This window comes from Abramis brama (genome assembly GCF_963993115.1).
Source record: "Abramis brama genome assembly, chromosome: 18".
Taxonomy (NCBI): Eukaryota; Metazoa; Chordata; class Actinopteri; order Cypriniformes; family Leuciscidae; genus Abramis; species Abramis brama.
This window is the reverse complement of record NC_139980.1, coordinates 18,083,603-18,227,781: the sequence shown is the minus strand read 5'-3', so window position 1 is coordinate 18,227,781 and position 144,179 is coordinate 18,083,603. Positions and strand designations below refer to the sequence as shown.

The window sequence follows — 144,179 nt, the reverse complement described above, 5'->3', positions numbered from 1 at the left end:
TAACCTCTCCCATCTAAGTATGACCTGAACCATTTTAGGACTTTCCCAGAAAGCCCCACCCAGTTTTCCAGCCTGTCAAGAAGTATGTTATGATCGACAGTGTCAAATGCAGCACTGAGGTCGAGTAATACCAGCACTGATAATTTGCCTGAATCAGTATTTAAGCGAATATCGTTTATTATCTTTATGAGCGCTGTCTCTGTGCTGTGGTGCGGTCGGAAACCAGATTGAAAATTGTCAAAGTATCCATTCGAGCATAAGAATTTGTTCAGCTGATTGAAGACAACTTTTTCAATGATCTTGCCTATGAAAGGAAGATTTGAGATCGGCCTATAGTTGCTTAATATGGTCTTATCCATATTGTTCTTTTTCAGGAGGGGCTTGACAACTGCAGTTTTCAGGGAGTTTGGAAAACTCCCAGAGAGAAGTGAGGCATTTACCACTTCTAGAAGATCTGCTTCTAAACTATTTAACACACTTTTGAAAAATGATGTGGGAAGTGTGTCAAGAGCACAGGTTGATGTTTTAAGGTGCTGTACGGTTTCTTCCAAAATTTTGCCATCAATTTCTTTGAAGTCAGACATAGTAACTACTTTCTCAGGTGGTTTGATGGTCTGTCTAACCCCAGGGCAACTCAAGGATGTGCTGATCACCTTTCTGATATTATTGATTTTCTCAGAGAAGAAAGAAGCAAACTCACTGCACTTGTTGTCCGAGAGCATTTCACTGGGAATCTGGCTTGGGGGGTTTGTCAGTCTCTCTACAGTAGCAAAAAGAGTGCGTGTGTTGTTTAAATTACTGTTTATAATATTTGAGAAGAAAGTCTGTCTAGCTTTGCCTAGTTCCATATTAAAAGCATGGATGCTGTCTTTGTAGATGTTATAATGGACTACAAGTTTTGTCTTCCGCCACATGCGCTCTACTTTTCTGCATTGTCTTTTCATATTTTATATTTTGCACTGCTGTTGAGTTTCTCCAAGGTGCTTTTTGTCTGCCACTCTTCTTCCTGACTTTAACAGGAGCAATATCATCAATTACACTTTTAACTTTTGAGTTAAAGGAATCAAGGAGAAAATCAACAGAGTCTGCAGATATGCTTGGTGTTAAGGATATAGCCTTCATAAATAGTACACTAGTGTTCTCATTTAAGCATCTCTTCTTGACAGACACAGATCTAGCTTCAGTGGCAGGAGAGATCAATATATCAAAGAAAATACAGAAATGATCAGACAGTGCTACATCCTTAATAACAATCGATGAAATGTTTAGACCCTTACTGATAAGTAAATCTAGAGTGTGTCCACGATTGTGTGTGGGTCCATGAACATGCTGAGTCAGATCAAAAGTTTTTAAAACAGTATTGATTTCTTTTGCCATATTGGTTTCTGCATTATCTATGTGGATGTTTAAATCTCCAGCAATGGCAAAACAGTCAAACTCTGATGTAATTGTTGATAACATTTCTGTAAAGTCCTCAGCAAAGGCTGGAGAGTATTTTGGAGGCCTGTAAATAATGATAAGTAAAATGCGTGGAGCACCTTTTAACACAATACCCAGATATTCTAAAGACAAGTAATTCCCAAACGATTTTTGCTTACATTGATAGATATCTTTAAAAAGAGCAGCTAGACCCCCACCTCTCTTAACAGCTCTGCAGACACTCATAAAAGTAAAGTTCGGGGGGGCTGCTTCATTGAGGACTGTTGCACTGCAGCTGTCTTCTAGCCAGGTCTCATTTAGAAGCATAAAATCCAGATTGTTTGTGGTTATTAAGTCGTTGACTAGAAGTGATTTATTTTTAAGTGAGCGAATGTTAAGGATTGCTAACTTAACAGACTTACTTTTCCCCACAGCAATATTAGTTTGACGTGTAAGAGGCACCAGATTAGTTAGGTTTGCTGCACGGCTATTGAAGGCCTTAGATTTTCTATCTTGTAATAGAACAGCAATAGAGGAAGATACAGGCACACTGGGTTCCCGTTTGTTCTGTAAACATTTGAGAAAGTTACTGTTATCAAAACGGGGACCCGACACATATCACTGAGAGCTGGTATCAGTTGTTTTCGGTTCACCTCGAGCAGATGGAGGAGGGTGTGGGCCCTGGCGTTGTGGCAGAGGCCGAAGAGCTCTCACAGGAGGAGGGGGAGGGCGAGCTGGGCCCGCAGGCTTTGGTGGTAATGGTGCCTGTCTTTTTTTGGTTGGTATTTGGGGGCTTGCAGCAAAAGAGTGGGATAGTCTGGTTCCAGCATACACCAGTTCTTCCATTTTCTGTGAGAAGCACAGGAGTGGAGTTGCTGGGGAGAGGGAGAAAGTGTCTGGTGAGAGGGGCTGTTGCTCTGGTGTTATCGGAGGTTGTAATATGCTGTCCTGGATTCCCTGGCTGTTTTCCAGGAAGTCGTCCTTGGGTGGTGAATCTTGGAGCAGTTCTGATATGTCTGTCTGTGGTGAGCTGTGTGGACAGGGCTCAGCTGATATTGTGTCCGTGAGCAGAGGTTGTTGTGGCGGAGTGGTGTTATCATGTCCATTTTGCTGCTGAAGTGAAGTCCCGTCGTCATTCATACTGTGTCCAGATGTGTGTGTGCCGTTCAGATTGAGTGGATTGGCACACACTGCAGAAGGATGATTGAGGGAGAAGTAGATATTGTCCTTTAACACTCTTGAACCAAGTTTGTTTGGGTGATGGCCATCCCGATGAAAAAGTTGTCTCTGACTCCAGAAAAGATTGAAATTGTCAATGAAGTTTACTCCTTTTATATTGCAGGTTTTTTGCAGCCACGTATTAAGCCCAAGCAACCGTGAAAACCGGTTTGTTCCTCTTGCTGGGAGTGGTCCACTGATGAATGTTTGCACTTTCAGTCTTTTAAGTGTTTCAAAAAGTTCATTGAAATCCTTCTTAAGGAGTTCTGACTGCTCTTTATGAATATCATTCTTCCCCACATGAATGATGAGTCGATTTGCAGTCTTATGTTTCATCAGAATGTTCTGAAGTTCCCTGTTTATATCAGAAGTTGTTGCTTGTGGAAGGCAGCACGTAGTTGTATCCCTGCCGCTAATGTTTCTGATTATGGAGTCCCCCACTATCAGAGTCCTGGGCTCGGCAGCGCTCTGAGCTGAGTGCCGCTGTCTGCTCGACCTTGAGCGCCAGTTAGCATCAGTGTTAGCCACTGTCCCATTCAGTCTGTGTTCGATCACATTCATCACATTTGGGGATTCCTCATTTACATTCATTAGCACTTCAAATCTGTTCTCAAGATGTATAGGCGGTGGTTGGAGACCAGTGTTTGCAATCCTTGTCAGAGCTGTATCTGGGGTAGAGGATGCTACTGCGGCAATATGTGAGGCTCGTGACAATCTGATGTCTCGAGTGTCTTTGGGTCTCCCTCCCTGTTTGTGCCATCGATTAGTAAGTCGATCGGCTTGTTTCTCTACCTGTCGAGGAGCACTAGTTTCATGGGACTCACCGGTATGCTGAGGGTGTCCATGATGAAGCTCTGTTGTGTGCTCCGTCTGGTTTGGTGGTCCCGTAAGTAACTTTGTTTCAAGAACTGCAATCCTTTGTAAAAGTCTGTGGCAGTTGGTGCAGCAAGTGGATTCCAGAAGAGGCATTTTCTCTTATCCTTGAGGCAGTTGTGTTTTCCTTTCCCGGAATGTAAGCTGGTCGGGTAAAAGAATTCTCAGTTTTTGTAGTAATCCAAACTTTGTCGTCTGAGCACTGTGCTGATTTGCTAAAGTTAAAATTAGGTGATAAAAGGAAATAAAATAAAGGAAATAAAATATAAGAAAATAGGAGATAAAATGTAAAAGCGATAGAGCAAAGCGCGGAGCAGTAAGCGAGAGCGTCCGAACAGTAGCTGAGATAAGAAATAAGTATCTTATGCTCAAATGTAAATAACTGTTTTCAACATTGATAATAACAATGAATGCTTTTTGACCATTATTCATATATCATATTAGAATGATTTCTGAAGGATCATGTTGACACTGAAGACTGGAGTAATGATGCTGAAAATTCAGCTTTGATCACAGAAATAAATTATAATTATATATTCGTATTGAACCGTTATTGGCTTTCGGTTCGGTCCTGCCAACCAAAATTTAGATATACTCACTGTTTATCATAGTAGAAAGAGATTCTGAGAATTGTGATAAATGTGGCTTGTCAGAAACAGTTGAACACGTGTTGATTCATTGCACAGAATACAACAGAGAAAGAATCAATTTTACAGAATCATTAAGCTACGTAGGTATTAATACATTGTCAGTAATATATACCTATATTTAAATACAAATTTTATCATTTTTATTTTGGTAAGCATGACAGAACATAACATACAAGTTATAAAACCATTGATGTGTGAGCAGTAGTGCAACAGTGGCAACAAGTCAGCTGCTGCCTAAAGCTGTTAAATCCACGAATAAGAAGAATAACAACAAATATAATTATGTGAGCAAACTGCAGGTTTTGGGCGCTGGATCTAAATACAGTAGCCTACCTGCCGCAGTATTTCAAACACTAAAAACAGCAGGACATTCTAATAAGCTTAATGTGAAAAATTAATAACGTGCAACCTTGCAACTAAGACAGTATTAACATAAATATTAGAGCTGCTCAATTATGTGTATTGAGAATCACGATTTTTGTTTGTTTAATTAAAATAGAGATCACAATCTCTCTCGATTCTTAGTATAACAAATATACAAAATAACATGTTCTGATAAATGTTAATTGCAGTCTATTTTTTTTTTTAATTAATCATATAGATTTTTTTTATATATAAATCGGTTTGAATGAATGATTCAATGACTCGCATGTAAAGACTTCACTTGTTTCAATCAGCGTTTTTGAACGAATATCTTGAATGAATGATTCAATGACAAAAACATTTTTTAACAGTCACTTGTCGCCACCTACGGGTGTAATGGTGTAATTGTTACATTCTTTTTTTTAAGAAAGTGAAAGTGCCTTGATTTGTACCAAGGGATTTCTACTGTCACTGTCTTAATGCGTTTTAGGCATTTTCTTTATAATAGTTTTCTATGGAAAAAGCTTCATATTCTGGGTGCATCGGTTTGCCTGTATAATGCATCATCTATATGATGTATAATGAATTTGGTCTTTTAATATCACTGTTTTAGTATATTAGTACTTAGTACAAAACTGGTGAAAATAACTGGCCTTTCAAGGTGGGGAAATTCTATTAGGGTGTGATCATCTCACGTGAAAATTTAATCATGAATTATGCTTGCATCCATTCTAACCACTAATTCTATTTTTATTTTATTTTTATATAGTCTTGGCAGAAGTGTGTGACTGTGAGCAAATATTCTGCAAGAACACTGGATTTGTGTTGATACAAATGTTGGAAATATGACTTGCTCAGAGGAAGCAGAGGCACAATTTGCAGAGACAGAGCTGCTATTAAGCATGTTTCCAAATGAAGAAGAGTTACAAGTGGATGAGCTCTCCCATGCAGAGCTCAGGGCTTATGTGGAGAGCTCAGCTCATACTCCCCCCAGTTCCAGACCACAATTCAACATCAAGCTGAAGGTGGAGAACCTTGCAGTAAGTTGGGGAAATACATTCAAATGCACTCTTTATCATTTAATTTTAATTTGATCAGTTAATTCCATGTCTATCTTTTTTTCTGATAGGTGAGCATTACATTGTTGTGCACCTACCCAGCTGACTACCCGAAAGTGTTGCCAGATATTACTGTCAGTCAGGCATTTAAATATTTTGAGTTTCCAATTAATATTTTTCATAAGCTATTTTTATTGATTGTTTACTCAGTGACGTACTTGAATACACACTGACAGTTCCTATTGGACTTTCTATGATAATTTGATAATAGTCCTGAAGGATTCTAGTGGGATCATCAAACCCAGACAGCAGTGTCGGTTCACATCTGGTACGTCTGGAATCCATGTGTACCAGATGTGGGCCGGATCTGGGCCTAAAATCAAAAGTTGTATTTGTTTACATTAGTTAATGCACTGTGAAGTTACATTAACAAACAATGAACAGTTGTATCTTTATTAACTAAGGTTAATAGAATCGAGTTTTCAAATTTGCAAAAACGAAGGTTTAAAATGTGCTTGAATTTTGAACATCATCCTTGTAAATGCTTGATCCTTTCTTTCTTAGAACGTCCAGTGTGATTTAAGAAAGAAGAAAATATTAATGAATAATATGACCTTTAAATGACCTGGATTCGCTGTGCATTGTGAGTCTCATTACTTTGATGTCGTGCAAGCACATGTCGAAGTACTCATGATAAGAGTAAGAACATTTATGAGTAAAAACCATAGACTGTAAAAAAAATATGGACGTAGTGTCCGTGACGTCACCCGTAGGTTTCTGAAGACCGTTTTTGAAGCCTAAAGTGGGCGTAGCCGACCGTCGCCATCTTGGCAGCGCGTCACTCCCAAATTTATTTATTTTTACAGTCAGACAATTAGCTGAGGTAACGTGACAGCTAACAGACAGCAGACAAACGGCTAATGATGACTAATGACCACAGCAGCGGGAATCCACCTGTCACTCAAAAGTGGACACCCTTAATTATGCAGAAATTTAAGGCTTAATATAATTTAAACGGATGAGTTATAAAAATATTCACCCCCCTCACAGTTGTCATGAAGGGCAAAATTAGCTGTATAGACCAAAGCCACTTTTTGCTCCAGGCTGTAAACATGTTTGTTTTTTTCTGCTGTAAAGTTGGGCATTTCAACATGGGGGAGATGCAGATTTGACTCACTTTTGCAGTCAGCCTCAAGCGGCCAGTTGATGAATTGCCGTTTAATTCACTTCCGTGTTTGTTTCAAGAGAGAGACAGGGAGGTTGCGGCTTGGTAAAAACACGAAAGCTAAAAACAATGCAAAAATAAGTCATTGATGTTTGCACTAATCATTTCCTCCCAACCATGTAGCTTGAAACAGATTTTTATTCAAACTTAAAATGCGACTACATACAGTAGTAATCATTTCAATTTTTATTTTCATAATGTAAAGATAAGCGTGTAGAATACTGAACTCTGAGGCAATGCGTTTAGCTATTAGACACCAAACACTGTTGTCGTGCAAATGAACGGCCAGAGCGCATTAAAAGTTTTCTGTTTTCAGTTAAAGGGATATTTCACCGCTGGAAAGATGAATGTGTATTTAAATGGTCATTTATGTAGTAGAAATGTGAAATTATTTTAGAAGTTGGTGCCTTCTAGACTGGGAAAAGCCAAAAAATGTATTTTTGGCTCATGTGGATGAAAGACAACAACTCCCAGAATGCAATTGCTTCGCTGCCCTACGAGGCCACTCCCAAGCCACGCCTACCAGTTACAGAGGGCCGTATTGGAAGAAATGATACAACTAGGCTACTAGTTGACTCGAAACTGAAAAGACACCGTTTTATTGTGAGATCCCCCTATGGGCGGGTTGAAAACATGCGGAACGAGCTCCTCCTACTGGCTGTAGTCTCTCGCCTCTGGCCAAAAAAGCCTCCGATGACGCAAAATGGCGATTATCTGAGGTTTTTTTCCAGACACACAATACAGAAATCTCTCGTCTCAGGGGGACATGAGGGAGGGAAGCACGGTCATTCGAAAATACTACCGGGTTTCTACTGATACAAAGCTTAAAGGGATACTTCAGGATTTAGCATTAAGCTTTGTATTAGTAGTATTTTTGAATTACCGTGCTTTCCACCCTCATATCCCCCTGAGACGAGAGATTTATGTATTTTTTGTCTGGAAAAAATCCTCAGATGACGCAAAAATCGTCATTTTGCGTCATCGGAGGATTTTTTGGCCAGAGGCTAAAGACTACAGCCAGTAGTAGGGGCTATCTATGGAGCGAATTATGTGCCAAAATAAAACAAACAAATCCAGCATTTTGCAAACAAACTCGATCTACTTCGCAAAGGAAAACTCGACTCGCAAACAAACTCGATCTGCTTTCAGAAACAGAAAGCAATGTGCAAGTACAAAGTTCAGTTTGAGTGAAAATGCAGTGGAGTAATAAGTATGTATTGTGTTTTACAAATATTGTAAGGACCACCCATTGGCCCAACGACGGAATCCAACGGCCTGGCGAAGGTATAATGCGTGTATGTCTTTTCAGCGCTCCAGTGAAGTTCACTTAATTTATTGGAATTTAGTTTTAGTATTACTTTAGCTCTATGCGTAATCTGACTCCAATTTCAAATGATAATCAAATTTAGATCATGTTTCTGATTAGAAAATAATCATAAATATTGATTATGAATTAATTTAGATCTTTGATTATTCTGGGCATCTCATAAAATGTATTTTGAAATGCATCTCATTTCAAATATTCGTTCATTACGGACCTTGTGTCGCTTTGAGACGTCACGTCGCGAATGTGCGCTCACGATCACAAACTAGCCAGTCCTGAAATAGTCAGAGGGTGCAGTGCAAGTATTTTACCCTATGCAGCCGCTCACTGCAGACCCATAGGTGTAATTTTTTATAATATTTGCAGCGTACAACATGCTAAGTCATAAGAATAGTCAGAAATCAGAAGGTCTTCCTAAGATGTGCCCCATGCTCCATTCATAGTGCCTCAAGTTTGATCTATCCTGGACAAAGATTTGCGGAAACATCAGACTACACTTTTAATCTACTAAAATGAATGATTTCTGAAACTTCAGAATAAATCAAAATGTAACATTTATTTGTCAGGTAAAAATATATCATGCCAATTACAGAAGTAAATGATTAAAAGCCAATTCAGAAAAATACATGACATCATTTACTCAAAGATGACTCTAAAAGTAAGTAATGTTTTCCTGACAAAGACACACAGTGGTGTGTGAGTGCTTTCCCAAAGACTGCACTGTTACACATCCTTAAATACCCAGAGGAGAACAAAAAGGGTTATACAAATATTGTTTAGAGTTGTTTGAGCCAATCCATTTACCCCAGGGGGGTAGCACCTGGTTTCTTGAGATATCTTAAAGAGATATCTACCAGAGAGGAGGAACCGGATTCTCCTAGTTTAGATTCTCCTAAATCTTTCTCATTAAACCAATGACTGCAACGAAATTAAGACCATTTTACCAATCGCACTGAGACACTTAAAATGATACCAAACATGGAAAGGAAAAACAACATATTCACAAGATACACCATGTGTGTTATATAGACATTCTTAATGAACTTTCAGTGCCTTGAGGAGGGAGAGGGGGGATGAGTTGAAGTCAAACAAGGGGACAAGGAGATAAGTTTGGGCAGGACAAGGTTCTGTGCTCGGTCTTTGCTATCTGCTGTCCAGGGTGCATTTTATGGCTTTATTGCAAGGTGAGTTTTATTTTAACAGGAAAATCAGTCCTTACAATATAAATAAATGAGCCAAGATAATATTTCACAAATAAATACAAACCATCCTACAAATTGCATGTAACCTTTGAACAAATACCAAATCTAGTGCATACAAATGCATATCTGTCTGTTATGATTGTGATACACTTGGCTTTTTATGAGATCTCTCGGCTCGATTTTCTCACAAGTGTCCAGGCAGATTTTCTCACAAATGCAGTTGAGCAACTTCCTCTTCTAAAACAGTAGATGGCGCTAAACCATAGACAGTAAAAGAAATGGACACAGCGACCCCATTGGAACTCAATTGAGACAAGTGAAGCCCATTTTTAGCGATTTCTTAGCACTTCCTTTCCTGACGCGCAGACTCAAACCGACCAAAGCGTTACACGGACCACGTGAGCAACCCGTCTGTCTTCTAGTAGCTGTGCCAAGAGAAATCTGAATCATTCCCTTCCGAATCTTGCAGAGACGGAGAGTGTGAGTAGGAATTGTCCATGAGCTTGGAGCAGTAGCAACTTTTGCTAGGTATTCTGATTAATTATATTGTCATTTTGCCTCCACGTCCCCCCGATTGCCCGCGAGCTTCTCCTCCCGTCCATACGGTAATCTCTCTACTGTGCGACAGAGAGTCGCTTGGTTATGACGCAATCGTTAGCCTACTTTTACAAAAACTGCTTCTACGGGGCCATAACATAAGCTAAAAGGTAATGGAGCATTTTATACATTGTCGTGTTTCTTTAGAAATAAATAATGGACAAATGGAGTCTTCAAACGCCTCAGATGTAAAGTTATTCGCTGTCAAAGTGACGCCAAAATGAATGGGAGTCAATGGGATGCTAACTGCAGGTGAAGTTCTGCTACAAGATGGTGGCACGCGGCCGGCTTCAACTTCCGGTCGACTTCCTTCCCGCCTGCGCTAAACTAGAGGCTAATTTAGCGCTAGTCTCCCGGAGAAGCACTGATTTGAAACTTGCCTTTGCCTACAGCTGAGGAAAATGACCAGTGAACGGGTGTGTTTCTGTCTTCATTTATCTATAATTAACCTTTGCAAAATGTTTATTACATATCTAGACAGATTAGCACTTAGCAATTCACTCTCTCTAGGATAGGGGAATCTATAAACTGAAAGCTCTGCCATGTTACTTTTTTAAATTTTTGTAAAAATGTTACATTTACTGAACAAGTCTATTTCTTTCGTTCTCCATAAATTAATGAGAACATTTCATTTAGGCTAATTGAAAGAAGGGTCCCATTTATTTACTTATTTAAAAAAAGAACAATATAGCCTACAATTGTTTCTTAACTTGCCTGTGACGTATGCAGTGCCCAAATTATTAGGCTTGTTCGACTTCATGCAGCTCTGCGCAGACCGATCGGCGGCTGACTTGAAGCAGTGCATGCCGGTTAGAAATTTTGTCCGACTTGATACAGCGCCGACGCCACGTGACTGTGACGTATGCCATCAAAGTACCGCGAGAGCGGGGAGAACTCAGCCAGCGCAGCTTCTCGTGAGGTGTGTTCGACATCGGCTGCGGCTGGATGCAACTGATCGGCGAGAGTAGCCGCGTGCAGGCGGGGAGGAGCTGCAAACGGAGACGTGAAGTCGGACACTTTCTGGTTCCCGTAGTGACCGCTCACGTGGTGTTTGCATACTTTACCACAGCTGAAGTGAAATAAATGCAATATTTGCCAAATAATGTGTCAGAGACATTTTCATTAAATACTTTATGTACTGCTTCATACAGCGTCTGTTTGAACAAGAATAAAGTTCAACATAAGCTACTATCAATGAAGTGGAGTCTACGTTTTTTAATCAGTTTTATTTTGATAAACATGACACAATTTAACATCGCAACTACATAAAAAGAGTGTTTACTGTTATAAAAAAAACTGATTTGTGAGCTTTAGAGGAACTAAAGGTGTTTGAATAAACACGCAACACACGTGATCGTTGTCATGCGGTGAATCCGGCCAATGGTGGAACAGCTGTGTCGTCACCCGCCCTCGTGCAGCCCAGTGCAGCCGCTCTTGAGAAGCTGCGCTGGCTGAGTTCTCCGGCTACTCTCGAATCGCTCTCGCGGTACTTTGATGACACATGTCACAGTCACGTGGCGTCGGCGCTGGATCAAGTCGGACAAAATTTCTAACCGGCATGCACTGCTTCAAGTCAGCCGCCGATCGGTCTGCGCAGAGCTGCATGAAGTCGAACAAGCCTAAGAGCAGCTGCACTGGGCTGCACGAGGGCTGATGACGACACAGCTGTTCCACGATTGGCCGGATTCACCGCATGACAACGATCACGTGTGTTTCGTGTTTATTCGAACACCTTTAGTTCCTCTAAAGCTCACAAATCAGTTTTTTATTACAGTAAACACTCTTTTCATGTTGTTGCTTTGTTATATTGTTTCATGTTTATCAAATTAAAACTGATTAAAAAACGTAGACTCCACTTCATTGATAGCTAGTTTATATGGGAGGGAGGGGGGGTGGTAAACAGTAGACCCTGTTAAAATGTTATTATCCTTAAAATGTTATTTACCCTATCATTACGTCATTATTGCGCAAAAGAAAAAAACAGTATTTTGATTTTGCACTGGACCAAGACGCACATCAGCACTATAGCTCAAACTGCGTAACTACCTGTGCGTGCAAACCTCGCTTCGAATCCCGCTCTGTTTAACTACCTGTGCGTGCAAACCTCGCTTCGAATCCCGCTCTGTTTAACTACCTGTGCGTGCAAACCTCGCTTCGAATCCCGCTCTGTTTAACTACCTGTGCGTGCAAACCTCGCATCGAATCCCGCTCTGTTTAACTACCTGTGCGTGCAAACCTCGCTTCGAATCCCGCTCTGTTTAACTACCTGTGCGTGCAAACCTCGCTTCGAATCCCGCTCGGAGCCGGTTGAGTAGGACTGGTTATATTATGTATACCCACTATACTATACACATTTTTTAACATTTTTTAAATCACGATTAATACAAGACAGCGTTATAAACAAACTAAGCTGCAGTCAAAATAAATAAAATTACACCAACCTGCTAGAAGAGCTGGAGTCTGCGGTGCTTACTGTAGGAGTCTGACGGAGTCTTTCCATTCATGCCGAAATTTTCTAGTCAAGTCCCTTTCAAATGCCAGTTGCACTAAATGTGCCTTTCGCTGATGTAGCATGCTCCTTCGATTGTCCGTGAACACATTTTTTAGAGTAGAAAACGAGTTTTCGCACATAGCTGTAGAAGCTCCAAATGTCAGTGCACATTTCATTGCAGCGAGTACACTAGGCATAGCTTCAAGGGTGGCATGATGTCGCTGGAGTATTTGTTTAACTGTCATCTTCTCGCCACTTGAAATCGATCCAGACAGTTCTTTACGCAGGAATTGGGGTATATTACAGTATACTCACTACAAAAAACTAGACTACACCACTGAGTGTCACACAATCATAACAGACAGATATGCATTTGTATGCACTAGAGTTGGTATTTGTTCAAAGGTTACATGCAAATTGTAGGATGGTTTGTATTTATTTGTGAAGTATTATCTTGGCTCATTTATTTAAATATTTGTAAAACACAATACATATTTGTTACTCCACTGCATTTTCACTCAAACTGCCCTTTGTACTTGCACATTGCTTTCTGTTTGTTTGCGAATCGAGTTTTCCCATTGGCGTCGGAAGAAAAAAAAAAGTGGGTGGGTCCTCCCCCAGAAAAATGTTACTGGAGTAAATACCATTTCATGTATTCTGGTGCCTTTTAATTAAAACAAGTAAACTAAACTCCACGTCACGTCGGGCGGTTCTTTGCCTCCACGTCGTGCATTAAATGCACAGCTATCCGTGGATTATCCCGCTAATACCATGGTCATTTGCCAGCAATGACAACTTAAAGCTGTTATTGATGTTTGTGACGCAGTATTTGACTGAAGGGTACAACGGGCGGTTACTTTCGTCAGTTGCGGCTCGTTGAGAAATATAATGTGATTCAGCGGAAATGGAGTTTAGGGAATTCCTCTAGTGGAATGGATTTGACTGACGGCGAATTAACAGACAAATGCGAAATAGAGAAATTTGAAATAGAGACGGTAAAAGTAAGTGGGTCCAATATCATTGGTCTTAAAAAGTGGGTGGGTCTCTTGTCCCACCCATATACAATGGTTCCGACGCCCATGAGTTTTCCTTTGCAAAGCAGATCGAGTTTGTTTGCGAGTTGAGTTTTCCTTTGCAAAGCAGATAGTGGTGGAAATTTTGATTCTTTCCAGAGACTCGTTCATTTTCAGTTCGTTCACCAAAATGATTCGTTCAGATTCGTTCACCGATTCGTTCAGTGATAATTTCTTCATATTACATATACTGCAGCAGGTGGCGAAAAAGAGTGTATTTTATGCTATGTTTAATGAACGTATTTACTTGTTAAAAAAAAAAAGTGATTTGGCTTTGTTAAAATGTTATTTACTAAATTAATAACATAAGTATAAATAAGTGGTTCAGATGACCAAACCAAGGTTTTCTTGCATAGCCTAATTAACATTTTAATTGTTTAGTCAGACATACACATTCATAAATCTGGGATTATATTAAACGTTGATGTTCTGTATGTTGAATATGAATATAAACAATTATATGTGCACACCTATAACTGCGCTTTGAATGAGATTGTATCACATGCTAAATGACCGATCTACCCAGTACTCTCATTCACGAACGAAAGTACCAGTTAGTTCAATTCGTTCACGAACGAGATCTCTCTCTCTCTCTTGTTCAGACTCAAAACAAGAGCGATCTCAGTCAGTGATTCGTTCAGTAGATCCAACCAAATACATGCCCCTTCACAGCCCGAACTGAAATGCTATTTGCTGACGTTATGAAACATAATACTGTCTTATTTTTTTGGTTTGTTTTAGTTTTTAGAGAAGTGCATATGACATGAATAAAACGTAATGAATTCATTTTTGATAATACAAAACGAACACAAGTAGTCAAGTAAATTGTTCAAAGTGCAAAATACCACAAAACTAAGACTAAAACACACAAACAAAATATAAGAAAAGCAGGTAACGAGAAGTGTAAATTTAGATCAAGTAAACAGTCAAGTGCACCCTCCTTAGCTCAAACCAAGTAAAAAATGACGATGTTAATTTGTCTTTGTTATATTTAACCAATATCTTGCGTTTTTAACCTGTTTTCATTACAATGGTAAAGTGTAAATTTGTTTATTTGATGCAAACATGCTAACTACACAAACCTAGCTCTATTGGTTCGCCATCATTATCGTTCAAACAACTGGTTATTTTCGTTCATGAAAGACATGTACCAGTTCGTTCATCTCGTTCACAAACGATAAGATCTCTCTCTCGTTGAGACCTATGGTTCAGACTCAAAAGCAGCTCGGTCAGTCAGGGAAGGGCGTATTCGTTCACTACATCCAACAAATCACATGCTCCGTCACATCTCATACTCGAAGGCTATTGGCTCGAGGTTCATTCTTTGACAGGTTGAAAACACCGGTTCACTGAGCTGCGCATGCACTGCTAATAGCGCCGCGCTGCTGTGGAGGGAGGGATTTCAGTGAACGAGAAATATGAGTCAATGGATTACGTGAACGAGAACGATTCGTTCACCTAAAGGATTCGTTCAAAAAGAACGATTCGTTCACGAACGTAACATCACTAAAAGCAGATCGAGTTTGTTTGCGAGTCGAGTTTTCCTTTGCGAAGTAGATCGAGTTTGTTTGCAAAATGCTGGATTTGTTTGTTTAATTTTGGCACATAATTCGCTCCATAGCTATCCCGCATGTTTTCAACCCGCCCATAGAGGGTGGGATCTCACTCACAGAATGTACACATAGTGTCAGCCATAGATATCATATAAAAGGCTAGATGTCTCGTCCGCGCTGCTGGCCAATGGAGCTCGACATCCGCACACGGCGGCCATCTTACGACAGGGTGCTCGCTCACTCATAACATGGTGCATGTACTTTTAAATAACCATAACTTGCTCAATTTTCTACCGATTTTCAAACGGTTTGGTTTGTTATAAACGTCAGAGATGTAGCTATTATACTGCATACATATGAATAATTATGTTCAAAATGTTTAAGCATTCAGAATTATAGCCACGTTAATAACGTTTGTAAGAAACCAAACCGTTTGTAAATCCGTCCAGATTTCAGCGAGATAAGAGGATTTGTGTGCGTGCTGCTCACTCACCTTAATTCACAGAGCCCTGACCTAAGATGGCCGCCAAGTGACGACACAGCTGACTCCGCCTTGAGCCATCTAGCCTTTCTATACATGTCTATGGTGTCAGCCGTCTTTCTTTGGAGGCTAAGATAGCAGTCTCTTGTTCTGTGGAGAAAGCTAGGAGAAAGCCCAGTAGTAGGGGTTACATCCTCTTTTTCCTGGACATGTCCGGCCGTCGAGATCGTCCAAAATGTCCGGGATTCGGCTTTTGCTTTCTGCAGTCGCCATTCATTGTTTACATGCACACCTTTTGTTTCAATCTAACTGAATTCATTCCGATTGGTGAATCTGAATGTAGTGTTTACATGAACGCTAAACAAGTGATCGGTTGATGTGCGTTTTAACATTGCTAAGAAAATTCCCGCTCCTCCGTGAGAGATACGAGACCGTTGCGCTCATCAGTAATCACGCCACCGCCCTCGCACAGTTCTCCCGCGCCCCTCAGCCTCGTCCTGTTCGCCACAGTAAACATAATGAACGGTGACTGTAGAACGCAAAAGCCGAATCCCGGATATTTTGGGCGATCTCGAAATCCTGGGCAGACTCGTCACGGTCACGGAGACTCACTAGTAGCCTAGCCTAACTGCGCTCTCTTACCGGTAGGCGTGGCTTGGGAGTGGCCTCCTAGGGCAGCGAAGCAAGTGCATTCTGGGAGTTGTTGTCTTTCATCCACATAAGCCAAAAATACATTTTCTGGCTTTTCTCAGTCTAGAAGGCTCCAAATTCAAAAATAATTTTACATTTCTTCTACATAAATGACCCATTTTAAATATACATTCATCTTTCCAGAGGTGAAGTATCCCTTTAATGCTAATCGGTGAAGTATCCCTTTAAGCGGCCCCTAAGTTAAAGGCACACTATGTAAGATTTGCACCTTAATATAACAGCTTTGATATCATTTCGATGGTAAACAAACTCGTAGTAGGGCGAATCATCCCGATAGCAAAGCGTGGGGGGGTTGATTGCCACCTCTCAATGCAGGTTTGAGAGGTGGCGCCCCGACAAATCTCGCGAGAATCACGACTTGCTTTACGGCACGACATCACATACATCAACAACAAATGAAGCAGCCTTTATGGAAGACGCTAGCACGCATTTCAGACTTGAATCATGGCAGAGTCGACGAAGAAAACGCGGTCGGAAGAGTGCAGAGACGACTCTACGTGAGTGGTATTTACGACAGTAACGTTAAATACAAGTACTCCATAGGGGTCGCTGTTTGAGAAAAACGGAAACTGCATAGTGTGCCTTTAATAACTAATGATCTTTGCAATGGAAGTGAATCAATCAAAAACTAACTTCAGCTAGACTAACTTTTTTCAAGAGCTGCTGTAAAGCCAAAACAATCTGTTACTTTAATTTCCTATTATCTCTGTAAAGCTGCTTTGAAACAGTCTATATTGTTAAAAGCGCTATATAAATGAAGGTGACTTGACTGACACTGTAAAATCTTTAGTACACTCATTTACTTTGCACAACTATTTGTATTCTGATATGGGTTGATGAATATATATGTGTGTGATTTTCTTTTGCTGTCATATCATTAAATTACTTTTTATTAAAGAAAAATATCCGAAAGAATAAATAATAGCAATAGCCTTTGTTTTACTGTAGCTAATGCAGTAATGCATAGTTAATTTTATTTTAGAATAAGAAAAAATATGTATTTGTTCGTGGGACAATTGGTTGGAATTATATTCTTAGCAAAATGTATGCATATGCTGCTTAAAAATAGTAACAACAGATGCTGTTTTCTGCAAGTGTTTTTTCTCCTCTGACACTCACCAAACAGATTCAGTATTCCTCAAAATTAACAAAAATGCACAATAGAATACATTTACAGAATTATATGCAAATATGCAATGATTTAATACATAAAACATACTTTATGGATTTCTCACTTAATCTACTGCAAATCTTTGCTGCTGACCTACGATGATTTAATCAGACAAATCACCACAAATGACTTTACTTTAGTGCTTGAATTTCACTCAAAAATCTGTACGGACGCTGAGTCCCTCCAGGGCCGGATTTGAGGAACCCTGATAAAATTTATCTGAATTCCCATTAGGATCCAAGTTATTATAAATATTTCAAATGGATTTCTTCTGGATTTTTACTAGGATAATAATTTTTTGCCCTTTTCAGATGTTCTGAGCTCACTAGATCCCAGCAGATGCTGCTTCACTCCAACCTCAACACCTACCTGTCTGAAAACTGCAGTGGTGATGTGTGTATTCTGTCTGCTGTGCAGTGGATCAATGAAAATGCACAAGGATATATCAGTAAAAGTGCTCCTGTCCACGATCCCAAGAAGGAAAATGTTTCAATGCAGTCAAAAGAGACCTTCACTAGACTCTGGATCTACAGCCATCATAGCTACAATAAGATGAAGAGGAAGAACATTCTGGAATGGGCAAAGGAGCTGAACCTTTCTGGGTTCAGTATGCCGGGAAAGCCTGGTATTGTGTGTGTGGAGGGTCTGCAGTCTGCTTGTGATGAGTTCTGGGCCAGGTATGAATTGAAATCTAAACCAAATCAATAGGGTCTACTCTTACTCTTTTGTGAACACGCCTTTTGAGTGTAAACTCAAAATACCAAAGATGAGTTTAATACCTAATTTAAAATAGGTTTTGTTTGTGTGCCTGTGTGTGTGACTATAGCCTACTTGTTAGGTCCAAAATAAGGATCTTATTTATTATGTTAGGGGCCTGTGTGTGTATGTGATTCATGGCTGTTTAGATGACTATAAAACATTTCTTGAACTTGAACATATATTTAAGTGCTTAAATTCGCTAGTATAAGTTCAGCCAGCAAGTTCACTGGATTTCATGAAGCCATTTTTGACCCTCACGGGACCAGAGGAAACCATATGGACCTTGGACAGCTTTATCAGTTCCTTAATGACAAAGGATGTGCTGATATCTTTCAAATGTACTTTGGGATTGAGGGGAGATAATAGTTTGTCTGTGTCTGTTTGTGTGCACATCATTTCTATTTTTGCCTTATTTTTAGGCTAAATATTGAAAACATTACAAATTTTAAAACAGGAAACCAATTTTACAGTAAAGGCAATGAAATGTGCAATCCAAACATATTAGTAGGGTTGTAGTTCTGCATCACTGTTGTGTCTAAAGGATGCACCTGTGTCATCAATCCTCAAAATTTCTTATCTTCATAAAGATGGTTTATTTCACTGTGCTGTCTTTGGATTTCTTTCTTTTAGCAACTCACTTCAAATGTAGTTTATCTTCCTTTTATGGAACACAATGTCGTTCCGACCATAGACAGTCGGTTCCGACAGTGTTTTCTGTCTTGGTGTATTAGTGCCTGCCCACTTTTTCAGTGGCGTTGGTTCTGGAAGTATTTTTCCATTAATTTTTAAAAGTATTATAAGCAATGAACCAAACCAACCAGCTATGAGGTGAATCATAACATCACAAACTTTGATTTAAAGCAAAAAAAGTATTTGAAAATTAGACAAAAATTGTTTCGTCCAATTATTGATCGTGCTGCATTGATTGACACTCCAACGGGCCAATGGCAGCAGCGCACTGAGACTGCGCCGGCGACACTGCCGCTGTCAACGACATTTTGAGAGAGAGCGAGCGAGTCGGACGAAGCAAATGCACACTGAGTTATCTCCAGATATTCCGCATCAAAAGATAGGTATTGAGAAAAAGAAACTTGAATGCAATCAAAAGATTACATTTCTGAGTGAAAGTGATAACTTTGAAGAGCTGATGCCGAAGTGAGAAGAAGACGAGGCAGAGAATCGAGAATAAAGGCCGATGTAGATACACGGAGCACCAAAGCAGCGCAAATTATCTTCTTATTGAATAAGATGTGAAATTCTTGCGTTGGCTGGGTTTTTGTGTGTGTGTGTGTGTGTGTTCGTGTTCTGAGAAATTGTGATCACCATCCTGGACACGTGAGACGCATATGAGCGTATGCAAAAGGCGAGCCACCCACGGAGACAATTTGATTGTTGAACTTTGATCTTGAATTCATCGAAACTGGTATGAGAAATCTTTTCCTTTTTGTTTTTGGACAAACAGGACTGAGACTTTGTTTTTGCATATTTTTCCTCGAGCTTTGAACGGAGAGACATTGATTCTGAACTGAACGATTCTAAAGAGTCAACAAATCTTTTGATCTGAGTCATTTGATTCTGAACTGACATTAAATGAATCAATTCAGTGAATCTTGAATATTTGAGTCATTTGGCTGAAAAGAGTGTTACATTTTGAAGGGAAAGAGTGATTTGAGTTATTGAGTTTGTAATATTTTGTTTTGAGAACATTGTTTATTGTTTCCTTCAATTTTATTGGGTTATTTTAAGAAGTTTTATTTTATTATTTCATTTTCGTACAAAGTATATGACAATTGTTCTCAATTGAGTTGATTTGTTTGAGTTGATGAGTCCAACTTACTGAAATTTCAAAAAGAGAGTTGATTATAAGCATTGTCATACATTGTATGTTGTTAAATGACAGTATTGATAATTACATACTCCAGACAAATTGCAATTAAGAAATTCTTCAATGAATGCAAGATTCCAACCAGTAAACAAAGTTCTTGGTTTTCACCTTCCTGCTGTGTTGTTTCCCTCTCTCCAGTAGCCGCTCCTTACCTTCTGATTATTTGACCCATATCGAACCATATTGAACCCTATACAAGTGTGACACATCAGACCTGACACGTGTTACATTTGGCTTGCCGAATATTAGATCCCTTTCTACTAAAGCACTTATTAATTGTTGATGATATGATCACAGATCACAACATAGATGTGCTCAGTTTGACAGCTAATGTGTACCTAAGTGCTGCCTAATTTACTGCTCCACCCATAAATGCATCTCTCTGCACCCCCTGCTACCTTACACTGGCAGGCGCCCATACCGTCCTCTCTCGAGGCACGCAGGCGTAGACACCCATTAATGAAGACATGCCAATTACTATAAGCAGGCAGTCACAGACCCTGACCCATCAACACTGTACATACCAGAATGAGTTTTATGCGTATCGAACGCCCTTATGACAATATGACACAGCAGTTTTGACTCTCCAGACCTTTATACTGTCTCTTAATCAAAAGATTCCTCAAGGAAATTAATTACAAAGAAACAAGCAACCAGTGTATTCTGAAGGCATATTGTTATACTCTATTATACAGCGAGTATTTGTTGTATATGTAAAAATGGTAACTTGAATGTTGGAGACAGGCTATTTTTGTCATTTAGAGATTTTTTTTTGTATGTGTAATAAATTCAGACTCAGATTATGTAAAAAATAAAGTATTTGAAAATACAGCAAAATAATAACTCAAATGAGTTGTGTAAAACTGGAATGATTAGCAAATGAACAAAATGGTCGAAAGATTGATAGAGAAGTTAACAAGACTTTATTCTGCCTTAATTCATTCTTCATTTTCACAATAACAATTTTACAAAAAGGCAACAGAGTTAAAATAATTTATTTTTACATTATGACTGTCTGCAATCTCCTGGAGGGTTATAAAATGGAATACCACATCTTCTAATGGTAATTTCCCATTGAGGAAAGTTGTACCATGTGCAAGTTGAAACATTTCGTTTAGGGTTGTATGTCTTCCATTTGAATTTGTTATTCATAGAATTTCATGTATATCACTTTTTTTTATACATATAGTTTCTTATAAAGGTATCTGCCACTATCAGGTAACCCAGCTTTATTTCCTCCCCAAAGCCAAATTTGGCGTTTGAAACGTCACTTACCTGTTATTACTTACCTGGTGAAACTGGTAAAAAGAGAGGCTTAATATCTCTAGAACTGAAGCATAATAGGAATGGTTAATGTTTCCAAATTATCACGTTTCCCTGATAAAACAACACATTGTGTTTATTTTCAGAAACATTTTGTTTTTAATGTGGCACACAGGTGTATATATAAATTGGCTGGAACTTCTTTCGTAACTGTGGCATGAACCTCTACACCATAGGCGCCGATTTATGTTTTCCTCCGTGGGTGCTCATGGACGCACGCCCTTAAAAAAAAAAAAAAAAAGTAGTCAAAAAAATTTTGCATTTCAGAACCTTAGGAAATGGACAGCTGCCGACACGAACACACACACCTATTTACTTGATAATAAAGCCGTAAAGTAGGCTATCTTTCAACTCCACTTCTCACAAATACAGACAGGATTGGAGATGAAAAGTTTAACTGGCACGTAACCGCGATCAGCTTCGTGGGAAATTAAGAATCAATGTCACACAAGTACACACAGTAAAAATTAGATTTGTTGACTCACCATTGCAGTTAATTCTTCAGGAAGAACGTGTCTCTGCGTACAGCAGTGCGCTTGATGAAATTATCAGCGATGATGTCCAGGTCCTGCTGTTGAGCCACTTCTTTGTGAGAGTTCATTATAACGATGTGATTTAGTCGGGCTTGCCCCATTGTTGACCGTAGATACGTTTTCAGTCGGCGCATCGCAGAAAATGACCTCTCTGAGCACCAAGATGTTACAGGGACAGTCAGAGCCAGTTTCAAAAGCTTTGTGACTTCTGGTAGTAACGTTCTTAAGTGCTCGCCTCCATCTCCTTTCATGAAGTCATAAACATCTTGAAAAGTTGCAAGATGAACACCTTTCTGTTTTGCCAAGTCCAAGTCACATGTCTCTATGCAATGTCAGCCTGCTTCCATCCATATCATCCCCATAGAACTGAATAATGTCTTTACAGTCGGCCTTCCCGGTTACAAAATCTTCAACATCTTGCATGTGTTTGAATCATAGACTGTAAAAAAATATGTGCGTAGTGTCCGTGACGTCACCCGTAGGTTTCTGAAGAGCATTTTTGAAGCCTAAAGTGGGCGGAGCCGGCCGTCGCCATCTTGGCCTTGCGTCACTCCCGGATAACAGAAAATAGACAAACAGGCGGGGCGTGAGTGGAGCTGAGGAGCCTGGCTATCTGAAATCACCTAGCTCGACGTGATCGAGTTAGCTGATGATGTAAAGCCAATTAAACGTTCCTATTTTTGCCCTTCGAAATATTATAATAGTTAAAAGACATGGCTACAAGTGAGACTGTGTATTACTTTGAGAGTGTTTGTGTATGACAGTGATTTATGTGCATACATGTCCGTCACTCTTTCGTGGTCCGTCAGCGCGGCATCGCTCAAGTTCGTAGAGAGCTTATTCAGTCCATTTTAAATTCTGATGTTGGCCGTCTCTCAAATGGGTTATGGTTTAACCGTTAAACCATAGATATATTGCCTTTGAAGTGCAAATAAATGCGCTAGAAAATCCGCGCTCATTCATGTGCATTTATTGCACGGACGGAGAAAGCGCCGACGCCTGCATGATTTCATCTGACGGTAATTTACATAAGCATATTATAATCCATCTGTTCCATGGGAGCAGAACGAACGAGCATTTATTGACGTTTTAAATTTGAAAACCCCAAAAAGCAACAAAATTGTCAGACATCCATTAGTGCATGTTCACAGAGGAAAACAACTGAAATACAGCGCTGGTTGTTCTCTCGAACGATAACGACGGAATCCAAAGACGTGGGCTTTGTAACGTTACCCAAGTATTAAATTGTATGAAATAATAATCCCGAAAAAAAGCACAAACACTGCAGAGATGGCAAGTTCAGCAGCTAACATTGCTGAGGTGAAGTGACGGCTAGTAACCAGGCGGGAAGGAAGTCGACCGGAAGTTGAAGCCGGCCGCGTGCCACCATCTTGTAGCAGAACTTCACCTGCAGTTAGCATCCCATTGACTCCCATTCATTTTGGCGTCACTTTGACAGCGAATAACTTTACATCTGAGGCGTTTGAAGACTCCATTTGTCCATTATTTATTTCTAAAGAAACACGACAATGTATAAAATGCTCCATTACCTTGTAGCTTATGTTATGGCCCCGTAGAAGCAGTTTTTGTAAAAGTAGGCTAACGATTGCGTCATAACCACGCGACTCTCTGTCGCACAGTAGAGAGATTACCGTATGGACGGGAGGAGAAGCTCGCGGGCAATCGGGGGGACGTGGAGGCAAAATGACAATATAATTAATCAGAATACCTAGCAAAAGTTGCTCCTGCTCCAAGCTCATGTACAGCTCCTACTCACACTCTCCGTCTCTGCAAGATTCGGAAGGGAATGATTCAGATTTCTCTTGGCACAGCTACTAGAAGACAGACGGGTTGCTCACGTGGTCCGTGTAACGCTTTGCTCGGTTTGAGTCTGTGCGTCAGGAAAGGAAGTGCTAAGAAATCGCTAAAAATGGGCTTCACTTGTCTCAATTGAGATCCAATGAGATGGCTCTGTCCACTTCTTATACTGTCTATGCTAGTAACAGCAGACAAACGGCTAGCACTGACAGCGGCAATCCATCTGTCACTCAAGTGGCTTGGCCACACCCTTAAATTTAAATATTAATCAACTAAACGGACGAGTTATAAAATAATTCACCCCCCTCACAGTTGTTATGAAGGGCAAAATTAGCTGTATAGACCAAATCCACATACAGACACCAGGCTTTAAACACGTTTTTTTCTGCTGTAAAATTTGGCATTTTAACATGGGGGAGATACAGATTTGACTCACTTCTGACAACAGCCTCAAGCGGCCAGTCAACGAATTGCAGTTTAACTCACTTCCGTGTTGGTTTCAAGAGAGAGACGGGGAGGTTGCCGCTTGGTTTGAATCAAGCGTGCCGCACAAGCCCTGAAAAGTGAAGCCAAAACGTCTCGATCACCCCCCCCCGGTGACTGGTCCTAGTATAGGTCATAAGCCCCGCCTCCCCGTGTTATTCAACGGGACGTGAGACCAACTAAACAATTCAATTACACTTCAAATATCTTTTTTCCAAAGGTGGTTTCTTTCATTTGCTGTCGTTTTTATCACGCATTCAAGTGTCTGTTTCAAAAATAAGTTGGTTTTTAATTAGTTACGGGATGCGGTGGTGTAATGTCATGATTGACAGCTGTGATTGACAGGTTCTCTGAGCGAAGTAGTCACTGAAGCACCAACGGACATTTTTTTCGGGATCTTCGGAGGACTGAGGAGATTGTATTTACTTTATTTTAACAAGCCTCTTGTCGTACTGCAATCAATTTTTTAAAAAGTGCACTCAGGGAGAGTGCATTCTGCGAGAGTGAGGGCGGAGCGTTGATTTCGCGGCTTTACTTCCTGCTCACTACTGCGCAGGTCTGGTCCCGAGATCGCTACTGCGCAGACTCAAGTTCCAATATGTCAGCGCCATATCGGGACACTGGCGGCTTCAGTTCTCATCAATGGAAGAGAGCGAAGGGGCGTCGTCCATCTTTTTTTACAGTCTATGGTTTGAATACTGAAGGATTAAATCTGCAGTTCAGAGATGCTGATGCTGTATCCATGACCTCAAAGTACTGCTGTCAGTACATTGCCTCTGGTGTTTGAAAACTGTGTGCCGCACCTCCACTGTCCAATCGCCGGGGGATTCTTCTTAGTCTGGGCACATTTGGGACTAGCCTGACGTCGTCATACTCAGATTCTAGTCAGAATGTGAGTCTGATACTGCTCCATTAGGCTGTGATTATGGGGCGTGTTTCAACCAACCGAACCAGGAAAGAAAATGCCTCTGCACTCAATTGGATAGACCTACAACCAATCAGAGCAACGGAGTAAGTGACGTATGTTTTTCATTCATGTTTCCGATCGACAAATGCCTTGATCGCGGTTCTTTGTTCCTCTTTTAAAATGAATGTTCTGTCGATATCTTCTATAACAGACGCGATGGCGGAATCTACACATGATGTTTCATAAACAAAGTTCGGGAGGAGCACGTTCAAATAATCAATCCAATCAACTTGTCATCAAACAATTACCATGTCTACCCTATCAGCATGAGAGGAAGCATATATTTATTCTCTCTGTCAACTCACCTAACATTCTTTGACAGTTTTCAGCATCCCTCCACTCACTCTTGGCTTGTTCTTCCACAGCCAGGAATACGGGGGGAGTACTTTGGGTTCGGGCCGAATACCGAGCCCGAGCCCTCTCCTCAGACAGCACGCCAAATATGCATTTATTCTATCTGACTTATTTGTAAGTGTGAAATCTCAATTCTACAGCGGCAGTCAGTTGTTGTAAACGAATTCAACCCAAGCGCTCTTTGGTGACGTGGATGATGACGTTACTGCTCATCTGTCCATCATCGTATAAAGCCCGCCCTGACAATTTTAGCTGTATTAGTTATTACAACAAACACATATTTTCCGCTGGGGTAAACAGCACTGAGCGGTTGAATGCGCTTACTCGATCCGCCATGTTTTTTGTTTTGAAAAGTGTCTTATTTTACCCAGAATGCATTGCAGTGTAGTCCTACTTAAGATAGTCAGAGTCTGAAGTGCTTTGTGCAACGGTCTGATTTTGATGTCTATCTGAAGTCTGACTATCTACTATATCTAAACCATAGTCAAAGTCTATCTTTGTGAAACCGGCCCAAGATGTTACAAAACACTTTGTTTTTTGTGGAGTCATAAGCTATCCAGGGGAATTTTCCTTTCCAACTAGCCTGGTATGTCCTTCCCTTATGTCGTTGTCCACACCTCAGTGTGAAGATCTGGGAAGAAAGGTAAGCACCGGCGAGAAGGCTGAGAACGTGACGGCAGAAATCTCTCATCAAGTTTGCTTTTATGTTTAGACTCCTGCCTATCAACTGGCCAATCAATGCTGAGCTTCTCAACAGCACGAGATAAAACGTTCATAAGCTCATCTTCAGCAGGTTGCTGGATGACAAGTCTCCAGTCTCATCTGTTGCAAGACTTTCAACATCCAGCTCCTCAGAACTGGATAGCTGAAGGACTTGAACATCATGTGCCTCATCCGGGTCGGAAGTAACCGCAGAGCGTGCTTCCAGAGCCTGGATAGAGGCACTGGATCTCACCGGTGAAGGTTGAGATAGGGCGGGGCCCGTCTCAAACCCCGCGGTGAGATCCATTTGCGAACCCCACGACTGACGCCGCCGCTCTGCCTCGACAGAAGCGGGACCCGAGCCACGGGGAGCGCGCAGCGAACCGCCCTCCTCAAAGAGCGATCAGCGTTCTTAATGGAAAGCGCACGCAATGCTCACAATCAGCTATAGGAATATATAGTGAAAAACTCCTGCCTAATCACACTAGAAACAGACAAACACACAATATTTCTTTGCTGATTCAAACACACACAGAGAGCTGCTGAAGTAACAGAAAGCTGTCACGCTTGTGATTCTGGGGTGCTTTATAGTTTCCTGGTCGGTGACATCACCCGCCTACTACGTTCCGTCTCGCCATTGACTGATTTCATTCATGCTTCAGACGCACTACGCTGGAGGCGTTCCCACCGCGTTTCCACGCAGCGGTAGTTCCCTGAAGGGGAACATCGAATATTCGAAGCTTCGGAGAGAGGGTGCTGAACATATTCTTCTCTCTAATAAAGGCGGTATTCTCTATGTGTCTGTCTGTCTGTTTGTATTTTGATTATTTCGAGAACCGTTCATCCAATCGACTTCACAAGGGAGCGCAGTGTTGCATTTGGTGCAATATATGGACGCGCGAGACGCGAGACGCGACACGCGACACATTCAAAATTAATACAGAACAGCACGAGCGGGAAGCGGCGCACCTCACGCGGGCAGGGCTTATATGCTCCGAGAACGGACACCGCACTAGTGATATAAAACGCACACACACAGGTCTGTTAACTTAAGCAATAGGCTACTTTTAAGGTAGTCTAATATTTTTCTGACTAACAAATTACTGGCACAGTAAAGTGTAGATTTAAATAAAGAAAAAACGAAATTTAAATAAAGAAAAAATAAATTTAAATAAAGAAAAAATAAATTTAAATAAAGAAAAACGAAATTTAAATAAAGAAAAAAGAAATTTAAATAAAGAAAAACGAAATTTAAATAAAGAAAAACGAAATTAAGTTAAATTAAAAACGAGATTAATTTAGATTTATATTAACGGGTAAAAAGGCTAATACATTTCGTTTCTATTATTCTATTTTCCACAATGTCAAAGCAACACAGCTTAAACCAAAACACAAGCTCAGACATGCACTTCTGTCCATACACACTCCGCTGTTCTGCGCTCTAGCCAGAGAATACTCCCGTTGCTGGAACACTTATGGGCCTTTCACACAGGACGCGGTATGCGCGGCGCTGCGCTATAAAACCCATTCATCTCAATGGCTCAAGCGCACGCCGCGGTCAAAGTTCAAAATAGTTCAACTTTTGCCGCTGCGCTCTGTGACGATTACCAGCGTGGCCATATATCTAAGTGGGGTATATCTAAGCCATAGTCAAAGTCTATCTTTGTGAAACCGGCCCAAGATGTTACAAAACACTTTGTTTTTTTGTGGAGTCATAAGCTATCCAGGGGAATTTTCCTTTCCAACTAGCCTGGTATGTCCTTCCCTTATGTCGTTGTCCATCTTCACTGCAACTCCTAGCTTCACTGTAGATTCCTTCTCTGCTCTTAGCTTCGCTACTGCTAGCTTCGCTGCTTCTAGCTTCGCTGTTATGTGCTTCTTACAGGGCAATTGTGGTGGATGTCGATACACTCGCATCATTATTAGGTTTTGCTTTTTTAATAAGAAATCTGCCCATTTTAGTGTCACTCTGAATCTGATTACCGAAAGCACATACACGCACGGCACTGTATAGTGGGCGTGGGGGGATGGAGCGGGGTCACTAAAGAGGTGTTTTCGTCCGAGAAACGCTGTGATTGGTGGATAGGATATGGAGCAGGCGACTGACAGCGACATGACCAATCACAGTGTGACAGACGCTTCACATAGCACCAACTGCAATGTTTAATTTTAAATGAATGTAGCCTACTGGCAGTCTGGCACACGTGGGTGCTCTGTATTTTCCGTGGGTGCTCCGGGCCTCCGGGGTTCCGTGGGTGCTATCGGAGCCTATGCTCTGCACCACTGGGAGGAAACTTTGTGGTAATGTCAGGAACCTCTGGGAAGCTTAGCAACCTGAGCTTCTTTGACACGGAGCTCTACGTTTGATTCAACCATAAATGCCTCTCCGTGGCCACCAGGGCTGCCATAGACCGGCCGATGGATTTAGCGGTCTCCTTGGTGGCCCGGAGAGTTAAATCAGCTGTCTGTCTGAGCTCATTTATAGTTTGAGCAGAAATTTCTCCCCCCTCACTCACTTCCTTAAGCAGATCGGCCTGATATGCCTGCATGATAGCCATCGTATGCAAGCACGCAGCCGCCTGGCCCGCCGCCGAGTATGCCTTTCCCACCAGCGCGGACGTATTTTTTAATGGTCTGGTGGGAAGGGCCGGTGCTTTAAGCGACGATGCCGATTCGGGAGAGAGATAGCTCGCAAGCGTCTCCTCCGCCCTCGGCATCGTCACATAACCTAATGCTTTGGCTCCCATAATATTACCGTAAGCGTTAGATTGGTTGGTATAAATTCTACTAGAAACCGGTCTAGCCCAGGTCTTCGACACCTCAGTGTGAAGATCTGGGAAGAAAGGTAACCACCGGCGAGAAGGCTGAGAACGTGACGGCAGAAATCTCTCATCAAGTTTGCTTTTATGTTTAGACTCCTGCCTATCAACTGGCCAATCAATGCTGAGCTTCTCAACAGCACGAGATAAAACGTTCATAAGCTCATCTTCAGCAGGTTGCTGGATGACAAGTCTCCAGTCTCATCTGTTGCAAGACTTTCAACATCCAGCTCCTCAGAACTGGATAGCTGAAGGACTTGAACATCATGTGCCTCATCCGGGTCGGAAGTAACCACAGAGCGTGCTTCCAGAGCCTGGATAGAGGCACTGGATCTCACCGGTGAAGGTTGAGATAGGGCGGGGCCCGTCTCAAACCCCGCGGTGAGATCCATTTGCGAACCCCACGACTGACGCCGCCGCTCTGCCTCGACAGAAGCGGGACCCGAGCCACGGGGAGCGTGCAGCGAACCGCCCTCCTCAAAGAGCGATCGCAGCGTTCTTAATGGAAAGCGCACGCAATGCTCACAATCAGCTATAGGAATATATAGTGAAAAACTCCTGCCTAATCACACTAGAAACAGACAAACACACAATATTTCTTTGCTGATTCAAACACACACAGAGAGCTGCTGAAGTAACAGAAAGCTGTCACGCTTGTGATTCTGGGGTGCTTTATAGTTTCCTGGTCGGTGACGTCACCCGCCTACTACGTTCCGTCTCGCCATTGACTGATTTCATTCATGCTTCAGACGCACTACGCTGGAGGCGTTCCCACCGCGTTTCCACGCAGCGGTAGTTCCCTGAAGGGGAACATCGAATATTCGAAGCTTCGGAGAGAGGGTGCTGAACATATTCTTCTCTCTAATAAAGGCGGTATTCTCTATGTGTCTGTCTGTCTGTTTGTATTTTGATTATTTCGAGAACCGTTCATCCAATCGACTTCACAAGGGAGTGCAGTGTTGCATTTGGTGCAATATATGGACGCGCGAGACGCAACACGCAACACGCAACACGCGACACATTCAGAATTAATACAGAACAGCGCGAGCGGGAAGCGGCGCACCTCACGCGGGCAGGGCTTATATGCTCCGAGAACGGACACCGCACTAGTGATATAAAACGCACACACACAGGTCTGTTAACTTAAGCAATAGGCTACTTTTAAGGTAGTCTAATATTTTTCTGACTAACAAATTACTGGCACAGTAAAGTGTAGATTTAAATAAAGAAAAACTAAATTTAAATTAAAAAAAACTAAATTTAAATAAAGAAAAACGAAATTAAGTTAAATTAAAAACGAGATTAATTTAGATTTATATTAACGGGTAAAAAGGCTAATACATTTCGTTTCTATTATTCTATTTTCCACAATGTCAAAGCAACACAGCTTAAACCAAAACACAAGCTCAGACATGCACTTCTGTCCATACACACTCCGCTGTTCTGCGCTCTAGCCAGAGAATACTCCAGTTGCTGGAACACTTATGGGCCTTTCACACAGGACGCGGTATGCGCGGCGCTATAAAACCCATTCATCTCAATGGCTCAAGCGCACGCCACGGTCAAAGTTCAAAATATTTCAACTTTTGCCGCTGCGCTCTGTGACGATTACCAGCGTGGCCAATAGAATCGGGGGATCCAAACAAGCACGGAAATCAAAATGGATGAACGGCTAGTACGGTGTGTGTCGGAATTTCCTGAGCTGTACGATACAAGTTTGAGGTCGTATAGGGACATTTGCTGCTGACCGAAAGGAGGAACAACAGACATAATAGAGCTCCCGCTAAAAGTTTTTAAAACTCCGCCTATGTCATAGCGTAGCGCAAATCGCGTTGTATCTGAAGGGCAACGCTGAACCCAGCGGCAAGCGCTGCGCATACTGCGTCCTGTGTGAAAGGCCCATTAGGCGTCGGTTCTATTTGTAGCATGCACGCGTTTTCCGCGTGGCTCACGCAGGCAGTGTGCAAACTCCAACCTGTTAACATGGTAGCCGAAATAAAAACGGACACGCCACGCAGCTGAGATGAGATGCTCACGCCATGCAGCCAGTGTGTCGCCGGCCTTATTCAAGCGCGAATGAGAACCGTTTCGCGGGGGATCCCAGGTGTGCAAAAAAAAAAAAAAACGAATATTCTAATATTCGGGTCCAGCCCTACTGTCTTCACTGGGAATTCTGGAGCAGCCCTGACAGGATCTCTGGGTCAAAGGCAGCTGAGAAAGAGAGCTATGTGAAACCCCCTCTCAGGGACCCGGATACAAGTGGTAGAAACTTCTAGGGCGGCAGGGCGAGGAACTTATGGGACGGGCTGAACAGAGAGCTCTGGGTGACTCCATTGTTAAAAATATGATTGGATGGAGCAGTAGTTAACTAAAACTAAATTAACTATTTACAATATACATCCCTAGGCGAGTAGTTCCGCAAGACGCTAAAACTACCACCTCAAGCCAAGGCGCCAGACGCAACCGAGACCTGCCAGCCCCGCAAGACGCTGAGGCTGGAGAGATGGAGGGGTCATCTGTGTCAGTCCGCCAGACGCAAGGCTAAACCCTCTTCATGACCTGAAACATAATTAGAAAGCATTTTTCATTAGGTATAAAAATACATCTGTGCCATGTATAAGGATTCAGTATATGACAGTTACAGCAGGTACTGAATGGTAATGTAAAGAAGCTGATGTCCATAATCAAGCCAAATTATTAACAAATAGCCTTCAAAATCATTTTAGCTTGTCTTAGACTCAGTACCTTGAACCAGTCATGGGAGAGCATCTCATCCAGATGGAGTCTCCGCTTTGGGTTCCTCTTCAGGCAACCTCGAATAAAGCGGCAGCATTCTGTGCAGAAAGATTGAGAGTTGTCTAATTATTTCCTTCAACTTTACACTTGCTCTCTAAGCTGTAAAAATGGGAAAGATTCCTGCATAATCCATAAGAACATCTTTTTTGTACTAACCATCTGAGAAGCAGGCATCAGGGTCCATCAAAGCGATATCTCTGCTGCCTGGGAAACGGCCGGTGATCATGGCAAACAGCAGCACCCCCAGCGACCACACCGTTGCCTGCTTCCCATAGTACTTGCCCTTCTCAAAGTACTCAGGAGGGCAATACCTTGCTGTGCCTGGAGATAGGAGTTTGTCACATGTGTAAGCTTGCTTTTTCTCACTTTAACTGAAATGGCATTTAATTTTAGTCAACAAAAATTATATTAATATTGACTATTCTTTGAGAGTTTTGTTAGTGTATTGTTAATATCCCACTGTGTGATGTCTGAGACATGGTGTAACTGGTCACTGGAGTTTAAATCCCAAAATGTATGTTTTAAATAATAACACATACCAGAGTAGTTTTTGTAGGATGAGATTTTCATGAGGTCCCCGCAGCCGAAATCGATCAATTTGACCTCCAGGGTCTCTGTGTTGACCAGGAGGTTCTCCATTTTGATGTCTCGGTGAAGCACACCCCTGGAACAGCACAGGGCAGCAGCGTAAATCACCTGCCGCATGAAGTGACGGGCCAATTTCTCGATGAAGCGGCCTCTGTTAAGCTGCCAAAAGCTGTGCATGTCCATGCAAGGTGTGGGCCGTTCTAAGACCATGATGTACTGGTCGAGATGGTCCTGCCAGTCCAGCACCTTTATAATGTGGCCACAGCTTGGGCCTTGATTGGCCATTACTGTCAAGGCCACCTCAAGTGGAACTGGTTTGGGATGGTCAGGCTAGAAGAATGACAGTTTTTATTATTGTTAGACATAGGATTGGTTTCTCAAATAAGGATTTAGCCAAGTCTGTCTATCTATTGAAATATTTGAACTCTGTGATTTACATTAAAATGTTATAAATTGCAAACATAGAGAGCACAGTCTACGTACAAGGCTGGTGTATAGCTGGTTCTTTGTCTTCGCTGTGAATTTCACAGCTACCTCGAGGCCGTCCTTGCAACGGGTCCCTTCAAAGACAGAGCCAAATGCTCCTTCCCCCAATTTCTTGCCAATGGCGTATTTCCAGATAATGTGATCTATTAAAACATAATTATTTGTATTTGTTCATTTATTTGATAAAGCAGTGTCCTGCAGTGAGGCCATACTCTCTGATGAAATGTTAATAGGGAAATATATTTGTAATATTTGTACTTTTAAAAATTCATTTGTCACATGACTATTTAAGTGAACTGCATAAAAAGCCAAATGGTGATTTAAAATTATGGAGGAAAAAAAAAAAACTAAAAGAAACCTTACAGCAGTATCAGCTGCATTATTTAAAACATATACTTTCCTATATACATATTCACTTTCAGAGAGTGTGTGTGTGTGTGTGTTATATTTTATATCAGACAGTAAACTTGCAGTAAACTCACCCTCGATCCTCACGATCTTGTCACAGTCCAGCTGTCTCAGCCGATGTGATCCAGTGTCACCTGGTGATGATCTGGCTGGACTGTCCTGATCTTGAGTCTTGACGTCCTCCACTTGCTGGTTTTCGGCAGTGGGGGGGACTTCAGGACTACTGGAAGGAGGTTCCTGATGATCATTATCCTCTGCAGTAAAGATGATGTCCTGTACAGAAATCTGATCTAAAGAGAGGAATATCAACCACAAGCTTGTTTTAAAATCATCCGCCACATCTTCAAACTATATTTCATCTATATTCAAACACATCGTGGAATAAATTAATTTATCTGCCTTTTTATAATGTGTGATGTGTTGTTTTATATTGTGTGTACTGTAAATGATTGGCCCCGATCACACGTGACGCGTTTTTTGCAGTGAGAGGCGCTTTTTTTTTTCAATTTGGTTTCCTATGGCAGTGAGCGTTCTGCGCGCTGTTTAAGAGCCCCAGGCGCCTCGCGTTTTACCGCGGGTTACCAGGAGCTTAACGACTTCACGAACCAACAACCACAGTTTTAACAGAAAGTAAATAAAGTTAATAAAAGGCTGATTTGACGTTTACTTGACTGACAGCACAACTGTTTCAGTGGTTGCCTAAGTTAGCAACATAAAAAAAAAAGCGCACTGCTCGTGTGATGAAAAGAGTAAAAAAAAGAGAATAAAAGAGTGTTTTAAAAGAGTATAAAAGAGAGTTTGTGTTGTTCAGAGCTCATAATTTACCATCAGTACACCTCCTGGATGGGGCTTCATCAGTGTCCTGGTCCACCTCACACTGCTCCACCTGCTCACCCTGAGCTTTGGTGGATTTGGGGCGAGACGAACCAAAGAAAAAAGAGGCAAACTTCCGAGCTGTCCTCTTTTTCTGCCCCTTATTCTTTGTTTTCTTTTTCCCTCTCTCCTTTCTCTCCGCCTCACCGATGCCCACAGGCGTCTCGTCAGGACGAGGATGGAGCTCCGCCTTGTGGTCGGTGGGTGTCAGTGTTGTTCGGGGATTTATCCCGTGCACACACTCACCTCCTCCCTCAACTCCCACTCTACGAAATTGTCGCTGTCCCATAATCAACACGATAAACCGCTATCAACAACTGCAAACACACTGCAAAAGCTGCAAAAACACTGTTGATATCTGTACTCCTTACTCGCTACAAAGTGATCAGGGAGTTGTTGTTTTTTAAATACAAATACAAAATACTGTGTGAAAACAATTATTTAAATACAAATACAGTATTTTGAAAATACACAAAATACATGTGAAATTGGCCATCCAGTGCAGGTAAAGGTCACAGTGAATGAAGAAACTACATAGGCCTACTGACTTTTCATTCCTAACCTTATTTCTGCCCTCTCTTTCTTTCTTTCTTGCAATTACAAATAAACTTATGCAAAATAGCAGCCATTTATATAGGCTACTTATTTCTGGTTACAATGTAGGCTACACTGAAAAAAATGATACTTTGGATTAACTTAAAAAAACTGATTTTTTTTTTTTTTTGATTTTCTCAAATTGTAGGCTATTTATGATTTAGTTAAAACCGTACATTTTGAGTTAATGTCAAACCAATATTTTAATTTTTTCCAACACAACGTTTTACCTTAACCCAAAGTAATAATATCGTTTGTTACAAAGAACGCGTGTAATTTTTTTTGCTTTGATACAACCTAGTGTTTTTATTTTAGAAAAACTAAACATTTACAATTACATCCAAGTGAAGTTTTTACTTTGAAATAAACTAATTAAATAGATGTAATTAGTTTCTCTCAAATTATTTTTTTGATTTGGCTGAAACTATACGTTTTTACTTGATGTTAATCAAAATTTTGCTTTGGTTTAAATTATTTTTTTCATTTTGGAAAAACTAATATTTTCAGTTTCAATAAAATAAATTGAATTTTTACTTTGGAAAAAAAACTAATAAAATTGATGTAATTTTGTTACAAGTTATTAGATTAGGTTTTTTCAAGTAGAATTTTTTACTTACAATTTTAATTACAACAAAGTCAATATATTTAGGTCAATATTATAATGCGTCAATAAAAAAGCCAAAGTTGCTCCCATATTCAAGTTTTGTTGTACTTCAGATAAAACTGAAAATACCTTGTTTCGGTCTGTAGCTCACTTTCCTTAAATAAAGACACAAAAATTAACTTCAAAAGGACTGAAATTTAATTCTGCAAGCAGTAAAACATCCACAGCTTTGACAGTAAATATGGTTTGACCTTTTTTTGTAACAGCAATTAAGTGCAATACAGTTTCACTGTACAAACTTGGCTAGATTAACAAAAAAATAAAATAAAATAAAAAGTGCTTAAGAGTCCCACATCAATATTGAGCACATTACCAATCAATGAAGCAGTGAAATATGTAAAACTTGAGAAATGTAATGCAATAGCCTTTAATAACTGTAAAACTGTTTAAACGTTTTAATATGTTAACGATGTGCCCAAATATATATACCACAAAACAACTTCACAATAAATTGAGTTTAACATCAGTTTAAAGTGTTTTTCATTGAACAGTGACTCATTAACCTGCAATGTATTTGAGTACAAGCTCTAAAACAGAACCAAATACAACGTATCCAAATGTATTTATCTTGGCAACTTTACTTTCACAGCTTAACACTGAGGCTGAGAACTTTGCGCATCATTTTCTTTGGTTCAATCTCCATAAATAACTTTTGTAGTGCATCAAAGGTGTGTTCCAGCTCACCTGGATAGCTCAAGTTCAGCACATAAATTAGGCCAAATAACATGGCACATGCATGTGCGACTGATGGCAACCTGTTCAGGACTTTCACACCTTCAATGACTATACCAATGTCATGTGGTGGTTGGAGAGAATCACCCTCTTCCCTGATGACGAACACAGCCATTGTGGAACTTGCAAGCTCTGTTTCAGCTTCATCCCTCTGGACAACCTGATAAAAGACGAGCTACAAGTTATTCTGATGAAACCAGTTTCCAATGTACCGACATAAAGGACACAGACAGTTCCCAAGATCAAATAAAAAAATGTTGATGATGAGATTAAGCTGGTTTATATACACAAGACTCAAGTTCTCGAGTAGGATGATTATAAATTGTAAGTAAAACGCCCTGCTGACGACTTGGTTTTGGTCTCTAGCGAATACAAAATGTAATGAACTGATGCAAAAAAAAAGAAGCATTTTCTCATCAAAATATGACCAAACTAGTCGCACTCTACCTGACATCATGGAGAAATAGGTCTTTATGTTTTGCTCCACACCAATAGCTCTACGTCAACTTGTCATGGCTACTCATTTACTCAGAAAGGGAGGGGCTAAAAGATCTTTAATAAAACTAGATAGGACATCCCCACAGTAATCCATTGGAGAAAATGGCAAGCTCTGGCGGCCATGTTGTGAGTGGCTGTTCTCCTGTTTGAAATCTTAGTGGGACTGTCTCTCCCAACTCATATAGACTAATAGGAAACTTCTTATTTTTTGAATTTCTTTTCTTGGAATTAATGATTATTTGACTTTATGTCTATGTGCCTGATCTAACTAACCTGGCAAGAGCCAGATTGATATTACAGTGCCAAGAACATTTGCCCTGCCTGACATCAATCTGGGACCGCGCCCGCTTGAATCGTTCGGGGAGAGGTTGCATGTTTGGAGCAGCATTTGCTGCTGATTGGATCAAGAACACTGCAAATCCATTCAATGTTTAGTTTTGAAAAAAGTTATGTGTGTTTGTGTTACGTGTTGTTCAATAGTGTCTTTTTCGCCAGAACCAATTTTGGTTCTGTCCGAACGGTGAAGGCGGGATCGGTTCAAGATGGATTCTCGTGTGTTTGTAAACTCACAAATACAGCGAGAATTCAGCTTGCTGGCAAGGTAACGGAAAACAGGAAAATAGGAAAATATCTTAAAAAAATATTTTGAAGTTTGACATAGAAAGATACTGTTTAATGCAGAGTCCAGTGCAGTGTTTTTGGAGGTTAATGTTCCTGTTCAGTGTAATTATGTAGAATTATGTTCAGTAGAATTATGTCCTGATAAAGACAGATGCCCTTCCCTGTGTGTTTAGGACTCCAGCATTACCACTGGATCTCTTCTTTGACCTTCATTCTGTCATTCTGTCACATTCACCGTCTGTCTTCCTCATCTGTGTGTGCACTACACTTCCCATCATCCTCCTTGGCACACCTGCACACCTGCACTCTATCAGCCATCATCATCATCACCTGCACTCCCTCGTTAACAAGCCATATATATTCAGCACTCTCCCTTCACTCCTTGTCTGGTCTTGTCAATACAAGACACACAGACTCCCTTCCTACAAGACTTACCTGAAAACCTACCTGAGATGATCCTCATCAGCCTGTCTACCATCCATCTTCTGAGCCTTCATCTTCATCTGCAAAAAAGAAAAAGAGAGACTTGATTATCATTCAGCTAAGCTTCCATTTGTTTATCTAATTTTGGTTTACTCACCATTCATCTCTGGATCTGATCCATTCTGCTTAATAACCACATTAAACTTACCATCTCGTCTGTTACCTGTGTGAATCGTGACACATTCATTGACATTTCTGTCCCTCTTCTTAAATTACTTAAAATAAGAATCCAGCTAATCAGCCACTCACAAAATGTCCGCCACATTTGCCACGTTAACGGTTACCATGTCCTATCTAGAGTTTTCTTAAAGATATTTGGAGGGGCTGCTGCTCAGCAAGCAGGATCCACGAAGATTACTCAAACACGCATGAATCAAGTTAAAAAAAAGTTTGCGTGATATAGCTCCTTTAAGTGACAAAATTGGACACATAACCAACATATGATAACTTTTACGAGGGAAATAAAACCATGAGAGCGCCACTCGATTGGAGTGCATTTACCATATCCAGTAAAATGGCACTTAATTTTAATTTTTAAAACCAATTTCAACCCACAATTGTAACTTTCTAATTCAGAATACAAGTTACAAGGCAAACAAAGGATCAAAGGATAGGCATACAAATGTATCTAGATCTATCTATATATACACAACATACCCGAGTACATACCAGATCAAGAACTTTAAGTATCTTCTGGGTCTTCTCTCTGATAACTCCTCCCTTCCTTCTGATGAGCTCGATCAGCTTGCTGTGGTGCTTGTCCAAAGAAGCCAGGAATCTTATTAAAAATATGAAATAAAACAAAACACAGAAGAATGATTACATGACAGCTACATGTGAGATACATTCTGAAATACAAAATTAATTTATTTATTTTTTAAATGCATGTCATCTTGAACAAAATTGTGTGCCCAGTGCCCTTTAGCTGAGTTCGGTAGTTAACCATTTTTGTCTTAAACCGCTGCTTCCAACCATAGCAGTCATTGTACGAACCAGGTTCGGAAAGGCATGGATGCTTCTTGATTAGAGCTTCTGCAACTTCACTGAAGTCAGCATCTGATGAGTAAGCTTTGAACTTGAATATTTCTTCAGCTACCTTTTCCAGAATATCGGACTTTGTTTTTGTACTGTGCTTAAACCTCGTCTTGTTTGACCTATACTCTGCATTTCCTTTTTCTAACTGCAGTTCAGTGTCATACGAAAACTTGGGGATTGGAAACTCTATAGGCCACATTTCACGTCTTGTAGACACTGAGCTTGATGGTGAGGAAAGGATCTCCGTGTCATCTGAATGGAAGCTTGAAGATTGAGCATCCTCCAAGACAGTGACATTGAATCTTTGGCTGCAATCATCAGTTATTGGGGTGACCTTGATAGTTGTCAAATCCTCTAGTTCAGCTGTAGATGTCAAATTTACAAGTGCATCTCCAAAGTCTTTGTCTTGGTAGTCTGAATTCCCCATTCAAGCCACACACTTTCCTGACTTCATCCGTGAGTTGCTCCATTGTTTTTGGTATTCCATCTGGCAGAATTAGCTTCCTGGTGTCATCGGGCTTCAGAATAATTCGCAACTTGACTGGCATCTTCACTGCTGTGTCACCCAATACAGAACAATCTAAAAACAACAAGAACAAAAGGCGAATATTATTACAAATAATGGATTACACTCATGTTAAGCTTTACAAGCCTGTGTGTCAGGTTTAAGTGCTACACTGACATAATTTTTCTTTCACATGGTAAGCTACTATTCTGGCCACATCTGCCCTGGGGTAGACTAACAGATGCAAGGCTGCCAATCTGCACCATAAACCCCTCCGACCAACATTTCACCCACACACACTATATTCACACAGGCTGTAAGTGTCTTGCTCAAGGACATCTTATACTGCTCAGCATTAAACTAATATATTTATATATTTTGAAAAGATAATCAGTAAAAATATATATTCCATTCACACACCTATATACTCTATACAACCTTATGCATGGATGTATCTCTTCAGTGAGATGAGGCGCCGTCCACCAACCATGTAGTAATTTAGAGGGTAGTGATCTGTCAGTTCATGCAGGCCAACAAGCTTTAGCACTCTAGTAGTAGACATGACCAAGTCATTTGCTCGATAATGTTCCAGGTACCAGGCATCCAAGTTTTTTCAATGAAAAGCAGGGTCTCTTGTTCAACAATCATATGAACAATTTCACAAAACTCTGGAAGTCCAGCCAGCGATCCATGGGATAACACCATTCCAATCCTGTAGTTTAAACCATTGTAGAAAACGTTTTTTGCAAGGTTCACAGTCTCCATTTGTGGGTACTTCTGTTTCACTGCCCATGTTATATCTTCGTTAATAACATCAATGGGTAGTGTTGATACCTCACTGACCTCTAAGGATGGTTTAGGAAACCTACAGATGTGCAGATTATGTGCAGACTGAAATTGGTGTCTTTGTGCTAATGAATACAAAACATTTTTGTAACAATTTGTATGACGTATTACTCTTTTGAAGAAATGTTTAGCTTCAAATCTCATAGTCCATAGTGCAACGAGCGGGCCAAACTGAATGCATTGCGTAATACAACGGCGCATGTAAAAAAATAAAAAAATAAAAAAAGTTCAACATATGATATATACCTATATTTAAATACAAATTTTATCATTTTTATTTTGGTAAGCATGACAGAACATAACATAAGTTATAAAACCATTGATGTGTGAGCAGTAGTGCAACTGAACAAAAGTGCAACTGTGGCAACAAGTCAGCTGCTGCCTAAAGCTGTTAAATCCACGAATAAGAAGAATAACAACAAATGTAGGCCCCTATGTGAGCAAACTGCAGGTTTTGGGCGCTGGATCTAAATACAGTAGCCTACCTGCCGCAGTATTTCAAACACTAAAAACAGCAGGACATTCTAATAAGCTTAATGTGAAAAATTAATAACGTGCAACCTTGCGACTAAGACAGTAATTTTAAAATATGAAATTAAATATTAGAGCTGCTCAATTATGGGTAGGCCTATTGAGAATCACAATTTTTGTTTGTTTAATTAAAATAGAGATCACAATCTCTCTCGATTCTTAATAGACAAATATACAAAATAACATGTTCTGATAAATGTTAATTGCAGTCTATTTTTTTAATTTTTAATAATCAAATAGATTTTTTTTAATATATTTTATCGGTTTGAATGAATGATTCAATGACTCGCATGTAAAGACTTCACTTGTTTCAATCAGCGTTTTTGAACAAATATCTTGAATGAATGATTCAATGACAAAATTAATAATAATGGAGCGAATTAGCCTATGTGCCAAAATTAAACAAACAAATCCAGCATTTTGCAAACAAACTCGATCTACTTCGCAAAGGAAAACTCGACTCGCAAACAAACTCGATCTGCTTTGCAAAGGAAAACTCGACGACTCGCAAACAAACAGAAAGCAATGTGCAAGTAGCCTACAAAGTTCAGTTTGAGTGAAAATGCAGTGGAGTAATAAGTATGTATTGTGTTTTACAAATATTGTAAGGACCACCCATTGGCCCAACGACGGAATCCAACGGCCTGGTGAAGGTATAATGCGTGTATGTCTTTTCAGCGCTCCAGTGAAGTTCACTTAATTTATTGGAATTTAGTTTTAGTATTACTTTAGCTCTATGCGTAATCTGACTCCAATTTCAAATGATAATCAAATTTAGATCGTGTTTCTGATTAGAAAATAATCATAAATATTGATTATGAATTAATTTAGATCTTTGATTATTCTGGACATCTCATAATTTCAAATATTCGTTCATTACGGACCTCGTGTCGCTTTGAGACGTCACGTCGCGAATGTGCGCTCACGATCACAAACTAGCCAGTCCTGAAATAGTCAGAGGGTGCAGTGCAAGTATTTTACCTATGCAGCCGCTCACTGCAGACCCATAGGTGTAATTTTTTATAATATTTGCAGCGTACAACATGCTAAGTCAGGGAATACATAGTTCCCACATGACGTCACAACATACGGGCATTTGCCGACCCGGCGCCATTTCTGAGGGCAGAACACAACATTCTTACAATGCAGAACATGAGAAGAAGAAGCTGAAACGGAAATTTTGTGATTAAAAAGTGAAAATGGTCATCTCCTGCTGGGTCAATGGATGTTCCAATCGTGCCGGAGGTTCAGTTAAATTGAGTTTTTTAGCATTTGCCGACCCGGCGCCATTTCTGTGGGCAGAACAATAGTAGAAGAAGCTGAAGCGAGTTAATTTCGTGATAAAAAGTGAAAATGGTGATCTCCTGCTGGGTCAATGGATGTTTAAATCGTGTCGGAGGTTCAGTTAAATTTGGATTTTACAGTATACCCGTCATTAGACTTCATGAATGTGAGAAGACTAACGTTAAGCTTTTGTCAGAACAACGACGGAGGTTATGGCTGGCTTGGATAAACAGGAAAGAAACTCCCTCAAAACACGCAAGAATTTGTTGTTTTTTATTGCGAGTGTACACAAATATAAGTTAACACTTTGCAGTTTGAATTATGTCCTGTATGAACAAAATGACGAGATATTAAAAACATACAAAAACAACATTGTTTCCACTGTTTGATCGCGCCCGCGACTCTCTCACTCTCACACACACACACACATTCCAGCACGGCAATCTCAGATTATGTCCCTAAAGAACCCGCGTATAAAGTAGTTCCGCATTACATTAATTAATTTGCACGCGAGTTTTATTTATTTTCATACCGTGTATATTACCGTGTATATTCATATTCATGCACATATTTCCAGGCTCGGAATTGCTCACATGTATTAAAACTCCTAGCCAATACCAGATAATGATACACATGATAATACTGTATCTGCTGCATAATCAGTGCTCAGTGCTTCCTTTGTTAGCGCATACGGATCCACACCATTTATGACTGAAATTTTCGCATTGTACCTCTCTCTGTCTTGTGTTAATAGAGTCTCTTTATAATCTCTGTCACTTTGTCTCTTCATGATTTTCGTAACATTATAAATGGAAAGAAATATTCGAAATTTGCTTGTAAAACTCATAGACAGTATGGTAAAACATTGTAAACACAGCAGCTTTTGCCCTCAAAGATGGCGTCTCCGGGGAGGTCACGTGACATTAATTGGCCTGTGGGAACTATGTATAGTCAGAAATCAGAAGGTCTTCCTAAGATGTGCCCCATGCTCCATTCATAGTGCCTCCAGTTTGATCTATCCTGGACAAAGATTTGCGGAAACACCAGACTACACTTTTAATCTACTAAAATGAATGATTTCTGAAACTTCAGAATAAATCAAGATGTAACATTTATTTGTCAGGTAAAAATATATCATGCCAATTACAGAAGTAAATGATTAAAAGCCAATTCAGAAAAATACATGACATCATTTACTCAAAGATGACTCTAAAAGTAAGTAATGTTTTCCTGACAAAGACACAGTGGTGTGTGAGTGCTTTCCCAAAGACTGCTCTGTTACCCATCCTTAAATACCCAGAGGAGAACAAAAAGGGTTATACAAATATTGTTTAGAGTTGTTTGGGCCAATCCATTTACCCCAGGGGGGTAGCACCTGGTTTCTTGAGATATCTTAAAGAGATATCTCCCAGAGAGGAGGAACCGGATTCTCCTAGTTTCTCAATCTTTCTCATTAAACCAATGACTGCAACGAAATTAAGACCATTTTACCAATCGCACTGAGACACTTAAAATGATACCAAACATTGAAAGGAAAAACAACATATTCACAAGATACACCATGTGTGTTATATAGACATTCTTAATGAACTTTCAGTGCCTTGAGGAGGGAGAGGGGGGATGAGTTGAAGTCAAACAAGGGGACAAGGAGATAAGTTTGGGCAGGACAAGGTTCTGTGCTCTGTCTTTGCTATCTGCTGTCCAGGGTGCATTTTATGGCTTTATTGCAAGGTGAGTTTTATTTTAACAGGAAAATCAGTCCGTACAATATAAATAAATGAGCCAAGATAATATTTCACAAATAAATACAATATATTTCAAAACGCACAGAAAGAGACAAGGGTTTATAGTGCTTTAATGAGGTATCTAAGAGAAACAGGATTGGTTAACAGAATATAGTTTAATATATAATTGTTTTTTTTGTTGTTTGTTTTGTTTTTTTGCTTCACTCGGTTCAAGTAGAGGTAACTGCAGCCTGGAGCAATGGGCGTGCCACGAGGTCGGAAAGGAATGGGGCGTGCCAGGAGGAACGGGGCGTGCCGTGAGGTCTTTACAATTGGACGCGAAATCTTCCTGATCCGCATAAAAGCGAGCCATATACTTAATCACTTTTGGCCAACAAACAATTATACAAGACCAAATACATTTCTTTCACTGTGAAAATAGCAATAATGATATTGAGAATACATTCTCAAATTTAGGGCGCGGGTTACATGACGTCATCACCATCGCGACTTTTTTTAAATCATTAAAAAACAAATTAAATTATTATTTTAAAGATAAAAATGTCTCCTGACATTATTAAAGTCATACTAGTTTTGTACGTTCATTTTAAAGTACATACAAACTAATAGTAATGTTATTTTTATAATAATGGTACAGCAAATGTTTTTGCTGTATAAAGGCATACATAGGCTATATACGTGTTTGATCAAACACTCACCATATAATTATAAAATGAAGTAAAAACGGTTTAATAAACTTCTTTTAAGTGACATTAATCAATTAAGCAAAACAAACACCATTTTATCCAAAAACATTTATTCAGTTGTCATTTTTACAATTAATTCTTTTGAAACGTCAATTGAATTTGCCATCAAAGGCTTGTGTTCTAAGTCAAAACTCATTCCTTCACTGATTCATACTATAGTAGCAACTGTCCGCACAAATGAACAGTCTAAAAACTCAAATGGTGTCTTAAGAATAAAAAATTAAAAATGAAATTCTATGGCGTCATTTGAACCTTTCATATAAACAAAGTTAATAAATTTCAGAAGTTTTAAAGCTGTTGAGATAATTGAAAAACTTTTGTCCAGAAATTTGCATGTCGGGTTGGCACAACTGCAAACATGGTTATTTTATTATGGTAATTGCAGTATACATGATATAATTCATCGTTCAGAGGAGCCTTAATGATGAGTGAAAAGAGTTGTAGATCTCTCTAATACTGGTAAAAACTGCTTTCAAGTATGGGTAGGTTGGTACACTTTCCATATCAGTTGAATTTAAACACTTAGAAATGTTTACAACTGAAAATTGTTTAAATTTCAAAAAGTCAAAGTTAATGACTCAAAAATATAAATAAAACAAATAAAATAAATAAAAACTAATAAAACATCAGTTTTGAAAAGATTTTGAGATTTTTTAAAAAACTATTTGAAGGTTTATTTGTCAATTACACACACACACACATATATATACACATTATATACATTATATGTAGCATTGATTTAGCACAATGGGATTTTATAAATGTCTAATAATGTCTATAAATGTCTCATAAACTGCACGTCAAGCATGTTGTCTGTCATTTCCTCTATGTTGTTCTTGTAGTGTCCGACACAGATGAGTAAATATGCTCGAGTCAGCAGGAGCAGTCTAAATAGAAGAACTTAAGATTTTATGCTATATTGTGCACTAATCATACTTGGGTGCATCTGAACTTTTTCACAAAGACCAACACTGGGAAGTTTAATGTTTATTAAAAATAAGGAGCAAGGAAAGTCTTGTAAAATCCAAGGAGCTGAAACTGAAGGTGAAGGTACAGCGTCAGTGCAGGGAGTCTTCAGGATCCACTGAATCCCTTTCTGCTTCTTGTGTTGAAAGAGATAAAGGAGACAAAAACGGGACAAATTATAGTAGCATATATTACATGTTGTGGTATTTAGTATTATTTCCCATTTAGTCTAGTGTGATTTGTTTTTGTAAATGACTTGCTGCTTTTAAGCATTGTTTTTAATCTCACTAATAAACTTCCATTTCCCTTTTCCATCAATCCAAAAATCAGCTGAGCTGAAACATAATATAGACAGGTAGCTTACAGAAACACAGTGCCTAAAAAACTCCACCCATACGTTTTTGTTACTCAAATATGCAATCTAAAATAATGATTTTTTTTGTTATTGCACATTTAATGAGAAATGAAATGGATAACTTACTCATTTTATCACTTCCCTATCACACTCCCCAATTTTATATTTGACACCTGTTTAGAAGCCTTTACCTCTTATTACACAACAAAGGATAAAAATGCATTAATAGAACGGTTTTAACCATTAATAGGCTGTTCGTGGTTTGTTATGCACTACTAACTTTATCCAGTGACCTTTCTTTTATCTGATAACGTCCCCTAAAACTACTAATTTAGAGAGCAATAGTAAACTAGCATGCTTTAATACACAAGTTAATTTGATTCAGATGTACTGATAATATACAATCTTATTCTTTAAACGTCTTACCTTTTAAAAGTGCATCACAAACGGTCTGTTCTACCGCGCTGCTGCTGCTTTCGGAAAATATTGAGAGGCTCCACAAGCCGCCATTGCTGTATCGCAACTTCTCTCTATGGCTCTGACTCTGTCCAGGAGGAAACTCCTTTGACCAATGAGAAACCTCCTGCCACGCCCCTACCTCTTGCCACGCCCATTGCTCCAAGCTGCAGCTACCCCGTCTCACTCGGTTAACGCTTCACACTCCTGTCCAGTTGGTGGCGGTAAATGCACCTTTTAGCTGGTTTGCCAACCGCCATAAAACTCCGAAAGAAGAAGAAGAAGAAGATGACGCCTTCCTGTCCTTCAGTGCTGTGTCCGATAGAAATCAGTGTGTGCTGTCAACCGCTGATCCTTCCTGAACTCTGGACACGGACTGCGATTAAAGTAAGACCGCAGTTATAGAATAAGTCATCAAAATACACAATTATTGCTAAATAACAGTCTGCACCGCAGCTTTGTACGCGAGTAGCATATCGCCCAGGAATGCATGCTGAATAAATGTTGAGAACAAGTTCAAACGATTATAGCTAACATGATTTAAGAGTTAAGAAGTAGACTTAGCCCATATGTTTTATAAATGTCGTGAGTGGTAACAAGTATGAGTTTGAGTTTCAGGCACGAGTGTTAATCATTTGGACAACAGTGCCTTACAGTGTCTTCCATGCAGATTGTTCAGGAACTTTAGCAGGGATCTTCACCCAGTGCCATTTTTCATAATTACTCATTAACTATCTATACAGTTCGTGAAGTATTTTTGTCAAGGGGCATGTGCTGACTCTGGTACTGAGACAAAACAGGTCTAGGTCTATTCTCAAACTTCAATTTACTCAAAATGTGATTTTACTTGCCTATACCTCAATTTGAATCACAACTGTTTAAAACAGTCATGATGTGCATTATAAGAGCAAATCTAGCATTAACTTTGATGAAAAAAATTAACTGAACTTAGTTCAGCTCCATCTGTTGCATTGTATTGATTAGCTAGAATCCCATTCCTCTCATAATGAGATAATCATGACATTGCAAAACTGCCATTGTCTTCTGACTTTTCCCCTGGTTGTTTGCAGGAGGTGTGTCTTTTTGAACTGCAGCAAGGTGTGCTTTCTGTTTCAGCTAGTGTCATGGCGAGCAGTCCTGCAGTGCTGATGCGGTTGGTGGCTTCAGCCTATGCCGTGGCGGAAAAGGCTGGAACTATTGTCCGTAAAGTGCTTCAAAGTGGAGAGCTCGGTATCGTTGAAAAGGTACGGCAAGTAGTGGCATGTGACCAAGAAGTGTTGATCCAAATACATTTCCTATTTTAGATGACAAGTTGATGAATTTAGTTGAAGAAGATATTTTGAAGAATGTTGGTAACCAGACAGTTGACGGTAGCCATTGACTTACATAGTAGGAAAAATATACTATGGAAGTCAATGGCTACCATCAACTGTCTTGATTACCAACATTCTTCGAAGTATCTTCTTCAACTAAATTCATCAACTTGTCATCTCAAACAGGAAATGTATTTGTTGTGTTCAACAGAAGAAAGAAACTCATACAGGTTTGGAACAACATAAGGGCGAGTAAATGATGACAATTTTCATATTTGGTTGAACTATCCCTTTAACCCCAAATCAGACACTAAAATCTGATTTGTTTAACAAGGGTACTGATCCAGGAACAGGGCTGCCCCTGACCAGAGATTTTGCTATTCGACTAGTATTCGTTAATTTAAGCGTTAAGTTAAACTTACATGTTATGATAAGCCATACTTGAGGTTGATGAATGATAGGTGAACATTTTAATTTCCTGCCTGGCATAATTTCCACGTAGACCAGCCGTGTTAACGATCTGTCCGTTTGGACTGCGTAACTTCGCCACTTCCTGTGGAGTTTGTTTTTTCTGTGACCCACTGACCAATAAAAAATTTGTCAACTAAACCTCTTCTCATCGACTAAAGGCCCCGATATACTCACGGTAAAGTTCTTTACCATTCTTAGTTTAGGGGTAAAACCAAGTTTGAAATACATGAGCAGTGATATACTGTTAGCGAACATCCAAAGCCACCCACACATCTGAGAGCAATGGTTAGATGAGTAAATATGTGCTGCACGCTTTCCTCTCCATAACAAAATAAACACAACAGAATTGAGAAAACAGCAAGCATTTGAATAAAGTGTAAGAAAAGCATCTGATCATGGCAACGTGGATATGTTTGCACGAGTTCTGCAATTCGGCACTCTAGTAAAGTCAAGTCAATTTTAATTATATAGCACTTTAGCTTTGAAGTGGAAACCGCACACACCTACCTAGTATGTAATCGCCACGGACCAATGGTTGGAAAGTTTTTCTGGAAAGTTCGCTTAGGCAAGCTGTTTCTAACTTCCAAAACAAACTCCAAACTGCCTGATTTTGTTCGAAATGTCACATCAGTTCGTTCTTCGATTTCACCTTGAAGTATATCGAGGCCTTAACGTTTGGTGGACTATTAGGGGGGAAGCCCTAGAGCCAAGACTTGAGAAGAGAACGGCTGATGAACTAACTCTGGATTGTGAAATTATTTGCTCGTTTTGACATATGCTTATGACGTATTTTTGTAACCTTTGCTTTTGGCATAGACAGGAGCTGATGATCTACAGACACTGGCTGACAGGCTTGCTCAGAAGAGTATATGTGCATCCCTGTTGAAAAGCTTCCCTAAAGTCACTATCATCGGGGAGGAGGTGTGTAGGTCTCGTAATATGAAGATGCTCAGCCTGTTTTGGCTCCAAACAGCTGTCTAAACTGCTTTTATTTGTGTAGGAATTACCAGATGAGTCTGTTGAGGAAGACCTGATAGAGAACGGGCACAGCAGCCTAATCCTACAAAAATCCTGTCCCAATCAGTATGCCAGCCTGAAGGAGGAAGAGGTAAAGAGGAAGAGAAACCAGAATGTGGCCATAATGCATAAAACATAATAATTGTATGTAACGGAGGCAAGCCAGTAAGAGCTGTGCGTGTAAACCTCACTCCCCTGGCCTCAAGAGGCGCACTAGCGATCGACGTTAGCGGCTGCGGTCTTTAGCGTCCTTGTTAGCGCACCCGCATCCCATGCCGGAGACGCTGATTTGAATGTCACTCGGAAAGGGTCGAGTAGGACCGGTTACATTTGGTGCTTTTTACATTTCGAATCCCGCTCAAGGGTTCGTTTCCTGTACAACAATGTAACTCACTGCTTAACTAATATAGTACGATGCATTGTCGAAGAAATCAACTAGCTAGTCACGACTGTTTCCCAAAACCGAATTGGCACAAATTGAAATGGGTTGTTCAGCCACGTTGGTTAATGATTTCACGCATGTGTTGGAGTAATAAATTCTTTTAATGAATCTGTTTGAGATCAAATTAATGTTAGATGTTTTGCTATAAATTACGGACATGGCATCTGAGGACTATTTCTCATTTTTCTCAGTTATTTTGCTTTATTTACAGATTCAATCATAGGCTCGTTCTTACTAGAGCACATGCGCACTCTTCAAAAACGACGCTTTGAATCTCTTGACAAACTAAAAGACGTAAATGACATTTGTATGTATTCTAAATAAAAGATATAGATTGTACTGAATGTCAGCTTGATTATTTGGCTCAAGATAAGGACTAATTGAGTCCACATGTCATGTAAACAAGAAACTCTGCTTCTAACCACAGGTCGAGAGCTGTCGTTCCAACCACACAACTTTGCGATGCTGCTTGCGAATGTTCGTTGGAACTATGTTTTCGGGAAACACCGACTCGCTGAACTACGCTGATAACGACGGAACTTGTGACCATAGTTTGCTAACAGTGCTTTTGGGAAACGCACCCCTGAGCAGGTCGAGTAGGACCGGTTAAATATAGAATATACCTTTTTAAATTAACTTGTTCTGAAAGAGTTTTAAAAGAGTAGGAACATAAAAGTAACTCAATATGGTATTTGACTAAGGTTTCATCTTTATTTTTCAGCTGGTTGTGTGGGTGGACCCTCTTGATGGCACTAAAGAATATACAGAAGGTGAGCAGATAAACAGCTTTCAGCATTACTCAACTTCCATTTGAGTTTTGGTCTTTTTCAGCTGTGACTCTAACCAACATTGTGCAATAAAGTACCTGGTATTAACATCTGTTTGGGGTGAAGTGATCACAAGTGATCTACATTTTGTCATCGATTATACAAACCACATTTGCAGGTAGAATTTGTAGAAAGAAAGTGTCATAAATTAATGTCTTGTTATTCTAAAATTCTCCTTCCATCATTGTCTATGAAGTGGAGCAGAACAACGTCCCATCAGTCCTCACATCATTGTTCCTGATTAAAACAAAAGATTTCCATGTAAACATAGCCATTGACTGTCTACGTTCCACACTGTCTAGCACACAGTTAAGAGCACAAGCCTTTAAATGATCCTCCATTGATGGTGAACACGGATGGACATGTTAACGGATTGATGTTAAGATCAGATGTAAATGCCCTTGGCTGATCGAATCACTCAAGGTGGATGTCGATACCAGGTGTAAATAGGGAGTCACATTTACCATTGTTCTATACAATTTTGCAGATGAAATCCAGTAGTTTTAAAAAGAAATTGCATGCTTGGGAGTTTTGTGTGAGGGTGACTAAGTTCTCTACAAAGATTTTGCTCTTGTTCAAGTTGGTCACACAAACACTGACCAACAGAAAGTTGCTTGGTTTGAAAGTGACTTCTGTGTGAGCAATACTTCATACAGTGCTAGACTGTTGAAAATTGACCTTTTTTGCCTGCAAATTTTTCCTGAAATATTGCCAATATGACCACCTTTTTTCTGTGTCACACCAGTTGTCCAGGGGTGCAAAACTGCTTCAACCTTAATTAAAAGCATATGATCCAGCTAATCAAGTCCTTCAGGCCCATCTGAAATCATATACTTCCCTACCATATAGTAGGCAAAAAACAGTATGTGACAAAAGAAGTATGTCCAAATTCAAAGTACTCATAGAAGAGTAGACAAAAAGTACCCGGATGACCTACTACTTCCGGTGAGATACTGAAGTGTGCATATGATGGACACTTTACTATCCCATGAGCCACGGGAGAAGATTTATCAATGGCAGTGAAGTGACACAACTGACGCTGCAAAGTCACATGATAATGACAACATGGTGAATGTAGTACGTCTGCATTACGTTCATACTACACACACTCATACTATATAGAACATACTTTTTTAGCGGGCATGAAGTAATTACTTATTCAAAATAAGTACCTACTCAAGAGAGAATGCGATCTCAGACGCAGGTTTGAACCAAATTCTGCAGGGCAGTGGCTCTCCAGGAGTTTTGCTCCCCTTGAGTTAGTTCAAAGGTACAGCACGCACATCCAAAACAATAAAACTGGGTGCTGGGCAGACAAGTAGTTGCAAAGGTAAACAATGAGTCCGCACACCAGAGAATGCTCCTTAGCGATTTTAATGATTGCTCACCACGTGTAACGTTTCGGGCCCAAGCCCTTCATCAGACATGAAAAACAAGTGGGGAGACACACCTCCTTAAATACAGCCATGCATGATCACATGATCACATACATCCATGATTAATCACATGACCAATCAAGTGAAAAATGCAATTGCATCAAGAAAACAGATAAAAAAAACAGATAAAAAAATATATATACCAACATTTGTAATACAAAAATACATTAGAAATATATTTATATTAACATTTGTAATGCAAAAATAGATTGTATTCCAGGGTATAGATCCAGAATGCTTCTCTTTTGAGTAACAGACAATTTACATCTCCTCCACGGGAGGGCTGTTTCACAAGTTCAATGCCACAATATCTGAGAGAGGAAACGTTATGAAAGGCTTGTGTAAAATGCACCGCTACTGGGCTCTTGATGTCATGGTTACGAATATTTGATCCGTGTTCTGAGATTCTTGTTTTCAGTGGCCTGGTCGTTTTACCAACATAGGCCAATATATGCCACATCTGTAATTCCCAAAGGGAATAGACTGCAAAAAATGTGGTGGAGTCAATGGTGGAAGGTGCGCTCTCACCAACATGTTTTTGAGATTAGGTGCTCTCTTGTACACAATGCGGGGTGATGTGATAAAACATTTAAGTGCTGGATCAGAGTCAATAATGTGCCAATGTTTTTTAATGATGGGTTCGAAATCTCTGCCAAGAGGTGAATATTGGACAATACAGTTAACTCTAGACTCAGAAGTTCTGGATCTGATGTTGCTGAGACAATTTTCAGATGGGCCTGAGTCTCAGCAACATCAGATCCAGAACTTCTGAGTCTAGAGTTAACTGTATTGTTCCCTTTGGGAATTACAGATGTGGCAACTGCCCTCAATGCAACTTCACACATAAAACTACCACCTTCAATCACCCACGCACTGGAAAACTCTATGACATCAAAGGTGTGATCACCTGTAACACAAAGAATGTTATATAGAGGAAAGTGCTGTCCATTTATTTTTTAGTTGCATTTACAGCAGAATGTTTTGGGTAGATTTGGAATGTTTTCTTTATAAATGTTTAGGGATGAAAGTTTGTTTTTCTGAAAAAGATGTTTTTTTTTATTTTAATGGACAAAGACTGTCACCAGATGTGGCATTCATTATTAATCTCTGTATGATAATGGGTAAATACCATATTCATAAGCGAAAATGGGCTAAAGAAAAACCCAATTTTCTGTTGTTTCGGATAGAAATGAAGAGTTATATTGAGTTACTACTTGGGTTGAAAAACAGCAAAGCGAAACGTACTAGGTCTTTGTGTGAAGCTTTTAGGTTATTTATTTGACAATCTCATACTTTTTTTTCTTTTTGCTTTTATTTATTTCTTTTTCTTTAATTGTGTAATTTATTATAATTTGTACTATATTTTTTTTTTTTTTTTTTTTGTTGTAATGTTGAAATTGGAATATTGTTTATATCTTTTTTGTTAAAATCTATCATTTGTATGTGAATGGCATTTAATAAAAAAAAAAAAAAAAAAAAAAAAAGAATGTTATATATTTACTTAAATGCCCGTGCGGCTTGGCCTATGTTGGTAAAACGACCAGGCCACTGAAAACAAGAATCTCAGAACACAGATCAAATATTCGTAACCATGACATCAAAAGCCCAGTAGCGGTGCATTTTACACAAGCCTTTCATAACGTTTCCTCTCTCAGATATTGTGGCATTGAACTTGTGAAACAGCCCTCCCGTGGAGGAGATGTAAATTGTCTGTTACTCAAAAGAGAAGCATTCTGGATCTATACCCTGGACACTTTAGCTCCAAAAGGGTTGAATGAAGATTTTGATCTGAGGCCATTTCTGTAAATAACTCCTGTAATTGTGTAAATATTGTAAATGTTGTGTTATCGCTTTGCTGACTTGATATATGATATATGTAACACACCTTTGTGGTACCCCTTATGTATTTACATTCTTGCTCATCTATCACGACTGCCTACAGTGGTAGAGACATTTTTTAAAAATTTCTAGGCTATGCTTTAAGCACTGCATGCCTTCTCTTAGCCACTTAATATATTTCTAATGTATTTTTGCATTACAAATGTTAATATAAATATATTTCTAATGTATTTTTGTATTACAAATGTTGGTATATATTTTTTTTTAATCTGTTTTCTTGATGCAATTGCATTTTTCACTTGATTGGTCATGTGATTAATCATGGATGTATGTGATCATCCCCTTGAGTTAGTCCCATCCACATCAGAAACTTTTTTTCAAAATCCAGATATACAGTATATACCTGTACTAAACATCAGTTACCATTTGATTGGCTTTGATTTTTGTCCCTTCCCACAGAATTTCACTTTCAGTGAGGACAGAAAAATGACTTGACGTTCATGTCGCGCCTAGTTAGGACCTAGTGTTGCAAGCATGCCCACTGCAACAGCACTATCCCTCCGATCTCTTCTCTCTCTGATTTTTTTTGTCTGACTCTACCTCCACTTGACCTCCATATGTCCAACACACCTGATGCTGTCATAGTGATCTGCTCTCTCTTTTCCCCTCTTTCTCTCTCTGTCTTTGTTCTCCTGTCTCTGTTGTAGCTGCAAGGGTTTTGTACAACCCAGTTTACATACAGAAGCCAGTGCAGCCCCACAGAGCCCCTAACCGTACGGTGATTTAAGTTTTTTTTTTTTTTTTTTTTGAGGCATGAGATGTCACCGTGAAATTAGACAAGAGTAGAAGGTTGCAGCCAATCAAAAATTTGCGTTTCTCATAGTTGACCAGAAACTACAAATACATTGCATTTGTGCTCTTTGTTGCTGATGAAGTGCAACTGAAAAATGGTTTTTACATTAAGTTATCCAGTGAACCTGTTACATCTTGTCCATGCATCCCATTTTAGTTGGAAGTTACCACCACTTTATTGGAAAAGTACCTTATCAGGCACACAAAGAAGAGACAGGAAATTTTTAGGTAAATATTGGGGAAAGGGTTAGGGATATGGATGGACTCAAACCTGCATTACTGGCATGAGCACTAAAGACACCGATATACTCACAGCAAAGTTATTTTTTTAGTTCTTCGCTTATGGGTAAAAATACATTTGAAATATCTGAGCAGCAGTATATTGTTAGCAAACATCCCGATGCTGTAAATATGTGCTGCTCGCTTTCCTTTCAATATCAAGATAAACACATAACAAAAATGGAAGCAGTGAGAAAACAGAAGTTAAGAGAGCTTCTGATCATAGGGATGTTGATATGTTTTCACCAGCAGTTCAGCTCTCCAGTAAAAGTCATATCACGTTCATATATTACTTCACACAACAGATTACTTTAAACCAGCAGCTACAGTGATACACGTGAAAAAAAAAAAAAGATACACTGTAAAGTAAAAAGATACACCGGTGCTTATTTCAGTTAGAATTAGATCTTGAATTTCTACCATAAAGTAGATCTCCAGTGTGTTTATGTTTTTACTCACGGATGCTTGACCTCAATGAACCCAAAAGAAGAAATGAACTGTAGTACATTTCCATGTCAAAGTAAGCAGAGCCTCAAAGCCACACCTACCTGTTCTGTAATCGCTGTAATGTTTACCAGCCAGATGTGAACATTCCTGGAACGTTTTGGCCTGCTTTTGTTCCAATTGACATATCAACAGTTCGTTCTTTGATTTTGCTATAGTATATCGGGGCGTTGATGCTCAAAATTGCTGCACCACAACTCCGTCTTACTCAGGAGGACATATAAAAGGGCATAGAGGGGTTAAAAAATATTTTCATTGTTGGGCTTGACTAATAAGTACTTTGCGTAATGTTTGTTTGCTGTTTCATTGCAGGGCTTTTGGATCATGTGACAGTGCTAATAGGGATTGCTTATAGAGGGACAGCCATTGCTGGAGTCATCAATCAGCCCTTCTACAACTACCAGGTCCAACCGGTTGATGGGGTTACACATGCTACACTACATTTGGTAAAGGCTTGGATTGGTTTACCTGTTTTTTTGTGCTCTCTGTTCACTCAGATTGGGGCTGGTGCTTCTTTGGGCAGAACTTTATGGGGAGTTCTGGGTTTGGGCGCATTTGGGTTTCAACTCCAGGAAGTCCCAGATGGTAAAAGAATCATCACGACCACGCGGTCCCATAGCAATAAACTTGTGACCGACACAGTTCAAGCCATGGAGCCTCATGATGTCATCAGAGTGGGAGGAGCTGGGAATAAGGTGGGACACTAGCCTTGATTCGGCTGAGTCAATATTGGCATTGAAATCGAACTAATCACGTCTTCATTCTGGGCCTGGTAGATTATTCAGCTAGTGGAGGGAAAGGCCTCCGCTTATGTGTTTGCCAGTCCAGGATGTAAAAAGTGGGACACATGTGCGCCTGAGGCAATTCTGCATGCAGTTGGAGGTGATAGTCATTGTTTGCATGTTTTGCTAGATATTTAAGGTAAATATAAAGTATATTTAAGTGTTTTTTATGTTGTTTTCATATACAGGCAAACTGACAGACATCCATGGTAATGCATTCAGATATGATGCCAATGTGAAGCACATGAATTCTGCTGGAGTTCTGGCGACTCTACGGGATCATCAGTACTATACAAGCAGAGTCCCACAAGCTGTCCTACAGGCTCTCCCCTCTGACTAAACCATTACACGATATTAAGTCATACTGTAAACTTTTGTGCCTCAAAGCTGTGATATGTCCTTTCCATGAATTGAATTGTTTAAGATTAATAAGATTGGTAACACTTTACAATAAGGTTCATTAGTTAACTACATTAGTTAACATTAACTAATAATGAACTGCACAGCATTTGTTCATCTTTGTTAATGTTAATTTCAACATTTACTAATACTTTATTAAAATCTTGTTAACATTAGTTAATGCACTGTGAACTAACATGAACAAACAATGAACAGCTTTATTTTTATTAACAAACATTAACAAAGATAAACAAAAACAGTAGTAAATGTATTGCTCATTGTTAGTTCATGTTAGTTAATACATTAACTAATGTTTAATAAAGGAACCTTATTGTAAAGTGTTACCATAAGATTTAATGAGTACATTCACATGTTTTCAACTACGTTTATAAGGGGACCAAATAAATTTATTTTAAAACATTTTATTATTTGTAGTAATATCATTTGTAGGTAATTTAAAACAAAATGACTGTCAACATATACATTTATATATACATGTCCTATTGCATATATATGATTATGGTCATAACTTTTACATTGTATTTTTTTAATTGGGGTGTAATTCTGTGTTTTGCCATTTATCTGGCTGTCTAATTTGTTTTAGAGAATACGAAAACATTAATTTGTCTGACAGAATTGATTATTGTCTTACAGTATTTTTGGTAGATGCATTTAGTTAACTTTAAGTATAGTGATACTTCAAACCAGTGTTTTCAATACTAAGTTAGGCATTTAAAATGAGTTCTGTAATCATTGTATTAAGAGTTGCATCAGGAAAGCCCCTGATACTCTGAATGTGTGTGTATTTTTCTTGTATCTATTTGAGTTTTGCATCGCCAGCTATAACCTAAACATTATAATAACAGGCCCACAACAAAAGTGCACTAATAAAATTACATTGTTGCTTTAAGACAAACACAAACAGAGTAGTAGGTACAACCTTAACACAAGGTTGTGTTGAGGTGAATACTGTACCAACAGTATTCTACATCTATAGACATTTAGGAATGATTATGTATATGTATCTAGGTTGCAATTGGTTCTACCACATTTATAAATATTGCTTATCCATCTAGGGGTAACTGAGTGAGAATATTTAGTTTTGTCAGTTATTTTGAATGTAATATGTATGCCCAGTGCCCGTTTTCCATAGCCGCTACTCGGGTGGATCTATATTTGCATTTTTGCTACATGCATTTAAAACCCAATGTGATTAAAAACAAGACCACAAGTTGAATGAGAAATCATCTTTATTTTAAATGATATTTTATTAAAATGTCCAAAAAAAAGAAAGAAGTGGTAATCATGTTTTTATTAATGCATAGTATGAAAAAGGCTTACCTGAGGTCTAAGCTGTCCGAAACTTTTCCTACATTTGATAAGCAGATCCAGTGGCAGCTTGCAGGCCATCTGTTCAGCAGTTCCAAGACATTGAGACTTAAAGGCATAGTTCACTCAAAAAAATAATTTACTGACCCCTCATGTCGTTCCAAAACCACATGTAGAACACATGCAAATGTTGAAGAATGTACTGGCCATTTTCCCCCACATGATGTAAGTGAATGAAAATACAACCAGTACTAAAAGAAAAGAAATTGGAACTGTTTCAAGAAGCTACAAAATTGGACTTGGTCGCTACATTCCAAGTCTTCAAAAGTCACACATCTTTGTGCAAGTAACATCCCATTTTAAGTCACGGTTTACTTAGAATATGGATACCCTAAAGCAGTGGTTCTCAATTCCAGTACTCGGGACCCCTTGCTCTGCACATTTTGTATGTCTCTCTTATCTGACACACTCAGTTCAGTTCATGGAGTCTCTCCTAATGAGCTGATGATCTGGTTAAGGTGTGTTAAATAAGGGAGACATACAAAATGTGCAGAGCAGTGGGTCCCGAGAACTGGAATTGAGAACCACTGCCCTAAAGGGACATGGTGATGGTAAAAGAAAAAAGAGAGATTAGAGGTTCTCTCGCAAAACCTTTGTGCTTCCGTGAAAATGTGTGTTGTCCACTTGCAAAAACGCTTGTGGTGGAAATGTGAGGTTTGAGAAAAAACAGTGCTTTTGCAAACTTGGAGGAAGACGATTGTTTTGAAAGCAAATGCAAAGTTGCTCGGGCGAACGCAATACTTCTGAGAGAGAGCTAAAAACCAATGAAATATGGTTTTTCTTCCCATCACATATTTTTCCATCATGTCCGGGGATCCATTAGAATCTAAAAATAATTAGTGACGTCATAGATGTTGCAACTAAAAGTGCCATGTTTAAATTGGATAGATGCAGACAGTGGAGAACAAGTCATAAAGTCATAAAATTAAATAATTATCACTGTTCCTTGTTTTATAAGACTTGAAATGTACAGCATTAATCATTTTATGGCTTGCATGCTATGAGTTATTTTATAATTCCACATTCTCTTTTATTATGTGAAGAGGGGCCAGCACATTACACCAAATTTCTCTTTCAGTGTTTCACATTAGGAAGGAAGTCACACAGCCTTGGAAGGACATGAGAACAAGTAAACGATGTAAAAAGATGTATATTTTCATATTTTTGTGATTAATCCCTTTAAGTCCTGCAATGTCAAGATACTGCACAACCTCCTTAAAAAAACAGGCTGCTGTCATGTTAATCACCCTTGAAATAAGAAAAGAAACAGATACAAATCATTATTGTCTTTATGTATTGAATAACTCAGCAAAAAGTTCTCTTTTCCAGAGGCTCTCCTGGGTATAATAGGTGTGGAAGAGGAATGAAATGGGGTTCATTCAATTGGCCTTGATGCTTTATCTATATACAACAATTAACTGCAAAATAAATAGTGCAACGTAATATGACACCTAACAGTTTGCATATGACCTACAGCCTTAGTAGGGCAAATTAAGTTACCCATGTGTGTATGAAATGAGTTACAAGTGTGTAGTGCAGGGGTTCTCAATTCTGGCACTAAAGTTCCTCTTTCCTGCAGAGTTTTGCTCCAACCATGATCAAACTCACCTGAACAAGTTAATCAAGATCTTCAGAATCTAGAGAGTTACAGGCAGGTGAGTGTGATCAAGGCTGGAGCTAAATGTATATTCAAGTTAAACAGATTCTCCAATGAAATAAATTTAGGATGGTTTGCTATTGGTTGATGTCATGTGAGTGACAGGTTGCCCCACCCTCACACCAGTAAACACATCATCAGAGAAGAGATGTTGCTGCAAATGGGAGGGAAAGTTATTTGAATAATTATAGATTATGAGTGCACATGAATAAAAATAAATAAAAAAAATGCTCAAGCACGGATAAATTATTTATAATAAATGCTGCAATCTTCATAAAATAATATGATTTCTGAAGACTTTATGTGCCAGTTAACACACACACACACAAAAAATGAAATATGTTACCAGTAATATTAATTGTGCTCAAAATATGCAAGTTGCTCATCACAAACCTAAAGCCTGAAAATACAGCAAAGTATACATTTTAAACTTGGGAGTTTTGTTCTCTCTCCATGAATACAGGATAAAATGAAAATGTACAGCAAATTTAAATGAGAAACCATTGAAAACAGTGAAGATTTGAAATCTTGTACAAATCATTTTTTTTCAGAATTTGTCTTTTACACATTTTGTAACTGACAAAGGTAAGAACAATGTAAGAACGCAGCAACAGTAATTAATTTGTATCGGTGTAGAGTAACAGTAATTTATCAGAATGTAAATAAAATAAGAAAAACACAATTTATTTTTATTTTAGGACAAAAGGTAACTAGTATCTTTTGGTGTTCTTTTTGAAACAAAAGAATGAAAGGATTAATGTTTTTGTGTAATACCTTTTTAATATGCAGCCTCAGCTGATACAAAAAATGTATATACTTTTCCAAACAAACAGAAAATGTGCATGTAATTAATATGAACAACTTGCATACAGTATTGGGGAAACTACTATGAAATTGTTGCATGAAGTTAATTAAAATCACTTAAACTGCAGTCAAATTACTGTTTTTGTATTATAATATTAGACTATCAGGCACAGAAACAATATTAGTTAGGGTCACAGCATCAAAGTCAATAATTATAAACACATTTACATTTAATAAAATAAGACCTGATTTGTAGAATTGTGCTAAACAGCAGCATTTGACTATTTATTTTACCACCTTTTGGAAAGCTTGTTACAAAAGCTATACACAGCTGAGCTACTGAACACTGAAAAATGTACTTAAGTTAATAGCTACTTTTAGTTAGTTATTCCCCAACACTGCTGGTATATGGGACATATATACATTTATACATATACTGTACATATATGGAGCAAAACATTAGCACAAAAAAAAAAACATAACAGCCTTACATGGCTTGATGGCTGATTGTCCAGGACAAATGTAAAGCTGCAGTCCAATTGTCCTCTGTAATCCTTCCATCTGTGAAGACATTTTATGCAGTTGGTTGTGCAAACGGGAATGTGGGAGACTGTATTTAAACTGAGGTCTGTAATACCAGGAGTCATCCATCCAGTCATTTCTATTTATCTCAAAAGGTAGCAGCGTAGGACCCAAGCAAGTATGTGATGAAAATTAAATAAATAAATATTTGGCATTGGTCAGTTTTTCACTTCTATCACTGAGATGTAAATTGTCAAGTGACAAATCACTCTGGAGCTGCAGGAAAATCACAACATGACAATGCTGACTTGCTAAAGAACAGGCAATCCCAAGACATTCACTAGAATCTATCCTGAGATGGAACGTGAAAAGGCAGTAGAAAGGGTTGTGCAAGTGAGATAAGTAAATGTCTTCTCTCATTTAGTCTAGAACTACAATACTCATGATTTCTCTCAACATTGGGACAGGAGAGAACTGTCAGTCAATAAATGGGAAAGCAAAGTAACTTGTGTTACACATTTGTTACACTTTACAAGTTACTTGGGGAAAAAAAGTAATCTGATTACATGACTTGCGTTACTTGTATTGTGTAACCCCCAACACTGATTACTATAGTCACCATATTGGGCATTCCAATTTCCCCATTCATCATCTGTGTCCCAATACTGAGGCTGCATCCTTAGAAGGCTAGAAGTCGAACCGAGCATTGTTAAATGAGATGGTCTAGCCCAGTGGTTCCCAACCCTGGTCCTGGAGTACCCCCAACAGTACACATTTGGGATGTCTTTCTAATTGTCTTTCTAAATTAATTTATTTGTATGGTTAGATATTCGAGTCAGTAGAAACCCAAAGTTAAGTGTTATCTGGCATTTTCTCAAAAATTTCATTCGTTGTATCCTTTGTGGTCCAGGAAACGAAGGTCAAATTTTGAGGAGCCTTCGAAATTGGACAGCCTCCGTTGCCCCGCTGTGACATATTCGGCCGTGGAATGCAGCCTTAGAAGGATATAGCCCCAGAACTGGGACACAACTATTGTAATAGACATGGCCTGTCCAACACACTTGCATGGCAGTTCGTAACAATTTTGCCATATTAGGGGCTTTCGCACCGGGTAGATCTAGGAACTTAATTATGGGAACTAGTCACCAGGGTGGTTCCCCAAGAACTAAATGTTCCCGTAGGAATATTTTCCTGGTTGCATTCGCACCTCCAGTAGGAACTCTGACGTGACATGAGCCGTGCTTGTTGTTGTGACTTATTTTGATGGCGCAGCAACATTTATTTTGATGGCGCAGAGGATACCAGAGCCTGAGCACACAGCGCTCGCATTCTCCGTGTTCATTAGTTTACAATCTGTTTAACAGTCCTTCTAATACGTTATTAGATACGGTTTATACAAAGAAAGTAAACAGTATATGAAAAAGTATTAGCGTTTGCCATGTGGTTGATGCCCAATGTCGCGAGCTGAGCATAAATAAATAATCATGTTTCGCTTGGTCCCCTTAAAGTTGCGTTGGATTTTCTCTTTAGCGCAAAGTTTAAGAGGTCCATCTATCACTGTTTTCCATGTTCGTGGAGAAAATATATAGGCTATAAGCTGTGCTTTTTTTTTAAATGACGGGTGCTGGTATTTCACGTTCGTGTTGTGCATTCGGCCAATCAGCGTACGCTAACGTCACTGGTAGTTCCTATAGTGCTGGTGTAGACCCTACTCTGAAGGAGCTAAATTAGTTCCCCCAAAAGGACTTCCTAGAACTAAAATATTTCCTAGTTCCACCAATAGTTCTAGGAACTATGAAAAGGTTCCTCCAGTGCGAAAGCCCCTATTAGTGCCAAATTCGTATAATCTTATTTGTACGTTTTCAAACAATCAGCTTCCGCTCGATTCATGGTTAGGTTTGGGGTGGACTTTCATGCCTTTTTCCTAAAAATCGAGATTGGCCTGTCTCTGTTATATACTGCCTCTGATGTGGCTGTCTCTCTAACCTACAGAGTGAGTGTTATCAGCCCCAACGACTCAATTCTCAGCTGAGTTAACCTTTTAAAATGAAGGTTGACAGAGAGATTCTTTGAAAAGTCATTGCCCTGCTTAGATCAGATCCACAATTTGTCCTTGCAAAGTCACATATCACTGATTACGCTGATTATTATCCATGGTGACAGGGTAACCAAGAATTCTCCAACAAAATTCAGTCCGTTACAAATGTTTATAGGTAATTGTCAGAGACAGTCGTTTAATCTGCATCTTCTCTTCCATTCTCAACTTTTAAGTGTAACTGAATACAGCGAGACAACTGGTGCAATAATCAATACTCTTTTATACTTTAGACATCAAGGAATAACTGGCATCATTTACACTACCACCTTGACTGAACTTGTTTTGTATAGGTTTAGGTAATTTTACTTGGACTATATATATTTATTTCAATTGGACGATTAGTTTGCACTAGCCATATGTGATTGCACTGTAAGGATTGCTCTAATTTCACTGTACTTGTTATAGTGACAATAAAGAATCTTGAAATAGGTGTGACACTTCCAGCAAAACTTGAGTTGCTTCAAACTGTTTAGTAAGAAGACCTTTGAAAGACAGTATGACCCTTACATTCAGTGTTTCACTGAAGATATACAGTAGTAGAACAATGTCCACTCAAAACAGATCAGGTCCTTGGAATGTAAAAATATGCATAGGACCCACAAGGGATATGGTTGAAATGTTTGCAAAAATGGTTTGACAAATATTCAGATCCAGTATTTGGTGTTAGTGATGACATTTTGTTTTACCAACTTTGTATGGGAATATGGGAAAATCATGAGGGAACAGTCCCTCATCATTATGTTGTTGCCTAAAACATTACAGGTCCCCAACATTTAAGCAAAGTTTTTATGCATTGGTTTTTGAGCAAAATCTACAACTCTCAAAATCTAGGAACGTTAGTGAAACAGTAATGAATAATAAATCATCACAGCAATGTACTGCTCTTGAATACAAGCGAGATCCAGCCCTACATTGAATTCAAACCAGGAAAAACTGACAATTCACATTGTGCCGATTCATCTGTGCCATTTAACATAAATCATAGAAATATGTCATTGTTAAGTTTGTTAATATGTCTGATCCAGACCTACACATTATATCAACACTATTTTTTAAGTATTACTGGCATTGGTCCTCCATATAAAATAATTGTACTATTATTCACTATTTTTATTAAACGCAAGTCAAGAAGAGATGTTTTCTTTTGAAACCGTCTCATGATCTGTGTATATGAATGTATACATTTGTTTTGATGCATTTGTTTTGTAACATGCCCACACATTCAAGTTGTTAAAAATTAATAGTCTTTTTTACATTATTATTCTCATTACTGATGACCTATATCATAACCTTTTTTTTTTTTTAATTCATGTCATGTTATCAATAATCACAAGTACAAGGACTATTAATTTAGTAGCAGTATGCAGAGTTGATAGTTTTCACTTCTCCATAAAATGAACAGACAGCAGACATAAACTGTCAAGTTCCAATGACAACAAATGTACAATAGAGCAACAAAGTAGTCCTACAAAAATACTGAATAATATTCCAGGTCTTAAAAAAAGTACCTTTATGTTACACAGACTCATGTTTCACTTACAATCTTGTACAGAAACTGTACATGAGATTTGAGTAAACAACTTGAGTAAACATCTGCAAATCCTCACAAACAAAAATATATATTAGTACGTGTAATTGTTAACTTCCACTGACTGCCAGAAAATGGTTGTACATGAAATATCAAATTAAAGATGCACCCAATAAATAATGAAGAAACACTTACAAAAAGCATATTAGATGCATATATTGTATATTTATCATTGATTGAGCAGCATGTTCACACTTACCTTTAATGCCATCTCATTCATATTTGCATCTGAATATTTATCTGTTGATTCTTGTAAAATATTTTATGAGCATTTAATGAACATCACTGTAGGGTGGATCACTTGTCAATACAAGTGTAATAATACCCAGTGTGCATTCATTAAAGAACCCAATATTACCGCAAACAAATTGTAAATGCATTACTTATACACTCACCGGCCACTTTACTGGGTACAACTATTCAACTGCTAATTAACACAGATATCTAATCAGCCAATCACATGGCAGCAGCTCAATGCATTTAGACATGTGGACATGATTAAGACGATCTGCTGAAGTTCAAACTGAGCATCAGAATGGGGAAGAAAGGAGATTTAAGTGACTTTGAACGTCTCATGGTTGTTGGTGCCAGATGGGCTGGTCCGAGTATTTCAGAAACTGCTGATCTGCAGAGATTTTCACGCACAACCATCTCTTGGGTTTACAGAGAATGGTCAGAAAAAGAGTAAATGTCCAGTGAGCTGCAGTTCTGCTGGTGAAAATGCCTTGTTGATGCCAGAGGTCAGAGGTGAACGGCCAGACTGGTTTGAGCTGATAGAAAGGCAACAGTAACTCAAATAACCACTCGGTCTGCAGAAGAGCATCTCTGAACACACAACACTTGAAGCAGAGCTACAGCATCAGAAGACACACCAGTGACACTCCTGTCAGCTATAAGAACAGAAACTGAGGCTATAATTCAGATGGACTCCCAAAAACTGGACAATAGAAGATTGGAAAAACGTTGCCTGGTCTGATGAGTCTTGATTTCTGCTGTGACATTCAGATGGTCGGGTCAGAATTTGGCGAAAACATGAACTCATAGATCCATCCTGCCTTGTATCAACAGTTCAGGCTGCTGGTGGTGTAATGGTGTGGAGATTTTCTTGCCACACTTTGAGCCTCTTAGTACCAGTTGATCATCATTTAAACACAGCAGTCTACCTGAGTATTGTTGCTGACCATATCCATCCCTCTATGACCACAGTTTACCAATCTTTCGATGGCTACTTCCAGCAGGATAACACACGTCACCAAGCTCAAATCATCTCAAACTGGTTTCTTGTCAATGTCAACGAGTTCACTAAACTCAAATGGCCTCCACAGATCTCAGTCCAATAAAGCTCCTTTGGGATGTGGAGGAATGGGAGATTCACATCATGGATGTGCAGCCAACAAATCTGCAGCAACTGTGTGATGCTCTCATGTCAATATGGATCAAAAACTCTGAGGAATGTTTCCAGCAGCTTGCTGAATTATGACACGAGGAATTAAGGCAGTTCTGAAGGCAAAAGGGGGTTCAACCCAGTGTTCAACCCAGTACTAGCAAGGTCTACCTAATAAAGTGGCTGATGAGTGTATATTCAGCCAATGCGACTGACATCATAACATATACTCTCATAAACAGCCAATGTTGCTGCAGATATGGACTTGGTAATTAATAAAGCTAATTCCTGGTTCTTAGCATAACCAGGGCATGTTTGAACTGCATCATTGCAATATTTAGATAGAAAAGGCTTTTAGGGTGCATTTATACAAGGTCAAATATATAATGTATAATTCAGATGTACACAAACTCTGTATGTCAAGTATTTTGTGCAAAATTCCTGCCCATGTTTCCTGGCAACTTATGTGGCAAACCAAATAGCAAGGAGCAGGCCAAAAAACAACCAATGGAATAGACCTGTCAATCAATATCTGTTGCCACATGAGAAGCCAGTAAACTACTTTGTAAGTAAAATGTATTGGTCATGTTTCTTGCATCAATCTGAACAGTTTCTTTTGAATCTTTAATTACAGCTTCCACCAACCAAAGTTTCACAATTCAGCTTAACAGACAGTTTTTTAACAGCAACTTAGTGAAAAATGACTGTATGAGGGTTCTTTATGAGACTGTTTTGTAAGCTTTATTGGGTGTGTACATGTGTGTGAACTACAGTAATATTTCAGAGCCAAATACATTAGATCTAAGGAATAAAACTAACAAAAAGTAAGGATAATCACCAACAGTCAAATGTACCACTGCTACAAAACATCACACAATGTTTAACCTATTAAAATAAGATTGTGGATAAAACAAAAAGGCATTTACATTACACCAGATATTATACCAAGGCCATTAAGTGTACTATCAGGATCGACCAACGACTGAAGAGTCAATGCTCTTTCTTCATCAGGCAGTACACATTGGAAATGAAGAATTTCATGGTAACCTGCAACAGGGAAAAAGACAAGTTAAAAAGACATGAAGAGAGAATTTTTAAAACTTGTTTGTATAATGACAGTGGGTCACATTCACTACTAAGAACACAACTATGGAACACGTCAATCCAAAATAAAAAATAATAATAAAAAAAAGAAATAAAAAAAAGAAACTTCAAAAGCTGTTTTTGTTGGATTTTATGCTCAGAATGATCTTAGACTTAAAGGGTTAGTTCACCCAAAAATGAAAGTTCTTTCATCAATTACTCACCCTCATGTCGTTCCAAACCCGTAAGACTTTTGCTAATATTCGGTACACAAATGATGAATTCTGAGGGATTTCTGTCCCTCCATAGACAGTTTTACAACTACCACTTTGATGCTCAAACAGTTCATAAAGAGTTAAAAAAATTTGAAGAGACACGATCACTTTATATGATGAACAGATTGAATTCAAGCTTTTATGCACATAAACATTCATCAATGCACACATTAGTTACGATAAACGGTAGCTCAAGCATGTTCACTTGACGTGCGAGAACCAATGAGGTTCATTCTCGTTACACAGCACGTTTGAGTTTCTGCAAGAGTTTTGTTCTCACGCATCTAACAGTTTCGGTTCATGTTTGCAGATCAATGTTTATATGTTAATAAAAGCCTAAATTAAATCTGTTCAACATATAAAGTGACAGTCTCTTCAGAAAATTTGGAGTAAACCGCTCAATTCATATGGATTAATTTTACGATCTCTTCATTAACTTTTTTGTAGCATCAAAGTGGTAGTTGCATAGCTGTCAATGGAGGGACAAAAATCTCTCAGATTTCATCAAAAACATCTTTATTTGTGTTCCGAAGATGAACGAAAGTCTTACGGGTTTGGAACGACATGAGGGTGAGTAAATGACAGCATTTCCATTTTTTGGGTGAACTATCCCTTTAAGCAGCATTTGATGTAAATGAGTCACATGATGGAAAACATGTTCTCAAGTTTAGAAAAATGGGAACATTTAACAAAACAGGAAACAAAACTCATGTCTCTAGCTTTCTATCCACATAGAGCAATACTATCAGTCTTAGCTACTCAAAAGAGCTGAATTACAAGCAACTCACCTTAAACGCTGTACAATTGTCATTACAAAATCTCCTAAAAATACTTGGTGCGGTTGAGCGCTCTCTGAGCAAGCTGGCCGCTCTCATCCGTGATTTTCTCCCAGTCTGTCTGTCCGACTACAAAACCAATCGCACGTTTTCTGTCGGCATCCTTCTTCTCTTCGAGATCAGCCCAGCGCACCTGGAAGATCAGCATGTTTAATGAGTGCAAAATGTTTAAATCATGACCCTCCCCAAGAAAAGCAATGCAAATTCAAATCAGATGGTCAGCAACTGGTGAGAGTCTTTGTTCAGTAAAATAAAAAATACAGACCAACAATTCAATCATTTTCAAAACAGGACTCTCAATCTGCAATTATCAAGAACATTCAAAATGAAAAACTGAACAATAGGTGACCACAAACAGTGAGTGAAAGCAAATACATAACATAATGTGCACCACATTACCCTCTTTTTGCCAGGTTCAGACATGCGACTGGCATAGTCATCGGGCAGCTGAAGGAAGTCTTCCATGCCGGACACATCAGTGTCTCGTTTTCTCTTGCCTCCTCCTGCCAGACCATCCAACTTGTCTGGAAGGACAAAGTAGCATCTAAAGTCATCATCAATTCTACATCTGATGAACATTTATTTGTGTCAAAGCTACTAAAACATGATAAATCACATAGTAATATGAAAAAAAGCTATTATGTCTTTGCACAGCCATAGATTATAACAGAATATGTTTATCCTATGCACAGTTCATTAGGATTAAGTAGTTACGAGGGCTTTTCAAACTAGCCTGGTAATACCAAACTCTGCTACTTCGCTTTGCTTCGTAGACAGAGTCTGGCATGGCATAATTGAAAAGCGTTTTCTTTCTCGCGGGGGGGTGCTTGTCGGAGGTTTAAAATCATTGGTTACCCGTAAGCCAATCACATAACGTTTGGTTATGGCGTGTGTTATGCGCATGCTCAGCCGCATCTAACTTCCACTGTAAACACATGTATGATGCGAAAACAAAACCATTGAGCGAAATACCAGAGTGAACATGGCTGTGAACGACTTTTGCAGATTATGTGAAGTAAATCTACGCATCCACGGTACAGTCAGCGTCTACATCACGGCTCTCAGCCCGCCCTCTGTTCGTTGATTGGCCGGCTGTTTTCAGGCCGGAGGAAAACGGAAAGCTATTACGCTTTCTCAGACTGAATAGTCAGGCTATTTTCAAACAGGGATGGGTCAGCATTTTTTAAACCATCTAGCACTCATGAAAAGCGTTTTCAGACCCGTAGATTGTTCGAAACAGGGATTAAAATGGTTGCATTTTCTTCTTGGTTTGGTTCGTTTTCACAAGGCAACATTTCTAAATGGACCAAAAGTCATATGCAAGAAAACTGTCCTCTCATTGGTCAGTGCACCCGTTTGTGTTTCAGGATTCTGCTCATCCATCAGGATGGGATAGACAACAGCTCCACAGGCTTATTGTGGCTTTCTTTGTAGCTGTCGCTATATTACTTTATCATTTTGAGCAAGAATAAAGGCTTTTTTGGACATTAGTTGTGAAATATGTTCATCAGAACAAATTTCAAATGGGTATTTTACTTTGTCTTTGCTCCAGTTTAACCTACAATTCATTTTGAGAGGCATTAGGAAAACAAACAGTGCTGCTTTCCAAGCAGCATGTGTAATGGTCAGTTGGGTTGGATTGCTTTCTCATCACAAGCAAACCGCTCAAGACCACTTTGTTCAGGTGATCATCGGCCGATTGTTTTTGGTGTGTGGTGGATTCGAACCCGACTGTAGCGTTCTATATATGCCTAATCGAACTAAGGGGGGATTTTTAAACACGAGTTTACGCAGCATGTTCCGAAACAAGTGCTTCAAAAGAGCCAGGTGTGAAAACGCATCCATCCATCCATCCATCCATTTTGATGCAGTGTGTTTAACTGTTTGAGAGCTAAATTAATGTTTCAGGTGACTTAAAGCAGCCAGAGCAGATCTTCGACAATATTCTAACAGATGGACAACCAGTTAATAAAACAGTTCAGATGTAGTGTTTGTCCAATTTTTGTTACTGACCTCAGTAAATGCAAATAGAATGATTTGAATTTGTGAATTTGTAAATTTGTAAATCCAGGGATAAATTTACAAACGTACAATGTTGCAAACGTACAATGTGAAATCTTGAAACCTTAATTAACCCAGGGGAAAAGTCTGAAATTACCCAGAAGACACCAAATACTTAAATCAATGATATAAAAAAGACAACATACAGTACAGACATAAACTGCTTTGATTATCTAACTACAAATAAATAAATACCCACCAAGCTTTGCTTCTGAAGTGTCCATCTCCCATTTGCTTTTCGGAAGGTATCCCTATATTACAGAGAGACACTCCAACTGTTAATCCTCAGGGGATGAGAGACAGAGGGGACAGACAGTGTGACAGAGGGTGGACAGGGATAGAATAGGGGCTGGGGAGCAATGATGATGCTTTAGATGATGAGAGAATAAGCTTGAAAAAGAGATCATTAATAAGTCACAAAGGCATCAATGAGCTCTCAGCAATTGATAAACAGTCCTTATTCAGAATGAGGAAATGTCTACTGAATACAGAAGAGCATGCATATTTTAATACTACTGAGGTTTTTATATATTTCTACATAGTTGACTGCTTTACACATTCATTTCATTGTAAATCACAAAGCCAAGACACATTTTTGCAGCAGAGATCGGTCATTATGGGATAAGACAAAAAGCCAACAGCACAACACACAAAAATTACTCAAGACTGACAAAGGAGTCCACTTTTAAATGCAGAATGATTATTCTCTGCACCCTTCAAAGTATTTCTCAATCCTGCCCAAGAGAAAGCGCCACAACACTGGATTTCTGGATTGAGAAACACTAACCTAATGGAAGCTTTTCTTTCATCTGCCAAATATATAAATAGAAAAGTAGGAAGTTCTGTAATTTTTTAATTAAGAATCTCAATTCAATTATAGGGATACAGTACCAAATCCGTAAAACTGACTTCACCCAATTAAAATCTGAAAAGTTAAAATGTAAATACCCATATCATAATTAAAATTAAATTGTCTACGTGTTAACTCTTTGCCCGCCAGCATTTATTTATTTTATTTTTTTAGTTGCCAGCCACCGCCAGCATTTTTGGTCATTTTCACAAAAGTTTCATGCCCTCCAGAATATTTTGTTGTATGAATATCTGAACATGCATTTATCAAAAGAAAGAACAAACCGCCTGTTTTATTCTAGCTTCATGCATTCTTTTTTAATCAACACTTGAATGTGGTTAACTATTGTAAAAAAAAAAAGCAACATTTTGAGCAAAAAGGCTGAGAAAAATCACATTTTTGTCAGAGACTATGTCTGGATCAGATTCAGAATGATGATCAAAAGCCAGATGGAGCAGATCGAGTCCATCAACACCCCTAATGCTTCCACAGTCCTATAGCTCGTCCCGGGTCGACATTTCATTCGGTAACATTAGGCAGGTTTGTTTTTTATATGTATATATATATATATATATATATATATATATATATATATATATATATATATATATATATATATATATTATATTATATATATATATATATATATATATATATATTATATATTTATATAATATAAATATATAATATATATATATATATATATATATATATATATATACAGCATATATATATATTTATATGCTGTTTAATGTTGGTGATTGCGGTATTTTACATATGCATGATTACATATGACATAGCTTGTTTTTGCATTTTCCTTGCATGCGTTTTAATCAGGAGGTTCAGTACTCTTTCAGAAGGTGTGTAATAGCACCCCCTAACATATAACAGTGAAAACAGATTGGCTGGAAAATTCCGTCAATGGCGGGGAAAGAGTTAATACTGACTTTTTACACAAATATCAAGAATGAAAACAAATCTTTGGTAATAAGGCAGTGGTTCTCAAACCTTTTGGGCCACGCCCTACTTTAAACTTAAAAAAATATATAAAAAAATCAGTCTGAAGAAGAACGATTCAGTGGAATTGGCGTTCGGCGCCCCACACACTTTGAGAACCACTGGTTAAACTCATCCAAACTGAGATCATCTACACCAAGGATAGGCAACGTAGGTCCTGGACCTCACCTGCCTGTAACTCTCTAGTAATGTCTTTTAAATGTCTTTAATCCTGAAGACATTGATTAGCTTGTTCAGGTGTGTTTGATTAGGGTTGGAGCAAAACTCTGCATGACAGCAGCACTCTAGGACCGACGTTGCCAATCCCTGATCTACACTGTAATTTACCACTAAAAATAAAACAGATTTAATTTTTTTGGACAATACGTTAATTGTCTGGATAAGAGATTCTAATGTTTTATAATGAACACACATTTTGCCTCAATGCATTTTTTTTCTAATGTGTGTAGAATTTAATAAAATTCTATATTTTCAAGTTTTTACAACCACAAATTACACAGCCACAAGTACAGATCGCATGCTTGCTTCAGTCCAAAAGCACTTTGCTACAGAGTACCAAGTCTATAGACAAATAAACTAGCTGATTATAAAATCTTAATCTTACATAGATTTAGAACTGTTTGGTATCATTTCTCAAAGATACACAAACATATACATAAATCAAAAACAATAATTGGTGTTGCAACTTGCAACTAATGACAAAGTTTGATGCTGTAAATATGCACTCTTTGGTAAGAGTGTGAACACTCAAAACACCCTGGAACATTGATCCGTCAAGTGATGTTTGTGTGATGGATCATAAAAATCCCTGCGCAGGTCATAATTGTGTCATAGCTATATTTTATAATAGGGATGTGCGAAACTACTCAACTAGACTGCTCTAGTTGACATTGGAAAAACTAGGCATTTACATTCATGTTTTTTGCACATTTATGTGCTTTATATTTTTTACAAAGGCTGCATTAAAAATTCTGCCATGTTACACATTTCAAAATAATGTATTGTTTTTAAAGTGTATACTAGAGCAGGAAAAAATTCTCAGACCTTGCATGCATTCATTTTTCCCCATGTCCTCTGTGTCCTCGTCTACCATTCAGTAGACGAGCAAGATAGAGTATTGTCAACACTTTTCCATTTTCTTCTTCATGTCAAGTCAAACTGGCATATAAAAATTACCTTGATCAAAGACTTGTTATACAATTGGTTATTAGGGAAATATGAAATTTGATACCAGCTTAAATGGGAAACGTTATGAAATTAAACTTACTTGACAATATGTCAGGGCTTTTTTTTTTTTTTTTTTTACGATTTTGCTGCCTGTTATGTGTACAAGTACTTTTCATCCATGAGAAGTGCATTCAAATCAGGACTTTTATTTGAGGATTTCTGTTTATTCTGGCTATTGGGTTTGTACTTATTGGTCCTGCAATGCCAATTGATTTTGAATAAATTTGGCTATATTGGCTAATGTTGATTAAGTGAACGCTTAAGTTTAATTTTACAATGATCACCATTGAAATGATCTCTTCCAATAATTAATTATTCATGGCGCACATGCCTAGTTTATAGGACATAACTGCCCCAGTTCCAATAAATATAGAATTCAAATGAAATATTGCTGCACAATTTGCAAGAACATAGATACTGCTCTTTGACAATTTTAAAGATCTGAATAAGTATTACAAGGTATGGGACTGAACAGCCAGGTTGGAAGAGTTTTCTTGTTTTACAAAGATCTGAACGGTCTCTTACATCTCCAGCTGTTCATTAGAAATATATGAATATTTAGAATGCATATAATCATGGTTAGTAGTTGAAAGTAATGTGTACTGAAAATGGTCCTGAAATAAATAGCATTTTTTTAAGCTTTCCATGACTGCTACTGACACCAGCAAAGAGGGATGAATTGATTAAATGTTGAGACCAAAACAAGGACACATAGATTTTTCTTCTTTTACTTTTCTTTACGCTTTACTTTGTTTCAAGGCAAAATACATGTATTAAGTTGGAATCTTGGAGTATGGAAAAGGTAAATGGCCTTTGGCATCTGCAATGATTTGTGCTTAGGCTTTTTCTTCATTCAGTGCTACTCTTTAACTCATATTCTGAAATTTCAGCTTTACACTGCATAAAAAGCAAGTTTACAAAGACTGTCAACTTAATTTTAACAATACTTCACTGAGCAAAAGGAGCCACAAAGCTGGATGTACACAAAATTACTAACAAAAAAATAACTAACTATTTATGAATTTTGTCTTGCAAGTAACCATAAGCATATGGACAAACTTTATCTAAAACACTTGAATTTGAGTTTGCTTTCCAAAATAAAAGAATCCTTTACTTAAACTAAAATACACCATGTCATTAGTCTGTTTAAAACTGTTTAATACCAGGTTCAGACTACACAATATTTGTATCTGTTACGATAGTCACGGTGTCAGATTATGTGATTTTGACTCCTAAATTCATGTCGTGGACAAGAAACATGTCAGACTACACGTTGCTTCCAGACCAATCATCGCTTGCCATCTTTAACAACATATGTGATGTCATTGAGAAGGCAGAACTAGCGACTGACTTCCGGAAACAAGAACTTAAAAACAAAAGCTACAGAAGCAGCCTGTCAGCTTCATGCTAGTTCCAGTACTCACCGGGTTGCTGAGGCGCCTCTGCTATTGTTCGCCAGCATTAATCTTTTTTTCACTCTGTCGTGGTAGTCCCTCGAGCAGGAGTATTGTTGCCATAGTTCCACAAACCTTTCCTCCATTACATAATTCCACCTAGCAGCACCAAAACCATCGTCCGTCTCTCATTTCGCCATGTTTGAAAGCTGTGTACGGAAGAGCTTCTGTGCTGCTATTGGTCAATGCCACAGATGTGACGGAACTCGTCGTGAGTGAGTAACGTGAAGGCCAAGTATTGTAACCCATACTCGGAATGTGTCCTCAGCATTTAACCCATTCAAGTTAGTGCTCACAGGAGTAGTGAACACACACGTGAACACACACCAGAGAGTGATTAGAGCCTTGCTCAAGGGCATCTCAGTCGTTTCCTGCCGGTACTGAGAATCAAACCCACAACCTTCAGGTTACCAGTCTGACTCTCTAACCATTAGACCACGACTGCCCCTAAACCTCCACCCTTGAAAAAAAAATGAAATATGCTAGTCTTTCTGTCGTGAAGCATCAGACGTGGCGTCAGTTGTTGTCCACAGTGACACACTTAACGAGATGAATCGATCGATTCTTGAGTCTTGACGCCCATCGTCTTTTACGAATGATGTCGTGTAGTCTGAACCCAGCATAAAACAGACTGAAATTGTTATTTTTTTCAAATGTAGAAAAGCTTAATTGCCCTCATTTGGTAAGCCATCATTCAGGTCAATTGTTCTTTAAGCCCCCCATCTCCAATTTTTAATGAAAGGAAAAACCATCATCTCTTTAGCGTGCATGTTAATTCCTCATAATTCCTAATGTAATAGCTTCCTTGCTTTCCTACAATGTTCTTACAATATCCAAAATTACAAAAATTTTACTGTAATTCCAACTTGTTAGAACAAACCTAGTTTAAGCTTTTATCAACATAATAAAGACCAACTTGTATGGCAAGCTTGTGATTTAGGTTTAGGTCTTCACAGATCTACCAAAACAACAAAAAAAAGTTTCCTTCTAAAAGTAGCTTGACAGAATTAATGGCTCTATTGTGAGACCTGTTTTAAAATAAGCCCCAAAGACAATAGTGCAGAGTAATGTAGAGCTTCCTACAAGACGAAACTGAGATGCATTCAGCCTTGCATTGAATTTCAAGTCCCACAACAAAAGAGTTCAACTACAACATCAAGCAGGACATACAATACAGGTGTTTCTGTGTGAAGAGCATACTAATTGTGAGGCTGTTAAATATTTGGCTAGATAAAATAAGATTTATTACGCAAAACAGCTACATCATGGGAAATTCTGGCATCCATTTGGAAGCCATAGCACAAAAATGCTCTAAATAAGCCATCAAAAGTCTTAAGTTTTACTAGCTGACTTGTATTTTGATGCTTAAATCTTCCACTCAAGAGTAGCCATAGCAATGCTTGAGTTGAAAGTGAAGACTTATCAAAAGTGAAATTAACAGATTCACTTCATACCATACTAATAAAGTTGTGCTTTACCTCTAAATTTGACACACTGTAACTAACGATTCTGCTGAAGGAGTTACAGGTCTTAGTTAAAAGAACGACTCTGCTCCTAGTTTAAACCTAGTGATGAAGGAAGAGCAATGCATTTGAAACATGTTGTTTCAGCTAACATTGCACAGTTTTAAAAGCTTAGCTTACATTTTACTCAAGAGATCAGTTCTGCCAGTGACATTTAAAAAATATATAAATGACCAATTACAAGTCTCAATGAATGTAATTAAAATATTATTTTAAATTAGCTAAAATGTTGTGGATCTTTAAATAAGGATTAAGTAAATGTGAAGATTTGGGAGGATAAACAGAGAAAGACAATACCATTATAAATGACAATACTTTACGACATCAAAGTTTGTTAATTTTTCAAACACTTTCAAGTTAGGTCAAGTAACTGCCTTTAGTGAGACAACATCATATGTGCTGTCGCCAATATATTTGCTCGAGAAAGCATTTAATAATCCATATTTAGAATATGGATTGCAATTATTTAAAAAAACCCAGGAGATGCCATGTCTCAGGAATATTCTTTTTTATTTGTTTCATCTTTGTCAACTTGGATTGGGAAAGAGTATCCTGAAACATTGATCAATAATAAGAGTACTTACCGTGTTTAGGTGAGAAACTGGGTCAACTATAAAGTCACAGTTTAAATTATTGGATAAAAGCAGCATGCATGCAACATGAGGTCCTACCAGATCCGTCTCGTCGTCATCCTCCTTTTTCACTTCAGCCTTTGGTTCTTCTTCAGATGGGTTGAAGTCTTCCATCTCCACCTATCACAAAAGCAGTTTATGTTACTATGAGAAGAAAAGAATAAGGACAACTCATTTACAATTTCTTAAATGAACATAATAATGGCACAAGTCATTAACAAACTTACATCTTCAATTGCTGCATCCTGTAGTAGAGACCTGATATCTAGTCGTATCATATGGGGTGGTGCAGACTCCCAGCCACTGGCCAGCTGTGCACAAAATGCATATTATTAGTCAGGCTCATGAAAAATGGCATCATGTAGTTCTGGTGGTATTACTCAAAACGCAAATTAAGTTAAAGAAAATACCTTCGTAATATCCTTTAGTATTCGCCCATGTATGTTTCTCTTTGTACATGTTTGGTGATCAGTGGTGATTTCAGCTAAGTACACCTGAGAATAAAAAGTGAGATTTAACATAGATCTAAAGTAGATACTGCTGCTCTACATAGATGGCTAGCGTTTCAATTCATTCCTAGCAAGGAACTACTTACATTTACATTAAATAAAGATGAAGCTCACCTCAAAACCTTTTGTCTTAGCAGCACTCCAGAACTGGTCAAAGTATTTCACTTTATCATTAATGGCATCCAGGATTATGAAGGGAAAAAATCCATCATCCAGTGTTTTCTTAAATGTCTTCAACATGCTGTTTCGATATGTATCTTCCATTTCCGGTTCATATTCATATTCGAGCACCTGATGAAGATGGCCAGGAAGATTTACATGATCAGTTAGAGAAAATTAATAGAGGTTTTTCATTTAAAATAAATAATGAACACAAAGAACTAGTTCAAACCTTGTTCTTGACGCGCTTCCCAGTATCAGGGTCCTTCTCAACTTTTTCCACTTCAGTCATAAAATAATCGTCCAGACCAAGCACTCTGGGTGGTGCACCACCACATTCAACCTCTTTGTCCTACATCAGTAAAAGCATAATTACTTCATGGATGAATTGAAATGACAAAGTAATTTACAAAAAAGGAAATTACATTAGCAAAAGTGTTATTTTGTTCTTTCCTTTGGCTATGTGAATTCTCTTTGGCCCAAAACATCTCATCTCAAGCACTTCTAGCTATGCGAGCTTGATGAAATCATAATGAAAAGCAAATATGCACTGCAGTCTCATTGTCAGCAGGGGCAGTAGAGACAACATTAGCATAAATTGTTTCCTACTGCGGCTAGTTTTCTGTATATTTATGAGCTAGCTTAATAACAGCCTCCAGTTTAGTATATAGTCATTTGAAGGCAACTCAACATTCACCCTGAGGGACCTGTCAAATTCCATAACAGGCCAGAGTAGACCAAGTATACTTTCAGATTTTTTGGGAAAAATAATAATAATAAACATTAAAATATCATATGTGTTACCCTAATAAGTTTTGCCACATGACTTTTGCCACTTCCAGGTAATCCACGCATGATGACTACAATCTGAAAAGAAAAAAAAACTGTGGGTAAAGCATGATATTCAAAAGTAGAGCATAATTATAATAATAACAACAAAATAATTATGGCATACCCTGTCAGGTCGAGTTGATCGACCTGGGAGTTTGAGGATGTCCTCAGCATTCTTTGTCTCTGGTTTCTTCTCCACACGAGGAGGGGCAACAGGTGCAGGAGGGGGCAGTGATGTGGAGGGTGGGGGGCGCTCATCTGGATAGCTCCTCCGATCACCTGGGTAAGAAATATAGGTATCTTACACAGGTCGCAACTTTTCAGGCTCGATTACTTAGTTATTCATGATATATTGACCCGGGCTTAAAAACTGAAAAAAAGGGTAAAAATAAAATCAGTGGGTTCACTCAGAGCAGATTCAATATTTTAGCGTTTCTGGTCATGCGTGCCTTTTGTAAAATTATCTTTTTGGAAACCGTTTGATTAGAAACAAATACTGGTTAATAACTCTTTTTTTTTTGCCTATACTTTATACCAGAGCTTGAATTGAACTTTATACCAGAGCTTGAATTGAACTTTATACTAAGAGCTTGTGACTTCAGTAGCCTGAATCTTGAATGAAGTGCTGCAAGCATTTTGGAGACTGTTTGCAGTGCAGAATTCATGATTGGTTGACTGCCAAATTAAAATCTTAACAGAACGATAAAATAAGGTTATTGACCAGTTAATGGTAATTTCAATAAAGCGTTTCTGTTTCAAAGCATTTAAACATGATTTTGTTTCCTGTTCAAATTTCATTAATTTCCATTTTTTGTTTTCATCCCTTGAACCTGTTTAGAGGCCTGATAGTGACTTCGCTTTAGGGCTGTCAAAATTGCTCAAAAATGACGTTCGAATATTCCCTCTAAAAAAAACACGTATATTCGAACTTTTCGAACATCTGGTTGCGCATTACGTCAATAACAGGACAAATTAATACAAAGAGACATAACTACTTGTATAGGTAGTTTATTTAAGTTTAAACATATTTGACAACGTATTACCTACACAAAAACAAATAAATCAACTAACGGCCAAGACCGCAGACCTCAGACCTCACTCTCGCTCGCTCGCAGGCACTCTTTCTCTCTCTCGCCCTCACCCTCACACTCTCTGCTCATAACGGTTTAAATGAACAACAACAATAAACAAATGTTGAGTGCTGATCAAGAGTTTTGTGCAAGCAATTTAAGGTCACGACTCTTGTCCCAAATATATATAGCAGGCTTCATTCAGTGATTGAAACAAATATTATTAACATTAATTGAAGTTTTACAGTATATAGAACCGACATTGAACGCTCCGAGCGAGCTGTGCTGTGGTAAACATTGAACTTTTCCTTGACATGAAACGGTAAATAATCAAACCAGTGGAAGCCTGCAGTGCATGAAACTGCTGTATCTAACCTACCTTATTCATGCAATATCTATTCAGTCAGTACAGTAGCCTACACTTTAGTAATGTTTCTGTTTAACGTTAAATAAAATGTCCCTGACCCCTCAGGCAGCGCACCCACTCGCAAAGCAGACAGCCGACAGTTTTTCCACATTCGAATATTAATTTTCACCTTCGAAATTCTGTTTTTTAAAACTATTCGAATATATATTCGAATTTAGAATATTCGTTGACAGCCCTACTTCACTTTTGACTGGCTTGCACACCAGGACCATTTTAAAGGGGTATATAAAAAAAACTTGCAGTAGAAAGGCAAAATTTTTTTTTAAATCGACTACCTGACTAGAGAAAAGCTGTTTTCCCGTTTACTAAATAGGTAGGGAAACTTCAACAGCCATAATGCACTGGGCATATTGCTTTTAGGCATAATGGTGTCAACTTGTATTGTTCCCATGTGCAAGAACTCAAAGATTAAAAGTTTAGCGGGAGTGAGTTACTTGTGGTTTCCAATGAAGGATCTAACATGTTGTAGGCAGCGGCTTAAGGCGGCAAAGAATCGTAAATACGGAGAGAACGCAGTGAGGGACAATTTGAAAAAACCTCCATGTTTCTAGACACCATGTCAAACTGGATGACCACAAACAGTGGTTTAGGCCAAACGGAGGGGGAAAACTGAAAGAAACTGCTGTTCCGACAGTTCCGCCCAACTTCCCTAAGCAAAACGCCGTCTCATACAGGTAAGAAAGCTGTTGCCATGGAGTTCCAATTTTACCATAATGCTTTAAGCGTAGACAGACAATTTTCAGTGCTAAACCTACCCTTACATTAACTGCTCTTTTATTATTCCTCTGTCGATCTAACTGTCTGTGGGCAGGGATAGAAAAATGCGTATGCATTTTTGACTTTTTCCTGACAAATAAACATGAATTTCTCTGCCCAGGTAACACGTAGAATGAGTAAAGATTATTCATGTACATCTACTACCGACATTGTAACAATACAACGTGGGTTGAAAATCGCCAAAGTTACACTTTCAGTTAAAGTGAAATGTGTAATTTCTGGGCCACTGGCTGTTTTCAAAGAGGTTTCCCCAAACACCGATCCCAATTCTCATCCCAAAGTCACAACATTAGCTGAGCCAATGTTGCTGAGTTGGGTTCATCAGGTAAGCCATTGTGTTTACACTTTACAAGGGGAATCAACCTACAATTGTATTATACTCGTCTTTGCATTAAAGATGGAATTGGAGAAAGCATTTTAACATTTAAAGTTGAAATGGGAAATTCTTCTAAAGTTAAGAGATGTATTTTTTTTTATAAATCACTTACTTCCATAGCTTGAGGATCCATGGTCATAATGCTCAAGACTCCTTTCATAGGAAGACCTCTCATAGCTTGATCGGCTATAAACCTCTCGGTCCCTGCTCGAGCGGCTTGGGTGATCTCTTTCTCTGTCTCTGTGTCCTGGACGAGGCCCAAGTGGAGGTCTGAAACCAGACATACGAAAAAAATATTTTTTCAGTCTGTGACAAACTAGTGCTCTTCAAAGATATTTTGATGTAGATAATGAAGTGTTTTAACCCTCTGAGGTCGACAAATGCGCGGGCGCGTTTTGCTGGATTTTCTCCACATTGTAGCACTATAAACTTAAATTACTCAGTCATTTATAGTCATACAGAAAAAAGAAATATAAAAAAAGAATCTGTGATATTTCTCCTTTTGTATGTGTCCACTTACAATCAAACCAAAACATTGTGCTTTTGTAAAATAAAGAAAATAAACAGGGTGTGCGTTCTGCCTCTCCGTCGCGGTGAACTTTTTTTTCTTGAGCACGTCTATAAACTGAAACAAAACTCAGTGAATACTTGTCACACATTTATGAGCCATATACCTTCATAAACATTTAAGTGTGTACTTTTAAATGATCGGATTCAAAACGAAAACAAATATTCTCTGTTTAAGTAATTTGTATAAAACCAACAAGATGTCCAGCTTCTCAAACGCTTCCTCATTACAGTTAATTTGGCCACGCCCACTCGCGCAAAAGATATTCACATGCAAATCTCCACATGGACCGCGTCTCGCTCATTACCTCAACAACAAAACACTTCACTTCACTTTTCGTCTAGTTTGAAAGACGTGCCTGAGCTTACATTGGATTTAGGCTACCTCAGAAGAAAAAGAACGCGATTTGAAGACAAGAAAGGTGTAAGGTAAGAAATTCTTACATATTAGTTTGTTATTGTTGCATAAATGTCACGTTGCAGTTGAACTTTTGCTAGATATATGGGGAATATTATAATATTTAGACCCGTGTTTACTGTTACTGTGTTTGTGGATATCTGCTCAAACGTAGATATGTATATGGTAACCATAATGTTTTATATTTGAGCGCGATCACGTTTGAATGTATCATATTTTTGATAGCGATCGCGTTTGAATGCATCATATTTTTGATAGCGATCGCGTTTGAATGTATCATATTTTCCTGCGCGATCGCGTTTGAATGTACACATCATATTTTGGATGAAAGCAAAACGCACCAAACGGCTTCATGTTTTTATTATTATCTCATTTCATATCATCATAACGGATGGAAACATTTGAAGTGACATGATAATCAATATATTTTTCTCTAGCTTAGTTGTTACTGAAATCTTTTGGAAGATTTATACTGCTATAGGTTATTTATTGTTATTATTATTTTATCTGGCACTGCGCATATACCTTATGCCTACAGGCACAACAAACCTGGTGTTCATCATTATATTATATATTGTTGGAAACATTTGTGTGTGTGTGTGTGTGTGTATTCTGTGAATTTTAAAAAGGAATTTTAAAAAGCAATTTTAACCAGAAAAATCTAATATTTATTTCCAAAATCGTGCAGGCCTTTCTCTTGATATCAGTATGTTCACTTTTTTTTTTTCAGGGCCCAGATGCCACTGAGGACTTCAACATTCACATGAGTCTCTGTACGTGAACACGGTAAAGTGAAAATCTTGGAAATGAAAGGTATGTACAATGTTTTTAGGAATGGCACAAAGGTCTCTGTCTTTGAAGTGCTTTTTTGGCATTTGTTGTGTATCTTTGGATTATGTTGTGTTGTAAATAAATCCAAACAATTTAAAAGCCATTCTTTTTTAAATCTCCTCATTTACAGTATTGTGCAAGGTTGCTCAGAATGGCAGGGCCTGATAGCTCCTAATAGGGCCGTTAGGGGAGGTTCTTTGTCTTTCTCAGGTGAGAAAAGCTTACATATTAATGAGCTTGCGCATAAAGCTTTCTAACACAAAACACGTCGTAAAATTTTTAAATCAATATATTGTCTTATCTGAATGAGCAGTCAGGGTGATTTTCACATAGTTTTGCAGCAAATATTCTAGGTTACGTGATACAATTTTCAAAAGTCTTGTGAAGAAATAATCAGTATGGGTTTCATGGCCTTATTTCAGTGAGATTTTTTTTTTGTATTTTCACAAACCACGCATAAATGTCATTATCTCAAAACTACAAACTTTTACATACATGCTGCTGATATATTATTGTAGCAGAGTTTGTGCTGAATACAGTGTAATTAGACTTTAGCCATGAAAATGTCACAAGTAACAGAAATAACCAGAAATGTCAGAGCATGTCAGAACACCTCCAGGGCCCAGAAAACAGCTCAGACCTCAGAGGGTTAATATTCATGAACCAATATGGGTACAAAATACAAATATCAAAAGCTACTGTGAGAAATGGATGCAGCAGCAAGGTCTTGAGGTACCTACCGTTCATCTCGTAGGTAACGGTCCCTTTCATATCTGTCTCTCTCATAATCCAGTGCTGGCTTCTCCCTATATGGATCTCTCTCCCAATCCCTGTCATAATCTCTGGGACCACCATATGGGTCACTTCTTCTGTCATAGTATGGGTCTCTAGGGCCAAGCAGTTCTAATAAAGAAGAGAAGAAGTTCATCACACAAAGAAAACACAAATGAAAATAAACAAACCAAATGTTCTTATGCAAACAAACCCAATATTAACAGAACAGAACCAACCTTTCTCATACAGTCGCTCAGATGGCGGTGGTGCAGGCCTCAACACAATCCTCTCTCCATAAGATATCCTTTCCACTGTTGAACCTACATCTGTTAAATGAAAACACAATGTAATTTGACTAAATACATTTAAAATTATGTCAGTTGAGAGGCAGAATATATACTGACCACGACCATGCCCATAGTCCACTGTTTTAGCAATGAATGTGGCTGTAGGGACAGGTGCTGAAGAATGAAGAAAGTCTGTAGATTGATTTGAAGGGGCCAAACCAGCTTCCAAGGTCTGTCCCGTTTCTGACAATAAATTGGTGGCCTTTAAAAAAAACAAAATGCTCATTCAATCAGTGGCTTTTCAATAACATGCTATTGCAATATTGGACATTAGTTTCTGAATCAAGGAGCATAATTTGAAACCCAAAGTTGGCATACCTGCAGAGCACTTTTAACCTCAGGTGTAATTTCCAATCCAAGAATTCCGGGAGGAAGTTCTGAAGGCAACCCAGTTGAATCTGGGTTGGGAGCATCTCCCAAAGCCCTCTTGCTTTCCTGGAGCTCTCTATGAGGTTAAATAAAATCACTAAGATTTAAACTTATGAAATCTCAGCCAGTTGGCCTGTATGACTTGAATGTTATTTAAATAATGATACATGGTTGGGAAATAAATGTTACCTTATCATTTTCAACTCCTGAGCAGCTTTTAGAATGATCTCATGCTGCCTTTGAGAAAGAGCAAGTACAGTTTTATTTGCAGTAGGTGAAGACTGCTCAAGTGGGGTATCAGGGACATGAGGTGCAGGCAGGCCAGATAGAGGCTCTGGGTTATGTTCATATTGGGGATTCGTTTCACCAACTGGATGAGAGTAACCTCTCTCTGATGGGGGTAGAGGTGGTGGCCTTTCCCAATCAGGATGAGAGTGAAACGAAGGATCCCTATCTCGTTCTTGATAAGGCGGATCATCAGGGTAACAAGGTCTTCTTCGTTCCTCTCTATATCGATCCTCTTCCTCAAATGGGAATGATTTTTCTCTTCCCTCTAACCAAGGATCCTCTCTAATAACCTCTGGGCGATGATGCGGAGGATAGTCTCGGTCAAGCTGCTCCCTGCCCCATTCCTCACGAGAACCGTAATACTCATCGTCTTGCTCATAATCTGGATGATAATCATGAATAGGCCTTCTGAGTGCATCATCTTCTTCACCATATGGGTATTCCTCATCATAATCTCCTTCTTCATGGGGAGGTGGGACACTCCACCTCTCCATTGGCATTGGGGGCCTCATAGGTGGTCTTCTCATCTCTCTGCCCATTTCGTGGGGAGGTAAAGGAGGACGTCTCAGCCCTCGACCACGTGGATGAGGCCATGCAGGTTCTCTGTCCATTTCTTCATCATATTCAAGAGGTCCAGCTGGTTCCCTTGCCAAGATTTCATGAGGTGGTAGTGGCCGTCTCATGTCTCGCTCCATCATGTCATGGCGGGGTGGTGGTCCCCATGGGCCTACACCGCGTCTGAATCGTGGTACCATTCCCCCACGTGGTCCCATGTGAGGAGGTCCATGTGGGTTGTGCTGCAAACTTCCAGGAGGAGGGGGGCGTCTTGGACCATGAAGCATAAATCGTGGATTGAAAGGGGGTCTTCTGGGGCCCCCTGGAGGAAAAGGAGGCCTAGCAAGCATGGGAGGTCTTCTCTCTGCCCAATATGGATCTTCTTCCTCCCAATAATCCTGTGGTTCTTCTTCCCAGTGTTCGCCTGGAGGAGTGCTCTCTGGGTACTCTTCTGGGAAGTGTTCCTCCTCTGGATGCCACATCTCAAGGGGTGCTTCCTGGTCCTCTATTTCTCCAGGACCATCTAAAGAGGGATCTTTCCAAACCAAATCCTGGTCCTCTTCGTGCCTTGTGTCATCGGTTTCCTGATGGTCATAGGGATCCTCCTCCATAATTTCTCTCTGGCAGTTGGGATCAGCCATTTGTCCCCTGTACTGCCCTCGACCACGTGCACGGCCCCTGCCCCGAAGAGGCACTGGCCCTTGGCCCCTTCCTCTCCCTCGTGTGGCCTGTGGTGGACCAGTCTGAGTAATCATGTGTGGCCCCCTAGTAGCCTCCTTCATTGTATCAGGTTTAAACTTATCGTTTTGAGGAGGCTTTGCATGTTGTGGTGGCCCATTTGCAACATGACCGGTTTTAGGAGGTTGTGAGCTAGAGTTCTGAGATTTCTTGTTGGTGGTGTTTGGACTTTCTGTAGATAAGGATGGTTTAGAAGCATCTTCTGTTCGCTTATCCTGCTTTGCAGTATCAGCAATGGTATTCTCAGATTTAGTATCCTGAGTTTGAGGAATAGGTCCACTCTGAATAAAAAATCCATCCACAGAGTCCAGTATGTCATCTGTCAGTGAAGGACCAGTGGAAGCACCATCTTTTTTGCTACTTTGATCTAAGCGATCTTTGTGTTTTTCTGGGCCTGTTTGAGTTGGAGGAACTGGTGGTGCATCAGGTTTTGCTGATTGTTGCTTTGTTTGAATTCCAGGGACAGGACTAGATTGCTGTCCATGCCCTGGTTGTTGAGGGGGTATATGGGGTCTTTCAAAACGTGTAGGTGCATTCTGCCTCGGGGGGTTATCAAGTCTTGCTGGAGCCCCTGGGAGTAGAGGATTACCTCTGGGAGGTCGACTAAATCGCTGGCCACTGTCAAATCTGGGTGGCCCACTAAACCGTTGCTGGGGTGGCTGTTCAAACCGTGGGCCTCTGGGACCTTCAAACCTGAAAAGAAATTAAATAAAATCAGAAATCAGTAGCTCCAGAAAAAAAATATTACCCAATTAATCCTTATTCTAAATACAATACCTTGGGCCATCAAATCTTCCATGAGGCCCAGGGGTTCGGACCCCCAGTCCAGGTGGTCGAACCCCCGGCCCATGTGGTCCAGCAGTTTTACATGTTTCAGAGACAGAATCTGGACCAGACGATGGGAAAGGTTCTGCAGGTGATGGCCCATGTGGAATACCTGGTCCAGAAGGTGGTGGGCCCTGTGGTCTTGACATTGCATCCATGTTAACTGGTGGAGGCATAGATGGAAGCCCTGGGCCAGCTAAATGCATGTTTCCATCTTGTCCGGGGAGTCTATGCTGCCCATATGGTCCCATCATGCTCCCATATGAAGGACCTGTACCATACTGAGGCTGCATGGCTCTTAGAGTAGTGACTCTCTCTTGCAGATGAGCTGAAGTTGAATTCATTTGCTCCTGCCATTGCCTCCACTGGGCTTCATAATCGTGCAGCTGGTCTTTGTGTGGGTATGTCTGAAACTGTTCTAACCACAAATTAAAGTGCCTGTCCCATTCTTGGTACAATGGAGAAAATCGTTGTTGCTGCATTTCATAGTGTTGCAACTGCATTTCCAAGGGCAAGGTCTGGTGGATATAATTGAACAATCGTAAATAATAATGTAACCTTATTTTACACTTTTTCTGAGCCAACCATGCAAATTAAGAACCACTGAGAAATGTAATAAGACAGGAGATTGTACCTGGAGATGCGCAGGCTGTTGTATAACCTGTTGATACTGTTGCAGAATCTGCTGTAGTTGAGCATGCTCTTGCATCAGTGCCTGGTACTGAAGGCTGGCCCTTTGATGCTGCACATGCTGCCAATGGGCTGCTGCCGCCTGCAGCTGCTGAAGACGTGCTGCTTCAGCAGGGTCTCCTGTATCATTGATGCCACTGGGCTGTAATGAATATCAGTAATCAGTTAAACATGATATAAATTATTAAGGGTGTGATGATACACTTAGCTCACGAGATGAAATGATACACGATACCGAGTTCACGAGCATGAGATCATTACACCCCTATAAATTTTATACAAGTAATGAATTGATGCTGTATCACATTTTAAAGGTATAAAATAGGTTGAAAAAAAAAATATACACATCAAAACCATAAAATACATTTAAAACAAAAAAAACAACTGGGCGAAAATAGTGTGCAGAAGAAATTACCTTCGATTCCTCAGGTGGTGGGGGAGGAGGGGGTTCCTCTTTGGGAGGTGGTGGTGGAGGGGTGCTCTTTGGGGGTTCAACTGGAGGCGGAGGAACTGAAGCATGGCCTCCATTAGCTGAACTTTGATTCTGCTTCGCCTTCTCATTTTTCAGCTTTTGCAAATTTTGACGGTGCTGCTGATACCAATAATCCTGCTGCTCCTACACAATAAACACAAATATAAAATTTTCGCATTGTTTGAATTCAAACACTGTACACTGTACAAACTAAATACTTTTAATATAACAAATATTTCACTCAAATGTAAAAGTTTATATTTAAATGTCCATGTCTATTGAAAAAAGGACAAAAACAACCAACAAAAACAACAACAAAAAAAGCTATATTCCAAGACTTCTGAAGCCATACAATTGCAATTAAGTAGTTAGATCTCTTGTTATACTCCATTGCACATATTCCAATATGTGTGCCATGTTTGGTTACGACATACAAGAAAACTGATGATGAAAATTTTTGAATCTGAAAGCAGAGGCAAGGAAGCATACTCTTTAAATGAATTTAAATGAAAATTTACCATAATAAATAGATAAAGTCATTTGTACGGCACTATCATCCCAACCACTTTGGCTTCAAGCAGGAAAAGAGAATTCTTTCATGAACAAAATAGAATGAAGAATGAAAAGAATGAAGGGAAAGAGAGCATTCAAAGAAGCTAATATAAAACACAAGGATCTGCTTGGAAAACTCTATTCGCTAGGTCATTAATTTGCAATGAGAGAAGGCCAAAGAGTATGCAAAATCCTGTGATATGTTTTAGTGTAATTGAATATCATGGCTGTTAAAATATAGATAAAATAAATCTTTGAATGTAAACATTCAAATTTGTAAACTCGTTCATATATGCTTTTTCCAACTGAATGTTAATGTTACTGTCCTGCTCTGTTTTTTGACCTGTGCCTTGTCTTAAAGGGATAGCTCTCCCAAAAATGAAAATTATGTCATAATTTACTAGGCTAACCCTCATGTTGTTCCAGACCTGTATGGGATCCTATCATCTGTTCAAAAGAATGTATTTTGAAGAATGTTGGTTATCAAACAGTTGATGGTAGCCATTGACTTCCATAGAAAAATACTAATGTAAATCAATGGCTACCATCAACATTCTTCAAAATATCAGTAGAATGAAGAAGAAAGAAACTCATACAGGTTTGGAACAACATGGGGGTGAGTAAATGATGACAATTTTCATTTTTTTGGTGAACTATCCCTTTAAGAATGTCAATGTGTATGCTGTACAAAAGACAAACTACATAAACTTGACAGAATATTTACTTAAATGAGGGAATTTCTGATTTAAATGAGAAAGTTTACACTATAGCCTACAACATTGGGAAACTTTTGGAAAACGATCAATATATTCCATTATAACAATATAATTGTTTTGGATAATTGTACTACGACATTCTTTGCAAATGGGCAGTAGACATTTAATGTGTATTCCAGGTGCTATGAAAAGGTTTTCAGCATTATAATCAACTTTTTGTCATTACTCGTTAATTCAATGGCCCTTTGATAATGTACCAAAAAAAAAAAAAAACTCTTTGTATTCAGATAATAAAAGGTGTATGATTAATAAGTATAAAAGATAATTAAAATATTGTTTGTAAATGTTTTAAACGAGTATGACATGATCACACAACAGGACATGGCATGCAATACTTTTAGGAAGTTTATAATTACCCAAATATGATTTCTAAATATGCTAATTATAATGTAGGCTACTCTACCCAAGAAGGAAATCTAATGTTCTGTATACATTTATTTGTTGTTACAGTAACACAACATTAATAAGAAGAGGAAGAAGAAATGCAAGAGAAGCTTGCCTGCTGAGACATCGACGAAAAGTCTGGCTTTTCATCCGCCACCGATGAACTGGTTTCGCTAACCTGTGGTACTGGAGCTGCAGGTAAGGAAGATGATGCGGGCTCGGGCGCTGGAGGCTTCACCTCAGGCGGAGGAGGCTGAGGCGGGCCGGCCGGACCTCTCAGGGTTGAGGGATCCTGAAAAGTGTTGGGTGGTGCACCGCCGGCCTGCCAGTACGGAGAAGGCCCGCTGCTGGTGTTGCCGGAGTGATGCAGCACAGACTGAAGCTGCTTCTGATGGAGCTGCTGCAGTTGCTGCATTTGTTGTAAATGCTGTTCGTGTAAACTAGAGAAATTAGATGACGCTTGCACCGACGGAGCTCCATATCCCCCAAATCCTCCTCCAGCTGCTGCTTGTGCTGGTGGTGGTGCAGCTGGAGGAGGGGGCTGAGCTCCCCTAAACTGATGAGGCCGCGGGCCGAAGTGTGGAGGAGGCTGGGGTCCACCTCCGTATCCTCCCCAGGAGGGATGCATGCTTGAGACACTGCGGGCCAGGCGAGGCCTAGCCGCCTGATCGCATAAAGCCGGTTCCTTCGAAACTATCGCTACTACAATTTGAAAATATGAACGCAGTTATAGACACAGACTGTAACTATCTCATGAAAATAGAAAAAAATTATTTATCTTTACAGATGTGCAAGAAACAAAACGCTTACATACATAATTATTGTTTGAATGCTATTTCCTCGCCGAGCCTGTGCGTGCGTGTGCCCGATTGCGCCTGCGTCCAAGCGTCAGTGTGTTTGACGCCCACTTGCGTAACACGTCATCGCATTTCCTTTACTCTTCTTCGTGATCGTGCGATGGCGCATTACCACCACCTATCGCACTGGTTCAGCGACTAGCTCCTTCGCTTCAGATTTTTTCGATTTTTAAATCATAAATTGAAAAACGTATTGTCCACAAAGCTCTCTTAACTTAACTTAATGAGACATAGTTGCTAGGATTTAGTTGCTCAGCATTTTTTTAACCTTTTTACATCATTACTTCACTCCAACTCAGTAGGTTGCGGAAATTAACCATAAGCTGGTTTGCCAACCGCCATAAAACAAAAAGAAGATTCTTCGTGATTTTTTTTTTTTTTTTTTTTTGTAAATAAAAACAGTAAGTTTAGTGTAACTTATTAACATCATCTGAGTAGAGAAGAATGGGTCTGGTCCATTAAAGCTTCTCACTTGACTGCCTTCCCAGCACAAAATGGTCTGAAATTGCATACTTTCTTGAAGTAGGATACTTTTTTTTTTTTTTTTTAAGCAAGAAATTACTACTGGGTACTTTTTGCCTACTCTTTTATGAGTACTGTGAATTCAGACATACTTCTTTTGTCACATACTGTTTTTTGCCTACTATAAGGAAGTAGGCATATGTTATTTTCCAATGTTTTTACAACTTCACAAAGTTGTATTGCTGCAGTATAACATTTTCAAAACGCACCCAAATTTACAAATTATGTAGGCACTAGGCCTAAACAGAAACACTGAAACATTGTGAAAATAATAAGCTGATGTAGGCCAGTTTTTTTTTAGTTGTCAAAAAAAAAAAAAAAGATGGAGGAAGATCCCTCAAGAACAATGTGCATTTTAACTTATAATGTATTTAGATAGGCTATACATTTTGTATTTAAATTTAATGAATGCTGATTTAAATGAATGCAGCCTTGGTGAGCATAGGAGAGTTGGAGATCAATTTAATTTCTCTGTACTTTATACATTCCTGTTTTGCAAAGCAAAGTGTCACATAAACTACAGGCACAGCCAAGTATGGTGCTAAAGGGGGGTGGGGAGTAATTCCAGTCAAGTTTAATTTCAGTTAAGAGATCAGTTTAATAAATCACCCCTTCTGATTACTTAATCAGCCATTATTATTTTATTTTTTTTTATCTCGGGGGCCTATATGAAGCCGGTTTAGGTGGATAGGTAGGCTATGTTTCAGTTTATTTTGCGCTAACTCTGGGTTTTAGTTATAAATTAAAGTGGCTTGGGTTGTAGCGCTGTTCATCGCCATAGTAACTTACACAGGGAGCTCTCAAACCGAAATCAGTATCCAGTTGCAAACATAGCCTCTAAGTTAAGACTGTGTCTTAAAGGGATAGTTCACCCAAAAGTGAAAATTAGCCCTTGATTTACTCACCCTCAAGTCCTCCTAGGTGTATATGACATTCTCTTTTCAGACGAATACAATCGGAGTTATATTAAAAAAAATGTCCTGGCTCTTCCAAGCTTTATAATGGCAGTGAATGGCTGGTTTTGAAGTCCATAAAAGCTCATCCATTCATGATAAAAGTAATCCACGCGGCTCTGGGGGGTTAATAAAGGCCTTCTGAAGCGAAGTAATGCGTTTGTGTAAGAAAAATATCCATATTTAAAACTTTATTGACTAAAATAAGTAGCTTCCGGCAGAAGGCTGTATGCATTGATTTACGGCGAAAGAGTAAAAAAAAAAAAAGAGTCTTCTGAAAGAAGAATGTCATATACATCTATAGGATGGCTTGAGGGTGAGTAAATCATGGGCTAATTTTCATTTTTGGGTGAACTATCCCTTTAAGAACTAACCGTCTAGGTAATTAGGGCTAATCACTTTTTGGATTCAAATTAGACCAATCAACCTTTTTATGTAACTGACTTAAAAAAGTTATGACCAGTCTTGAAGAAAATGTTAGAAGACTAACTTAAGACTAGTCTAAGCAGTTAATGCAATAAAGTAATCTTAATCTTCAGCAGAAGAGAAAATTGAATCACGCTGATTCTCTCGCATTAAGTGAAACACAGTTTCTCAATGTTTCAAGGTATGTGATTGGCTGTCCGCTACTGGTGTCACAATTTCATGTGCACGCACTCCACAAAAGGATCCAAGCCTGAGTTGACAGAGAAAGTTGATGATCAGCATTATGGTACCAACAATCCCAACTATTGGGTTGATTTGCTTTTGTCGAAACTTATCCCGTTACCCTGAGTGTGTTCAACTACATGTTATGGGCCCCAAGTCTTAATACACTAACTGAACTCATTGCCCCAAGAATAAAATCTAAAATCTTATGTGCAATATTTTATGAACTTGATTCCAGACTGACGCCATTACTGTCCGGATATTTGCATTATGTTTTATGTAGCTCAAACAGTAGGACACTGTGCCAGTAAGGTCATGAGTTTGATTCCCATGCAGGGATTGAATGAACTGATAAAATAACACATGCGATAATGCATTTGGATAAAAGCATCTGCCAAATGCATAAGTTTGATGCAACAGAAACCAGTGTTTAATTCCCTTTGTTTGCAGTTGCTTACCATACTATTCAACTGTTGTCACATTTGATGAAACACAGCCAAGATGTATGGACAGAGGCTGCAGTTCAAATATATAATAGCTGGTGGTGTTGCCAAGCGACAGGTTGAATGCAGGTTTTGCTAATGGATGCATTAGTGTGTATTATATTCATAAGAATCGGATGGGCTACAAGCAGGTCTGTAAGCACGGATGAAGAAAAACCTCATTTTTATCCATCATTATCCTACTCCCTGGTTTTTCTCTTCTTCTAATTCTAATTCTAATCCGCTCACTACATCTGGTCTCTCATGCTTTTAAGAGTTAATTATGATCTCTTTCACATATAATATGTCCTTCAATCCCACACACTGTTTCATTATATCAGTGTCTTTACCTTTGCAGACCAAACAGCACAGTTGATGTGTTCATTACAAATAATTTAATGCAGAAGAGCATATATGGACAACGGTTTACACCTGGCTTAAACCATGTCGATATAACAATTTTTTTCTTATTTAGGCATTGCTCACGCTCAACATTTACACAAACTCCTTGTCTTATTGGAAATGCATCTCAGCCTGAGCACAAGGAAAGCTGGGGAGAATCTCTGAAAGGCTATCGAGCAAGAAAATGTCATCTGAGCTGTGATCATTTGAACCTTGAGAGAGTTTGGGTGATATTCATTCCTACACAACTGTGGTAGTCTGGCTGAGCACACGCTGTTCCCTGCTAAACACACACATAAACACACACGCACATACATAAATACGCTCAAGAGCTCACAGATGCAGGCAAAAGGTCTCTGTGTTTAGTCTTAGAACTCTCTGTGCTTTTGCTCATTAACCCCGGCATGGCTATTATACAGAACATATAAACCCCAAGCTGCATACTAATTAAAGTCTAGAAATATGTTTGTCAGATTTAGGTCTGTCTTAAAAATCCATTTAGAGTCTTCATTGTTTAATAAAACACTGGATATGCATGAGTCATAATGTCCTTTAAACCTTCATGGACCAGTAAATATATAATATTGACCATATTTCCAAATGTAGCATGTGATTTCAAGCCAAAATGGAGTGAGACAGTATAATTGTAGCCTGTACATGAGCTATTATATATTTTAACATTTCATGAATGGATTTGAAAGTGCAAACATAATTTAAAAAAATCATAAAACTGTGAGAGATATTCAACTGCTGTTTGAACCATGCAGTTAACAACAATTTAATGTCACACTAGCACATGTTTGAAACCAACCCATATACAGTAGTCAACATTTGAAGTGGATCAAAAAAGTTCATCAAAGTTATCCTAAGACAAGAACGGGTATTGTCCAAAATTCATGTATAACTTTGATGAAAGGTTTTGATCCACTTCATATGTTGACTACTTGTAGTTCACTTGAAGGAGTGAATGAAAACAAGTGAGTGAATTCGGACACAGAGTTCGCCGGAAGGGTTGCTGCTAGTTTGTCATTCATTTTAAACTTAGCAAACTGACAGCTCCAGCAGTAATGAAAAGATTGAAAAAGAAGATTAGAAAAAAGATTAGATCTCGAACTAGCATGTATAAACCTTAATTAAACAATTTAATAGCCAATTAAAAAGGAGTCTATACCTGTATGATATTACACTGTAGCCACATTGGACCAGCGTTTTAGAAAAGGCATGGATGGATGATTCAGCGGCGGACGCATCTTCTGGTCAGATGCGGGAATTCATTTGGCATGCGAATCTCACAGTGCATAATGGGTATTCTAGTCGTTGAAAGTACATTGGTTGTACACTACTGATCTATATGAGAACATTATACAGATCAGTGTTGTACACTTGTTATTGTGGTGCATTGTGGGATTGAATGAGTGCACACGATAACGTCCACTATGGTTTCGGACACCACTAAATGGATGTCCCCTCAAATAATGCCCTATTAAGGGTATAGGGAACAAGGTGTGTTTGACTTGAAGCGTGCTGCGCAGACCGATCTGCATGACATCAAAGTACTGCGAGATTGATTCGAAAGCATTCCCTTCTCTCTAATTGCTCTCGCGGAGTCGCGGTATATCACACACCGATCGGTCTGCGCAGCGCCACTTCAAGTCAAACACACCTTTTCTTAATAGATGTCAGAAAGACCTGAGAAAATTACAGCATTTTCTCAAAGTATTTTCTAAAATATCAGGGTGAGAAAGAATGCTATTTTAATTTTATTAAATAGCTATAATTATTATTTATTCATATTTATTAAATTATTTGAATTGACTTATTCTTTATTATTTTTCTTAACCCTGATAAATAGCCTATAAATCCTACAATAAAATTTTTAAATAAATAAATAAATCATGTTTTATCTTTTTTTGCATTACACAGGCTGAATCAAATCTATGGAATCATGTGACTAATATAGGTAATGTTAATTATATTAGTCATAAATCAGGCTATATCTTAATGCAGGAACCGTAATTAGACTGTGGATCCCGCATGGAACCCTGTCCCCTTGGAGCAGCGATGAAAAATTAACTTTCACAGTTCACATTGCTCGAAGAATGATATGCAGGATAATGACAGATGTGTGCTTCTGGGTGCGTGGAAATACGACGTGACTCTCAGTAAGGCAATTCCACATCCCGTGAAACGGTTGCGCTCTGACCTGACGCAATAGCCCTTTTTAGGAGACATTCGTCAAATAATTATTAGGCTACTAGGCCAGCAGCGAATGCCTGTTGCTCCTCTGATTGAATTGAAAGAAAAGTGCATGGGCGGAACTGGAATTTCAACACCGGGACTAATAAAGCTCAGCCATGGTAAATCCTTGATAGCTTTGACGTTTCTTTTTCATGTATCCGTCAGCAAATGAGGGCAAATACCATTTAATTGGGAGAAATCTGGAATGGAGCTATCTGATCTCGCAGTTGAACGAAACTGCATCTCTGGAGGCGAAATCTCCAATTCCATCAGGTGAGTGGAATTTATGCGTTACGTCAATCAATTCGCGTGTCGTTTTTAACCATATTTGCACGTACAAACGCAATATTTCCCATGTTTTCTAATTTATTTACAGCATGTTTCTTTCCCCCTCTCCCCTTTGCAGACATATCGAAATGCAGGTCTCCAAAAGCCCTTTCATCGCCACTGTCAATGCAGTCACATCGAGGCAAGAGCTGCGGTGGATAATCGAGCCAGTGATGGCCAGTGAGAGACTGGACCAGACCACAGAACCAACAACAACCGACAAAAGAAATGTACAGGTATAAATACTTAAAATATGAAATATTAAGGCATTTTCACTGAATATTTTTTTCAGGGTTAGTTTTATTTTAGAAGTGATTTCTGCCTATAGATAAAACAAACACAAAAATTATAAACAAAACATAAAATAACTATAGACAGTTATAGTTATAGTTACAGTTAATGTCTATAGACAGTTAACTGTAGCCATTGAGATGACTTGGAAAAAGTGTCCCAATTAACCTAAATTCACCCCTATTTGTGTTTTGCAACTTCAAAACCTTGTACTGAGATATAGCGCTTGTGACAAATTCCCACTTCCCAGTTTGACAATTAGCTCCTCTATATATAATAGGCCTATAACTATTAATAAAGATCAGTAAAGCAATGAAGGACAGAAATAAATTATTCCAGTTTTTAAAAAAAAAAAATATATTTTTTTTTTTAACAATCACTGACACATTTCTCAATGCAGGCCATACAGGCCAATTTGCAGTTTTCTCTTTTCAAAACTGTTAAACTTAAGTTCAAAACTTAACATAATATAAAACTGAATATGACAGTAATTTGCTGCATTTCTACTGTAATACCATATTGAAATATATTCTAAGTCTAAAAAAATGAAATACTATCAAAACTGTTAGATGTAGCTGAAGCCCTACAGAGGTGTTAGTCTTTCAGTTTCATTACCATTTATACAAAAGGGACAACTAAGGAATATTTTTGTACTGTAATGTAAACATGGATCATGTGACATACAGTACCAGTCAAAAGTTTGGAAACATTACTATTTTTAATGTTTTTGAAAGAAGTCTCTTATGCTCATCAAGCCTGCAGTTAAAAAACAAAAAACAAACAAAAAAAACCCAGTAATATTATGAAATATTATTACAATTTAAAATAATGGTTCTCTTTTTTAATATATTTTAAAATGTAATTTATTTTTGTGATGCAAAGCTGAATTTTCATCAGCAAGTACTCCAGTCTTTGGTGTCTTATGATCCTTCAGAAATCATTCTAATATGATGATTTGATACTCAGTTATTATCAATGATGGAAACAGTTGTGCTGTTTAATATATTTTTTTGGAATACTTTTTTCAGGATTCATTGATGAGTAAAACGTTAACAGCATTTATTCATAAAAACAGCATTTATTCAAAATAAAAACATTTCTAACAATATAAATCGTTACCATCACCTTTTATCAATTTAACGCATCCTTGTTGAATTAAAGTACTAATTTCTTAAAAAAAAAATAGTTATTGTTCCCAAACTTTTGAACGGTAGTGTATATTGTTACAAAAGATTTCTATTCTAAATAAATACAGTTCTTTTTAACTTTTTATTCATCAAATAATCCTGAAAAAAGTATCTCAGGTTATAAAAAAAATATTAAGCAGCACAACTGTTTCCAACATTGATCATAAATCAGCATATTAGAATGATTTCTGAAGGATCATAAGACACCAAAGACTGGAGTACTTGCTGATGAAAATTCAGCTTTGCATCACAAAAAAACAAACATTTTAAAGTATATTAAAAAAGAGAACCATTATTTTAAATTGTAATAATATTTCATAATATTACTGTTTTTTTTTGTTGTTGTTGTTTTTTAACTGCAGGCTTGATGAGCATAAGAGACTTCTTTCAAAAACATTAAAAATAGTAATGTTTCCAAACTTTTGACTGGTACTGTATACTGCAGTGACTTTTAAATAGCAGAGAGTGTCACTCTTGTTTTGTACAGAAACTTTACAAAAGAAAACTTTGTTCTTATGTGTTGTCAGTGTTTTTAGGTCATTGGTTTTGCTAGTGTTATGGAAGAATATCTTGATTTGAGACAATATGGTAGCTTTAGTGCATTTTAAATGGGAAATTAACTGCTGTGCCAAGTTGAAAGTTGGTTAGGAGAACTGTGTGAAGAGTTTTGAAAAAGTGACCCAAGTATTGAGAAATATGTCCTAGCGATTGAAAAAAAGAAACTGTAAGTTATGTATAACAATATAGTTATATTGCTTAACAGTTGTTTTGTTCCATTATTAGCTCAGTCCAGATGAAGAGGAGAAGAGAAGACGGAGAAGAGAGCGTAACAAGATGGCTGCTGCCAAATGCCGCAACCGTAGAAGAGAACTTATTGACGTTCTGCAGGAGGTGATTAATAGAGCTGTACTGCAGTTTTTTTCATTGAGTGTTCAGGGTGGTGAACATGTATCCTGTTTGTCCAGTTTTAACTTGAGACTTTTGTAATTGTGCAAATAATCTGTCACGAATGACATATAATGAATGAATCATCCAGGTATTAAAGGGATAGTTAATAATAATAGTAATAATAAATTATTTCATAAATTACTCACTCCAATGTAATTTCAAACCCACAATACTTTCGCTCATCTTCACAAGTGAAGATATTTTTACTGAAATCTGAAAGATTTCATTGTCATTTAAAAGTCAATTCACCCAAAACTCGGACACTTCAGAACGTTGTTACGATTTCCTGATTGGTCTAGGGCAGGGACGCAACAGCAAAATGGATTGTGGTGAATGAGTGTACAACAGCACGAAACCACCCTGTCTCAAGTCCCAGAACTGTTTCACAACAATAACCTAAATAACCACATTATATTTCACAATAGACAAGTGTTTATTTAAGCAAAAGAAAATAAATTGGGTATCTATTTTTTTAAACGGGGTATCAAAAATAGGGTATTGCTTAACATAACCAATCAAACTCCTCATTAACCAAACTAAAAGAAAACAAAACAAAAGTACAGCAAAATAAGCTAACTGTCTAGATAGCATACCAGAGCCTGGGGCCCAACAGATGGAAGCAGAGATAGTGACAGTGGAGACCCCCGCAAAGCCGTGAGGACAATGACCCAGAATTTGATGAGCCAGTGCTCCTCGACTGGCTCTTGAGAAGACTGCCCCCATAGCAGGACTTCAGGATGTACCTGGTTATTGGCTCTAGCCTCAGGTTGAGGTTGTATCCGACTCTAGCTCAGAGACGGACGCATAAGGAGGCCTTGGTTATGTGGTGGGAGGCGGCTTTCACACATGGTCAGTGACAGGCGCTAACTCTGGCTCACGACAGGTGCTAACTCTGGCTCAATATCTGTGGTGGGCTTGGGAATCAAATTCAGATCCGCAACATAAGATCTCCCATGCTGTCTAGGACACTCCAGGGGGCGATGAGATCTGTCTGAAGCAGGCAGAAAGATTGCTGCTGTCGATGGAACGTGTGCCAGGGAGTAGGAGATGGTGTTGTTATCCTCAACGACTCCCACGGTGAGGGAGGATCCGCACAGTCACGAGGTGTAGTCTACGAACTCAGCGAAAGAACAGCGATGCTCCCTCAACAGCCAGGTATATCTGGCCAGGTATCTGGCCAGGTATATTGTCCATCCCACTCCAGAAGAGGTGTTTGAGTGTTTCTTGTCCCAGCATGCCTTGTTCTAGAGCTCTAGGAAGCCCTCTACATTTTCCTCCAGCGTCCAGCTGTTTTGGAGGAAACAATCCTTCTCCATTTTGTTTAGGTTGGATATTCTGTCACAACACAAACACTGTGGTAGTGAACAAACGCATGATGCAGGATAACTCACCAAAAGATACTATAATGAACACAGAGAGTAGAATCAGGAATATAAACAGAGTATAAATACACTAACTACATTTACCAACAATGAGGACCGACAAAGCACTGAACAGAACAGGGAGTAAATGAGGGCCCTAACGAGAAACAGGTGAACAAAATCAGTAACTAAGGAAACCAACTTGGGCTCAATAAAGACTAAACTAAGGGTCCGTTAACATGACAATGTTATCAACTAAAACCTGAAAACTTTTTATGCAGTTTGGCCATTTATTTACATGACAATGGTGTTTTGGGAGCCTGAAAACGCAAACTTTTGAGAACGGATATCAAAGTACAAGTTTGTATGGTTCCGTTATTGTCTCCATGTAAACTACAAAAACACGAATTTGTGAAAACAGTGACATCATGCATGTGCGTATTACGTGTTCATTCTATAGGCGAGTTTGTTTCTTTACGAAGTGACATCGCCAACTTCTGGCATGGCATGATAGTGCAGCGTTTTTAGTCGTTTCCGCTGATCCGTGTGAACTTTAACAACGTTGTAGTCTGTACGCGAATTATGCAAAGGAAAAACTTTTTTTGTACATCGTAGTCGTGTAAACGTACCCTGAAAGGGTATGTATGAAACCAAGACACATGTACTGAAAACAAGATGGAACCCTAACAGTTCCAAAGATTAACACAAGTCTTATAGGTTTGGAATTACATGAGAGTCAGTAATTGATGACAGAATTTTCCTTTTTGAGTATACCCTTTAACAACACATAAATTAATGTTTTCATAGTTTCAATTAATAGTTTTCAGTCACATAACTGGCGCAAAGACCTGGGGGGCAAAACATCCATAGAACTGCGGCACAGGCCTGTTAATTTTGTTAATCCATGAATATACACTCACCTAAAGGATTATTAGGAACACCTGTTCAATTTCTCATTAATGCAATTATCTAATCAACCAATCACATGGCAGTTGCTTCAATGCATTTAGGGGTGTGGTCCTGGTCAAGACAATCTCCTGAACTCCAAACTGAATGTCAGAATGGGAAAGAAAGGTGATTTAAGCTATTTTGAGCGTGGCATGGTTGTTGGTGCCAGACGGGCCGGTCTGAGTATTTCACAATCTGCTCAGTTACTGGGATTTTCACGCACAACCATTTCTAGGGTTTACAAAGAATGGTGTGAAAAGGGAAAAACATCCAGTATGCGGCAGTCCTGTGGGCGAAAATGCCTTGTTGATGCTAGAGGTCAGAGGAGAATGGGCCGACTGATTCAAGCTGATAGAAGAGCAACTTTGACTGAAATAACCACTCGTTACAACCGAGGTATGCAGCAAAGCATTTGTGAAGCCATAACACGCACAATCTTGAGGCAGATGGGCTACAACAGCAGAAGACCCCACCGGGTACCACTCATCTCCACTACAAATAGGAAAAAGAGGCTACAATTTGCACGAGCTCACCAAAATTGGACAGTTGAAGACTGGAAAAATGTTGCCTGGTCTGATGAGTCTCGATTTCTGTTGAGACATTCAGATGGTAGAGTCAGAATTTGGCGTAAACAGAATGAGAACATGGATCCATCATGCTTTGTTACCACTGTGCAGGCTGGTGGTGGTGGTGTAATGGTGTGGGGGATGTTTTCTTGGCACACTTTAGGCTCCTTAGTGCCAATTGGGCATCGTTTAAATGCCACGGCCTACCTGAGCATTGTTTCTGACCATGTCCATCCCTTTAATGACCACCATGTTCCCATCCTCTGATGGCTACTTCCAGCAGGATAATTCACCATATGTGATATTAAAAGATCATCGGTAGGGTTTATACTGAATTTGATAAGCAATACAGACAAGCAGATGAACCCAGAATATGAATGCAACACATTCTTTATAATTGTTTTCTATGGGAAAACCCTTAATGAGAATCTGCATGTTGCATTTATATTGTGGGCTCATAATCAAACCTGCACAAACATAGTATGCATAAGTGTAGAATTTGATCTCACTATATTAGCACTTAGTACAAAATTGACTGGTAAAAATTACTGGTGGTCAATGGAGGAAAGCCTCGTTCCTAAGTGTTTGACGTAATGTGAAAATTATGAATTGAGAAAATGGAAACAATTCCATTGGACAATCCAGCAATGTGTTTCAGGGAATTTGGCACTGTTACGTAATTACCAGAAGCACATGCTAATGAGAACCAGCTGTGAATTTGTTTTCAGGAGACTGAGCGCCTGCACATGGAGCAAGTCGTGCTGCAGAGGCAGGTGAGCTTCCTGCAACAGGAGAAGGAACAGCTGAAAATGCTGCTGGCGTCCCATGCATCCATCTGCACATTGGCACAGGACAAGCCTCATTCCTTGAACACCTTTCTGTCAAGAGAGCTTCTACCATCCAGAATCTCCATCGCGATAAAACATGAACCTTTGGATGATGTTAGCGGATCAGAGAGTTTGGCGCTCCAACATGCAGACATGCAGTGGAACTGACAGAGAAAAGCCATGACTTACACTAAATTCAGTGAAGAAGATGATGCACTAGCGTTTTTTAATTAAATATCTTTGTAAATACCTCATTACCCTAACCTTACCCAAGAGACATTCTGCATTCAGCTTTTCCTGTGGTAAGAAACCCATTCCAGATGGGGGTAAAATCACTTCTGGTGCTCTGTCATATTTTTTATTTTTTTCCTTATTTGTTGATTGACATGATAATTTGTCTATTATAGCATTTGTCTTTGAAATAGTGATATTTTGTAACAATGGCTGTTAATGTTTGGTATTTCTGAATGTGGTAAGCCTGACTCTAAATGCACTGACCGTATACATTTATCTGATTTGTCAAATACATAGGGCTTGACAAAAAGAACATCCTGATGTTGAACATATTGAACATTGTTGCCAATCGTGCTGACTGAGGTACCAAGGTAACGTTATCTAGTTGGCTTTAACGTTAATGATTTGTAATGGTTAGAAGGCACCAGTTTGAAAATTATAAACCAAGTCAATGATGTTTAACACATCACAGCGCATCATTTTCTAGCCAAAGTCTGTTTATGAATTTATAACTGTCAATATATCTTTTTAAAATAAAATAAAAACATGTTTAAATTTGTGAACTATAGTAATTATATTAAATATCAGAAATATGTAATTTCATGTTCATTTGTGTGTGCTATACTGCAAAGTTATCAGCAAATCTCAGTTTTGAACAGAAAGCATAATAACTGTTGGTTATACTGTTATACTTTTCAGATTATATGTTACTTCATAAGTATACAAAAACATTCTATTCTATATATTCTGTCTGTAAAGAATTACAATTTACGACTATTACGAACCCACTGACTATCATTTGTATAGACAAAAATTGAACAAAACACTAAAACATTTTTCAAAATATCTCCTTTTGTGATTCACAGAAGAAAGAAATGCACATAGGTTTAGTAAATGATGACACAATTTTCATTTTTGGCTTATTATCCCTTTAAGCATTTAGCTTAAACTTTCAGTACATGCAACAAGACAGGACATGCCCCATGGAGGCTATTTTGACTTCTGCAAAGGAGTGGCAATACTCCGGCACATGAAGAGCCTCCTTCCCCATTCCATTACAAAAGGAGGAGGATTTCCACTACGCTGTGGGCATGAGTTCCTGTTTGGGATTTGGGAATTTGACTTTCAACTCACACAGGCTTTTGCGTTTTCTATTTAAAGGTCACAGGATATTGTGAAAAATCCCCCAAACTTTTAATAGCTTTCTTCAGGTGTGAAGAAGGAAGAGTGCTGTCCGGTGTTCACACGGAGATGAAACCTTGAGTCACATTTCCTTTGAAAAACAAGACTTAGTATTTTGCCCAATCAGTAAGATGGATATCTACTGTAGGGCATATGTTACTCAATCAGTAAGAAGGAAGGAGATAACTTCAGTATGAAATGTCTTCTAAACTTTTTAACACTATTATATTGATTAGCATTGTTTAATTTCTACGATTATTTCAAATCATGTTACACTTGCAATGCAACAGAAAATAAGGGGAAAAAATAGGGGAAAAAAGCCTTGATGAAAGTTGGTCACACAACCACAGATCTTTTATCTCAACATAGAGATCAAGACAAAATAAACCACCGATGAAAAAATGTACTGAAAGAAATGTAATTTCATAGAAATAAATAATATTTTAATGTAGATTAAAATAGTAAACTATTTTAAATTGTAATATTTAACAAAAATTACACACACACACAAAAAAAGAAGTTTTTTTCTGTATTTTTTATCAAATAAATGCAGGCTTGATGAGCATAAGAGACTTTCAAAAGAATTAAAAATAGAAATGTTTCCAAACATTTGACCGGTAGGCTACTGTCCTGAACATTTTCGTAAGTGGAACTTGTCCATTGTTCATGTGATGATATACAAAAATAAAACGTTTATTGGCATCAATGGTTCGGTTTCATGAGGAGCCTTAAACATCGTTGAAAAAAGAAAAAGAAAATGTTCTTTGAAAATTGTTCTTTTAAGAACTGTTCCTTGAATGGTTCTTCTGTATGGCATCACTGTGAAAACACCATTTTTTGGAACCTTATTTTTAAAAGTGTAGGCCTACTCTGCAGTATGACACAGGTGTGAATTTGCGGAGAACTGACTTCATACATCGATTAAACACCTTAAAGTATAACTACAAAAATGACTAAGAAGATTTGAGTTCTGAGTTCTCTTTGTCATCGAATGTTTTCATAGTCTTCATACTTTCCGCATTGAATATGTCTAGGCTATATAGACTACTTTAAACTAAAATTTATCTTAGAATCTATTAAAGAGCAACAAACAACAACAAAAACCTCAGGAAAAATCGTAGCCTCTAGCAAATCCGGACAGGCTGACACTCCTCGCGTTCACACTTGCAGGCGTGGTTCCGAAATCCACTTCCTCCTCACCCGCATCATTACGTTTAAGTAACACATCACCAGAAACTTGGGACACTTCAACAGTGTTTGCTTGGATGCAGCTGAGCAGAGAAAAACAAGTAGGCTACTCCAATATTATGGCAGACAAAGGACCTATTTTGACCTCAATCATCATTTTCTACTTGTCCATCGGAGCCGCGATATTTCAAATTCTCGAAGAGCCGAATTTGAAATCAGCTTTAGACGATTATTTAAATGAAACTGCGAAATTATTAAAGAAATATCCTTGTTTAAAGAAGAATGATCTGGATAATATCATTGCGGTAAGCTGATTTTTGATTCCACAAGTTTAGGCAAACGGTTTGGTGGTTAGGTAAACATTTCATAAAGTTTTCAAGTGTTTTTAAAGTGTTTATCAAGCGTCGATTATTGCCGACGTAAACCATAATTGTTGCTATGGTGTTTCTCAAGCACAAGCGACTTAAGACAGTCTCGTCTGAACTTAATGTGAGTTAAAAGAGCGTTTTCGACCCTTTTTACCTGGTTTTGTTACGCATACGCATGGGCTACAGAACCTTCATCCAAATGGGCTATACGAAAAAAAGCGAAACTTTGTCGTAAACGTGTCAAATCTCTGGAGGTGACGGGGTTCGCGATTTAAAAAGACTGAAGCGCTATTGTTTCATGTTTGTGGACTTTTCTCCCCATGGGCAATAAAAGTGGCGAAGTCATTCTTCGGAATGTGCCTTTGCTAGTCATACAATGTACACTCGTTCAGGCGAGACAAAGTACCAGGAGAAAGCGCGCACCCACGTGCTTTGTGGAGCGAATATGGAAACAAAGCTAGTTTGTACATTTATGATTGTTTTCGCCCCAACTAAATTAATTATAGCCTAAGACAAAATCACCTAGTAAGTTTTAACATTAAGTTCCATAACATAGGCTAAATGTAACATAATACAGTTAACTATTTTCTTTTACATCTCATTCTGGTTCATTTGACTATCATTTAATCCAGCAGATAGTAGTTAATAGTTAATTAATAAACCAAGTTTTATTATGCACTTTTGTGTAGTATCAATCAACTGACATGTTTGAAACGGGATAATTGCCTGCTCATTTCATTTGGTAACCACGGATGTTTAATTTGTCACCAGAGAACATGATATACTGCAACAGAGAAGAACCAGTAAATTCCATTGCAGACGCTACAAAATTACTGAAAAGATGAACTAGTTTAAATTCAGTCATACTATAAGAACATTTTATGAAGAACACCAGTAAGTATGCAGGCTATAGTATTGAGTAAATGTCATTCCTATGTACATTAGTGCAGAAGCTTGTTTCACAACTTTTTAGTATTTGATTTACAGTATTGATACAGGCAGTAATGGTATATACCTTGTCATATCTACACTGATCACAACTTTTAAAACAGTAAGGATAAATATTATTCATGTAAAGAGTTTTTTTGGTTTGTGTTTTCAGTTTGTTTTGGGATTGTATACAATCCCAAACATGACAAATGTTACAGTACTTAAAATGTTAAGTCTCATATTAGAAAACATATACATATGTTTTCTAATATGAGACTTAACATTTTAAGTACTGTAACATTTGTCATTTGGAATCTCTAAGGCTCTAATTGTTTGATATTGAATTAGCTGATTGTTAAATTTGACCATAGTGATAACATGATTATAAAAAAATGTTTAAAAGCCATCATATTTATGTTTCTTGGGCGTGATATAACATGATGTGGCAAAATAAAACCTGTTCCTCAGGTTTTCATACTACAATACTGAGGTGATGTTAAAGGTTCCATGAGGGTTTTTGCAGTGACCATTTTTTGTTTCCTCAAAGAACCTTTCAGCAAAAAGTTCTTAACATTTTAACAATCTAAAGATCCTTATTCCTATATAAGAACAAGTTGTGCAATGGAACCTTAGATGCCAATAAAGAACCTTTATCTGAATGTAATATACTGTTATTCAAATAAGTGAGCTGGAAGATGCTAAATATAAGTTGTTTTTTGTTGTATTTAAAGGAATAAGAAAAGTACATATGAGTTGTTTCAGTGACATATAAAGTCAAAATGAGATCAAGACTGTAGGGTGTTCTAACTCTTTTAGTCATTTTGGGTAGGGTGTGTTTGTTTGCTTAGCCGCTAATTTAGGCATTTAAATAATAGCCATGTTTACCGTCTGCAGAGATAGGCTGACTCTTGTTAGTGTATATGAAGACAAGGCTTTATTTTGTTGATATCTCCACAAACACTAAACACTCTTCCTCTTTTCCTGTTGTTTTGGCTGTCTGACGTATGGAAGCCCGTTTCCGTCTCTGAGTAAAAAATAAAACGATTAACTGTAAGATGAGGTGTAAAATAAGAAATGAAGTTGCAATCGTGAAATACAATTTTAATTTAGTCACAGTTGTGACATTAAGTCTTATAGAATTAAGTCAGTTACCTTTTTACTCAGAGTTAAAGCAGGTTTCTATTGCTACTAATGTTTGCAACACAAATGAAATAAACCCTAAAGCTGCATCTGATTATAGTTTGTAAAGGTGAAGAATTCTTCTTTCATCCCCATTGTTTACATACAAACATTGTGTATTTCTCTTCCAGTTTCAGATTCTGTTTGCAGTATACTCATTTGGCATTTGCATTTATTGTTATATATTGTAGTTAATATTTTGTTTAATGTTTCAACATCAGGTTGTGGCCAAGGCAGCTGGAAGCGGTGTGACTGTAACAACAGAGAAACAACTCAACAACTGGAGTTGGGAGAATGCAGTTATTTTTGCTGCCACAGTCATCACTACCATAGGTGGATATTCCTATAGAGACATGTTTTGACTATCTTTACTGACTTATTGCAGGCTTAAGTTAGAACTAGGGATAGCTTGATTCCACTTTTTATCAGAGCTTTTATCGATACTGTAGCCTTGTGTATGTGTCTATACCAATTAAATCCATAGCCGTGACTTGTGCCTCTGCTGGTAAAAAAAAAATTAGCCAATCACCATCGAGTATTTCGCTTACAGCGATTAGGAGTGTTGAGAAAAGTAAGAGGCAGAGGAGGCTAGCCTCCCTTGGTATATCAACCAATCATCGACAAGATGTAAATTACGTGATATTAGTTTTGAACTGCTACCGCTGCTGTAACTATGATAGAGATATAGAATAGATAGAGATATAGATCTGTAGAGATATAGAATATTTGATCGCAAACAAATTTACTAAACTACCATTCAAACAACAGTAAAAAAAAAAAAAAAAAAAAGGAAGACTCCATGCCTAAATTGGATATAGGCTATACAGCAATCAGCTTCACTAAACGGCTGAACGTGCCCTTTAACACAGACATTTAAAAGAAGGATGGATTTTTTCTTCAAATGATAGGCTAGGACTAAGTGGGTGAACTTATATTTACATTGTCTTGATGTATGTGTCGTTTTCTTTAAATATTCTGTCTGCAAGTGACCAAAAAAGCCATTTTAAAGCAGTTAAAAATATCTGACCGCTAAAATTGTGTGTGCCTCCTCTATTTTAAAATCTCCCCCTCCCTTTCTCTATCCCCTCAGTCTTGCGTTTCGAGGTTTTCAGAGGCTCGCGGTTGTTACACTTACAGTGGTGAAATTACAAACAAGAAATACACATCTGAGACATAAAATTAATAACTGGGAATTTTATTAACATTAAATTGTCCTTCTCCCATTTTCACCTCAGAATTTGGGGTAGGCTGGGGCTGGGCCTCCTTTGCCTCCCCTGACGAGCCGCCACTGGTTCCTTGGCGGTGGTTTGGTGTGTCACTAATTTAACAGCGAGTTAAACCACCATTCAGAATCAACTCCAGAAAATTCCTTTTAAACAGTAACATTGATTTAATCCTGAATAAGCTGGGTTAATTCATCCTTAAAAGAACAATTTGTTGAGTAAAAATAGTAAGTCTTTAGTTTTCAGTGTCAAAGCATTATTATTAGTATTTGATTGAGTCAAGTGTCACTTGGATTTGTAAGTTCAATGGTTCTCAGATCTCCTAATGACAGAAAACAAATATTGAACATGGACTTGTCTACTCAATGATTTCAGGTTACGGTAATGTTGCTCCGAAGACAACTGGAGGCCGTTTGTTCTGTATCCTGTATGGACTTTGTGGCATTCCTCTTTGCCTCACCTGGATAAGTGAGCTGGGTACTTTCTTTGCCGGCAGGGCAAAGCGTCTGAGTCAGGTGCTCCTCCACAGAGGCCTCACTGTGGTAAGAATATCATGATCAGAGCCTTTCACTTGTCTAAAGAGAAAATCAATGCTTTTACCATTTCCCTGTTAATGTTTTCTCCTTCACTACAGAAAAAAGTACAGTTCATCTGCACTATTGTATTCCTTTTATGGGGTTTCCTGGTTCACTTGATCATCCCAGCCTTTGTGTTCATGACCATTGAGGACTGGACTTACTTGGAAGGCCTGTATTTCTCTTTTACCACCATGACGACTGTTGGTTTCGGTGACTATGTAGCAGGTATGTAGATTTGTACATTTTTGCTATCGTGAAATGGTCTTAAACAATTACTCAAACTGCAGCATGTAAGGTTTTGTAATACATTTATATCATGCACACTGGCACAGATTGCTACACAAGCTGCAGGACACTATTAGCAGCATGTTAGCCAGTGTTCAAAGCGCCAAATGCGAGTAAAAGCTAGTTGCCCGGTAATTTTTTTTTTTTATGCATTTTGACAATGCATGGTGGTGATAATGTGGTCATGATTTAGTGCAATCATCAAATCACAACAGTTGTGATGTAATTATATAAATATATAATCTGATGGGGTGCATGTTTCATGAGAACTGTAACAGCACTGTGTTTTCACAGGCACATGCCGATTCACAGTAAATGCTACTCTTCGATTCCAGGAATCGGATGCTTATATAAAATTAAATTTTCAGTTCTGCTTATTGATTCCTGTGCGCGCATTTTAATGTTATTTTTAAATCATTCAAGCGCAAGAATATGCGAAAGAGAACTCAATTTCTGTATAAACATATGCTTCTTAAAAACAGCTTCTATGTGGTGTAAAAATAGCTCTATATAGGTGTATGTTTTGAATAAAGGAAATTCACTTTTGTTCCTGTATAGGTGTGAACCCAAACAGCGACTACCCGAATCTCTACAGATTCTTTGTGCAGCTATGGATCTGCCTGGGTCTTGCCTGGTTGTCACTGTTCTTCAGCTGGAATGTGCATATGGTGGTCGAGGCTCATAAAGTGCTGAAGAAAAGGAGGCTGAGACGCCACAAGCTGCCCATTGATGACGTACCGGAAAAAAAAGAAGTAAAAAAAGCCCAGAAGCTGCCGCGTCTCACTGGCGCCATCGACATCTTTGAGTTCATGTCTGAGAAAGTTGAAGACTACACCGATGTCATCCGAGCTATTGGAGCAGCCGAGAAAAGGAAAAAGAAGCAGGAGGAGGAGCTGGCACGGTCCAAGAGCTGCAGTGACCTACTGCAGGGCCTGATCATCCCACTCGATCACTCTCCTCGACTGAAACGGCGGTTCAGCGTCAGTGCAAACATGCGCATGGACATTTCTGGAGAGTTAACGGATGGCCTCAACAACAACCAAGAGGAACAGGCACTACTGAAAGAGCACCACAGAGACCAAGAAGACCCTAAGATTGATAGAAAGGGAATTAAGAGAGCTGAGAAGCCTGGACTTTGTTCATGGGAAACCAGAAAATCTGACCCATCAATTTTTCAGAGCTCTGTTCAAAGCCCTACCGTTACTATCAGTAATAGGGGTTCAAGATTCTCAGTATCCAAAGTCTCAGAAGACCATTTAGTTGGAAAGAGAAAAAGCATTGGTTGAAGAAGAGACCGATCTACGATGTCTTCAAAAACAAATTCAGCTCTGCTTTAAATCAGTAGTAGGGGATCAAGATTCTCAGTGTCTAATGTATCAAAGACTATTTGTTAAAGAGAAAAAGCATTGGTTGAAGAAGTCTGATCTACAAGGTCTAAAAGACTGAAAGAAAGACTGATCTACAATGTCTTCAAAATCAGTAGTAGGGGATCAAGATTCTCAGTGTCCAAAGTTTCGGTAGACTATTGGGGAAAAGAAAAGGCATTGGTTGAAGAAGACTGATCTACTAGGTCTAAAAGACTAAAGCAAAGACTGATCTACAAGGTTGCAGATAGACTGGTCTACAATGTCTTCAAAACAATTCAGCTCTGCTTTAAATCATGAATTTTCAGATGTGAAGATCATTATGATTGAGCTGATACTAGAGGAGCTAGTTCAGTAACTTCAAGACCCAAGAATGTTGCTCTGATAGACAGGTGCATCCTCTTGCGAAATCAAGCTGCAAAATTATTCATCGCTTTTCACAGTATTGAAAAACATTCAGGTAACACGCATGGTCTTGCAGACAGTCTGTGACCAAGATAAGGATATGACGGTTGGCAGAGGAAATGAAACCGATTTCCTTCCATGCCCTGAACCTTCACAGACATTGGACAGCTTGGGTGTGGTACTGTGGTTTTAACCATGGGTTTTTCATTCTTTCTCTGGATTTATGTTAACAAAATGACTGCCAGGACAAATCTCTGGCTCACGCCATTGGTTGAGCCAATATTGCTGTGTCGGGATGCTCAAACAAACAGAGCAATGTTTTATTACCATTGCAGTGTTTTACAGTGTTGTCAGATGGAATCAGTTAAATATTAAGCTGAGATTATCAATATCCATATTTTGTATAGATAGATGGAATAGAAAATTACATCTATTGAACCGGGAACTTCCCTTTAAAAATAGTTTGTGAAACAGTATGCAGTATGAGTATAATGCTGTTGTTGTCACATGACCTCATTGTATGTATAAATCGGTGTTTTATCCAGTTATCATTTATGAGAAGGTTTTACCCAGTTTTATGTAAACAAACAGTACATTCTGAGTCCGATCAAATAACTATTTAAGAAAGGGCTGTTAGAATTGTGTGTTTGATTGTGCTTCCAGTTTATTTCCAGTCAAACTGATCTCACTACATTGTGGGATACAGTATTCCATACAGTGGTTTCATTGTACTGAATATTTTGGCAAATGTTGTAGATTGCTTTTGCAATATTTGCATACTGCAAATAGCATGCCATGTAGTTAATGTAGCCTATTTTGAATTCTTAAGCATACCTTCTGTCTTGAATGCTGTGGCTGTTAAACTGTTTGGATGCGTTTAAACACGGGCCGACTGAGGAAGCACCTACTCAGGCTTCCAGAAAATTGCCTCCTCGTGAAAGATTTGTCTATGGAAGATGTTATGGGACGTAACTTGATCTTACCACCTGACTGACTATGGATTTTTATCAAGAATTTTGCCTTCCATTCTTTTTGATTATCCTTTGTATTTACTGTTTTGTTTTGTAAGCCACTTTTGATAATAATAAAAAAAGTATTTTTTCACAGTATGCCTCTTTTTGCTGTTGCCAAACCTCATCCGGCCTGTTGTCAGAAGTGATGAAATTAGTTATTAAGCATGACTGAGCATGATGAACACCTAAGTTCTTAGTTAAGTCCTTCCCATTTGCATTTACAACATTTCTAAAAACATTTATCTTCTCAGTAAGATAAGGTATAAAAGTGTATTTGAATTACATTATCAGTTATCTGTTGTTTTTCCAAGCATAGTAAAGTTCATAACATCACTAATGATTGCATAAGTGTTTTTAAATTCAGATTTTATTAAATGTTTACATTGTTCATAGATTAAAAATGAACCTGAATCAGCGTTAACATACATAATGCAGCATTTACTTCCACAATATGAAAACAGATGACAAAATGAGTTAAATTACTCAGATTTGCATCAGTAACATTTAGGCATCAGTTAAATAGTTACATTTAGACAGTCTTCAGCAGCCCTACTTTTTGTACATTTTCATGTTAAATATTTTGCAACATTGCTGGTGTGAAACAGTCCTTATATCCCTTCATAAAATAGAATTATGTATGTGAACTTGAGCTTTGGTCCTATATTTATTATGAATTTATTCTCTTGATGCTTCAGCTGTTACCATGCAGTGCATATTTGCATTTGCATATTTGCAAGTCAAGTAAAAAGGCAAAACCTCAAGTAGTTTGAATGCTTATGCAACTGCCAACAGTACAGTTATAGTTATGCTATGATGTGAATAAACAATTGGTACAGATGGCAGAGCCAATGGCAGTGGGTCAGTTCAGTGTTCTGTATAGTATTCATAAGGCGTCTTTTTTTTCAGTCGGTCACTTTTCTCAACACTGCAAAAAAACAGCAGCTCCATTACTGCTATCCTGAGGAATACAGTCTCAATCACTATGTGGTCAACAGCACCTCCAACATGGAGGATTACTGTACAGTTCAAATTAAGGTGCAGTCGCATTTACGTTTAGGAGAAATTCCATGGACGAAATAGTCATTCCAGTAGTAATCAACGCGATTGGGAATTTAGCTTGAAGAGCCCATGACTTGAAAATTCCCCCACGTGGATTTTGCATCAGATTCATGATTTTGCATCAGATGCAAAATTTACTGCGTTAACGTTAAAGCTGCTTGTTTTAGAAGTGACTACTAAGCAGTGTTTCATGCATTGACAATGAATGATAGATCTACTTTGCCCGCACAATTTCGCTGACATTTCGTTAACGTGACTGCGACGTCACCCACTTCTTTCGGAATAGTTCGCTCAAAAATCAAACGTTCTGTAATAGCCTAATTTACTCGCATTCATGCCATTCTAAACCCTGTATGACTTAATTAAAGTTGATCAAATAAGGTGTGTCAAACTCCAGAAATGACACACAAAAAAGTATCATAAAAAGTACTTGATTTTTGTACTAAATTGCCAGTTTTCTGAAGCGTAAAGATAGCTTTTTTCTGTGATGAACGGATTGCAATTTAAGTTGATAATCTTGACATCAACTGAATGATTCAGTCATTAACTAAATGACTCAATGATCTGATCATTCCGGTTGTTATTTCTGACTAATATACGCAAAGTGTCTTTTTTGAAGCTTGACAAGTTACTGAATAATTGAAATTGCATGGAAGAGAATTAACATTCTTTAAATGTACTCCCTTTGTGGGGTTTGGAATGACATGAAGGAATAAATTAGGATTGAATATTCAATTTAGTGTGAATAAATCCATTAATATTTACTCATACTAAAGCCAGGGGTGTCTAAACTCCTGCAGAGTTTACCTCCAACTTGCCTCAACACACCTGTCTGGAAGTTTCTAGAATGCCTACTAAGACCTTGATAAGCTGGTCCAGGTGTGTTTAATTGCAGTTGGAGCTAAACTTTGCAGGACAGTGGCCCTCCAGGAGCATGATTGGACACCCCTGTACTGTACAGATGACCAAAAACCACATTTCACTGCTTCCCCCTATGGATTAAGGAGCGTGTGCCACTGGCAGACTTGCTGTCCCTCTGACTCTTTCATCTGGGTCCAGTGCTCCTCTTGTTCCTCTGTGGTGCTGTTGAGGCCCAGAGCGACCCAACCCACCCGCTCTCTCCTCTTCATGCTGCTCCGCCGACTGTACACCGACACCTGCAGGGTGACCTCAGATAACTGGAATAGTGCCACCTGGAAGACAAATGTCTCTTTGTAGCTTGGGTTGGGCTGGCCATGGCAGACTGAGGTCTTACATTTGGACATCTCTTTCCCTTTGGAGTCCACCATTGTAAGCTTCACATAAGTGTCTGATGGAATGGGAAGGGAAACAGTGAGTTAGCACCACCTGGTGGTGATGTTGATCTCATGCAACAAGTCAAACACATGGGCTATCTTCAGAAAAAAAATACTAGCTAACTATTTACTAAATACTGTGCAGTATACTGCATACTATTTTAAAGTGAAACAGTTGGCATTATAACATGATAAATATTACAGTAGTATGCTATATTATCACAATGTTTATCACATGACTTTATCACCCATTTTATTTTCATGCTTTGCACAATATATATATACTGCAGAAATAGAAAAGGTATGATGACAGCATCATAACATGGAGATATTGGGTGAATCATAATTTGCGTACACTCTAAACTATATATTATGTCAGATTATAGCAAATGCCAAATCTTAGCACATTGGCAAAATTAGTTTCTGCCTCTAGTCAATTACACCAGCTCGGACTACCTGATCTACTCGCTCAACTGTAGTAAACGCTACACAATGGCAAGTCGAAATAATTGGTTTAATTCAGCCATATATGTTTGAACCAGAAAATGATTCAGAAGAAGAAGAGCAAATTATACAAATTCATCTACAAGTTAATGTATCAGAATGCTAATGCGTTTTTTGTATCGCTCTCTACAACACCAGATACATTACGTAATTGATATGATGCCTTGGCTTGACTACGTTATTAAACAGCTAATAATGTGATGCTAATGTTATACAAACCATGTTCCCGTTTACCATATCAGAGTCAGACGGCTGCTTTCTAAAAACCAGCATCCTTAGAAACGCTTTGAACAACTTAGAAAGGGATTGGCTACATGTTTGTGACGGTAGGAAACAGGCGTGTCAAGCTTTTTTGAGACTGTTTTTGGTACACTGCAGTTTTAAGGAGAAAATACTCAGCAAAGGTGTTTACTGATGAATTTCCACATGGTTTTGTTTTAAAGCACAGTAAAAACACCACATAGACATACAGGGGTTGGACAATGAAATTGAAACAACTGGCCAATATAGTGTTGAAGGTTTCAAAAGCTCAAAAGAGGACAAATTGTTGGTGCGGGTCTCACTGGCTCATCTGTGACCAGGACAGCAGGTCTTTGTGGTGTATCGAGCGCCACAGTATGCAGGGTAATGTCAGCATACATCCATGAAGGAAGAACCACATCCAACAACAGTAACTGTGGATGCAAGAGGAAGCTATCTGAAAGGGATGTCTAGGTACTAACCTAGATTGAATCCAAAAACATAAAACCACAGCTGTCCAAATCACTGCAGAATTAAATGAGCACCTCAACTCTTCTGTTTCCACCAAACCTGTTCGTCGGGAGCTCCACAGGGTCAATATTCATGGTTGGGCTGCAATAGCCAAGCCTTTGGTCACTCGTGCCAATGCCAAAAGTCGGGTTTCATTGGTGCCAACAGTGTAAATCTTGGGCTGTGGACAATGTGAAACATGTATTGTTCTCTGATGAGTCCACCTTCACTGTCTCTTCCACATCCAGGAGAGTTACCGTGTGGAGAAGTCCCAAAGAGGCTTAACACCCGGACTGTTGCTGCCCAGAGTGAAGCACAGGGGTGGATCAGTGATGGTTTGGGCTGCAATATCATGGCATTCCCTAATGTCACTGCCAAGGATTACCGAACCATTCTGGAGGACCATGTGCACCTAATGGTTCAAACATTGTACCCTGAAGGGGGTGCCGTGTATCAGCATGATAATGCACAATACACACAGCAAGACTGGTGACGGAGTGGTTTGATGAACGTGAAAGTGAAGTTGAACAACTCCCATGGCCTGCACAGTCACCACATCGAAATATGTTTGAGCCACTTTGGGGTATTTTGGAGGAGCGTGTCAGAAAACATTTTCCTCAACCAGCATCACATAGTGACATGGCCACTTTTCTGGAAGAGGAATGGCTCAAAATCCCTCTGGCCATTGTGTAGGACATGTATCTGTCATTCCGAATTGATGCTGTTTGCCTTCAAAAGGAGGCCCTATATCATACTAATAAATCACTGTGGTCTAAAACCAGGTGTTTCAGTTTCATTGTCCAACCCCTGTATAAACAACATTAAAAACTTTACGTTCAACTCTGTTGAACGTGTTTAAATGTCTGAATATTAAATCATTATGCATTTTTTCGGGTAATGAAGTTAGCAAGATGATTACTTTGACATCACCATTGCATTACAGTTAGTACCAGTAGACTTTATATATAAATTATGATTCACCAATGGGTGAATTATAAATATTCCTCATGCCTTTATCAAGTGATATCACTGAAATAGGTGTCCTGAGAAATTACACTTTAGTTGTTTCTATAAATCTCACAAATGTCTTTCTCTTTTGAGTAAAGTAGAATCTGAGTGTGAGCTGCAGGTGCTGGCTAATTAGATAACTGAAAAACCTAGAGAAAGCTAACCGTTAACATTCCCATTCTCCATGGCAATTGCTTGGGATCTCGCAGAAGTATGCAAGTAGAAATGTGCCATCTTTACTCATGGGCACTCAGTTCTATAGCCTGATTGTTTTGAGCCAATCAACTGAGCCATAAATGCCATGTGACCAATTATTCTAGAGCTAGAGCCACAGGAAGGCATAGGCTGCATCCAAAATTGCATACTTCTCTTCTATATAGTAGGCGAAAAACAGTATGTGACAAAAGAAATATGTCCGAATTCACAGTACTCATAAAAGAGTAGGCAAAAAGTATCTGGCTCAAATTGTAAAAGGATGGTTGGGAGGGAGTATGGAAATAAATGTTGTGATGTACTTTCCATCAAGAGGTGCATACATTTTTGGTCAAGATCTTGTATTGACAATGCAAGAGTCCAGCTCTCTGTAAAGTCTCCTCTAGCACATCCTAAAGACTTTCAATTTTCAAAGTTTTTCCTTTGAGTTTTCCGCGTACAGACCCATTCACACGGAAGAAAGAAAATGACTAAAAACGCTGTATTCTGCTGCCAGGCCATTAGATGGCAATGAAACACTATAGACTGAACATGTAATACGCATGTGCATGACATCATCGTCTTCAGAGATTCGTGTTTTTGTTGTTTTACATGGATACTGTTTTCAAAAACTTGCACTTTGAAACCCGTTTTCAAAAGTGTGCGTTTTCAGGCACCCAAAACGCAGTTGTCGTGTAAACGAACGGCCAAAACGCAAAAAAGGTTTTACGATTTTAGTTGAAAAAGGTGTCGTGTAAACAGCCTTCCAACCATTCTTTCACAATTTGAGCCTGATGATTCTTGACATTATTATCCTGGGATATCCTGGCAGTGTATATTCTACAAGATCTACAGGACACAGCTCGATGAAACTTTACTGAAAGTCAAATGTTGAGGCAGTTGAGCACAGCAGGTAAAGACGGAGAATCTGTTAAATTGGTGGTTTTGACATTTTGACATGGCAATAAACTTACCTCTCATGATATACAGTTGCCCACTAATGAAGTGTTTTACACAACAAAACAGGCCAACTAAAGGACAGGACACAGAAAAAGGAATATGATAGAAAATACAGTGACAGATAAAAAGAGAGCAGTTCAATTTACAAGCAGAACAGAAAAAGGAAAAAACATTAAGACTGCACATGCATGAAACAGGTTAGCTTTTAAAAGGATTATGCAGGTGTATTTCTTACTTGGCAGTTTATCGGTGGCAGAGTTTTTAAAATGGTTGCCCTTAATAACCTCGGCGGACAGTCTCCCTGTGGTGGAGTTGTAGAGGAGACCCAGCAGAAGCTCCGGAGTGGAGGATTCTCCAGTTGAGCGGTGCGACAGAGCTCCTGCACTCCGAGAGACGCTCACCACTGATCCACAGCCCTGAAGAACAGTGACATTACAGGATTACCATTATAAAATGGATTGTTATGACTCTGAAACCTGATTGGCTACGGAAAATGTATCCTGCATGCACACAAACACTGCTTACAGGAACTGAGGTGCCAGGCTCCAGAGTGACAGGAAGAGCGAGCTTGCCCTGCATATTGAGTTTGGTTAAGTAGAACACCTTCTCCCCTAGGACCTTCTCCTTTTTCATGCGCCGCACACTGTAGAGACGAAACCGGACTGCATAGTCCCCCAAGGCCTCCTGCTCCACACATGAGAACCGAAATGTTTCTGTGAAGACGGGACAGGGTCCTTTCTGCACTCCTGTTTTGGCTCTCTGCTTTTTGGTGGGTAGTAAAACCAGGTGGACCTGCCAGGAAATGTTTCCAGTGCTCTTAAGTGTTGGAATATCTGTGGCAGCGGTCACTGTCACCGCAAGCCGTTGTTCACCAGGGTTGTATTCGAAGGCCACATCCAGTGTGCCATATTTCCCCAATGCCTCTGGTTCATATGTTTCTGGAAGGGGTGGGATTAAGCTATCCTGTCAGAGAAAAGGAAAGACAGGTCATGTTTGATGGGGGAAATGGATGTGCATGTAAAAAAATTAACAGCTCAAAATTCTTGAGGGTGCCTGTGTTGGTGACTTGGCAAGTTACTGTATATAATTTTGTACATGATCATTTTTCCACTCTCCTGCTTACTCTTAGAAATAATTTGCCCATTTTTTGCTTTTTTGTAAACAATATGTTTATAAATCATTGTGACTGCATATCAACAATCCACACTGTAATGTGCTACTGAAACTGTTATGACTGGGCATAAATGATCAGAAATCTTGTTAAGAATGAAGGTTAGAATGGTGGCACACATCCATGAAAAGTAAAAAGCTAACTTAACTTTCCATTTTACTCTTACAATATTAAATTGATCACGGACCATTTCTAAACACTGAATAGTCATCATTGATATGTGGATGGTCATGTTTTGAATTGTATTCATTTGACATCAGAAAGTTGTGGAAGTTTGAAACATGCTGTTTCAGCAGCATAGGCCCTGTTTACACCTGGTGTTTTAATCCGTCTCTTTTGTCCACTTTCAACCTCTTCTGTCCTGATTTCTTTAAGGGGAGGGTCTATGGGTGGATACAGGTATGGGTTTTTTCAGACCTTTCAATCTAATGGACAAAATAAGCTAGCACAATTTACATATGAATGTGCCCAGAGACGATGGAAAAACACACGGAGAGCAGCAGTTTTAGTTTCTCCTCTGACAGCCACAAGATCACGACAAACTCTGTGAGTGTGTGTTAAAAATCAGGAATGGTGAGAGAACATTGGGCTTGGTATGTTTTTCGTCTTCCAACCAAACTTGGATCTTTAGCTGAAAAAATTTAAGTTCAGTCTGGCTACCGTGTTTCCCATAATGTTTACGCATTAGCTCAGTAGGCGCAGAGTAGACAGTCTTTTGTGGCTGTTGGCTCTTGTGGCATTGGACCACATGAGCGTTTACACTACGAAAGCAATCCGGCCAAATGCGTTTTCGACTACCTCTGGAAGTGGTCGAAAGTGGACAAGCTCAATACGTTTTAGACCCAGTTTACACCTGTATTTAGCGTCGTCAACTTGTGATACGATCGACCAAAACATATCCTAATGTACCACCAGCTGTAAACAGGGCATTAGTTTCAATAAATGCTCTTTTTGGACTGGAAGTAAGTTTTGAGTTCTGAGAGTTACAGTACAGAATACTATGAAACTTTATCTCCAAAAATCAATCAAGCAGTCTGATCTTTGGAGTAGCCTGAAGTAGCCTGGCTTTACGTTCAAGATGTCTATATCTACATTCAGGCTTTCAGAGTGTCTCCAATCACAAGCAAACTCAAAGGCAAACTTACCAGATGTGGCCAGAATGAACCAAACCTGCCACAGCCAGAGAATCCATGAACTGTCGTCCTTGCTCCTCATAATTAAAACCATCAGTGAAATGACTCATTCATGTGACAATGAAGTGATATTTTAATAAACAGCTGAAAATGTTACTGTTACAATGGTCTCTAAAAGAAAGGACACTAGTGAATGGGAATTCAAACAGATGGAAATGTAAAAAAGAAAACATGGAGAAATGGATGACAGGGGCCAGTTGCATAAACATAGCCATTATGTTAAGACTGTGTCTTAAGAACTAGGATGACACTAGCAGTTAGTTAGGGGTAATCAGTCTTACTTTACAGTTTCAAAGTAGACCAGTCTACATTTTTATGTACCTGACTTGATGGTTATGAACAGTCTTGATGACTACCTTGTAAGAATAGTCTTAGCAGTTTATGCAACCGGCCCCAGGTGTCTTAGTTTATCAGTTTGGCATTGCATAAGCATTATCGTGGATGAACACAATATTACTCAAAGAAAAGAAAATGGATTTAAAAAACTAATCTCATGACAAAAAACAAGGGATTGGTGAAAAAAGTTAAAAAAAACAAAAAAACATGCAAATATTTGTCACAACATACACTGAAGTGAATAGCTCTCTTGGAGACTAAACAACACTGTGTGAGGATTTTGATAGTTTCATTGGTGAATACGAGCATCGGAGGGTGGGGCCAGGATTCTCATAGAAGAACACATCGGAAACGACGGGACGAGGGGCTCACCTCCGGGCCCAAAACGGCTGTGCTGTCACTGGGTGCGTCCTCCTCATAGCCCTTATTCAGGTAACTCTCTGTGTCCTCAGGGTCTTCACTGCCCTCACTTCCACTGCCCTCTGCCGAATCACTGCGGCCCCTTGAGCCACACTTGAGATCGTCTTTGTCCAGGTATGGTGGAGGCTGGAGTTCATTCAGGGAACTTGAACCTTTTTTCCTTTTAACTGGTTAGTGAGACAGAAATGCAAAAATGATTACATCCTGATTGCAGCATAATTAAGATTATTTCATCATTCAGACAGTGTACAATATTTACCCTGCTCAGCTGAGGCTTCACTGCTGCAATCCTCATTTTCAGCATCCCTGTTTTTCCACCCACTTCTATGCTGGTGAGAGGACGAGTCTTTGTGTTTTTTTGGTGTTTCGTCCTCACTCTCAGATGATCCTTTATCTGGACAACCCCCGTCTAACAAAGAACAGAGAACTTGATCTACAGTCAAAATACCCTAATGTAAACTTTTTGCTCATCAGTGGTATGCAAAAGGTGAGAGTCATTGTTAATTTCTCACCCTCTTGTAATTTATAACCCATACCCATGTTACAAACAAAACTATTGGCACCAAACACAAAAGTAATGATTGTTTCCAAACAGGTCTCCCTCCTACTCCACACCCCAAGTACACTTCCACTGTTTGAGGAAACAGGTAGTCCTGCCACAAAACTGACACAACTTTTTAAGCTAGAAGTTGACAACCAATAAATGGCTCATTTAAAGTCATCGTCAAATTGGGATATGCAAGTATTTTACAGTGAACACATTACACTCTTCACCTATAAAAAGGAAAACATCAGTAAAGGGAGGGCCATCACTAAAATTCACCAGGCCTGGAACATCATTTTCATGGGTGCGTCTCAATCAGCTCCCTAGTTCAGTAGTCAGGGCACTGATCAGGGAGTCGGCCATTATAAGGGGTATCTCAATCGCAAAATCCTTCCAGTGCACTGGAAACGTTTGCCCCCTAAAAAAAATCCCATAATGTACTGCAAAAATCAAGGAGCATAGATGCTCACTATGCTCCCTTACCGGAAATTAGGTCACATTACTGAAGCGTGAAGCATAAAAATGTTCTACAACGTTGCACGTTTATGTTGTCTGTAATCATGTCGCTGGAAATTGAGTAATAACTGTCCCAATGTGTGGTGAACCAGGGTCCTTATCAGTGCCCGGATTCATGTACACAATATAATAATAATAAATAATAATTTGTTACATTTATACAGCACTTTTCTGGGTACTCAAAGCGCTTTACATGGAAGGGGTACACCAATGTGCAGCATCCACCTGGATGATGCGACGGCAGCCATATTGCGCCAGAACGCCCACCATACACCAGCTTACTGGTGGAGAGGAGACAGCGATGAAGCCAATCAGTATATGGGGATGATTAGGAGGCCATGATGGACAGAGGCCAAGGGGAAAATTTGGCCAGGCTGCCGGGGATTTTTAATGACCTCGGTTTAACGTCTCATCCGATGGATGGATATACTGATTCACGACCTTGGGAGCTGATTGAGACGCACCATATGAGTTCAGTTCCAAGCCTGCATCAACACACATATTTGTAGTTATCAAGTATCCATAAAGATCTTAATTTGCTGTTTCACGTGTATTTGATTAATGCCCGGAACATATTGTACGGTTTTGGGCTGTCCCAGATGGAAGATGACCAATCGTGGCGATTTCTGTGGTTTTGGCTCCTACGTCGTACAGTGAGAGAGATTCAAAGCCGGCCGTTGTCACGGTCTTGCGACCAAAGATAGACTGCAATAATTTTCTGACAGTGTCAGAAATTTAGCATGATTTAGCATCTTAACATCTACTGACTAGCCATTAAAAATGCAACATGAAATGGCGTATTGATCAAAGCGACATGCTGCTAAAACTTAAAACTACTTACCTCAAGCTCCATTTCCTTAGCCATGACCACATCCCTATTCTCATCTTTTGCTTCCTCCTCTTTTTTCAGCGCACATAAAAACCACAATTGCTAAAGTGCAATTCATCTTGCTCTTTTTGTTTACCACTAGCGCATGCTGGTGACGTTTTATTCTTCTATACTAACTTGCGTCGTAACCTATGGGCCCTATTTTAACGATCTAAGTGCAAGGTCTAAAGCGCACGCGCAAGTGCATTTAGGGCGTGTCCGAATCCACTTTTGCTAGTTTAACGACAGGAAAAATGGTCGGCGCACCCGGCGCATGGTCTAAAAGGGTTGTCCCTATTCTCTTAATGAGTAATGGGTGTGTTTTGGGCGTAACGTGCAATAAACCAATCAGAGTCTCATATCCCATTCCCGTGAGTTATATTAATATTAATATTATTAATAATGCGCCCTTTAAATAAAAAAAAATACTGCGCCATTGACTTTAGACCACGTTTCAGTTGGTCAATGGCGCAGTCTATTTCAGTTGCCTCAAAATAGCAACGCGCCAACCATGCACCTGAACACTCCTCATTTTCAAACCAGCAGTCCATTTGGGCGCACAAATGGGCGCAAAGGCATTTGCTATTTAAACAACGTGGCGCAGGAGGTGAAAATGATAACTGCATCGGGCTGAAACAAGCAAAAAACTCTTGCGTCACGTCTGGCGCCGCATGTATGATAGGGCCCATCTATTCAATATGTGTCATCATCGTAGTCTACATACATGTCATACCCAAGTTAATTAGATCCATGACGTACAGTGTGATTTGTAATGCTCTTATAGGGTTGCCGAAATCGCACAGTCTGTAGCAGGCATAAGATTGGAGGTCAAATTTTCAGGAAGGTAGATCTCCAGGTACAAGATTGAACACCTGTGGACTAGGCCAGTGGTTTTCAATCCTGGTCCTGGAGACCGAAAGCTCTGCACATTTTTTCTCCCTAATCAAACACACCTGAACCAACTCATTAGATGATTAGTAGAGACTCCATGACCCGAAATGAATGGCTGCGTCTAAAATCGCATATTTCTTGAGTAGGTGCTTATTTTGAAAACATGTAATCCGGACATACTACATTCACCATGCTGTCATTTTCATGTGACCTTCCAGCATCAGTTGCGTCACTTCACTGCCATTGACAAATCCTCTCATGGGATAGTAAAGTGCCCATCGTATGCACACTTCAGAATCTCACCGCAAGTAGTAGGTCATCCGGGTTCTTTTTGCCTACTCTTTTTGAGTACTGTGAATTCGGACAAACTTCTTTTGTCACATACTGTTTTTCGCCTAGTAGTAGGGATGTATGCGATTTCAGATGCAGCCAGTGTGTTAGAAAAGGGTGGCATCCAAAATGTGTACTGTTGGGAGGACTCTGGGACCAGGGTTTGGGACCACTGCAATAGTCCCTACTTGGCCACCCTGGCCACGAGACAATTTTCCAGGTTGTCCTCCCCTTGTGACAGCCCAGGGCCGTGTTTCTCAAAAGCATTGTGTCAAAAGTAAATTGCAGAGACCATTGGTGCCAATGGTTCAACAATCTACTTTAGCATTCAATGCTTTTGAGAAACACAGCCCTCATCAGGAGTAAAACAGAAAATATTATGAAGAGAAAAGTTTTAAAACCTATAAAACACTATCCATTTGTATGTGTCAATCAAGGGGTGCAATGAGAAACCAAAGAGAACCAGTGATACAAAACCAGAAGAGCACAGCAGCACAGCAAGTCCAGCATACAGTCTCACCTCTACCCTCTTTGTCCTTCTTTGCCTTTGATTTTGACTTTGAGCTCTTTGACTTTGATTCCTGAGTGCCCTCCTCCTGTTCTTCATCACTATAGACTTGTCCTTTCTTCTTTTGTTTTGATGTTTTACCTTTTTCACATGATGCTTTTTCTTCATCTTCTTCATTTTCATCTTTTCGTCTGCCTTTAGATTGTGTCGTTTTCTCACATCTTTCAGAACAATCATCTTCCTCAACACTATTGTGCTCTCCATTCTTTTCATACTTTGATGCTGATGTAACAGGATCAGCAGACATTTCCTGAGAGTCCTGTTCTTCCAGACTATCATATGGGTGCATCCCATTAGCATTTTCATTGTGGTTGTCACCTTCATTTTTGTGTTTGCCGGACAAGGAGTTACTTTCATCCTGAGAGGCAGACTCTGCCTTTTGTGATGCTTGGTCACTGTTCCCTGTCTGGTTGTCTGTGCTCTGAGATGAGCTTTGTGGCTGGTTTGGGTCCCTCCTTTTACGATACCATCCTTTAGCAGGGGCATAACACCACTCCCACTCATCATCCTCAGCTTTTCTTGCTTCCTCTTGTCTTTTTTTCTCTCTCTGGATTTCCTCTTCATCTATTTCAATAGTCCACATAGAGTTCTTTTTTGATTTTCGGCTCTTTCGACCTTCTCCATCAATGTCTGCAGCATTAGCTTCTGTCTCCTGCCGCTTCAGCTTGCTTTTTCTGCTGTCTTTTTGGACTTCGTCAGTAGACCCTTCAGCCTCCTTTTCATCCTCTTCAGTCTGTACTTTATTGATAATTGTATTGACCTGCTCTGTTAGTTGGTCACTGACAGTGTAGGTAACGTCACTCACTGCAGAGGACAAATCGTCCACAGCAGTCGAGACAGTATTTGAGACAGAGTCCAGAAGGGAACTGACGGAAGGGAGACTCTGTTGGAAGTTCTTGAAAAATGCCATTGCTTTGTGCCTTTGGTATGTGTCTGGTAACTGACCGCAAATTCTGTTGAAGAGTCAGCTTGAACATTAATCTTCAGGTTCATCAATAACATTTTGTTTGTAAGCATCTCATATTTAAGGAAAAAGGATATACAGGACATACAGGTGTTTTAAAACCTAGTGAGCTAACTTGATATAGGCTGCCTATAAGGGCAACCTGCTCACAGATCTATTTGCTTTCGATACTTTTGAAAATTAGAAATAATTTTAATTTTAAATAATTTTAAATGGACTTTGATGGCTAGAAATGCTAGAAAGACTGCTCATTTAACCCTCAGATTGTGTTAGAGTAATTTTGACCCGGAGAGGACCCTAGTTAACGTTATCGCATTAGACTAAAACTTACTGACTTTGCTTGCCCAGTGAATAACTACTTCCCCCAAAAAATTTGAGAATTTTTGTAATTTGTTGTGCCCACCCCTCCCCCACATTGGTGTTCACAATTACTTATAAATTACTTATAATTACTTATCATTACTCTATATTATCACCAATTATTAGATGTAATCTTTTTGTCAACTTGTTTTCCTTCAACTAGCACAGGTTTTGTATTTCTTTTTGGATCTGACCAAAATTTTGGCAATATTGAATACAATTTTTAAATATTCTGTACAATTTATCACACTACTGTGCTTTAATGTTTAACCAGGAAGTTTGTTTTGAAATGCTTTTATTTTGTACAAAATTGCACAAAGTCACACTTGTGGTGTTCCAAAAATGACCGGCCTGCAAAAAAACTGCTTATAAATCTCTCATTGAAATATTATGACCAAATATTGGATTAAATCTTTTTGTCAACTTATTTTCTTTCAATTACCACAGGTTTTGTATTTATTTTTTAAGTATATTTAAGTATACCCAGGCCTTCAGATTTGATACACAGCCGTAACTGAATAGTGAACACATTGACAACTCTCCAAATATTTACCTTGCAAATCCTTGTTAAAACCCTCAAAATGTGGCAAATCACTGCTTGGGCTCTCCACTGACAGCTTGCTGCTGAGGTAAAGAAAAAACAGAGCGATCACGGCCATGAAGAAAGCAATGGAGGACAGGACACCTAGCAGTTCAGGAGATACTAAAGGAGAAAAGAGAAACAGAGAAAGAGAAAGCATAGGGTTGGAGGACAAAAGCTGAGAAAGTAAAGGTCAAGAGCTGAGAACTTGATCTACCCAGATAACAGATAAGCAATGTTAGATGGTGATGGATGCTACTGTGATGACAGGGCAACAAACCTTGGTATAATTTTCTTAAAGGAAAAGTTACGTTCTCAATGTCAATATGGGACAAATCACACTGCCATTGCTCGATTATCGTTATTTGTATTAACATGGACAGATGACAAGACATGAGCATTTTAGAGATGTTTACTAAACTTTCAGACAAGTTTTCTAAAAATTGCATAAGATCACTGAGAGCAAGTTTTTAACAACCATTAAACCTGTACAACTGCAACTCACTTATAAGTCATACACAAGTCACTCTTTACAAGTGCAAAGTATAGACCAAAAAAAAAAAAAATTTGTGGGGACCGAAAGTTATGAACACAAATAAAGATGCTTCTATTTTGCAAGATAATAATATTTTAATATAAACCTTTAGTGAACCTCCTATTTAGAGTAGAAACATGTAAAGCACAGACTTTCTCTGCTTCAACAGACCATGAAATACATTAGTCGCAGTTTATTTAAACCTAACAGTGCATTACGATCAGCAAAACTGTAAAAGCACTCAACACTCCAGCAAATATTACCACAGTTTACAGGTAGCAGGAGTCCATCAATGTGTCTTAAATCCAATTATCCCGCTGTTCAGTCAGTTTGTGGACAACAATACCTTTATATATCCTCTTCCAATGCTCCTTATTCCTCATAGACCAGTTAAGCCATGATATTTACAAGGTTTTGCCTTCTATCCCTTACAGTGAGTGAATCTATAGCTCCTGTCTTCAATCTATCTCTCCCAGTGCTGAATAATTCACTAGTCTAAGGTAATCGGATGCCCCTTGACACTTTGTGCACACAATACTATTGGACCTTCCATTGGAACCAACCTACCCTACATTAAAAGAAACTGGAACTGGATTGACAGGGATATAAGTGGCAAAACACATGTCCTTATGCTAATTGAACCATAGATAGACAGAAATATAATTTGAAACACCACCAAGTTTAGATTATAAAGCAGTGTTTGTAGTGAATAGCATTTAGAATAGCACTGAATAGCATTTTATACTGTACATGTCAAGAACAAATATCTTTGTACATGTACTTAACAGTATACTTCTCAGATCTGTGAGTTACCCCATTTGTGACAATGCAACCAAATGCAATTTTGCTAATCCAAATGAACTAAAATCCCATAAGGCAAAGCCTCAACGCTCAATATTTGACATTTCACCCTTAATCTTTCACTGCTGCCAACTAACAAAATCTTCCTCTTTGCTCTGTGGCAGTTATAGACAGAGATAAAGACATGATTATTTAAATATCAGGGACTAAGTAGTAGAAATTGTGTTGTTTACACATAGGTCTTCCGGCTCGTAACATAATCCTTCGCCATGAATTAATAATGACGCTTGTTTTTGTTCACCAAACTTGATAGGTCATTCATAATTGATAGAAGTATGGGACAAGGGAGGTGAAGGGGCACAAACTATTTACTTATATTTTATCTATTTAAAAGTATAAAGCATTACAAGTCAGGCACAATTGGTGCATGTTATCATGGAACAGGAAGATGCTCTCACCTCGTCTAGCGCAGATGAGTTCATGAACACCACAGCTCCGCCCTCCACCTGAGGACAGGATACACCTCTTTTAAGATAGCACTTGTGATCACGAAAAAGCCTATTGACTCTTTGACGTCATAGCTATATATTTGTCACTGACTTTACAATTCATATTCTAGATGCACACTGCAGTGACACCGTTCAAAATAAGTAGATGTTGCCGTGACATTTTGATTAATGAAGATGCATATCTCACTTACACACACACACACACTCTCTCTGTCTCTCTCTCTCTCTCGAAGGAGCATCATTTTGTACACAGTGTGCTGTCCTACACCTTTCTGGCTCAAGCTATTCCATTTTCTTTCCATTAATATTGTCACATACTATTCTTAAAGCAATAATTCATCCAAAAATGAATCACTGAATCGAAAAGTTTTTTTCTGATCATTTAATCACCTCATGTTATTCTAAACTTGTTGACTTTGTATGAGTTTGGTATTTCTTTGAAAACACAACAGTACAATTTTTGAAGAATGCCATTTTCTGTCTTTTCAATGCAATGAAAATGAACGGTGACTAAACGTTGTAGGCCTACCACACCGTGTATAAAGTGGTAATGTGCAACTGATACCTTAAACAGCTATATCTACTTGATTAAAAATTTGTTTTGTTGGTATACATTTTTGTTCAGTGATGTTAAAAAATACTTTTGATTTGAATAAAATCAGTTAATTTTTTAGTTACCATTTTTTTTTTTTCTAGTGCAGATTCGAGAAGTTTCAATTATTAAACATTTTAAATTAAAAATGTAAAAAGACTAATTTTGTGTTCCTTCGAAGAAATAGTCAGACAGGACAAACATGAGTGGCAGTGACCGGATATTTTTAAAGGCAATTTTGCCTTACTGCTAGTTTCTTTACTTCATAATCTCAGGCATTTCCACTTCTAACTTTCAAGCCCATATGCAAGTTATTTGGTGTCTTGAGATTTTTTGAAATTTGTTTTATTTTTTCTGACCATGTAGGCTAAGTTATTGTTTTTTTTCCCCATAAACACACTAAATACAAAGAGGTACCATCTAGGCTGGCTAAGTTATTGTTGTTGTTTTTTCCCTTCTTGGAATTGGAGTACCATGTCAATATCATGTTATCTGTAATCTTTGCTCTCTCTTTTTTTTTCTTTTTTTTTTTTTTTTTTAATTTTTCTTGTTTACTAATATGTCAAAACTCACAGAAGAGTACAATGTATCAGTAAGTAAGCCATCTTGTAGCTTTACTAATCTAACTTTACGTGGCCACCTGGCTGGTCAAAGACATGAACTACACAACAGATGGAGACCTCGCTCACATGCTGTTATAAACACTGTCGCTTTATAACGCGACGACATCATAACGAAAAAACAAACAGACTAAACATTAAGCACGCTATAAATGAAGACTTTAACCACTTCATTAAAAACACGTTATTGTGTTCTACCCTTTAGCTGTCATTTCAGAAGCGCTTACGTTACTCCATATGTTTGTCCGCAATGGTGCAGTAGCACATAACCAGCTATGGCCACGTCAAAATACATTTAAACTTACACTTAAAAATAAATCGCTTACGTTTAACATTCCTATAAACGTCTCGCGCAAAGTACGTTCAGACTGACCCTGTTACATGTTGTTAGCCATAAAGATCACGGTGTACTCTAGCCACGCTGGTCAGTGATGATACTCACCCTCAAACGCCATGATGCTGTGAATGGGACGTGATGAGGGGTGGTTAGATGTGAGAGGAGGAGAGGAGAGAATCAGTGTAGTGGGACAGTGATGCATGCTGCAGCACGCATGACACATAGACTGTAAAAAGTCCCAACGTGCAATTGCAATCATAAAAAGCTATGTATACGTGATTTTAACCCTTAAAATTGCTATCCCGAATTTCATCAAGGTTGGGATTCATAAGCTACAGGTATGAGAGGTCGTTCAGGATAGCCTATGTAGCCTATTATGTGACTGTATCACGAAATGGTTTAAGGCAATAAAAAGTCTTAAAAAGTCTTATTTTTACTTATGAAAGGTCTTAAATTTTCGATGGCAATTTAACTTAGACATATCTAAATGAAAACTATATAATTTAATAGCGTACTTTTTTTATTTATTATTCTTTCTTTGTGGATTTGCTTGTTGCTTGCACGCGAAACAGGAGGAGAAGCAAATTGGTAAATGTCAGTTCAATTGTAAGTTCATTCTTTGTGCGTAGTGGTGTGCGATGTGTATTGTCTTTATGATATTGTAATCATTGCTTTAACGACGTACGATGTGAGCTGACATCGCTTTGTCTTTCGTGCACACTGCGTTTATATGTTCCCAAATGAGTTTTTGTCTTATATTTATATCATATTATGTTGTTAGGCCTTCAATATCACATCAGCAAGAGTACCGTTTTCCGTGCACAATTGCAAATGTGATATTTATTTTATATAACAGTTAAATGAACAATAAATGAACATTGTGAGTTACATTTTATAAACAATATTGTTAATATTGTTTGTTTTCCCTTTATTTCACCGACGAGAATTTCCAAATGAAACCAGCACAGCACAGGCGATGATTTTTTGACTGAAATTCGCGTATTGAACGAATCAATTTAATGATTCAATGAACAATCACTTGCTTCTTTCCTGAATGAATCAGCTGTTTGAACAAATCGGTTGAATGAATGACTCCCTCAACTCACTTATTAAGACCAAGACCGCCACCTACTGGCAGTTTTAGTTTCACATTTAAAGTACCCTTTAATTAGAACGTTATTAGAAATCAGTTCATATTTAAATATTGAATAAAAAAACAACAACAATCTCATAGCTTTATTTATGCAATTGTAAATGCTGTGTAAATATATTAATGCCAGATCTGATGCCGCTTCTGTGTCACCTCTGCGCTGCAAAGATGGATTTTGATTTAATGATTTAATATTATTTCTAATATAATTTAATTTGAATGTTAGAATTTGACATTTAAGGTGGCAAATATTACCCCTTAATACATTTTTTTTTATTTCTGTCACTGTTGCGAACTGACCACTGCATAGAATATGAAAAATATGAATATAGTCAGTCAGCTGTCAACAACAGGCCTAAACCAGCCATGGTACCAAGCACAAAAACACAATCAGTAAAATATTAGGCCTATCTAATTATTATCAACAAAACTTTGAAAATATCGAGACATATTTTGTCAATATTGCACACGGGTCTTAAAAAGGTCTTAAAAAGCCTTAAATTTGACTTTAAAAAGTATGCAGAAACCGTGTTTAGATACATCAGTTTGTTCAAGTAGCCTACACATGGGTTTGTTCATTTATACAACAGTTTGTTCAAGCATAGGCTACATTAGTTTCCTCGAGTAGGCTATGCAATGGTTTCCTCAAGTACATATTGGTTTGTTCAAGTATATATTTGTTTGTTCTACTAAATATTCGTTTAGACACATCAGTTTGCTCAAGTATTTATTGTTTTTTTCGAGTATATATTTATATTTTACATTCACATTGTTTTGTTCAAGTATATTGGTTTCTTAAGTAGGCTATTGGTGTCTTCAAGTATTGGTTTGATCAGTAAACACGGGTTTATTCAAGTATATTGTTGTTTTTTTCAAAAATTTGTTAAAAAATTGTGTGATCAAGTATAGATTGATTTGTTTATTTTATACAATGTAGATGTAAAACTTGCCTAAATGCCATGGAAAGATAGGTGAACACTTTACGTGATAGTTACAGTCATGATTAGTTATTGTCATGATAGGTTGCAGGAAGACACACAACGATGAAGAATCAGATTCAAAACAGCCTTTAATGGTATCCACAGGTAACTTAACACAAAGGCAGGCAAGGAAACACAACCGTAGTCGTGTTAACGAGACCGGACAATTCACAAATGAAACACAAGGCCTTAAATACAAGGAACAAGCAAAGGGTACTAATTAGGACACAGAACAGAATGAACAGAATGACTAATCAAATAAGTAACCATAGAAACTAATAACGAACTCAGGCAGGAAGGAAAACAGCAATGACATAAACCAAACTCAAACAGAGCATAACTGTGACAGTATCCCCCCTCCCAGTGTTAAAGGAGGGAGGAGATATGGTGGGGATTTCCTTGATGAGGCCATGGGGATGACTGATGGTGACTGAGCCGATGGTGGTGGAGCCCTAGGCGCAGACGGAGAGCCGATGGTGGTGGAGCCCTAGGGCCAGACGGAGAGCCGATAGTGGTGGAGCCCTAGGCGCAGACGGAGAGCCGATGGTGGTGGAGCCCTAGGGGCAGACGGAGAGCCGATAGTGGTGGAGCCCTAGGCGCAGACGGAGAGCCGATGGTGGTGGAGCCTTAGGCGCAGATGGAGAGCCGATGGAACCGGGCGACTCCGAAGGCTTCGGAGTCCGTGACGGAGCTGCATCGACAACCCCCTGAGGTGGAACCGGGGTACAAGTATGAGGCTGAGGCGGAACTGGAGTCACTGAGGGCCGAGCCGGAGGGAGAGCGGAGCCAGACAGAGCTATAGGAGTGGAGAGCCAAAGTACAGCGGACGTAGTGTAGGAGATCCGGTGGTCTGAGGGAGCCCAGTGAAGCCGTATGGCCGATGGTCCCTGGTGGAGCCGAGGGAGGGAGGAGCGAAGGTAGAGGAGTCAGGGCAACAGGCTAAAGTGGAGTGACGGGATCAGTGGCTGGAGGCGAAGCCAGGGGATCCACTCTCCTAGTGGTGGCTGGCTCACAGAAGGCCTGAGGTGTATCCACGTCGCCCAGGGGAAGCTGAGGAGGAGCAGAAGGGCTGATGGAAGGCAGAGGAGACTGGTCAGAGGAATTAGATGATTCCAGAAGTGGAGGTGGGAGAGGGAGGCCAGGCGGGACCAACGAAGATGAAGGAAGGCATTCAAAGTCGAAGAGACAATCCTCTTCCCAGACCCATTATCCAGAAACCCATGACTCACCCTCGGTGGCAGGAGTGTGGGCGAGTCTTCAGTTCTTCCCCTCGAACTTCAGTCTATCTAGCTATACTGCGAAATGAAATCTTTTATTTAAACATGCAAGAATAGAATGTCGCTGACTGACAGTGATTTCTGGTGCACTCGTGGCCGGGATGCAAAGAACATATCTTGCCAGGTTGCTCAGGGCAGGAAACTAGGAACTGTGTGAATGCCACCACTGCAGAAAGTTTTGTTCACTTCAAGTTCAAGCATGGATACTGTCACAGTCACCAGCTCAGTCACCCTTAGCACTACACTTCCCATCATCCTCCCTGGCTCACACCTGATCACACTCCTCTTTCACCCGCACCTGCAAACCATCACCCTCATTATCACACCCTATATCTTCAGTCACTTTCCTCTCCATCATTGTCTGGTCTCGTCAATGATCACGTCGATGCTGCATAGCCATACCGACTACCTGAGATTAATCGCCTGATTGTCACGCCTCCATCCTGTCATCCGTCCTATATCCTGCTCACCAGCCATCCTATCTCGTCTCCACCTGCACAGAAACCATACTTCAGTCTTCAAGCCAGCTAAGTCACCATCTACAATCTCCAGTCACCATTCCACTCACCACCGCCTGGTTGCCGCGTTCATCTCCACCCTTTGCTTTCAATAAACACGTTTCATAATATTCACCTGTCTGTTCCCTTCTGTGTTGTGACAGAAAACCAGACTGTTGTCAAAGGATGTCGGGAGTGACCGGGCTATTGTCAGACCTCCTGCTCCCTTCCAAAGTACACCAGAATTACAGACTACCGTAGCCTATTTCATTGGGAAATTGAATCCCGTGCCGCAAGGAATCGGAGAGAGAGCCACGGGAATGCAGACCTCTAAATCCAATACTTAAATGATTTCACTTCACTGAAGAAGATTTTGCTTTGCATTCTCTTTATAGAAGACAACAGAATCAAACATGGGTAATTTTAACCCCTTTTATGTATTCATGTAGATTTTCTGGTTAGTGCATTTTAGGGTTTAACATTTTCATACATTTTTCAATCCTGAAAACACATTTTTAAAATTAGCTGATATTTACAGGTTTCCATGACTGAGGGAACCCTGTGACCACACCTGTGTCTTTGAGATACATTATTCATTTAATAATATTCAGTCTTCTTTTGCCTTTTTACATCAGATTTAAGAAGACTTTTTAATGTAAGATTCACTACACTTTTGGGGAGAAAATGTGCAGTATAAATGGACATGCTCTGAAGTATCTACATGATCACAACATTGTACTGCATGCTTTCCTGTTTTGAATGAGTGATTTCAACCAATGCAAAGACAAGTTATAATTGTAAGTTCCTTTATGTTTTTAAGCCTAACATTTTTTTATGCATTTTGGCTGTTCATTTACACGACAAGAGCATTTTGGATGCCTGAAAATGCAAACCTTTGAAAACAGGTTTCAAAATGCAAGTTTTTGAAAACAATACCATTATCATCTGTGTGAACTACAAAAACATGAATTTGTGAAAACAGTGACTTGATGTGCATGCGTATTACATGTTCAGTCTGTATGTGCTAGTGTTTCTTTACATTACAAAGTGACATTGCCACCTACTGGCCTGGCAGCAGAATGCAGATTTTATTTTATTTGATTATTTTCACTGTGATCATTTTGACAATGTTGTTTTCTGTAGAAAGGGAAAACTTTTCCATTTTAGTACATGGTTTTCGTTTAAACGTACCCTCAGTCTGAGTAAAGATTATGAGGGCACATGGATTTAAAAAAAAATAATGATGTGCACGGATAAATCATTTTTAATAAATACTGCAACATTCCATAAAAAAGGTCCATTGTAATTTCATGGTGACTTTAAGCACTACAATTATTAAATTGTATCATCAGTTACATACGGAACAGACATTTAGCAGTTTTATTAAGTGTTTCAAATATTGAAAATCAGTGTGTAAATAATGAAATGAACAAAACTTTATTTGCAGTTTTACCACACTTATGTAGTGTGACCCAACAGGTAATCAAAAGTTCCACACACACATTTGTGGTCTTTCAGCACACTTGAACTCTTAGGCAAAATACAGGAAATATGTATTGTAAGTAGACGAGTGGTCAAGTGCAAAGACCACAAGTGTGGGTATCGGGGCAGACCCTGAGTCTCTAAACAGCGATTTGAGCTCCAAAAGCTTCTTTTTTTTTTCAGATTGCTATAGAAGAACCATTTTTGGTTCCCCAGAGAACCTTTCAGTGAACGGTTTTTAATAATCTAAAGAATCATAAAGAACCTTTTGTAGAATATAAGTTCCATTGATATTAAAGGTTCTTCATGGAACAATATGCCGATAAAGAACCTTTATTTTTAAGAGTGATTGTAACATTCAACAAAAATGTGTGGTCAAAGTTTAAAACAGATTTTTATTTTATATTATATTATATTATATTATATTATATTATATTATATTATATTATATTATATTATATTATATGCCCAAACACATAGGCTATCACAGAAAAATGTGAAGCTGACCTATATTTAAATTTTTTTTTTACAAAGGAGTTAAAACTGTGGCATGATCTTGGATGAAACGCATATTTGTTCACAGCGAATAAAAATGCCCGGCTGTTTGTCTCGGAATAGTCGCTGCTGTGTTGGTGCGTTCAAGTCCTCCTGGGAAGTTCGTACGTACGAGGTGGGAAGTCGTGCTTATAACGACATGTGCGTTCAAGTCACTTTCGTCGGAGCAAAATGGCGGAGTACTTTATCTTAATTAATTACACAAAAATACAATAAGGTTCTTAAACTCTTGTTCTAGAAAATGAAGAACAAAGAAATGTGCATCAGGTGTACTTTGTATTTTTATGTTTTTAATTAATTTATGAAGCCACTGCCAACTCACATGTAATCGTTACATGTTGCATTGTTATATTATAATACTATCATATTCTGTGTTGGCAATTAGCTAACTGCGCTGTAAATAGAAAAGCCTGACAATATCACAGCTAAATACCTTTACGTATTGTGTATTCCGCCATGTTAATCACTGACACGCCCCCAACTCGTAAAGATCGGAGCTTAGAGAAAATCCCGAGCTCCCCACTGGTATTTACGACATTGTGGTGGCGTTCAAGTGCGTTCAACTCGTAAATACGATCTATACGAGATGACTTGAACGCACCATGTGAGTGGAAGCACAAACATCCTGCGTCAAAAGGGAACTCCTCCTCCTCAGCATCAAACCTCTTTACATTTCCTCGATGTCTGACATATACAGCCCTGACTCAACATAGGAAGTTCACCAAGCACACTAACATTATCAGACCTGTTAATAAGAAACAATGAGCGAAATAAAACCAACAGTACAAAAGGAAGCTACAGCAGAGGAAAAAGACTGGGCAGCTGCTAAAGCGCACTTTGAAAGCTTGAAATCAACGAAACCGCGACCCGTGAGTATTCTGTCAAGTTCAACAAGGCAACAATGTTCATATAGGTTTGGATGCAGCTAACACTGTTTTTGGACGTGTCTTTTAACAGCCCAAGCCGAAACATGCCGTTACTATCGCAGTTTCTTCACGGACATTGTTTGATATGGTCGCGGAAAGGAAGATATATGAGGAAGAAGGAGTGGAGAAGTATGTTCAACATCAGCAAGAGCACGAGAGTGAGCCATTGAAGCCAGGAGTTGCTTTTCCTTTCGTTAAAGTGAGAATAACACTTCAACATTATAACAGCATCCACACACACTAACTGGGTAATAATAGTAACCCTGAACCCCAAACCTTAACTTAACCCACGTAGTTACTTACATTAGCCTACTCAGTACTTTTGTGGGTAAGGTCACTGTAATAAGTAGATTGAATAGCCTACTGTAAAGTGCAAGTTTATCAAGGTTTTGCCTGATAGGGTAAAAATGAAGCTGCTTTAATATCTGAATAGCAGAAATGTTACAAATATTGGAAAATATTTATGTAAACTTATGTTCAGTACACATTAGTTAATTTTTGTAAGTTAAAAAGTTAAAAATTATAAATGTTCTAAATGACATTTTAATGAGCTGAATGAGGCAACAGGTGACACAATGGTGAACACACCCTTTTTTAAACTCAACAAAAAGCAACGTGTGCAAACATATTTCTTTAGTGGAACATTTCAAGCATATGGGTGTTGTGATGTAGGCTAAATATCATGACATAAAAGAATCACTGAATCACTGTTTCTTTGAAATGAACTGATTCACAGAATTCGCACCATTAGAGCAATCCAATTTTAATCAGTGAAGCTGCCCATACTGCAAGTGCACAAGTTATAATAGAAACATTCTATTTACAATAATGTATAATCCTGCAATACCAGCGACAATTTATATATTTTTTTTTGCATAACCACCAAGCCAATTCTTTCTTTCCAAGAAAACTGAATTTATAACCAGATTATAGGAGCTCATATATTGAACCAAATTAGGTTAGAAATGTCGAGACGGTCACCAACAGTAATGCTTAGGGGCAATTCCGCGCAAAACTGTCACATCCATAACACCAACACAATGCAATGGTATTTAGTTGGCGTTATGGATGTGACATTTTTGCGTGGAATTGCCCTTAGAGTTAAAGGTAGGGTAAGAAAATTCGGAGCGGTTAGCAATAGCTAGCTTTAAAAGCATTAGATCCCACCCATCCTTCTCCAAAGCCACGCCTCCTTCAAAACACATGAACACACACAGCCAGAGCAGATTCAGCAAAGCGTCATAAGAGATGGCGTTAAATTACCTCATGTCTCAAAGCACATAACATTGCAAAAACAAATGTAAACAACTTACAAAGCTCTGACCTGTAGCACCTCACTGATTGACAGATTGACATAGAAATGCACAAAGCCAAGTCTGAGAATGTGGACATCTCAGAGTAGAATGTCACAGGTCGCCATCTATAAATTACGGTTACGACATGGTACGCAGCATATGCTCATTGTTTTGGTTCAGGAGGAACTGTAAAAGGCGGCTATTTTTTTTTTTGTGGCACTCGATGACTGTGTATCTACAACTCTGCATAGCCTTATCGAACGCGCTGACAATGTCCAATCATTGCATTCGGACCGAATGCAATGATTGGCGGATTTTTTTTTTAATCCTGCGACTTCCACAGACAATATATGTACAATTTTTTTATATTTAGACCACATTATTGATTACTATCAGGATGTGAAGAGAGTTTCAACCAGAAAAACAAAATGCTTTTATGAAAAAAATTGCCCACTCTACCTTTAAGCAATAGTAAGTGCAATGAAATAGTATAAACTGCTAGTACATACAAAAAAATAGGGTCCTAGAAATGAGGTCCTAAAACTGCAGCCTCAGGTATTGCAGGATCATGCTACTCTCCATTTATGTCACATTGCTAGTAAAGATTTTCCAGAATAACATGTACACGCAGATATTTGCTTCCTTTCTTATGAAAACAAAACATTCTTCCTTGTAATGTGCACACAGGCACTGATGACTGTAAATGAACGGCTGAGGATTCTCTATCCGGACAGTGAAGAGCTGTTTGACATTGTTCTCATGACTAATAATCACGCCCAAGTTGGGGTGCGACTCATTAACAGCATAAATCACTATGGTAGGTGTGTGCAATTTCTCACTGCATTCTGGTCTGGATGTTACATAAGCCTGGACAAACTGTCATAATTCCGAGCAACCCTTAAAAGTTTACAATAATGAAGTTGAACTGAAAGTTGACTTTGGAGTTTATTGGACAATTAAGTTTGCACATACAAGGAGTTTGTCTTAAGGATAGAATTAAATACAGAACAATGTACAACATACAAGGGAAAATATACAGTCAATAATACACAGTGGAATGCAATGAAATTCTTTTAGAAGATAAAGTTGCCAGTTGCTGAATGATAATATGAAAATTCCCCTCTTACAGATCTAACGATAGAGCGATTCTGCATGACCGGAGGTCAGAGCCCAATTGACTACCTCAAGGCCTACATGACTAACCTTTACCTCTCAAAAGACTCCTCAAAAGTCCACGAGGCCATTGAGGAAGGTAATTTGATGACAAACACAACTGTAATGTAGCTAAATCAAGGATTTACAGTACATTTAAAGTAATGATGGGTTCTAGGAATGTTCTTCTTACTTTACTACCCAGTGTTTTTTGCTTCGCATTAAAGGGGCTGTTGTAATATTTTGTTCATTGTAATAGGTATAGCGGCAGCCATCATGTTTAAGCCTGATATGGAGACTCAGCGGTCTGAGACTCAGCTGCGTGTGGCCTTTGATGGGGACGCTGTGCTCTTCTCAGATGAGTCAGAGATCATAGTGAAACAGCATGGCCTGGACACATTCTTCGAGCATGAGAAAATGAATGAGAACAAACCGCTTGCACAGGTATGTCAGGTATTTTGACTAAACGTGGATCACATGATATTCTTCTATGCATGGCATCTACTGTATACACTGTGTATCAGACATTACCACCTTGAGGAATAAAGGTGAATTGCACTTAGAGTCATCAGAGATAAAATTAGGGGGAAGGTATTGAATGACGTCCCGGGTCACTAAAGACCAAGGTATGTGTTTAAGGGTTAAAGGGATTGTTCACCCAAAAATGAAAATTAGCCCTTGATTTACTCACCTTCAAGCCATCCTAGGTGTATATGATATTCTTCTTTCAGACGAATACAATCGGAGTTATGTAAAAACATGTTTTGGCTCTTCCAAGCTTTATAATGGCAGTGAATGGCCCTTTCTGTTTTGAAGTCCAATAAAAGTGCATTTATCCATGATTAAAGTCCTCCACACGGCTCTGGGGGGTTAATTAAGGCCTTCATAAGTAAGTTAATGTAAGAAAAATAGCCATATTTAAAACTTTATCGACTAAAATAACTAGCTTACGGAAGACGGCCTATGCAAGTCAACTTACGCCAAAAGAGTAACACTTGACGATATATGACGTAGGATGTAGGTGTAGCGTAAGCTTTGACGCCTCTCACGGTTAAAACAAACAGGGCTGGGCAACAAACTCAAGCTCCTCCGACATTTGTCTTTAACAATTCTCATTTTAGACTTCTAATTCTTGACTGGTGTTTTGTTTTGCTCTATCCTCTGCGCTTCTGCGTTCGTCATTACGTCGTGCGTCAAGGTCAAGGGTTAGTCTTCCACCGTAAATCAATGCGTACGGCCGTCTGTCGGAAGCTAGTTATTTCTGTCGATACATTTTTAAATATGGATATTTTTCTTACAAGAACACATCGCTTTACTTCAGAAAGCCTTTATTAACCCTCCAGAGCCGTGTGGAGTTCGTTTATGATGGATAGATGCACTTTTATGATGGATAGATGGACTTTGATGGACTTCAAACAGAAACGGCCATTAACTGCCATTAAAGCTTGGAAGAGCCAGGACATTTTTTAATATAACTCTGATTGTATTTGTCTGAAAGAAGAATGTCATATACACCTAGGATGGCTTGAGGGTGAGTAAATCATGGGCTAATTTTCATTTTTGGGTGATATATACCTTTAAGACTCTTATTTTATGTGGATTGTGGACTGCTGTAATTGCTCCAGCATTGGCAGCTGCCAATAATAGATGATCAGGTTCTCTCTAATCCCATTGGCTGACACGCTGCTCTATTTCGTGTTCAGGGTCCTCTTAAGTGCTTTCTGGAGGCTCTAGGGAAGCTCCAGAAGAAATTCTATGCCAAGAACGAGCGTTTAAACTGTCCTATCCGTACCTTCTTGGTGACGGCCAGAAGTGCAGCGAGCTCTGGGGCCCGTGTGCTGAAGACACTGAGAAGCTGGGGCCTGGAGATCGATGAGGCTTTGTTTCTCGCTGGGGCCCCTAAAGGGCCCCTGCTGCAGAAGATTCGCCCTCACATATTCTTTGATGATCAGATGTTCCACATTGAAGGGGCTAAGGAGATGGGTACTATTTCTGCCCACGTGCCATATGGGATAGGGCAGAAATATAACAAAGGGAAACTGATTGAACCAGAAAAGCAGCAGAAATAAAAGATGACACTCGGATGTTACAGGTCAGCCTTAGTCACTAAGGGAGTTTATTATATAGTTAATATTGTGTAGATGAAAATATCTACCCCTGTTTTATGATATGTAAGGAAACATATAAGAGGAACTGCTGTGTTCTTGTAAACAGTGTAGAAATATATTTTATAGACAAATATATTTGCAAAACTTGTTTAATTAGCAATAATGCTGGAAAAATATTTTTTGTTTTTTGGACATGTAAACGCCTTATGTTTGATACTGTTATCTATCTATCTATCTATCTATCTATCTATCTATCTATCTATCTATCTATCTATCTATCTATCTGTTTTATACTATATCTATCTATTTATATATCTATCTGTTTTATACTATCTATCTATCTATCTATCTATCTATCTATCTATCTATCTATCTATCTATCTATCTATCTATCTATCTATCTAGTAGAGGGTGACACGGATTTTCAAACCTCTCCCGTCCCACTCCCACAAAAAAAAATCCAATCCCGTCCCAATCCCAGAAGAATGACTCCTATTCCCTCCCACTCCCGTGTTGTGTTTTTTTGACCGGAATCTGTCAGTTACAGTAAAAAAAAAATGCATCACGATAAGTGTATTGTGATTGTCACTAACATTTTAGTAACTAAACTGAATTTTAGGTTTAGTGACAACATGTTACAATGTTTACATGGTACAATTTCTGGTAAGCTATGCTTTTTTATTATTTCAATTCAATTATTGTGATTTGATTTAATATTGACTCATTTGGATAAATATTAGGTAGGCTACACAGATAGGCGTTATTTTTTATCAAGAAAAAAACAACTCACCTAATGCTGTAAACATTCAGAGAGCCCTATCAGCTGGTAGTAGGCTATTATTTAAGGTTAAAAATAACTCAAATTAAATATAATGCGTTTTTTTATTATTATAATAACAACTTTATTTAATGATATAAGTATAAATTTAATAAATATGTAATATAGAACACATATTTAGCAAAATACTATAGCTATTTTTTTTCTTGCCAACTTTGTGCTATAGCCTATATTATGTTCATTAAATGGCTTTCCTGAGGTAAATGTGACATGTTATGTTATTGACCTCTTCACGCTGATGAAAAACACTGATTGATCGATATTATGTATGAGGAATATACATTTCGGTAAGTTGTACTGTATCTTTCAACAGTGTTCATTCGTCTTTATTAACTATTAGCTAGTAGTAGAGATGATCGGTTCACGTGCGCTAGGGATCTGTCATGTAACATTTACAAGCGCCAAAACGGTATTTATTCTATCTAATCTATCTATCTATCTGTCTGTCTGTCTGTCACCGTCTTTCCATCTGTCCATCCATCTGTCTACAGGATCTATCATCTATCAATATATATTTTTTAAATTTTTATTTGGATTTTTTTTATATTTACCTATATGCTATATTTATATGGAATGTTTGATCATTTTTGGAATATTTGTTTTACTTTGATTTGCTTTATATATTAATAAAGAGCTATTTTATAAATATAAAATTAAACAAATAAACACTTCACAGACTCATTTTGTAATGTATTTAGTCAACTTATCATAACAGATATTATCTGTCTGTTCTGAATGCACTGCTCTTATTTTTGAGGAGGATCAACAAGATTCACATTAGATTTCATTAAAGTGAGACATTCATTATCATTATTAAAGTTTTCTTTGCAATACAGGCTGATCATCTGCCCATCATGCTGCTTTATGGTCACAATCATTTACTGTTGTGATATGTTCTCATCAAAGTTCTCTGGGGTTAATTTGCTTTCCACACATTGCTTGTTTTGCAAATGAGAGTTACATAATGTGTTGATGTCTCTGCTTGTATTAAAATGATCAAAAACACGATTGATTTTAAGGTTATGTTGCATGTCATTGAATTTCATAATTATTTTGTCATGTGATGTCTCATAAATGTAATTTATTTGTCATGTGTAAGCTCCTAAACTCCAGATGGAAATGCATTGCTATTTGTATGTTTACAAATGTGATCAGGCGGTTTCAATAAATTACATTTTATGCTGCATTGGTTTGGAACAAGACTTGTAATTGGGATAGCTAATTAAGGTTTTAAGGCGGAAAAAAAATGAGTCAAGTTAAAGGAAGAGTTAATTGACACTTTCATGTCTTTCCAAACCTGTATTGCTTTTTACTGTGGAATACAAAAGGAGATGCTACAAAAGAACCATAAAAGTCATCCACAACACTTGCAGAACACTATGTTCCAAGTCTTCTAAAAGCCATATGATAGCTTTGTGGGATGAACAGCTAAAAATTTAAGCCATTAATCCTCCACTTTAGTTCTCACAGCTCTTGGTACAAGTGTTTTATTGCTACAAGTTCATATTAAGTGACTTACATTACACACAATATTACCTACATTATCTGTTTTCGCCCCGTCAACCAAAATGTGAACTATGCCAAACAATGTGTCTCTGAGCAATACTATTTTCGACAACACTAGCCATTGCAATGCCCAACTTCCAAAAATACAATCAATTCCCAAGGACGAAATCAAATCAACACTGTGTCCGAAAGTCTGTTTAGGCAGCTGACTTTGTTGCCTCACTGTATATAATCACTGCATAACATAATTGTTGCCTCACCCGTAGAGCTTATGTAGCTCCGCCTCTTTTCAGCGCTGTATTGGTTGCATTCTGTCTTCCGGTTTGTATTTCCACTGTATAAAGGTAAGGTCTTATGGATTTATAAATGAACCGCTCATTTTAAATTTTAAACCAGCTAATTACTCTTCGACAGCGATGCTGCGTTCACGCCATGTCGTAATTA

General features: G+C 38.7%; 8 protein-coding genes and 1 long non-coding RNA gene across 21 annotated transcripts; 5 read left to right on the top strand and 4 right to left on the bottom strand.

Annotated features, from left to right (window-relative positions):
• Window positions 1-5,368: 5,368 nt before the first annotated feature.
• On the top strand, window positions 5,369-18,760 carry LOC311069058 (RWD domain-containing protein 2B-like; the record flags this gene model as incomplete). The annotated part of the gene is made up of 5 exons (XM_084091982.1): window positions 5,369-5,563; window positions 5,653-5,715; window positions 13,260-13,453; window positions 17,721-18,086; window positions 18,372-18,760. The coding sequence occupies 5 exons, from the start codon at window positions 5,369-5,371 to the stop codon at window positions 18,529-18,531; spliced, it is 978 nt and encodes a 325-aa protein (XP_083948108.1). The 3' UTR covers window positions 18,532-18,760.
• Window positions 18,761-31,593: 12,833 nt separating this feature from the next.
• LOC311069042 (serine/threonine-protein kinase pim-2-like) lies at window positions 31,594-33,332 on the bottom strand (the record flags this gene model as incomplete). Its single annotated transcript, XM_084091965.1, has 7 exons — window positions 31,594-31,611; window positions 31,798-31,886; window positions 32,005-32,169; window positions 32,388-32,766; window positions 32,920-33,065; window positions 33,135-33,205; window positions 33,319-33,332. 7 exons carry the CDS (start codon window positions 33,330-33,332, stop codon window positions 31,594-31,596), a joined length of 882 nt encoding a protein of 293 aa, XP_083948091.1.
• A 12,129-nt stretch (window positions 33,333-45,461) lies between these two features.
• On the bottom strand, window positions 45,462-46,363 carry LOC311068756. Its single transcript, XR_014603430.1, has 2 exons — window positions 46,235-46,363; window positions 45,462-45,589 (listed from the first exon to the last, which is right to left on the bottom strand). It is a non-coding gene; the product is annotated as an uncharacterized lncRNA (long non-coding RNA).
• A 169-nt stretch (window positions 46,364-46,532) lies between these two features.
• On the top strand, window positions 46,533-57,061 carry bpnt1 (bisphosphate nucleotidase 1). Of its 5 annotated transcripts, none has more exons than XM_084090181.1 (10): window positions 46,533-46,651; window positions 47,381-47,508; window positions 48,865-48,969; window positions 49,049-49,156; window positions 50,229-50,277; window positions 54,317-54,382; window positions 55,557-55,648; window positions 55,742-55,939; window positions 56,021-56,126; window positions 56,215-57,061. In XM_084090181.1, exons 2-10 carry the CDS (start codon window positions 47,389-47,391, stop codon window positions 56,364-56,366), a joined length of 996 nt encoding a protein of 331 aa, XP_083946307.1. In that variant the 5' UTR covers window positions 46,533-46,651; window positions 47,381-47,388; the 3' UTR covers window positions 56,367-57,061. The 5 variants fall into 5 exon arrangements, 4 of the variants coding, with proteins under 4 accessions (XP_083946307.1, XP_083946308.1, XP_083946305.1 ...); XR_014603327.1 differs by lacking the exon at window positions 54,317-54,382 and having other exon boundaries at window positions 46,541-46,651; window positions 56,215-56,601; window positions 56,721-57,061; XM_084090179.1 differs by having other exon boundaries at window positions 46,556-46,651; window positions 47,335-47,508.
• Window positions 57,062-64,388: 7,327 nt separating this feature from the next.
• On the bottom strand, window positions 64,389-90,455 carry ylpm1 (YLP motif containing 1). 3 transcript variants are annotated; one of them, XM_084090177.1, is made up of 22 exons: window positions 90,375-90,439; window positions 89,676-90,262; window positions 87,792-87,992; window positions 87,321-87,518; window positions 86,639-87,204; window positions 84,470-86,554; window positions 84,230-84,356; window positions 83,969-84,113; window positions 83,801-83,890; window positions 83,531-83,693; window positions 81,087-81,244; window positions 78,449-78,603; window positions 78,298-78,360; window positions 77,726-77,845; window positions 77,449-77,625; window positions 77,236-77,319; window positions 77,053-77,136; window positions 76,865-76,945; window positions 70,322-70,373; window positions 68,461-68,585; window positions 68,014-68,194; window positions 64,389-66,914 (listed from the first exon to the last, which is right to left on the bottom strand). In XM_084090177.1, exons 2-21 carry the CDS (start codon window positions 90,186-90,188, stop codon window positions 68,048-68,050), a joined length of 5,334 nt encoding a protein of 1,777 aa, XP_083946303.1. In that variant the 5' UTR covers window positions 90,189-90,262; window positions 90,375-90,439; the 3' UTR covers window positions 64,389-66,914; window positions 68,014-68,047. The 3 variants fall into 3 exon arrangements, with proteins under 3 accessions (XP_083946303.1, XP_083946302.1, XP_083946304.1); XM_084090176.1 differs by having other exon boundaries at window positions 89,676-90,455; XM_084090178.1 differs by having other exon boundaries at window positions 89,739-90,453.
• Window positions 90,456-95,426: 4,971 nt separating this feature from the next.
• fosl2l (fos-like antigen 2 like) lies at window positions 95,427-102,893 on the top strand. The gene is made up of 4 exons (XM_084090131.1): window positions 95,427-95,935; window positions 96,069-96,225; window positions 98,251-98,358; window positions 102,019-102,893. The coding sequence occupies exons 1-4, from the start codon at window positions 95,868-95,870 to the stop codon at window positions 102,283-102,285; spliced, it is 600 nt and encodes a 199-aa protein (XP_083946257.1). The 5' UTR covers window positions 95,427-95,867; the 3' UTR covers window positions 102,286-102,893.
• Window positions 102,894-104,731: 1,838 nt separating this feature from the next.
• On the top strand, window positions 104,732-112,159 carry kcnk5b (potassium channel, subfamily K, member 5b). 2 transcript variants are annotated; one of them, XM_084090813.1, is made up of 5 exons: window positions 104,732-105,026; window positions 107,420-107,531; window positions 108,797-108,963; window positions 109,056-109,224; window positions 109,843-112,159. In XM_084090813.1, the coding sequence occupies exons 1-5, from the start codon at window positions 104,799-104,801 to the stop codon at window positions 110,568-110,570; spliced, it is 1,404 nt and encodes a 467-aa protein (XP_083946939.1). In that variant the 5' UTR covers window positions 104,732-104,798; the 3' UTR covers window positions 110,571-112,159. The 2 variants fall into 2 exon arrangements, with proteins under 2 accessions (XP_083946939.1, XP_083946940.1); XM_084090814.1 differs by having other exon boundaries at window positions 104,762-104,822.
• A 263-nt stretch (window positions 112,160-112,422) lies between these two features.
• On the bottom strand, window positions 112,423-130,132 carry syt14b (synaptotagmin XIVb). Of its 6 annotated transcripts, none has more exons than XM_084090675.1 (9): window positions 130,075-130,132; window positions 128,370-128,417; window positions 126,549-126,698; window positions 121,214-121,381; window positions 120,907-121,121; window positions 118,360-118,797; window positions 118,070-118,250; window positions 117,849-117,905; window positions 112,423-114,434 (listed from the first exon to the last, which is right to left on the bottom strand). In XM_084090675.1, exons 1-9 carry the CDS (start codon window positions 130,085-130,087, stop codon window positions 114,118-114,120), a joined length of 1,587 nt encoding a protein of 528 aa, XP_083946801.1. In that variant the 5' UTR covers window positions 130,088-130,132; the 3' UTR covers window positions 112,423-114,117. The 6 variants fall into 6 exon arrangements, with proteins under 6 accessions (XP_083946801.1, XP_083946802.1, XP_083946799.1 ...); XM_084090676.1 differs by having other exon boundaries at window positions 121,214-121,363; XM_084090673.1 differs by lacking the exon at window positions 130,075-130,132 and adding an exon at window positions 124,624-125,624 and having other exon boundaries at window positions 121,214-121,363; window positions 126,549-126,619; window positions 128,370-128,390.
• A 6,439-nt stretch (window positions 130,133-136,571) lies between these two features.
• Window positions 136,572-142,163, top strand: nt5c1bb (5'-nucleotidase, cytosolic IB b). The gene is made up of 6 exons (XM_084090288.1): window positions 136,572-136,779; window positions 136,868-137,035; window positions 138,819-138,948; window positions 139,261-139,383; window positions 139,543-139,727; window positions 140,987-142,163. Exons 1-6 carry the CDS (start codon window positions 136,672-136,674, stop codon window positions 141,350-141,352), a joined length of 1,080 nt encoding a protein of 359 aa, XP_083946414.1. The 5' UTR covers window positions 136,572-136,671; the 3' UTR covers window positions 141,353-142,163.
• The last annotated feature ends 2,016 nt before the right edge of the window (window positions 142,164-144,179 follow it).

Bases quoted from the DNA above. Each gene is read 5' to 3' on its own strand.
- bpnt1 (XM_084090181.1), top strand. From the start codon at position 47,389: ATGGCGAGCAGTCCTGCAGTGCTGATGCGGTTGGTGGCTTCAGCCTAT. The intron at 50,278-54,316 runs GTGAGCAGATAA...TCTCTGTTGTAG, and splicing joins CACTAAAGAATATACAGAAG to CTGCAAGGGTTTTGTACAAC. The intron at 55,649-55,741 runs GTCCAACCGGTT...CTGTTCACTCAG, and splicing joins AGCCCTTCTACAACTACCAG to ATTGGGGCTGGTGCTTCTTT.
- ylpm1 (XM_084090176.1), bottom strand. From the start codon at position 90,188: ATGCATCCCTCCTGGGGAGGATACGGAGGTGGACCCCAGCCTCCTCCA. The intron at 87,519-87,791 runs GTAATTTCTTCT...TATTCATTACAG, and splicing joins CACCACCTGAGGAATCGAAG to CCCAGTGGCATCAATGATAC. The intron at 87,205-87,320 runs GTACAATCTCCT...TATATCCACCAG, and splicing joins AACAGCCTGCGCATCTCCAG to ACCTTGCCCTTGGAAATGCA.
- fosl2l (XM_084090131.1), top strand. From the start codon at position 95,868: ATGGAGCTATCTGATCTCGCAGTTGAACGAAACTGCATCTCTGGAGGC. The intron at 95,936-96,068 runs GTGAGTGGAATT...TCCCCTTTGCAG, and splicing joins GAAATCTCCAATTCCATCAG to ACATATCGAAATGCAGGTCT. The intron at 98,359-102,018 runs GTGATTAATAGA...ATTTGTTTTCAG, and splicing joins TTATTGACGTTCTGCAGGAG to GAGACTGAGCGCCTGCACAT.
- kcnk5b (XM_084090813.1), top strand. From the start codon at position 104,799: ATGCAGCTGAGCAGAGAAAAACAAGTAGGCTACTCCAATATTATGGCA. The intron at 105,027-107,419 runs GTAAGCTGATTT...TTTCAACATCAG, and splicing joins ATCTGGATAATATCATTGCG to GTTGTGGCCAAGGCAGCTGG. The intron at 109,225-109,842 runs GTATGTAGATTT...GTTCCTGTATAG, and splicing joins TTTCGGTGACTATGTAGCAG to GTGTGAACCCAAACAGCGAC.
- syt14b (XM_084090673.1), bottom strand. From the start codon at position 125,581: ATGGCATTTTTCAAGAACTTCCAACAGAGTCTCCCTTCCGTCAGTTCC. The intron at 121,364-124,623 runs GTGAGACTGTAT...GTTCTTTGTTAG, and splicing joins GAAGGACAAAGAGGGTAGAG to ACGGGGGTTGTCCAGATAAA. The intron at 117,906-118,069 runs GTAAGAAATACA...CCTGTCCTTTAG, and splicing joins TGCCACCGATAAACTGCCAA to TTGGCCTGTTTTGTTGTGTA.
- nt5c1bb (XM_084090288.1), top strand. From the start codon at position 136,672: ATGAGCGAAATAAAACCAACAGTACAAAAGGAAGCTACAGCAGAGGAA. The intron at 139,384-139,542 runs GTAATTTGATGA...TCATTGTAATAG, and splicing joins CCACGAGGCCATTGAGGAAG to GTATAGCGGCAGCCATCATG. The intron at 139,728-140,986 runs GTATGTCAGGTA...TTTCGTGTTCAG, and splicing joins AGAACAAACCGCTTGCACAG to GGTCCTCTTAAGTGCTTTCT.